Source organism: Hemiscyllium ocellatum, chromosome 1 (genome assembly GCF_020745735.1).
Source record: "Hemiscyllium ocellatum isolate sHemOce1 chromosome 1, sHemOce1.pat.X.cur, whole genome shotgun sequence".
Taxonomy (NCBI): domain Eukaryota; kingdom Metazoa; phylum Chordata; class Chondrichthyes; order Orectolobiformes; family Hemiscylliidae; genus Hemiscyllium; species Hemiscyllium ocellatum.
The window spans coordinates 160,890,511-161,034,689 of record NC_083401.1 but is presented as its reverse complement, the minus strand read 5'-3'; the positions used below and the strand labels follow the sequence as shown (position 1 = coordinate 161,034,689).

Here is a 144,179-nt window from a genome sequence, read left to right as displayed (position 1 = left end):
TCCTTCCATATCCGCCACAAATTCACCTGCACCTCCACACACATCATTTACTGTATCCGCTGCACCCGATGTGGCCTCCTCTACATTGGGGAGACGGGCCGCTTACATGCAGAACGTTTCAGAGAACACCTCTGGGACACCCGGACTAACCAACCCAACCGCCCCGTGGCTCAACACTTCGACTCCCCCTCCCACTCCACCAAGGACATGCAGATCCTTGGACTCCTCCATCGCCAGACCATAGCAACATGACGGTTGGAGGAAGAGCGCCTCATCTTCCGCCTGGGAACCCTCCAACCACAAGGGATGAACTCAGATTTCTCCAGTTTCCTCATTTCCCCTCCCCCCACCTTGTCTCAGTCGGTTCCCTCAACTCAGCACCGCCCTCCTAACCTGCAATCTTCTTCCTGACCTCTCCGCCCCCACCCCACTCCGGCCTATCACCCTCCCCTTAACCTCCTTCCACCTATCACATCTCCATCGCCCCTCCCCCAAGTCCCTCCTCCCTACCTTTTATCTTAGCCTGCTGGACATACTTTCCTCATTCCTGAAGAAGGGCTCGTGCCCGAAACGTCGATTCTCCTGCTCCTTGGATGCTGCCTGACCTGCTGCGCTTTTCCAGCAACACATTTTCAGCTCTGATCTCCAGCCTCTGCAGTCCTCACTTTCTCCTCCTTCCTACTTGTCCCGCCCACTTATCACTTTTTGTTAGCTTGTGTCTGTCTCAATATGTGTACAGGGTTGGGGGGGGGGAGGGGGAGGGGGAAGTTTGAAGGGAATTACAGTTCAGACTGCAAAGTTATATGTTGACGGTTCATAATTGTTTACTTGTAGCCAGAATATATTTATTTACAACAAATAGTATTCCTCGTTAAGTGCGGAACCTGGCCTGTGCTTTTCTGTCAAGCTCTGTCTAAAATGTTGGGTAAAGTGGGGAATCTTATGTACATTTAGAACAATTTTCACTTTTGTGACAACTCTTTGACCGAGAGAGTTTGATTCCTAGCTGCTATCTTAGTGAGGCATTAGAAGACATCATCATGAGCAGCTCAATCAGTGGTCTTGAAGTGTTAGTGTATGGTGGCCTGAGTGAGTGTAATTGGATAGTGATGTAGAATCCTGGAATGACCTGTATATTGTGAATCATGGCACATGTCTGATTTTCACCTTGGAGAATGGTTCACAGGGAACCAGCTGGGAGCTAGAAACTAAAGCAACAAGTGGCCACTAATCATGAACCTCAACATGGGTTATTCACCACAGAACCTGTATCCCTTGGAGGTATAGACTGCGTCAATAGACAGTAGACAATAGGTGCAGGAGTAGGCCATTCTGCCCTTCAAGCCTGCACCGCCATTCATTATGATCATGGCTGATCATCCTTAATCAGTATCCTGTTCCTGCCTTATCTCCATAACCCTTGATTCCACTATCCTTGAGAGCTCTATCCAACTCTTTCTTAAATGAATCCAGAGACTGGGCCTCCACTGCCCTCTGGGGCAGAGCATTTCACACAGTCACCACTCTCTGGGTGAAGACGTTTCTCCTCATCTCTGTCCTAAATGGTCTATCCTGTATTTTTAAGCTGTGTCCTCTGGTTCGGCACTCACCCATCAGCGGAAACATGTTTCCTGCTGCCAGAGTGTCCAATCCTTTCATAATCTTATATGTCTCAATCAGATCCCCTCTCAGTCTTCTAAACTCAAGGGTACACAAGCCCAGTCGCTCCAGTCTTTCAGTGTAAGGTAATCCCGCCATTCTAGGAATTGACCTCGTGAACCTACGCTGCACACCCTCAATAGCCAGAATGTCTTTCCTCAAATTTGGAGACCAGAACTGCACACAGTACTCCAGATGTGGTCTCACCAGGGCCCTGCACAGCTGCAGAAGAATCTCTTTGCTTCTATACTCAATCCCTCTTGTTATGAAGGCCAGCATGCTATTAGCCTTCTTCACTACCTGCTGTACCTGCATGCTTACCTTCATTGACTGGTGTACAAGAACACCCAGATCTCTCTGTACTGCCCCTTTACCTAAATTGATTACATTTAGGTAGTAATCTGCCTTCCTGTTCTTGCCACCAAAGTGGATAACCATACATTTATCCACATTAAACTGCATCAGCCATGCATCTGACCACTCACCTAACCTGTCCAGGTCACCCTGTAATCTCCTAACATCCTCCTCACATTTCACCCTGCCACCCATCTTAGTATCATCAGCAAATTTGCTAATGTTATTACTAATACCATGTTCCATATCATTAATATATATTGTAAAAAGCTGCGGTCCCAGCACTGATCCCTGTGGTACCCCACTGGTCACTGCCTGCCATTCCGAAATGGAGCCGTTTATCACTACTCTTTGTTTCCTATCAGTCAACCAACTTTCAATCCAAGTTAGTACTTTGCCCCCAATACCCTGCGCCCTAATTTTGCTCACTAACCTCCTATGTGGGACTTTATCAAAAGCTTTCTGAAAGTCCAGGTACACTACATCTACTGGATCTCCCTCATCCATCTTCAGAGTTACATCTTCAAAAAACTCCAGAAGATTAGTCAAGCATGATTTCCCCTTCATAAATCCATGCTGACTCAGACCTATCCTGTTACTACTATCCAGATGTGTCGTATTTTCATCCTTTATAGTAGACTCCAACATCTTTTCCACCACTGAGGTCATACTAACTGGTCTATAATTTCCTGCTTTCTCTCTCCCATCTTTCTTAAAAAGTGGTACAACATTCGCCACCCTCCAATCTGCAGGAACTGATCTCAAATCTATCGAACTCTGGAAAATAATCACCAACGCATCCACAATTTCTCGAGTCACCTCCTTCAGTCCCCTGGGATGTAGACCATCAGGTCCCGGGGACTTATCAACCTTCAGACCTAACAGTCTCTCCAACACCAATTCCTGGCAAATATAAATTCCCTTCAGTTCAGGTCCTTCAGCCACTGTTACCTCAGGAAGATTGCTTGTGTCTTCCCCGGTGAACACAAATCTGAAGTACCAATTCAATTCTTCTGCTATTTCTTTGTTCCCTGTAATATATTTCCCTGTTTCTGTCTTCAAGGGCCCAATTTTAGTCTTAATCATTTTTTTACCCTTCACATATCTAAAAAAGCTTTTACTATCCTCCTTTATATTTTTGGCCAGTTTACCTTCGTACCTCATTTTTTCTCTGCGTATTTCCTTCTTAGTAATCCTCTGTTGTTCTTTAAAAGCTTCCCAGTACTCCGTTTTCCCACTTATCTTTGCTATGTTATACTTTTTCTCTTTTAACTTTATATTTTTCTTAACTTCCCTCGTCAGCCACGGCATTCCATGCCTCCTCCTGGGATCTTTCTTCCTTTTAGGAATGAACTGATCCTGCAACTTCTGCATTATACACAGAAATATCTGTCATTGTTCCTCCACTGTCTTCCCTGCTAAGGTATTGCACCATTGAACTTTGGCCAGCTCCTCCCTCTTAGTTCCATAGTTCCCTTTATTCAACAGAAATATTGTCACTTCCGATTGTACCCTCTCCCTCTCAAATTGCAGATTGAAGCTTATTGTATTATGGTCACTACTTCCCAATGGCTCCTTCACTTCGAGGTCTCTGACCAATTCTGGTTCATTACACAATACCAGATCCAGAATTGCCTTCTCCCTGGTCGGCTCCAGCACCAGCTGTTCTGAGAATCCATCTCGGAGGCACTCCACAAAGTCTCTTTCTTGAGGTCCAACACCATCCTGATTCTCCCAGTCTACCTGCATGTTGAAATCCCCCATGACAACTGTAGTAACATCTTTGCAACAGGCCAATTTCAGCTCCTGATTCAACTTACATCCGACATCCAGACTACTGTTTGGGGGCCTGTAGATAACTCCCAAGAGGGTCTTTTTACTCTTAGAATTTCTCAGCTCTATCCAAACTGACTCTACATCTCCTGATTCTAGGTCTCCCCGCGCAAGGGACTGAATATCATTCCTTACCAACATGGCCACTCCACCCCCTCTGCCCGTCAGTCTGTCCTTACGATAGCACGTGTAGCCTTGAATATTCATTTCCCAGGCCCTGTCCACTTGAAGCCACATCTCAGTTATCCCCACAATATCGTATCTGCCAATTTCCAAAACAGCCTCAAGCTCATCCATCTTATTTCTAATGCTTCGTGCGTTCATATACAGTATTTTTAATTTGTTACTGCCCTCACCCTTCCCATCAACCCCTATTTCATTCAACCTTACAGCATGATCCCTTTCCGAGTTTTCTGCCTCATTGATACAGTTGTCTTTCTTGACTCCTCTTGTTCTAACTTTCCCTTCAACTTCCTTTTTAAACATCCAGTTTGTCCCCTCCCCCCGCTACCTAGTTTAAATGTAGCTGTGTTGCAGTAGAAAACCTGCCTGCCAGAATGCTGGTCCCTGACCTATTAAGGTGCAAACCATCTCTCTTGTAGAATTTATGCTTACCATAAAATATACCCCAGTGATCCAAGAACTTAAATCCTTGCTTCCTGCGCCAGTTCCCCGGCCACACGTTCAAGTCCACTATCTCCCTGTTTCTGGCCTCACCAGCCTGAGGAACTGGAAGCAAACCAGAGATAACCACCTTGGACGTCCTGCTTTTCAGCCTTCTTCCTAGTTCTCTGAAGTCCCACAGTAGTATGTTCCTCTCCTTCTTCCCAACATCATTTGTGCCGACATGTACCACCATCGCTGGCTCTTCACCTTCGTCCTTGAGGATCTCCTGCACTCTGTCTGTGATGTCTTTCACCCTGGCACCAGGAAGGCAACACACCATCCTTAAATCCCATCTGCTGTCACAAAAACCCTGGTCAGTTCCTCTCACGATGGAGTCCCCTATTCCCACGGCTCTGTGCGATGTCCGACTCTTCTGCTCTGCCTCTGCGCCAACCTTTGATTGACAGGCCTGGCTGCCTCGCGGACTGACAGTGTCGTCCGTCTCTACTGTTTCCAAAAGATTCAACTTATTCCTGACAGGTACTTCCCGCGGGGTCTCTTGCACCTGTCTCCTCTCTGCCTTCCTCATCGGCTGCTCTCTTCTGGCATGATTGGTGTAATAACCTCGCTGAAGGTCTTGTCCAGAAAGATCTCGTTCTCTCGGATGAGCCTAAGGTCCTCGAGTTCTTTCATCATCGCTGCAATATGCTCTGGCAGTAGCTGAACGTGCACACACTTTCCACTCATATACGAGCCAGACACACCAGAGTTGTTGACCTCCCACATCAAGCACGTAGCACACTGAACCAGCTTGGCAGTCATGTCTTCACCCTCTTCAACTGTGGCGTAATCACTTCACTCAACCTCCTTGTCAAAGACTCCTGAGCCAAAGCCTCACTCTTCACTCCACAGGAACTTCCATGGACCCTCTTTTTGGGGCAAGTCTGTGGACCTTTAATTTGGGTTAGAGGAGGAGGTTGGGAGGGAGGCCCTACTTTGTAGGACCTGGGGTCTAGAACACACCCACTCAATAACAATCACTTACCTTCCTGACCGGCTTTGCGCTCTGCCTTCACTTCCGCCCAGCACCCACCATTCTCTGCTGCAAAAACAGTCCTGTCCCCCTTGGTCCATGAACTCCCCACAGATGTTCAGGACACCATCCAAGCCCTCCACCTCCTCCATGAGTTTTGATTCGCCAGCACTCAGCACCTCATCTTCACCATGGATGTGCAGTCCCTCTACATGCCCACCCCCCATGATAAAGGCCTAGCAGCCCTCCGTTTCTTATGGTCTCACCAACTCAACCAGTCCTCATCCACCGACACTCATCCGATTGGCGGAACTGGACCTCACCCTCAACCATTCCTTGGCACCTTCCCACTTCCTACAGACCACAGAGGTAGCTGTGGGCACCCATGTGTCCAGCTCTATCTGCCTCTTCATAGGATACATGTAACACTACCAACGTCATCAGCAAGGACAGTATCTTCAAGCTGGTGGACCTGTGCCTTCCCACCCACTTCACCTTCAACAACTAAACCTACAGACAAACCAACAGAACACCCATGGGATCTCCGATATCAGGGTTCTTAGCAGAGGCAGGAATGCAGAGACTCGAACAAACAGCCCTGCCAACCATCCAACCCATCCGCTATGTGGATGACACCTTTGTCATCAATAAACGAAACAAATTAGAGGCAACCTTCAAGACCATCAATAATCCCCTCACTGGCATAACATTCACTAAAGAGCAGGAAAACAACAACAAACTGCCGTTCCTAGATGTCACAGTGGAGCAAACAGCCAATGGGGAACTTCAAACCTGCGTCTACAGGAAAACAACACATACTGACCAAATACCGAACTACAGAAACAATCATCCCAATACTCACAAACAAAGCTGCACCAGAACATTATTTCAATGAGCCACCACACACTGCAGCACAGAGGGACTACGCAGAGCAGAGGAAAATCACCTATACAGTGTAATCAAAAAGAATGGGCATCCAATGAACACAGTCCTCAGAGTTCTCAGCAACAAACCCAAATGAGCAGACAACACACATCCATCTACCTATCACCTTCCCAGCTACCTTCACCCCCCCAGCCCCACCCACACTCTCCAATTTATCTCTCAGCCCCCTTCCTCCTCCACGTTCCTGATGAGGGGCTTATGCCCGAAACGTCGATTCTCCTGCTCCTCGGATGCTGCCTGACCCGCTGTGTTTTTCCAGCACCACACTTGCCGACTCGGACTCTCCAGCACTTGCAGTCCTCACTTTCTCCTTCGGAAGTACAAGTGATGGACATTACCCCAATCTTTACCATTTGTTCAGATCGGTGATGCAAAAGAAGAGGATGCTTCCAGTGACGTGGGCTTCAATATCCTGCTACCAAAGGATACCAATTAAACCTACTAATCGTACCATCGCTTTGCAATTGGGTGCTTGGTGTGCACAAAGACTGGAAATGCTCAGCAGGTCTGGCAGCACTTGTGAAGAGAAATCAAAGTTAACGCTCCAGGTCCAATGACCCTTCCTCAGAAGACCCCCGACAATAGCTCGGAATATACTGGTTTATGTACAGAAGGTAGGGTGTGGGAGGGGGGTAAGGAGTAAACAGTAGGTAGGGGTAGTGCCCAAGAAGAGAGAAGAACAGTTTTAGGGGTTTAGGTAGGGTTGACCATGAGAACCTTTTTCCACGTATGGAGTCAGCTATTACGAGGGGGCATAGCTTTAAATTAAGGGGTGGTAGATATCGGACAGATGTTAGGGGTAGATTCTTTACTCAGCGAGTCGTGAGTTCATGGAATGCCCGGCCAGTAACAGTGGTGGACTCTCCCTCTTTATGGGCATTTAAACGGGCGTTGGATAGGCATATGGGGAAAGTGGGCTAGTGTAGGTTAGGTGGGCTTGGATCAGCGCAACATCGAGGGCCGAAGGGCCTGTACTGCACTGTTTTGTTCTATGTTCTATGTTCTAACAGTTGGACAAAGGAGCTGATAACCATCCAGTGGGGAAGGTGAAGAGCTGTTAGTGCAGACTGTTAGTGGCTAACAGTGGGTAATGGCAGAGGATGTAATAACAAGGCTTGGTGTGTGCAGTAGTGGGTGTTCAGGCCCTAAAACCGTTGACCTTGAGATTGAGTCCAAAAGTCCGCAGGAAAATGAGGTGTTGTTCTTCCAGCCTGCGCTGAGCTTCACTGGAGCACCACAGCAAGCCTGAGACGGCGATATTGGTCAGGGAACAGGGTGGGGTGTTAACGTGACAGGCATCTGATATCTCAGGGCCATCTCTGTGGGCAGAACGTAGATGTTCTGTGCAGCAGTCACCCAGTCTAAACTTCCTCAATGGAGAGGAGACCCCATTTTGAACAGCGAATGTATTGCCACTACTGCCTCACGGCGCCAGAGACCCGGGTTCGATTCCAGCCTCGGGTGACTATCTGTGTGGAGTTTGCACATTCTCCCCATGTCTGTGTGGGTTTCCTCCGGGTGCTCCGGTTTCCTCCCACAGTCCAAAGATGTACAGGTCAGGGGAATTGGCCATGCTACATTGCCCGTAGTGTTCAGGGATGTGAAGGTTATGTGCATTAGTCGGGTAATTGGAAGGGGACAGGACTAATGGTGGCAGCATCTCACTGGAGGTGGTGGATATGGTGGCTGAAGATCCTCTGGATGTGACTGCTGGTGGGATGGTAGGGAGGGACAAGGGGAATCCGATCACCATTGCAGGAGGGAAGAGACAGAGTGAGGGCGGAAGTGGGGGAGATGGGTCAGATCTCGTTGAGGGCCCTGTCAACGACAGTGCTGGGGAATCCTCAGTTGAGGAAGAAGGTGGACATTTTGGAGGTTCCCTTGTCAAAGTTGGCCTCATTGGAACATCTGTGATTGAGACAGTGGAGCAGGGGGACTGTAATGGAGGGAACAATTGTGATGGAGATGGAGGAGTGGGGGAATGGAATGGAGGGAACATCTGTGATGGAGACGAACAAGCAGGGGGACTGTAATGGGGGGAACAATTGTGATGGAGACGGAGGAGTGGGGGAATGGAATAGAGGGAACATCTGTGATGGAGACGAACGAGCAGGGGGACTGTAATGGGGGGAACAATTGTGATGGAGATGGAGGAGCTGGCGGAATGGAATGGAGCCTTTACAGGAAACAGCCTCCGAGGATATAGTCCAAGTAGCTGTGAGAGTTGGTGTGTTCATAATGGATATGAGTGGCCAATCTATCCCTAGAAATGGAAACAGAGGTGTTGAGGAAGGGAGAGAGGTGTCAGCAATAGACCAGGTGAGAGTGAGGGTGGGTCACAGTGTCAGAGACCTGGGTTCAATTCCTGCCTCAGGCGACAGACTGTGTGGAGTTTGCACATTCTCCCCGTGTCTGTGTGGGTTTCCTCCGGGTGCTCCGGTTTCCTCCCACAGTCCAAAGATGTGCAGGTCAGGTGAATTGGCCATGCTAAATTGCCTGTAGTGTTGGGTAAATGTAGGGGAATGGATGGGTGGTGGGGAGGTGTGGACGTGTTGGGCCGCAGGGCCTGTTTCCACACTGTAAGTAATCTAATCTAAATTGCCTGTAATGTGTAGGGTCGGTGCATTAGTTTTAGAGCAATAAGTTTGGGGAATGGGTCTGGATGGGTTACTCTTTGGAGGGTTGGTGTGGACTTGTTGGGCTGAATGGTCTGTTTCCACACTGTAGGGATTCTATGATCTATGAACTGTGGTTCAATGGAGTGTGCAGGAACATATCTAAAAAATGAGGTGTCAAGCTGGTGAAGCTACCCAACAGTATCAGTAGAAAGTGATTGACGGAGCTAAGTGATTCCAGAACCAATGTGTCAGATTTAAGTTCTGGGGGCATGTTACATCCAGAGAGGAATGGTAGTTGACAAATAGACAACTCATTGGAGGAAGAGGCTTTGTAAAATATCCCCACCCTCAATGATGGAAGAACCCAACTCAAAGACAAGGCTGGAGTATTCACAACAACCATCAGCCTGAAGTGCCAAGTAGATGCTCCATCTTGGCGCCCTTCAGTGGTCCCCAGCACGACAGATACCGGTCTTCAGGGAATTCAATTCAGTCCACGTGATGTCAAGAAACTGTTGGAGGCACTGGATACTGCAAAGGCTCTGGGGCCTGACAACATTCCCGTGATAATACTGAAGACTTAATGTTGTTATTCCTCTAGCCAAGCTATTCTACTTCAGGTACAGCCCTGACATCTACCCAACATTATTGAAAATTGCCCAGGTATGTCCTCAACACAAAAGGCAGGTCAAATCCAACCCAGCCAATTACCGTCCCATCAGTCTCCTCTTGATCATCAGTAAAATTGGATACATCCCCAGGATCAGGTATACCCTAGAACTTCAAAGTTTGTGAGAAGATTTGTAGCTCGGGTGCTCGTTATTGTGGTTCTGTTCGCCGAGCTGGGAGTATTTGTTGCAAACGTTTCATCCCCTTTCTAGGTGACATCCTCAGTGCTTGGGAGCCTCCTGTGAAGCGCTTCTGTGCTGATTCCTCCGGCATTTACAGTGGTTTGAATCTGCCGCTTCCGGTTGTCTCTGTGGGAAGCTAGGGAAGTGATTGCTGGGCCTCTTGCTGAGATATTTGTATCATTGATAGTCACAGGTGAGGTGCCGGAAGACTGGAGGTTGGCTAATGTGGTGCCACTGTTTAAGAAGGGCGGTAAAGACAAGCCAGGGAACTATAGACCAGTGAGCCTGACATTGGAGGGAATCCTGAGGGACAGGATGCACATGTATTTGGAAAGGCAAGGACTGATTCGGATAGTCAACATGGCTTTGTGCGTGGGAAATCATGTCTCACAAACTTGATTGAGTTTTTTGAAGAAGTAACAAAGAAGATTGATGAGGGCAGAGCAGTAGATGTGATCTATATAGACTTCAGTAAGGAGTTTGACAAGGTCCCCCATGGGAGACTGATTAGCAAGGTTAGATCTCATGGTATACAGGGAGAACTAGCCATTTGGATACAGAACTGGCTCAAAGGTAGAAGACAGAGGGTGGTGGTGGAGGGTTGTTTTTCAGACTGGAGGCCTGTGACCAGTGGAGTGCCACAAGGATCGGTACTGGGTCCTCTACTTTCTGTCATTTACATAAATGATTTGGATGCAAGCATAAGAGGTACAGTTAGTAAGTTTGCAGATGACACCAAAATTGGAGGGGTAGTGGACAGTGAAGAGGGTTACCTCAGATTACAACAGGATCTGGCCAATGGGCTGAGAAGTGGCAGATGGAGTTTAATTCAGATAAATGCAAGGTACTGCATTTTGGGAAAGCAAATCTTAGCAGGACTTATACACTTAATGGTAAGGTCCTAGGGAGTGTTGCTGAACAAAGAGACCTGGAGTGCAGGTTCATAGCTCCTTGAAAGTGGAGTCGCAGCTAGATAGGATAGTGAAGGCGGCGTTTGGTATGCTTTCCTTTATTGGTCAGAGTATTGAGTACAGGAGTTGGGAGGTCATGTTGCAGCTGTACAGGACATTGGTTAGACCACTGTTGGAATATTGTGTGCAGTTCTGGTCTCCTTCCTATTGGAAAGATGTTGTGAAACTTGAAAGGGTTCAGAAAAGATTTACAAGGATGTTGTCAGGGTTGGAGGATTTGAGCTACAGGGAGAGGCTGAACAGGCTGGGGCTGTTTTCCCTGGAGCATCGAAGGCTGAGGGATGACCCTTTAGAGGTTTATAAATCATGAGAGAAATGGATAGGGTAAAGAGACGAAGTCTTTTCCCTGGGGTGGGTACTATCTCTGCCTTCCGCAAAGACCGTTCCCTCCGTGACTACCTGGTCAGGTCCATGCCCCCCCTACAACCCACCCTCCCATCCTGGCACCTTCCCCTGCCACTGCAGGAACTGTAAAACCTGCGCCCACATCTCCTCCCTCACCTCTATCCAAGGCCCTAAAGGAGCCTTCCACATCCATCAAAGTTTTACCTGCACATCCACTAATATCATTTATTGTATCCGTTGCTCCCGATGCGGTCTCCTCTACATTGGGGAGACTGGACGCCTCCTAGCAGAGCGCTTTAGGGAACATCTCCGGGACACCCGCACCAATCAACCACACCGCCCTGTGGCCCAACATTTCAACTCCCCCTCCCACTCTGCCGAGGACATGGAGGTCCTGGGCCTCCTCCACCGCCGCTCCCTCACCACCAGATGCCTGGAGGAAGAACGCCTCATCTTCCGCCTCAGAACACTTCAACCCCAGGGCATCAATGTGGACTTCAACAGTTTCCTCATTTCCCCTTCCCCCACCTCACCCTAGTTCCAAACGTCCAGCTCAGCACTGTCCCCATGACCTGTCCTACCTGCCTATCTTCCTTTCCATCTATCCACTCCACTCTCCTCCCTGACCTATCACCTTCATCCCCTTCCCCACTCACCTATTGTGCTCTATGCTACCTTCTCCCCACCCCCCACTCCCCTCCTCATTTATCTCTTCGCTCTGCAGGCACCCTGCCTCTATTCCTGAAGAAGGGCTTTTGCCCGAAGCGTTGATTCTCCTGCTCCTCAGATGCTGCCTGACCTGCTGTGCTTTTCCAGCAACACTCTAATCCAGACTCCTGCTTCATCAATGACCTATTCCTTCCATTAAAAGGTCAGAAGAGGGGATTTACACAGATAATTGTTCATGGTTCTTCAGCTACTGAAGCAGTCTATGTCCAAGTGCCACAAGATATGGACAACCATGGGGCAGATAACTCCTAAGACCTGGACAATGTCTAGGCTTGGGTTGACAAGTGACAAGTACCATTTGTACCAGCCAAATGCCAGGCAATGAACATCTCCAATAAGAGATAATCTAATCACTGCCTCTTGACGTTCAATGGTGTTACCATCACCGATTCCCTTACTGCTATTGATGAGAATCTCACCTGGACTCACTGTATAAATACACTGACTCCAAGAGCAGGTCGGAGGCTAGGAATACTGTGACAAATATCTCACCTTCTGACTCCCCAAAGCCTGTCCGCTATTTACAATCACAAGTCAGGAGGGTGCAGGAATGTTCCCCACTTGCCTTGATGGGGGCAACTCCAACAACAAAAAAAAAACCTGACGCCATCCAGGACAAAGCAGCTCGCTTGACTGTTATCACATCCAGAACCATCCACTCCCTCTCCCGCCAAACACTCAGTAATAGCAGTGTGTACTATCTCCAAGATGCACTGCAGAAATTCACCGAAAGATCATTAGACGTCATCTCCCAAACCCATGACCACTGCCATGTGGAAAGACAAGGGCAGCAGGCAGATGGGAACATCATTAACCTCAAGTTCCCCTGCAAGCCATTCACCATTCACTGACTTGGAAATAATTTGCTGTTCCTTCATTGTCAAAATTCTGAAGTTCCCTTCCTCATTATTATTTATCTCCCAATAGTACAGGGACTACAGTGGTTCAAGAAGGCAGCTCACCATCACCTTCTCCCGGGCAATAAATGCTGACCAGCCAGCGATACCCAGGTCCCATGTGTGAACTATAAAATGACCCCAAACTTCCAGTTGTCTGTCACTTCAACAGCGCACCCTGTTCCCAGGTCTGTCCTGGGCAGTGCTCTCCCAAGGCTCAGCAAAAGTTGGAAGAACCAACACCTCATTTTCTTCGAATCTACAACTCTATAAGTCTGCAGCCTTCAGGACTCAATATTTCTCAGGCCTGAACACCACCTTCCTTGCACACCCCAACCTGTTATCACATGAGCTGGTTTCAGCGCAGACACCCCACACCAATCAACCACACCGCCCCGTGGCCCAACGTTTCAACTCTCCCTCCCATTCTGCCGAGGACATGGAGGTCCTGGGCCTCCTTCACCGCCGCTCCCTCACCACCAGACGCCTGGAGGAAGAACGCCTCATCTTGCACCTCGGAACACTTCAACCCCAGGGCATCAATGTGGACTTCAACAGCTTCCTCATTTCCCCTTCCCCCACCTCACCCTAGTTCCAAACGTCCAGCTCAGCACTGTCCCCATGACCTGTCCTACCTGCCTATCTCCCTTCTCACCTATCCCCTCCACCCTCCTCTCTGACCTATCACCTCCACCCCCACCCCCATCCACCTGTTGTACTCTTTGCTACCTTCTCCCCACCCCCATCCCCCCTCCCATTTATTTCACCACCCCCAAGGCTCCCAGCCTCATTCCTGATGAAGGGCTTTTGCCTGAAATGTCAATTTTTCTGCTCCTCAGACGCCTGACCTGCTGTGCTTTTCCAGCACCACTCTAACCTAGACTGCTTTCAGCACAGCCAATCCATTCTGACCTATTAATGATCCCCGTTATCAGCTTATCCCCGTCCCTGGAACCCCATTCTCCATCTCTTTGTCGGCCTGATTACTGTATTCTCTCTCTCGGCTCCATCTCCACCTCTACTCCTCTGCCACCACCATCCCCCACGCACAATCCCATGGTCTCGCAGATTTTCAGCCTTTCCCTCAGATGCTCGTATTCTGACTGAAGTATCACTGGACCCAAAATATTGACTTTGCTTTCTCTTTGTAGATGCTGCCAGACCTGTCAAGTTTCTCCAGCAGCCCCTGTTTTTGTGCTAAGACAAGCTTTGTCATCATTTATCAAATATATTTTTGAAGATAACTTCTTGAAAACTGAAGAAATAAACGTTAAGCCGTCACTGTGCAAACACATTGATGATAAACAATTGGATTGATATCCCAGCTTCTGGATACATGGCACAGGAGTGGGAGGGCTTTTGTTATTTTAACAAACTGACAAGTTGTTAGTGTCAGGTTCAAATAAAACTGCTCAGATTAGTGTGAATACACACATACTGCACACACACACACACACACACACACTGCACACACACACACTGCACACACACACACACACTGCACACACATACACACTGCACACACACACTGCACACACACACACACACACTGCACACACAATGCACATGCACACACACACACTGCACACACACACATACACACACTGCACACACACACTGCACGCACACACACTGCACACTGCACACTGCGCACACACACACAGCACACACACACACTGCACACACACACACTGCACACACACACCACACACACACACTGCTCACACACACCACACACACACACTGCTCACACACACACTGCAGATGCACACACACATCACACACACAGCACACACACACACTGCACACACACAGCACACACACATACTGCACACACACACACTGTACACGCACACACACACTGCACACACACACTGCAGATGCACACACACATCACACACACAGCACACACACACACTGCACACACACAGCACACACACATACTGCACACACACACACTGCACGCACACACTGCACACACAGACACTGCACACACGCACACGCACACACACACTGCGCACGCACACACTACACACACACTGAGCACACACACTGCACACACACACACTGTACACACTGCACACACACACACTGCACACACACTGCACACAAACACTGCACAAATACTGCACACACACAGTGCACACACAAACACTGCACACACACACACTGCATACACAGACACTGCACACACACACACACTGCACACACACACACACACTGCACATACACACACTGCACACAAGCACACACACACACTGCACACACACACAGCACACACACAGCACACACACACTGCACACACACACTGCACACACACACTACATACACACACACCACACACACTGCACACACACGCAATGCACATGCACACACACACACTGCACACACACATACACACACTGCACACACATACACACACTGCACGCACACACTGCACACTGCACACACACACACACTGCACACACACTGCACACACGCACACACACACTGCACACACACTGCACACATGCACACACACTGCACACACGCACACACGCTGCACACACACACCACACACACACACCGCGCACGTACATGCACACACTGCACACGCACACACACACTGCACACACACACACACACTGCACACACACACACTGCAGATGTACACACACATCACACACACACACAGCACACACACACACTGCACACACACAGCACACACACATACTGCACACACACACTGCACACAAGCACACATACACTGTGCACACACACACTGCACGCACACACTGCACACACACATACACACACTGCACACACAGACACTGCACACATAGACACTGCACACACGCGCACACACACACACACACTGCGCACGCACACACTGCACACACTGCACACACTGCACACACTACACACACTACACACACACTGAGCACAAACACTGCACACACACACATACACACACTGCACACACACACACACTGCACACACTGCACACACACTGCACACACACACTGCACACAAACACTGCACAAATACTGCACACACACACACTGCACACACAAACACTGCACACACACACACACTGCACATGCACACACTGCACACAAGCACACACACACTGCACAAACACACACACATACACACACACTGCACACGCACACACTACACACACTGCACACACACTGCACACAAGCACACACACTGCACACAAGCACACACACACACTGCACACACACAATGCAGACACACACTACACACACACACACATTGCACACAAGCACACACACACACTGCACACACACACTGCACACAAGCACACACACACACTGCACAAACACACACACATACACACACACTGCACACGCACACACTACACACACACACAAGCACACACACTGCACACACACAATGCAGACACACACTACACACACACACACTGCACACACACACTGCACACACACACACACACTGCACACACACACACATACTGCACACACATACTGCACACACACACTGCACACAAACAAACACTGCACACACACAGCACACACACACTGCACACACACATACATACACACACACACTGCGCACGCACACACTGCACATACATACACTGCACACACACAGTGCACACAAACACTGCACACACAAACACTGCACACACACTGCACACACACACACTGCCCACAAACACTGCACACACACACTGCACACGCAAACACTGCACACACAAACACTGCACACACTGCACACACACAAACACTGCACACACACACTGCACACACACACACTGCACACACACACTGCACACACACACACTGCACAAACACACACATACTGCACACACACACTGCACACACACAAACACTGCATACACACACATACTGGCACACACACACACAAACACACTGCACGTGCACAAACACACTGCACGCACACGCACATTGCACACAGACACATACAAGTAAACTGCACACACACGCATATTGGCACACACACTGCACAAACACACATACACACACACACAAAGACACATGCATGCACATACACAATCACACTGCACACACACACACATACTGGCACACGCACACACAAACACTCTGCACACACATACATACGCACGCACTCACAAACACTCTGCACACACACAAACACACTGCACACACACACATACAGGCACACGCACACACGCTGCGCAAACACACATACACAACACGCACACAGACTGCACACACACATGCACGCACACGCACACACAAACACACTGAAAGCACACAAACACATTGCACACGGACACACACATACATATACACGCACACACTGCACACAGACACATACACGCACACATGTACACACACACACTGCACACACACAAACACACTGCACACACACAAACACACTGCACACACATGCACATACACACACACACACTGCACACACACACTGCACACACACACTGCACACACACACACATACTGCACACACATACTGCACACACACACTGCACACACAAACACTGCACACACAGCACACACACACTGCACACACACATACATACACACACACACTGCGCACGCACACACTGCACATACATACACTGCACACACACAGTGCACACAAACACTGCACACACAAACACTGCACACACACTGCACACACACACTGCCCACAAACACTGCACACACACACTGCACACGCAAACACTGCACACACAAACACTGCACACACTGCACACACACACACACACTGCACACACACACATACTGCACACACATACTGCACACACACACTGCACACACACAAACACTGCACACACACACTGCACACACACACACTGCACACACACACACACTGCACACACACACTGCACACACACAAACACTGCACACACACACTGCATACACACACACTGCACACACACAAACACACTGCACACACACACACATACTGGCACACACTGCACGCGCACAAACACACTGCACGCACACACATATTGCACACAGACACATACAAGCAAACTGCACACACACGTATATAGGCACACACACTGCACAAACACACATACACACACACACATAGACACATGCATGCACATACACAAACACACTGCACACACACACACATACTGGCACACGCACACACAAACACTCTGCACACACATATATACGCATGCACTCACAAACACTCTGCACACACACACATACAGGCACACGCACACACGCTGCACAAACACACATACACAACACGCACACAGACTGCACACACACATGCACGCACACGCACACACAAACACACTGAAAGCACACAAACACATTGCACACGGACACACACACACACATACACGCACACACTGCACACAGACACATACACGCACACATGTACACACACACACTGCACATACACAAACACACTGCACACATACAAACATACTGCACACACACAAACACACTGCACACACATGCACATACACACACACACACACTGCACACACACACACACACATTGCACACAAACACACTGCACATGCACGCATACACAGACACACACGCACACACACAAACATTGCACACAGACACATGCACGCACACTCACACAAACACACTGCACACACACAAACACTGCACTCACACAAACACACTGCACACACACAAACACACTGCACACACACACACATACTGGCACACGCACACACAAACACTCTGCACACACACAAACATACTCCATACACACAAATTCAGGCACACGCACACATGCTGCACAAACACACATACACACACACGCACACAGACTGCACACACACATGCATGCACACGCACACACAAACACACTGAAAGCACACAAACACATTGCACACAGACACACACATACACATACATGCACACACTGCACACAGACACATACACACACATGTACACACACACACACTGCACACACACAAACACACTGCACACATACAAACATACTGCACACACACAAACACACTGCACACACATGCACATACACACACGCACACTGCAACAACACACACACATTGCACACAAACACACTGCACACGCATGCATACACGGACACACACGCACACTGCACACACACATTCATGCACATGCACACACAAACATTGCACACAGACTTATGCACGCACACTCACACAAACACGCTGCACACACACAAACACTGCATTCACACAAACACACTGCACACACACAAACACACTGCACACACACAAACACACTGCACGCACACAGACACATACAAGCACCCTGAAAACACACACATGCACACACATACAGGCACACGCGCAAACACTGCACACACAAACAGACACGCACACGCACACACACACATTGCACACAGACACATGCGAGCACACTGCACACACACATACACGACATGCACACACAAACACACTGCACACACACACAAATACACTGCACACACATATACGCACATGCACTTACAAACACTCTGCACACACACAAACACACTGGGCACACTGATCACACACACACATACACGCAAACACACACTCAAACACATTGCACGTACACACACATTGCACTCAGACACAGACAAACGCACTGCACACACATATACACGCACACATACGCAGAAACACACTGCACGCATACACATTGCACACAGACACATACAAACACACTGCACACACATACACGCACATGCACACACACTGCACGCACACATATACACGCACACACAAACACACTGCACACAAACACACATTGCACATAGACACATACAAACACACAGTGTGCACGCACACATACAGGCACATGCACACCCACTGCACACACAAACAGACACGCACATGCACACACACAAACACATTGCACACAGACACATACAAGCACACTGCGTGCACACACATACACGCACACACACACATTGCACACTGACACATACAAGCACACTGCGCACACACACATGCACGCACACACAAACATATTGCACACAGACACATACAAGCACAATGCGCACTCACACATACACGCACACACAAACACACTGCACGTACACACACATTGCACACAGACACATACAAACATACTGCACACACACATACACACACACACAAACACTCTGCACGCACACACACATTGCACACAGACACACAAACACACTGCACACACACATACACGCACACACTCATGCACATGCACACACAAACACACTGCACACATACACACTGCACACACAACCACATTGCACACACAAACACACACACACAAACACACTGCGCACACACATATATGCACTTGCACACACAAAAGCACTGCACATGCACACAAACACAATGCACACAAACACAGCGCGCATACACACAAACACACTTGTGCACACACGCATGCATGCACACACACAAACATGCTGCACACGCAAAAACACTGCACACACAAACACACTGCACGCACACAGACAGCACACACACACACAAACACACACACAGCCATACACACACACTGCACACTCTGCACACACACACCGCACAAAAACACACCACACACTGCGCACACACACATGCAGCCACACACACAGACGCACCCACACACACATCACACACACACACAAACACACGCACACACACATCACACACACACACACACACAAACACACACAAACACATGCACACACACCACACACACACTGCACCGTCTGCACACACACACACCACTCATATGCACGCACTGCACACATACACACCCATACACACATCACACACTCACTGCACACACACACAGCCACAAACACGCACAGCACACACACACAGCCACAGCCACAGCCACACACACAGAGACAGAAACACACACAGACAGAAACACACTGCACACACACAAACACATTGCACACACACGCACACGCACCCACACGCTGCACACGCAGCACACACACGCGCATAGATACACACACGGACATGAATACAGAAAACATATTTTACTGATTTCAATCTCTGGTACAGAATGTTAAACATTTTCCACAAAAATTCCTGAGCTCAGTTAAATCTTTGGATAAAGCTTTGACGTTTTTTGCAGAGGGGAAAGAAATGAATGTAAGGTCATCTGTGAGTGAAGTTTGTTGGCATGTTTTCTGACTGGGTTGGTGACTGATACATGCTGATAGCAAGTTCACGTAAATACAGGCCTCGCTGGGACCAGACCGCGAGGATAGTTTTGGTTTACACACCAAGCTTCAAGATGGTGGCAGAGGAAGGTGCTCCACGCAGAGCCCACCTGCTCCAGATGTTCGGTTTACTTTGACCTTGTTCTTGTTTTTATACTTTTAACGTTAATGACCAGCAGCGAATGGAGGAGACCAGAGTTGTGGAGAGTCATGGATGTGATTCCCAGACCATGCCAGCATGGGGACAGTGTATCCTAGACCACGCCAGCTTAGGGACAGTGTATCCCAGGCCAGGCCAGTGTGCGGACAGTGCATCCCAGGTCTGGCCAGTGTGGGGATGGTGTATCCCAGACCAGGCCAGCATGGGGACGGTGTATCCCAGGCCAGGCCAGTGTGGGAACAGTGTATCCCAGGCCATGCCAGTGTGGGGGCAGCGTATCTCAGGCCAGGCCAGCGTGGGGACGGTGTATCCCAGGCCAAGTCAGCGTGGGGATGGTGTATCCCAGGCCAGGCCAGTGTGGTAGTGGTGCATCCCAGGCCAGGCCAGTGTTGGGACAGTGTATCCCTGGCCAGGTCAGCTTGCGGATGGTGTATCCCAGGCCAGGCCAGGGTGGGGTCAGTGTATCCGAGGTCAGGTCAGTGTGGGGACAGTGTATCCCAGGCCAGGCCAGTGTGGGGACGGTGTATCCGAGGTCAGGTCAGTGTGGGGACAGTGTATCCCAGGCCAGGCCAGTGTGGGGACGGTGTATCCCAGGCCAGGCCAGCATGGGGATGGTGTATCCCAGGCCAGGCCAGCGTGGGAGCGGTGTATCCCAGACCGGGCCAGTGTGGGGATGGTGTATCCCAGGCCAAGCCAGTGTGGTAGTTGTGCATCCCAGGCCAGGCCAGTGTTGGGACAGTGTATCCCTGGCCAGGTCAGCTTGCGGATGGTGTATCCCAGGCCAGGCCAGGGTGGGGTCAGTGTATCCGAGGTCAGGTCAGTGTGGGGACAGTGTATCCCAGGCCAGGCCAGTGTGGGGACGGTGTATCCGAGGTCAGGTCAGTGTGGGGACAGTGTATCCCAGGCCAGGCCAGTGTGGGGACGGTGTATCCCAGGCCAGGCCAGCATGGGGATGGTGTATCCCAGGCCAGGCCAGCGTGGGGATGGTGTATCCCAGGCCAGGCCAGTGTGGGGACGGTGTATCCCAGGCCAGGCCAGTGTGGGAGCGTTGTATCCCAGACCGGGCCAGTGTGGGGATGGTGTATCCCAGGCCAGGCCAGCGTGGGAGTGGTGTATCCCAGGCCAGGCCAGTGTGGGTACGGTGTATCCCAGGCCAGGCTAGCGTGGGAGCGTTGTATCCCAGGCCAGGCCAGTATGGGGACAGTGTATCCCAGGCCAGGCCAGTGTGGGTGTGGTGTATCCCAGGCCATGCCAACGTGGGTACGGCGTATCCCAGGCCAGGCCAGTGTGGGTGCGGTGTATCCCAGGCCAGGACAGTGTGGGTACGGCGTATCCCAGGCCAGGCCAGGGTGGGGTCAGTGTATCCGAGGTCAGGCCAGTGTGGGGAGGGTGTATCCTAGGCCAGGCCAGTGTGGGGATGGTGTAACCCAGGTCAGGCCAGTGTATCCCAGGCCAGGCCAGTGTGGGTGTGGTCTATCCCAGGCCAGGCCTGTGTGGGGACAGTGTATCCCAGGCCAGGCCAACATGGGGACAGTGTATCCCAGGCCAGGCCAGTATGGGGACGGTGTATCCCAGGCCAGGCCAGTATGGGGACTGTGTATCCCAGGCCAGGCCAGTATGGGGACGGTGTATCCCAGGCCAGGACAGTGTGGGTACGGAGTATCCCAGGCCAGGCCAGTGTGGGGACGGTGTATCCCAGGCCAGGCCAGTATGGGGACAGTGTATCCCAGGCCAGGCCTGTGTGGGGACAGTGTATCCCAGGCCAGGCCAGTGTGGGGACGGTGTATCCCAGGCCAGGCCAGTGTGGGGACGGTGTATCACAGGCCAGGCCAACGTGGGGACTGTGTATCCCAGGCCAGGCCAGCATGGGGACGGTGTATCCCAGGCCAGGCCAGTGTGGGGTCAGTGTATCCGAGGTCAGGCCAGTGTGGGGAGGGTGTATTCCAGGCCAGGCCAGTGTGGGGATGGTGTAACCCAGGTCAGGCCAGTGTATCCCAGGCCAGGCCAGTGTGGGTGTGGTCTATCCCAGGCCAGGCCTGTGTGGGGACAGTGTATCCCAGGCCAGGCCAACATGGGGACAGTGTATCCCAGGCCAGGCCAGTATGGGGACGGTGTATCCCAGGCCAGGCCAGTATGGGGACTGTGTATCCCAGGCCAGGCCAGTATGGGGACGGTGTATCCCAGGCCAGGACAGTGTGGGTACGGAGTATCCCAGGCCAGGCCAGTGTGGGGACGGTGTATCCCAGGCCAGGCCAGTATGGGGACAGTGTATCCCAGGCCAGGCCTGTGTGGGGACAGTGTATCCCAGGCCAGGCCAGTGTGGGGACGGTGTATCCCAGGCCAGGCCAGTGTGCGGACGGTGTATCACAGGCCAGGCCAACGTGGGGACTGTGTATCCCAGGCCAGGCCAGTGTTGGGGCGGTGTATCCCAGGCCAGGCCTGCGTGCGGACAGTATATCCCAGGCCAGGCCAGTGTGGGGACGGTGTATCTCAGGCCAGTCCAACGTGGGGACGGTGTATACCAGACCAGGCCAGTGTGGGGACGGTGTATCTCAGGCCAGTCCAACGTGGGGACGGTGTATACCAGACCAGGCCAGCATGGGTACAGTGTATCCCAGGCCCGGCCAGTGTGGGGATGGTGTATCTCAGGCCAGGGCAGCGTGGGGTCAGTGTATCCCAGGCCTGGCCAGTGTGGGGACAGTGTATCTCAGGCCTGGCCAGTGTGGGGACAGTGTATCTCAGGGCAGGCCAGCGTGGGGTCAGTGTATCCCAGGCCAGGCGAGTTTGGTGAAGGTGTATCCCAGGCCAGGCCAGCATTGGTGTGGAGTATCCCAGGCCAGGCCAGTGTGGGAGCAGTGTATCCCAGGCCAGGTCAGTGTGGGTGCGGTGTAATCCAGGCCAGGCCAGCATTGGTGTGGAGTATCCCAGGCCAGGCCAGTGTGGTGCAGTGTATCCCAGGCCAGGCCAACGTGGGAGCGGTATATCCCAGGCCAGGCCAGCGTGGGTGCAGTGTAATCCAGGCCAGGCCAGTGTGAGGACTGTGTATCCCAGGCCAGGCCTGTGTGGAGACGGTGAATACAAGGCCAGGCCAGTGTGGAGACAGTGTATCCCAGGCCAGGCCAACGTGGGCTCGGTGTATTCCAGGCCAGGCCAGTGTTGGGACGGTGTATCCCAGACTAGGCCAGCGTGGGGACACTGTATCCCAGGCCAGGCCAGTGTGGTGAAGGTGTATCCCAGGTCAGGCCAGTGTGGGGACAGTGTATCCCAGGCCAGGCCAGTGTGGGGATGGTTTAACCCAGGCCAGACCAATGTGGGGACAGTGTATCCCAGGCCAGCCCAGCGTGGGGAGGGTGTATCCCAGGCCAGGCCAGTATGGGGACCGTGTATCCCAGGCCAGGCCAGTGTGGGGACAGTGTATCCCAGGCCAGGCCTATGTGGGGGTCAGTGTATCCCAGGGCAGGTCAGTTTGGGGACAGTGTGTCCCAGGCCAGGCCAACGTTGGGATGGTGTATCCCAGGCCAGGCCAGTGTGGAGACAATGTATCACATGCTAGGCCAGTGTGGGGACAGTGTATCCCAGGCTAGGCCAGCGTGGAGACGGTGTATCCCAGACCACGCCAGTTTGGGGACGGTGTATCCCAGGCCAGGACAGCGTGGGGACGGTGTAATCCAGGCCAGGCCAGCGTGGGGACAGTGTATCCCAGGCCAGGCCAGTTTGGGGACAGTGTATCCCAGGCCAGGCCAGTGTTGGGGCGGTCAATCCCAGGCCAGGCCAGTGTGGGGTAAGTGTATCCCAGACCAGGTCAGTGTGGGGTCAGTGTATCCCAGGCCAGGCCAGTGTGGGGACGGCGTATCCCAGGCCAGGTCAGTGCGGGGGTCGTGTATCCCAGGCCAGACCAGTGTGGGGACAGTGTATCCCAGGTCAGGCCAGTGTGGGGACAGTGTATCTCAGGCCAGGCCAGTGTGGGGATGGTATATCCCAGGCCAGGCCAGCATGGGGACAGTGTATCCCAGGCCAGGCCAGCATGGGGACAGTATATCCCAGGCCTGGCCAGCGTGGGGACAGTGTGTCCCAGGCCAGGCCAGTGTGGGGACGGTGTATCCCAGGCCAGGCCAGTGTTGGGACGGTGAATCTCAGGCCAGGCCAGTGTGGGGACAGTGTATACCAGGCCAGGCCGGCGTGGGGCAGTGTATCCCAGGCCAGGCCAGTGTTGGGGCGGTGTATCCCAGACCAGGCCAGTGTGGTGAAGGTGTATCACAGGTCAGGCCAGTGTGGGGACGGTACATCCCAGGCCAGGCCAGTGTGGGGAGGGTGTATCCCAGGCCTGGCGAGGGTGGGGACCGTGTATCGCAGGCCAGGTCAGTGTGGGACAGTGTAACCCAGACCAGGCCAGAATGGGGACAGTGTATCCCAGGCCAGGCCAGTTTGGGGACAGTGTGTCCCAGACCAGGCCAGTTTGGGGACGTGTATCCCAGACCAGGCCAGCGTGGGGGCAGTGTATCCCAGGCCAGGCCAGTGTGGGGACGGTGTATCCCAGGCCAGGCCAGTGTGGGGACGGTGTATTCCAGGCCAGGCCAGTGTGGGTGCAGTGTAATCCAGGCCAGGCCAGTGTGGGGATGGTGTATCCCAGGCCAGGCCAGTGTTGGGCCAGTGTATCCCAGGCCAGGACAGTGTGGGGACGGTATATCCCAGGCCAGGCCAGCGTGGGGACCGTGTATCCCAGGCCAGGCCGGTGTGAGGACGGTATATCCCAGGCCAGGCCAGCGTGGGGACGGTGTATCCCAGGTCAGGCCAGCCTGGGGACAGTGTATCCCAGGCCAGGCCAGTGTGGGGACAGTGTATCCCAGGCCAGGCCTGTGTGGGGACAGCGTATCCCAGGCCAGGTCAGCGTGGGGACGGTGTATCCCAGGCCTGGCAAGGCTGGGGACCGTGTATCCCAGGCCAGGTCAGCGTGGGGATGGTGTATCCCAGGCCTGGCAAGGCTGGGGACCGTGTATCCCAGGCCAGGCCTGGCCAGCGTGTGGACAATGTATCCCAGGCCAGGGTAGCGTGGTGACGGTATATCCCAGGCCAGGGCAGTGTGGGGACGGTGTATCCCAGGCCAGGCCAGTGTGGGGACAGTGTATCCCAGGCCAGGCCAGTGTGGGGACAGTGTATCCCAGGCCAGGCCAGTGTGGGGACGGTGTATCCCAGGCCAGGCCAGTGTGGGGACAGTATATCCCAGGCCAGTGTCGGTGTGGCAATTCCAGACGAGTCCCAGAGGTGATTCCATGACCCGGCTGGCACAGGTGCAGCCTCTCCCGGAGACGGGACCTTTCGGCATAGGGAGCCTGGCCTTGGGGTTTAAAGTCTAGCGTCTTCTGGAGATTTGGCCGTGGCAGTCTGGAGACTGGCACCGACTTTGTGAAAAAGCTAAAATTGAAGTGCTTTTTAAAAATAACGCTCCTTTACTCTTACTTTTATCTGTGATTCCCTCAAGTCTATAACAAAGGATCTGTTTCCGTGCTGTACACCTCTGTGATTCTACGACTATAAAATGCTTTTTGGGCTTCATTGTATTAATCTTAGGCCTTAGGCCATTCACAGTTTTAAAGACAATGTAACTAGGAGGCCAATTGGATTTTGGGGCTGAATATGATTTGATCTTCAAACAGAATTTATATTTTAACCAATAGTCAGCAATAGAAGCTGGATCCATCGGAGATCTTTGCCTTTTTCAGCTTTAGAAGGGCTTTGCGTTATGACGCACCACGTCAGCATAACTGCCTGATGGGAAACAGCAAAGGAAACAGGTACGGTAGAGTGCTAGTAACTGTAGGAGTGCAAATCATGCCATTCGAGATGAAACCAGTGTGTCTCTGCACCACATTAACTCAATTCCTTTCCCGAAGATATGCCTCAGTAATCTAGCTGACAAAGCCCTCATTGTCTCCATTAAATATTGGCCTCGGTTTCACGTAGTTAGAGGATTTTTCTCCACCTCCTGATTCAGTGCTGCACCGGAGAACCTTAGAGCATGCTGATTGCCCTGAAGTACCATGACTCAGTGTTCTTGTCTAAAAGAGTATCTTCTCTAATCAATTCTAGCACTGCTGTAATCAAAATTGTTATGAAGATTTGGGTGTACTGTACCTTTAAGAAAGTGAAAAGCTAGCAGAACTACCTGGTAGCACCAAATATTCTGAGCAAAATATAATGCAACCTTTTGGTCCAGCAGCTAGGTTGCCTGCAGACAAAAACAAATTTGAATTGGGCCAATCAGTTTAATTTATACCCCAAAAAACACCAAACTCCAATCAAGTTTGAATTGAGTATATGGACAATATTAAAAGCCAATGAAACAATCCGATGCTTTGGGGGGTATAAGACCAGGGAAAATTGAATAGTTGAAAGGAGGACTGCCAAGCCAGCAGCATGTACAGACTGCCTTAAAAGTAGCTCTCTTAAAGGTACCTTTATCGATCAGTGACCTGTGAAATAGAAATCTGTAAGAAGAACAGAAGACAGGAGAAGTTTCAACAGCTGGCTGGTTTTGAAACTTGAATTTTTTTTGGTAAATCTTAATCAGGTTTTTTGTCGGACTAGAGTCATAGAAGGGAAAGTAAAAGATAGGTTAGAGGAAGGAGTTGTAAATAGTTGTTAGTCAATGATTCTCTGTTATACTTTAAGAAATGAAGTTGTTTATTTTTACTTTAAATAGCTCTTAGCCTCTCAAATTTTCAGATTACTGAACAGAATAAATCTTTTCAGTGTTGCTGGTTTTAAATTAAGCAGGAGAGTTTACCATGTGTCAGAACAAAATTCACTTCTGAAAGATACAGGCCTAAAAGATGCCAGTTTCCCATTGGGCCCCTTGCTTAGAAGTTCAGACACTCAACAGTGCATTTCATGCTGTACTGATGTTAAACAGGTAACACAAAGTTTTCAGGCCTGATCCAATTTCTCCCTCAAATTGCCCACAGTGAGTCACACAGAAAAATTCTCTCATGTTAGTGGGTTTATCTCTAAAATTGAATAGAAAATTGGAAGAGAATGAGATGTTCTGGATGTAGGTTTGCTCACTGAGCTGGAAGGTTCATTTTTAGATGTTTCGTTACCCTCATCTTCAGTGAGCCTCTGGACAAAACACTGCTGATGTTTCCTGCTTTCTATTTATATATTTGGGTTTCTTTGGGTTGGTGATGCAATTTCCTGTGGTGACATCATTTCCTGTGGTGATGTCATTTCCTGTTCTTTTTCTCGGGGTGGTAAATGGGGTCCAAGTCAATGTGTTTCTTGATAGAGTTCCGGTTGGTTTGTCCTAGGATGGATGGGTTGTCCCAGTTGAAGTTGTGTCCTTCCTTATCTGTATGTAAGGATAATAGTGAGAGAGAGGCATCAACTAGCCACAAAACAACATGACCCAACTTCGACTGGGACAACACATCCATCCTAGGACAAGCCAAACAGAGACACACACGAGAATTCCTAGAAGCATGGCATTCCAACTGGAACTCTATCAACAAATACATTGACTTGGATCCCATTTACTACCCCCTATGAAAAAGAATAGGAAATTACATCACCACAAGAAATGATGTCACCAACCCAAACATATAAATAGAAAGCAGGAAACATCAGCAGTGCTTTGCCCGGAGTCCTAGTGAAGATGTTACCTAGTATGGTGACGAAACATCTGAAAAGAACCTTCCACCTTAGTGAGCAAATCTACATCCAGAACCTCAATCTGAACCACAAATCTTCTCAAAACTCACTAGAATGAGATGTTATTTTAATTGTGCAGTGCACAATAGCAGTGAACATGTTGGAATCATTAATGCTTTCGGCTGATGTGGAGATAAAATGTCTGAACATCAAATTCACCCAGGTAAGTATGTGGAAAGCTAAATTTCTCTGTGAAGTGATCCATTGCTGTGATAATACTTGGATATTTGGAATTTCAAACTGAACCAGACGTACTATAGTCACCATCTATGACACAACTGCAAGAACATACTGGTTTCAGATGGCATATAAAAATATGTTGAAACAGATTTTATGTATTTGTTTATCGTATTGCTCAAACACCAATTCAACAAAATTATGGAAAAGAAGAATCATTCTTGCTTTTATTGCATTGTGGTGGAGGTAGGGGATTCATTACATGTACGCAAGTCAGAACTCACCTGAGACATGCTCATTGGATAGACCCTGTAATATGTATAATTTATAAACAAAACTTTGATGTGGCGTTTCTATTCTTTCGATTATGCTGCTACTGAGGACGTTATATTGTTATGTACATTTATGTGACATTTCTAGAAACTGTCAATAATTATGTCCATTCAAATAATACAGAAATAATCACCATTCATAATATATAAAATGGAAAGGATACATATCCTCTAAAACTAATCATAATAGGCATCTATAGTTTTGTAGAAGTAATGAGAATGGGTGATTCTCTCCTTTTACAGAGACTATACTATTAAACAAATCTTGATTATTTTGCATTGCCTTTTGTTAGCTAATAATGAAATTGACCTGATTTGAATTGTTGAACCTATCCTGCTGAAGGACTCGAAATGTTCACACGAAATTATCACTGTACTCCCTTTCGATAAATAGGGATTTATATGCTGAATACATTTGTGAAACAGGTTTTTCTACTTGGCTTCTAGTATCTAAGAGCTTACTGACACATGTGAAATATCAGAAAACTTACCCAGTCATTTTGCCTTAAACAGAATGTGGATAAAAGTCTACAGTGGGCCCTAAGGACGTTTCAAGATAATAATCCATACAGATACTCAACCCAGTGTTTTCAAACATTGTCTGTTGATAATCACAAATTTAAAAAAATTCAACACTGGTATATGGCCAACTCTTTGCCACAGGTAATCAAAGCCTTTGGAATTCCAAAATGAATCTAAAATGATAAGTTCTAGTCACAGTCCACCCTGTCTTCCGTTTTCTCCCACATCAGAGGGCAGCATTGATACAGTTTCAGACATGGAGGAGGATGCGAGCTCTGCTAATGCTGTCCCATCATCCAATGGAACTTTCTCCTTTCAGTTCATACTGTCCTTCCGGCTGCTCCGATCACCAGGATTATTGGATTCCTGGTTTTTCCAGTGCACGCTTACATGTTTGGAGGTGTCATTCATCGGCATCACATTCATGAGAGTCTGGCTCTGGCAACAGCAGCACAAACAAGACTGAAAGACAGACAAATCATTAACATACGTGTCCTGTCAGCAGGTGCATTGATGGTCAATCTCTGAGATAAAGGGCACAGTACAATGTCATATTATTGTGTACATTTTGAGGAACATACCATAATAAAGGCAACATGCCATAATAACGTGATGTAGGGTTGGTGTCTGGGGGACCTGAAGTGGACAGCTCATTGCACACCAGAATTGTTAAGGCCGTTGGATGAGCGTGAGAATGGGGCAGGGGCTAAATGCCATGAGGAAGCATTTGATAAGAGCTGCTGAAGTAATCATGGTCGCGAGAGGGTGACTGAAGTTCACGGCAGCAAAGGCCCAAGCGTTCCTGTTGGAGTCTGGAAATGTGCTCCTCATCTCTCTGACTAGTCCTTCGAAAATATATTCCACTCAGCAAGGGTTGAAGGACATGCATCTTTCCTGATGCCTGAGCAGGTCAATCCCTACCACTTTCCCACCAGCTAGTTAAAGCTGTCGGGACAGAGAGAAAGGACATCCGGAGCAGAGGGCTATGTGCGAGTCAGAGGGCCTTCTCATGGGTCTGTTCCTGGGCCTGGTCAAGTTGGCCATTAATAGATCCAAAAGGCAGGCAGTAATGGTTGCCAAATGTCTGCCCCTCTGCTATGGCTACTTTCATGCCCAGGTGTCCTTGGAGAGAAAGCACATGGTATTCACCAATTCTCCCAATGCTTTAGGCACGGCAGGGTTGGAGTGCTTTATCTTATCTTCAACCTCTACTTTGATTTCAGCCCTCACTCTCTCCCTCACTTTTAGTGGCAATGAATTAGCTTTGCCAGGCTTTGCATATAATTTGATTATTTGAAAACACGGGTGATTTAGTGATTAGATCAGATTAGATCACTTACAGTGTGGAAACAGTGTGCAAACTCCACACAGAGAGTCACCTGAGGCGGCAATTGAACCTGGGTCTCTGGCGCTAACCACTGTGCCACCGTGATGTTGGATAATAGATGACTAGGACCATGAATGATTTGGTGGTAGGAATAAAATCTGTTCAGTTTTATGTATAATAATATTTTTAGATACAGAACTGAATTTAAAAAAAAGGACACCAAAAGATCTGTTATAATGCCAGGAGACCTGGAGTACCCTCCTGGATCTCTGAAGGACGTACGGGATTCCCATTTCATTTTCCCACGCTCCCAAACAGCAGACTATCAAAAGACAGTCTGTAAACCAAACCTGTCACCAAAATGCACCAGCAGGAGGCCTCTGGGTTGTGAATATACTTTCCAATACTTCCAACGGTAAGGAAGCCGGTTAATACAATGTAGATGGGGCTGAGGAGTTAACACAGCCCTGGCCTCATTTCTGGGACCTCATCCCGCTTTTGTACTTTCTCCGATGACCACTCCTGATACTTTGTGGTATTTGCCATTTCTACCTGTACTGTTGCTGAATAAGGCCTAGCGTAGCTTGCACCCTATCCCGTGAGTACTGGGAAAGGGTACCCCTTCAATGAGCATCTACTGAAAAGGCATTGTTCATAACTAACAAGAAGGTTTATTACATGACAATAAACATGGTAATAAATAATAAAAAAAAGGTGGAGCATTGACCTAGTGATATCATTGCTCGCTTATTAATCCAGAGGCCTGGGTAATATTCTGATGACCCATGTTCAAATCACGCCATGGCCAATGGTGGAACTTGAATTCAACAAAATAAATTCTGGTGAATATTGATGATGAATCCATTATTGATTATTGGAAAAGCCCATCTGTACTTGAAGGAGGGTCTGGCCTGCATGTGACTCCATACCCATAGCAATGTGGTTGACTCTAAATTAGATGTCCTCATTCCAAGTTTTTAAAAAATTGCTAAAAGTAGAATGACCTTTGATGGTGGATAATTACAAGGACCTCAGGGAGTCGGTACAAATATACCTGTGTGCTCTGAAAGCGAGAGTAGAACTCCTGGTCACTCACAGACTTTATATAACTGGAGCAGAAAAGACAGAGCCAATGTAAGATGACCTTTAACCCTTTTAGGATCATAACTTTGGACAACACTAACTTCTCAACAGCTGAGAACCCAGCAAGGATAAAAATCAGGTGTTCATTGTCACCGAGAAAGCAATGGGCTGGTCAGCTCGACTGAGCAGTGGCAAATGGAATTTAATTCCAAAAAGTGTCAGCTGATGCATTTTGGGAGAACTAAAGGTGTGGGAATACACACAGGGATGAGCAGAACCTTGCTGTTTGTGTCCATAGATCCCTGTGGGCAGCAGGATAGGTAGGTAAGATGGTTAAGAAAGCATGTGGGATATTTGCCTTAATGAGCTGAGATGTTAAAAACGAGCACAAGGAAGTGATAATGGAGTTGTAGGTGTTAGATAGGCTATAGGTGGAGCGATGTATCCATTTCTAGTGGCCACACTATAGGAAGCATGTGACTGTAGTAGAGAGGAGGTTCACCAGGATGTTGAGCTATGAACAAAAACAGAATACGTTGGTGTTGTTTTCTTAGACCAGAGAAGGCTGAGAGAGGACCCGATTGAGATGTACAAAATTATGAGGGTCCTACCTAGAATAGATAGGAAGAAACATTTCCCTTTAGTGGTGAGAGTCAATAATCAAGGGGCTTGGATTTAAGATAAGGGGAAGGAGGTTTCGAGGGATTCCTTCACCCAGAGTATCTGGGTCTTATTGCCAGAAATTAGAAGAACATTTAAAACACCACAGCATATAAGGCTATAAGCTAACCAATGGAAAGTGGGATAAGAGTAGATAGGTCATAGTCATAGAGATGTACAGCACAGAAACAGACCCTTTGGCCCAACTTGTCCATACCCACCAAGACTGGCACAAAAAATGATAGGTGTTTTCCCATGGTGTAAAACTCCACATCTAACGCAAGGAATAATGGCTCAAGGTTGTATTTGTTCTGGTGGTGAAGAGTCCGTTTTTGGTAATCTTCCTGTTGTGCGAAGGCTTAAACATACCAAGAAGATAAACAGGAAGCAATTGTTTTGACAGTGCTGATGGTGGAGCTTCATGCCAAGACCATGGTTTCTACTCCATGGAGCTAGAAGCATTGATGCAGAGAATCAGAGACATTTTATGCTTTAATGTATAATGTTTGGGTTAGTTCTGGCTATTTGTCGCAGAGAGAGACTTTCAGGTTTATTTGAAGATGAGACATAGGTCTAGGATATTTATTTTTTAATTCAATGTGAAGTCATAAGTGCTGTTGTCTAATGCGGCACCTCTAGCTGTTCTGGAAAGGTAAGAGCAGATCTTCCTGATCGGCAGGAATCTGATATCCTTTGTGCCAATGGTTCTTTTTTGTAAATGCTCGGAATACGGTACAATGCCGCAAACACAGAATTTGTGGAATTTCTCTTTTTATATGATATGCTCCATCAATAAATGCGTGCTCTCCTCTTCTTTTTCAATTAACTCTCACAGAATCACACGTTGCAATTACGCATATTGTAAATGAGATTCCTACCTGGAAGCAATTTTTAAATTTCTTGCTCACAAAGTACAGAGCGATGGGATTGATACAGGAGTTCAGAATTGCTAGATTGAGGCCAATAAAATCCAAGACGAGTATGAAACTGGGGAGAGGAACAAATGAATGTTGGTGTTAGAATATCACAACGTGAGAATAACCTAACAGAAATTACATTAGAACATAGAACAATACAGGGCAGAACAGGCCCTTCAGCCCTCGATGTTGACCAACCTCTGAACTAATCTAAGCCCATCCCCCTACACTATCCCATCATCATCCATGTGCTTATCCAAGGATTATTTAAATGCCCCTAATGTAGTTGACTTAGCTGCATTGGCAGGTAGGGCATTCCACGCCCTTACAGTACATTTGTCTGCTTTGAGTGGCACTGAAACTAAAGATCAAAAGCATCAGTTGAACATCTCATTCCATCAACTGGTATGTGACATCTGAAATTCTGTCCCTTTTGTTAGCAGACATGAGGAAAAAACTAGGCCCTGATGGAAGTGAGGACTGCAGACGCTGGAGATCAGAGTCTAGATTAGAGTGGTGCTGGAAAAGCACAGCAGGTCAGGCAGCATCCGAGGAGCAGGAAAATCGACATTTCCTGGGTTCCTGATGAAGGGCTTTTGCCCAAAACGTTGATTCTCCTGCTCCTCGGATGCTGCCTGACCTGCTGTGCTTTTCCAGCACCACTCTAACCTTAGACCTAGGTCCTGATGAAGTGAGTTTGCCATTTAGTGTGATCCATCACACAATTTCCCCATCAATGTACAGGAGAGAGAGAGAGAGAGAGAGAGACTTAAAATTCAGGAGATTAAATTAGTCATCTTGTACACTGTGCACATTAAGGCAATTTTATAAAATGAGGAGGAGTGTTTAAAACAATTCTCCAACCAATCAGAATAGCTCTTCTGCATGTCACATTGGCTGAAGTTCCTTGGTTTCTTATGTGGTTACTGGCCCTCTACAATATACATGGGAAATGCAGCTAGAAATTGTTTGCACCCAGATTTTCAGATTACCCTGGGCAGATGTTGATGAAGGGGCATGAAGGGATAGTTGAAGATAGGTAAGTAGGCGATCTGAAATACAAGGTATTTATTTTCTTTTCTACCAGAATAAAGCTGCATAAAGACTAAGTGAGAAACAGACACATAAATGCCTCTTGACCTCAGACTGGAAACTGTCAGCTGATATTGTCGGGTCCTATTTTAATGCCACTATTTGAATTTCAGGAGGAAATCAGATAGCCCCGGTAATCGATGGCAGAACCCTGAGAAAGCTTGCAGCAGTGAGTGCAGGAGGAGTTGTAACAGTGGTCTCCGAGTTGGGAGGGCTTGTGGGACCCAGAAGATCACTGCTCCTCCTGGCCCTGTTAAAGGCAACTTTGTTCAAACTTAACCTCTCAATGGCCATGCTAGCTTTCCATCAGCACTGGGCAGAGGGGCAGCTCAGCACTGGATTGTGCTGGTCTTCAGAGTTCCATGTGCCTTGTGAAATCTCAATTTGCAGAGTTCAACGGGAGCCTATTTTGCTGACAAAACCATTGGTGTTAAAATCGCACAGTTCAGCAAAATTGAAATGGGAAAGTGGAAATGTAGAAATTAACCTCTCACCTGCTCTTTCCCACTAATCTTGAAGCATTACAAATTCTGTTTAAGATGCAGGACATTAATGCCAATAACCTTGCAGTTACAAACCCTGCATCTGTGGAGAGGACAGCAGTGTTAACATTTCAGGTCTAGAGAGACCCTTCTTATAACCATTCTGGAGGAGGGTCACTGGACCGGAAACATTAACTCTGATTTTTCTCCATAAATGCTATCAGACCTGCTGAGTTTTTCCAGCACTTTGGTTTTGTTTCTGATTTGCAACATCCGTAGTTCATTTGTTTTTTTTTTGTTTACCTTGAAATTACCTTCTTCGATACCGAGAGAGAGATTGAAGCCTTGCAGTTATGTAGTGCCTTTCATGACTTAAGAATGTTCCAGAATGTTTTACGGTCAGTGTAGATTCTTTGAGCTGCAGTCATAGATTTTAAGCAGACAATGTTGGTGCCAAGTTGTGTATTACGTATGGGTAATGTGATTACCATCAGGCTTTTGAGCAGTGATTTTTGAGCAGATTTGTAGCTCAGGTTGATGATAAGTCTGTAAGTTAGCTCGCTGAGCTGGAAGGCTTATCTTCAAACGTTTCATCATCATGACAAGGTAACGTCATCAGTGAGAGTCTCTGGTGAAGCGCTGGTGGTACGTTCCACCTCTCTATTTATAGCTCTTGGTTACTTAAGATGTGGATGTCATTTCCTGTTCTTTTTTTCAAGGGAAGGTAGATAGGGTCTAAATCGATGTGTTTACTGATGGAGGCCTGGTTAGAATGCCATGCCTCTAAGAATTCTCATGTTTTAGATTAGACTTACGGTGTGGAAACAAGCCCTTCAGCCCAACAAGTCCACGCCGACCCGCCGAAGCGCAACCCACCCATACCCCTACATTTATCTAACACTACAGACAATTTAGCACGGCCAAATCCCCTAACCTGCACATCTTTGGACTGTGGGAGGAAACCGGAGCACCCGGAGGAAACCCACACAGACACGGGGAGAATGTGCAAACTCCACACAGTCAGTCGCCTGAGGCGGGAATTTAACCCGGGTGCTGTGAGGCATCAGTGCTAACCACTGTGCCACCGTGCCGCCCACTGTGCCACCGTGCCGCCCACATGCATGTTTTTTTGTTTCGCCTGTCCTAGGATGTGTGTCATCCCAGTCAAAGTGGTGTCCTTCTCTGTCTGTATGTATAGAAACTAGTGATAGTGAGTCATGTCTTTTAGTGGCCAGTTGGTGTTCGTGTATCCTGGTGGCGAGTGAATGTATCAGGTCCTTCCATTGTTAAAGCATGAATTGGTCTGCAACTTTAGATATTCATGCATGTAGAGACACGTGGAAATCTGGAAAGTATAGCCGGTTTTCCCTTTGAGTTCCCACAAGCTTCACTACATTGAACCTCACAAAGAGATTTGGTATGTAAATGCATGCAAGGACATGTGTTGTGGTATTAACCCATTAATTGCCCATTAAACACGCCAGAAAAATTTAAGGCTAGTACATTCAAGTGGAAGTGTAATGATTTTAGTTTAATAGGGAATAGGTAATGTCACTAGATTATCAATACAGAGTCAAATAGTGTGGTACTGGAAAAGCACAGCAGGTCAGGCAGCATCCAAGGGGCAGGAGAGTCAACATTCCAGGCATAAGCCCTTCGTCAGGAATGTGGAGGAGGAAAGGGGCTGGGAGATAAATTCAAGGTAGGGGCAGGGCTGGGGGGGAGGGTAGGTGGGATGGCCATAGGTGCAAGCAGGTGGGAAGTGATTGTGGTAGTCAGTATTGTGGATAAGTGGGAAGGATTTAGATAGGGCGGTCAGGTCAAGAGGGTGGTGCCAAATCGGAGGGCTAGATCTGGGATGAGGTAGGGGGTGGGGAGATATGGAAATTGGTGACGCCAATGTTGACGCTGTGTAGTTGTAGGGTTCCGAGGCGGGAGATGAGGCCTTCTTCCTCCAGTTGTGGAGTGGCTTTGATTGGGCAGTGGAGGAGGGCCAGGATTTGCATGTCCTTGGGGGAGTGTGAGGGGGAGGTGGTTGGTCACAGGGCAGCGGGGTTGTTTGGTGTGTGCAGACCAGAGATGTTCCCCGAACCACCCTGAGCGTGGTCACTCAGTCTCCTCGATGTGGAGGAGACCACATCGAGAGCAACAGATGCAGTAAATAAGGTGGGTGGATGTGCAGGAAAATCTCTGCCAGATTTGAAATGTTCCTTTAGGGCCTTGGATGGAGGTGAGGGGGCAGGTGTGGGCATAGGTTTTACACTGCGTGAGGACACAGGGAAAGGTGCTGAGTGTAGAGGGTAGGTTGGAGGGGAGCATGGACCTAATGAGGGAGTCACAGAGGGAATGATGGAGAGGGAAGTATATGTTTGGTGGTGGGGTCTCACACTAGGTGGTGAATGATGCGCTGAATCTGGAGATTTGTGGGCTGGACTGTGAGGACCAGAGGGATTCTACCCTTGTTGCAGTTAGGGGGGTGGGTGGGTGGGGCTCGACGGTGGTGGTGTGGGAAATGGAGGAGATGAATTGGAGGACATTGTTGGTCATGTGGGAAGAGAAATTGCAGTCCTTGAATTAGGAGGACATCTGGGGTGTCCTGGATTGGAACTGCTCCCCCTGGAGCAGATGTGGTGGAGGCGAGGATTTGGGAGTAAGGGATTGTGTTTTTATGGGGGAGGGGGAGATGCAGCCAAGGTCGTTGTGGGAGTCGGTGGGTTTGAAATAGATGCCCGTGTTGAGTCTGTTACTGGAGCGGTCGAGGAAGGGGAGGGAGGTGTCGGGGATGGTCCACATGAACTTGAGGTGGGGGTGGGAGATGTTGATGAAGTTGATGAACTATTCAGTCTCCTCATGGGTGCACAAGATGGCGCTAATACAGTCATCAATGTAGCAGAGGAAAAGGAGGGTGATGGTGCCCTTGTAGCTGTAGAAGGAGGACTGTTCCAGGTATGCTACTAAGAGGCAGGCAGAGCTGGTGTCTCATACCTGTGCCCACGGCTGTAGGAAGTGGGAGGATTCGAAGGAGAAGTTGTTGAGGGCGAGGACCATTTCTGCCAATCAAATGGGAATGTCAGAGGAGGGGGGACTTCAAATATTCTCAAGAAAGGAGTTCAAATCCTACTGCAGCAGTTGGAAGCATTGAAATTTTAATATTTCTGGAATAAAATAAAACTAGTCTCAGTAAAGATTACCATCAATATACTGGATTGTCATGGAATATCACCTAGTTTACGGAGTTCTTTTGGGATGGAATCGTGCATCCTCACTCACTGTGCACTTCTATGGGACTGCTTGGAGTTGGACTAGTCCATATTCAAGAACTCAGCAGCCAATGTAAACGAGTAAGCTACTAACATTACTTCATCAGTAAGTGCGTAGGAGACTGCATACCGAAGAATGTTAATCTGAACTTTCCCCAGAGGGAAACTATGGATGAACTGGGAATCCACTCCCTACTGAAGTCCAGGTCTTAGGCGTTCAAGTTGGATGATCCTGAACTGTACAGGAAATCTTCATAAGGCCATCAGAGACACCAAGAGCAATACCAAACCAAGCTTGAGATCTAGACTAACCACACAGATCCCCATTGTTTGTGGTAAGGCTTACACGACATAATTGGCTACAAAACATCGTCGAGCAGAGCCATGGTCAACAGGGCATCCCTACCTGAGGAGCTCAATGTGTTCTACACTTGCTTTGAACGGCAGGTCAGTGGAACAACGTCACCTGACCTGACAACTGTGGGTGCACCTGTACCCACAGTCACTGCCACAGACGTTAGATTGGCTTTCTTGAGAGTGAATCCATGTGGGCGGCACGGTGGCACAGTGGTTAGCACTGCTACCTCACAGCACTAGAGACCTGGGTTCAATTCCCGACTCAGGCGACTGACTGTGTGGAGTTTGCACGTTCTCCCCGTGTCTGCGTGGGTTTCCTCCGGGTGCTCCGGTTTCCTCCCACAGTCCAAAGATGTGCGGGTCAGGTGAATTGGCCATGCTAAATTGCCCGTAGTGCTAGGTAATAAGGGGTAAATGTAGGGGTATGGGTGGGTTGCGGGTCGGTGTGGACTTGTTGGGCCGAAGGGCCTGTTTCCACACTGTAAGTAATCTAATCTAAAAAAAAACAATTGGCCTGGATAGAGTCCCTGGTCTTGCACTCGGATCCTGTGTGGACCAGCCAGTGGGACTATTTGCTGCCATCTTTACTTACTCCTTATTCCAATCGGAGGTTCCCACCTGCTTCAAGAGGACCACCATTGTCACAGTGCCAAAGAAAAACCATGCACTGTGTACCTCAATGAATACTGCTGGTGGATCTGACCTCCATCATTATGATGAGCTTTGACAGGTTAGTCAGGACTCATATCAACTTCAGCCTACCAGATTGCCTTGATCATTTGCAATCTGCCAGCAGTCACATCAGCTGCACGGCAGATACCATCTCCCTGGCCCTGTGTTCAACCCTGAAACATCTGGATAGCAAGGATACCTCCATCAGGCTCCTACTCATTGACCGCAACTCCACCTTCAGCACCATAGTTCCAAACAAACTAATCTCCAGATAGCTCTCAGCTTGCCCCCTCTGTAACCTGATTCTCGACTCCCTGACCCATAGACCCATGGTATCAGCTTTAACACAGGCAAAGAACCCTCCCTATTGATGAACACTTATTGCCTTCCATCAGTAATAGGAGCAGCCATCTTCCTGTTGACCAATACCCTGGATGAAGCACTGAGATTATAAAGAGCACAGAATGTAATTGGTGTGGGGAGGGGTGGGGGGAGCATCATCCATTTTAGCCAGAAGTGTTAGGTCTCCTCCTGAAGTCCCCTCTCTCGCAGATACAAATATGGAGGCAATTCAATTTGCCTAACTTGATATCAGGAAATGGCAGGTTACACTGGGCCAACCAAAGGTTATGATTCCTGACATCATCTTGGCTGTAGTGCAGAAGACGCGTAGTCCAGTAATATATGTGCCCCATTTCAGCACAGCTTTAACGCAGGCTTTTATTGTGCAGGTATGTCCTGTCCACAAAAAACAGGACAATTCCTATTACAGCCCTAACAATCTACTCTGACTCATCAGCCAAGTGATGGAGAGTGTTGCCAATAGTGCTGACAGGGGACATGTATTCACCAGTAACTTAGTTACCAAACCTCCAGCAGACCTGGCAGCATCTGTGAAGAGAAAGTAAAGTTACCGTTTCAGATCCAGTAACCCTACTTCAGGACATTCCAAAGAAGGGTCACAAAACTTGAAACACTAAGTCAACTTTCTCTCCACGGGTGCCGCTAGACATTTGAGTTTTTCTAGCAATTTCTGGTTTTGTTTCTGATTCCAGCATCAGCAGCTCTTGGTCATTTTTAATTTGTTACCGATACTCAGTTTTGGATCTGCCAGACCTCATCACAGCGCTGATCCTAAGAGTTGAATTCGAGCAGCGAGGTGAGAATTAAGTGCAGTTGACATCACCGCAGAAGTTGACCAAGTGTAGCATCATGGTGCCCCTGTAAAAATTGAAGTCAATAGGATTGGGGAGTAACTCTCCAATCGTTGGTCATGCCACATAGCTCAAAGGAAGGTGCCAGTCAGGGGATGAAGGGAAAACTTGGGCAGTTTACTTGAGATCTCTGGACAGGTTACTTGTTCAAGGGCACCCAGTCCCTGATGGAGGAATCTGGCACTGGGAGATGGGACACCAACAACCAGTCCCCCGTCCCTCCAGAACCTGCCTCTGACCACCCTCCACCTCCCACCCACAGGAACCCCCTACTTTCAAAACCCCGGCTGCCACCACTCAGCTGATGGCAGAGACTCCATGATGATCCTTCTCTGCTGCTGTAACACTATACTCTGCATTCTGTCCGATTACTCTTGTGTACTTATGTAAAGTATGATCTGTCTGCTCAGCACGTAAAACAATACTTCTCACTGTATCTCAGTATGTGACAATGATGAATCAAATCTTGGGTGGGTATCTATAGGGCAGCAGCACTATTTCCATCTTGTACAACCTGTCTGCGTAACTGAAAGATTATCCAACATGCCTCTGTCAAGCCTCCCTGGTGTTCAAATCTCAAAGAAGAGTTATTGACTACTTCCCTGGAGACAAACACGAGTTTCTGAAGAGATTGCTGATGACATGTGTGAGGATAATGATATCCAGGAAACCATGATGTGGAGGAGCCGGTGTTGGACTGGGGTGGACACAGTTAAAAATCACACAACACCAGGTTATAGTCCAACAGGTTTATTTGGAAGCACTAGCTTTCGGAGTGCTGCTCTTTCATTGGGTAGCTGTGAGCAGGATCATAAGACACAGAACTTATAGCAAAAGATCAGTGCCATACAACTGAATTCTGAAGCTTATGATCCTGCTTCACAGTTACCAGATGAAGGAGCAGCGCTCTGAAAGCTAGTGCTTCCAAATACTGGACCATAACCTGGGTTTGCGTGATTTGTAATTATAGTCAGCAAAAGCCAATTGACACAACCACCTCCTTCCAACCCTAGCTGTGATGGAGGAAGGAATTGGACCTTGTGCCTGCATAGACCTAGAGCTGCCAGCCAGGATTCCCAAAACCACAATGGTCCGCCATGCCTACACGATGCAGAAGTGGGAACTGGAGCAGGAAATGCAGAGAGGAGGAGGAGTATAACACAGCGATGGAACCTGGCATGTCCCAGGTCATGTGTGGCTCACTTAGAAAGAAGCACAGCAACCATCGGGAACACAAATTCGGAATCTGATGGGTTCCTTTGATCTTCAGCACAATGTGGCGCCACACTTGATAATCTATTCTTAACTCTCGCCTTCACAAACAGAAAATGACTTTGCAGGTGGCAGATAAAATGGGCATTATGGGAAAATGGAGCAATCAAATAGATTTTAGTCTGTTTATTGTCAACACAATGCTAATCGGTGCGGCGATGGCAGAAGCTCAGAAATACAGGTGTGCAGTGCCACATCAGTGTGAGATAACAGTAACTGGAAATGATGACCATGGATGTAGGTTTGCTCACTGAGCTGGAAGGTTTGTTTTCAGACGTTTCGTCACCATACTAGGTAACATCATCAGTGAGCCTCCGGATGGTACCTAGTATGGTGACGAAATGTCTGAAAACAAACCTTCCAGCTCAGTGAGCAAAGCTACATCCAGAACCTCAACCTGAGCTATAAACTTTCTCAAAACTCACTAATAGATAATTAAATGGCAGGGGGGAGTCCGAACCCTAAACACCCAGCGCACCTAAATCGACATTACAGTATAGCAGAATGGATCATTGACAAAGAGAATAAACTAGTCAGGAATATAAAAATAACTAGATTATCCTCAGTGTAGAGCAAATAATTTTACATCAAGCAAATGATAGTTGGTCATGCTACACAGCTCGAAGGAAGGTGCCAGTCAGGGGATGAAGGGAAAACTTGGGCAGTTTACTTGAGATCTCTGGACAGGTTACTTGTTCAAGGGCATCCAGTCCCTGATGGAGGAATCAGGCACTGGGAGGTGGGACACCAACAACCAGTCCCCCGTCCCTCCAGAACTTGCCTCTGACCACCCTCCATCTCCCATCCACAGGAACCCCCTACTTTCAAAACCCTGGCTGCCATCACTCAGCTGATGGCAGTCAGAGTTTGTGTTCTGTGTATCCCGTATTCTGTGGTGATGTAGTTTTCCTGTGAACACCTTTCAATCCCATGAACGCCAGCATCTTACCTTCTGTCGGTGATGCAATGACAGCATTGCAAACCTTTCACTGGAACGCTGGAACAGCTCATCTTTTGTTTGGCATGCTGTATTTCTAGCATCTTATTTTTAAAAACTTTTAATTTTTTCTTAACACATTCAGTCTCTGTAATGCACAGGTCTCTTAATGATGGACCTAGCCCCAAATTATAGTTTCAGGTGTGTGGCCGTCCTGTTGCTATGTGCTTCTAACACATTAAACCCCATCTGGACGGGGTGTCTCAATATTTATACCCCAGCTACTCCAAATGGAGGTTTGTACAGTGACAGGTTGGAACTCTTGAAAAACGACAGGTGTTGTCAGCCCCTTATCTGAGAGCGTGTATTTTAATAAAGACAAAATAACTGCAGATGGAAATTCAATGGGTGCTTGGCGAAAGTGTGTGTGTGTGGCCGATGGGGTGTAATACCTAAAGGTGTCAAAAAAACTTTTAAATGGGGAGAGAGCGACTTGAGATAGTGAGGGGCTGACAAATTGCCTACTCAACAGCAAGCCAGAGTGTGTTCGAAATACGTTTCACGCACATTTTGGGCTGAATCGTATGCTTTCGAGGCTAAGTTACAGGTCACATCAAGTTTGTCGGAGGGATTTGAACGGTTTCCTCTCTGAATCTTACCAAACTCGCGTCCCTCTGGCTTGTACCAAGTCCGATGTTCACCCTCTGTCACCAGGCACCACGTGCCATTCACTGGATATTCCAGAATAGGCTGGTGTCCTCAGCACCTGTGTACCATTGTGTACCCGGGCGATCACTGCTATTCTGGGTCAGGTGTGCACGGATTCCGCCGTTTGTCCCAAACATGGCGGACAGGGGTAAGTTGGTGCAGGTAAGGACCTTGAGTTCCTGCTGGACAGGGTGACACAGATGCTCCCCTCGAGCCTAGTGTGGGGGCTGCTCACCAGACCACGCCAACTTGGCCAAAGGTTGCCAACTGGGTTCAAGCAGCCCCAGCCTTCTGGAGAAATACACAGCTATCCAAGATCAATGACCCCTCCCCAGTCTCCCACAATCCTCTCTCCAATACCACATGCTCACTCAGCCTCTGCTCCTGTTGTGGTTCTATTCGCCGAGCTGGAAGTTTTTGTTGCAAACGTTTCGTCCCCTGGCTAGGAGACATCATCAGTGCTCTGGAACCTCCTGCGAAGCGCTTCTTTGATGTTTCTTCCGGTATTTATAGTGGTCTGTCCTCGCCGCTTCCAGGTGTCAGTTTCAGCTGTCCGCTGTAGTGGTTGGTATATTGGGTCCAGGTCGATGTGTTTGTTGATGGAGTTTGTGGATGAATGCCATGCCTCTAGGAATTCCCTGGCTGTTCTCTGTCTGGCTTGCCCTATGATAGTAGTGTTTTCCCAGTCGAATTCATGTTGCTTGTTGTCTGCTCCTGTGCCCACCTCCCACCAAGGCTCACTCTCCACTACTTTCGCTACTGTCTGCAACATCTTCCCCTCTCACAGTCACCCAACCCCTAACGCCACTAATACTGCTTGCTCTCTGTGCTGTCGAAGCACTTGCTAAGGACACTTCCCCACTTACGCCAACAGAAATGGTGCTGGGAATTCCTGGGATCTGCTCAAAGCCGGCCGCGGTGTTAAAATTCAGCCCTTCAGTTCCGCAGTCTGATGAGTTGAAGAGACTTTTGTTTGCCGTTTCACAGGACGTGGGGGTCATGAGCTAGACTAGTAACTGTTGCTCATCCCTAATTGCCCTTAACGAAGTGGTAGCAAACTGCCTTCTTGAGTTGCTACTGTCCATGAGGTGGAGTTATGTCCACAGTGACATTAGGGAGGGCGTTCCAGCGACAACAAAAGGATAATGATATCGTTCCAAATCCAATAGAGTGTGGTTTGCAGCTGATATTTCCAAGCAGCTGTTACCCCGTCCTTTTCATAGAATTCCTACAGTGTAGATGCAGGCCATTCGGCCCATCGGGTCCACGCCAGCCCCTCCAAAGAATATCCCACCCAGAGTTACTTGTTGCAGAATAGCGTGCTACTGTGTGCCAATCTCACATGCATCCCGGATCTTCTGTGTCCTATCAGGCTCCCGATCCTTGCTGCATGGGAGCGCACAAATTATCCACAAGCTGCTGTATACACAAGGAATATCGAGCAATCAATCACAACTGCCTTCTAAATCGGAGCCAATGGTGTTAATCTGAGACGTGGGTTTGGGGATGAGGATTGGCCAGGACACCAGCCAGAACTCCTGTCTTCTGAGAGGAATTCACGTTTCATCCGACAGGTGACCCTTCCAACACTGCAGGAGTCTGACGGTATTGTGGCTGTCAACCGAGATTATATGCTCAGATCCCTGAAGAATGCCTTGAACCCACACTGTTCTGACAACCGAGTAAAAAGTCAGGTCTGCAGATGCTGGAGATCAGAGCTGAAAATGTGTTGCTGGTTAAAGCGCAGCAGGTCAGGCAGCATCCAAGGAACAGGAAATTCGACGTTTCGGGCCAGAGCCCTTCATCAGGATTCCTGATGAAGGGCTCTGGCCCAAAACGTCGAATTTCCTGTTCTGACAACCACCTGTTTGAAGGAGCAGCGCTCTGAAACGTAGCGCTTCCAAACAAACCTGTTGGACTATAACGTGGTGTGTTATTTTGTTCTGACAACGTGATTGTAAAATACATTCATTGTGAGTACATTTCAAAATGAATTTTTTTGGGACATTCTGAGGGCTATACAATTGAGAGTTTCCCAGTCTGGAAATACATATTAACTGCTTATTTCATACAGATAATTTTTAAAATACAATTTAATAATTATACAAGTCATGATGGTGGGAGATAGGCTTTCATTTGAACTTATTAATATTTCCTGTGAGTGTCTCCCCAAAGTGAATTCAAGGTTAATTTAAAGAGAATATCATTTGTCAATCTTACTTACTTCAGGAAATCACATTTGTTGGAGCGATTTTCATTGTAATGAGTTTTCTTTAAAAGCTTGCTAAGATGGAGAGGGAACCAACACAGAGCGAAAAGCACAACTAGAAACAAAACTGTTTTGGCTACCTCTCTGCGCTGTAAAAAAAATACAAAAAACAAGCTTTAGTTCAAGCAGTCTTAGCCAGTTACAGAGAGTATCACGCAAAGCTCTCATGCTTTCATTCGTGTTGGTAAATTGAGGACCAATGACAATCCTTGGATCTATTTATCAAACAATTAGGTGTAACAAAATAACATAATGTATGCTGGTGGAAAGGGAGTGGCTTAAATAGAGAGTAATGATTAGATTCCCTATAGTGTGGAAACAGGCCCTTCAGCCCAACCAGTCCATATTAACCCAAGCACGGCCAATTCACCTGACCTGCACAGCTTTTGGACTGTGAGAGGAAACCGGAGCACCCGGAGGAAACCCACGCAGACATGGGGAGAATGTGCAAACTCCACACAGACAGTCACCCGAGGCTGGAATTGAACCTGGTGCTGTGAGGCAGCAGTGCTAACCACTGAGTCACCGTACTGTCCCATTAATTGATTTTAATTGCTATAGCATCAAGTGTAAATATGTGTGATTAAATAAAATGTCAACGCAGCGAGAGCAGAGGAAGCTTGGATCCTTCTCAATCATGGTCTTCCATCTACCAGCTCAGGAAGGATCAAGGAGAAAGATCAGGGGGTAGACTGTTTAAGAGAACAAGAGGGTTTGAAGAAACAACAGGCTAAAATAGTAATGAAAGAGACAGGGAATACCAAAAACAAAATCTGGTTTCTTCAATTAAATCAAATTCAGTGACAGCAGCAATGAAGATTAAAATGAAGGAGAGTGAGTCTATTACATTTTAATTTTGAAACTTTTTTTATTTCTTAGAAAAAAATTAATTTTCTGAAAAAAAAACCGTTGTCCACCACTAAAAGTCCAGGTGGAAAGTTAAGAGCTGATTTAGTTCTGAGAGTTTGGAGAATTTATGCTACATTAAGAAGTTCCAGACCTACTCGTTTCATGTCTGGCTCCCCATAGAAAGTCCTGGGTTGGTGAATCAAGCTTTTGCTTTTTTTTAAAATGGAATTATTAATGGTGTAATTTGTCTCATTAGGCTATTCATTTCTTCACAACAGTGTCACTCACAAACCTATAAGGATATGATGCAAAAGGTACACAAGTTATACACAAACTGATGAGGTATTGGCACTTGGGTTAATTATATGTTTAGTCTTGAGAGCACATAAAAACATCCTTCAGTCCACTGAGTCTGTACCAGGCCTAACTATTTTAATCTCATTTTCTGGCACTTGGCCCATAGCATTGCAAATATCTTGACATTTTGTGACTGAGGTATGTTCACATTTGCACACAGCTTCTCTGCGGCATTAAACTATAGTTAAAAATAAAACGTACCCGTTTCAAGTGCTCACTCAAGGCAATCCTCAAACTCTTGTTCCTCTTGCTTAACATCTCACTGGTCATCCGAGCGTAGAAGAAAGCAGTGCAGACAAGGGGCATACAGAAGTAAAACCCAAACATCCACCAATCCTTCACATTCATGTAGAACTGGAAGAAAACATTTTGCTTCCCGTGAGACAGAAGGCGGCCAGACAAGATGTTCATAGAGAGAGCATCTTTGATATTTTCTTTTAATATTGGAAAATCTAGCTGAAAGACCAAGGGCCACAGTGCAGGACTCAGTACGTGTTTGGAAAGACTAATGGGATATTTTCAAGTTTACTGCAATGCCAGTACAGCCTTGAGATTGGAGATACTTAAACAAATTTAGCAGCCTGGTCATCCTTTCTCTTAAATTCTTCTGCAAGGGTAATATTGAATACCTGGTGCCTACGGATTCCTGGATTTGATAAGATTTGTAGCTCAGGTTGAGGTTCTGGATGTAAGTTAAATCGCTGAGCTGGAAGGTTTGTTTTCAGATGTTTCGTCGCCATATTAGGTAACATCATCAGTGAGCCTCTGGACAAAGCACTGGTGGTATGGCCCACTTTCTATTTATGTTTTTAGGTTTCCGTGAGTTGGTGATGTCATTTCCTGGTTTTTTTTCCAGAGGGTGATAAATGGGATCCAAGTCAATGTGTTTGTGGAGGGAGTTGGAATGCCGTGCTTCTAGGAATTCTTGTGTGTGTCTCTATTTGACTTGTCCGAGGATGGATGTGTTGTCCCAGTTGAAGTGGTGTCCTTCCTCATCTGTATGTAAGGATACTAGTGTGAGTGGGACATGTTGTTTTGTGGCTAGTTGGTGTTCATGTATCCTGGTGGCTAGTTTTCTGTCTGTTTGTTACAGCCCTTGCACGGTATTTTGTAAATAACATTAGTTTTGCATGTTGTCTGTATGGGGTCTTTCAAGTTCATTAGCTGCTGTTTTAGTGTGTTGGTGGTTTGTGGGCTACCATGATGCCAAGGGGTCTGAGTAGTCTGGCAGTCATTTCTGAGATGTCTTTGATGTAGGAGAGAGTGGCTAGGGTTTCTGGATGTGTTTTATCTGCTTGTTGGGTTTGTTGCTGAGAACTCTGAGGATTGTGTTCATTGGGTATCCATTCTTTTTGAATATACGGTATAGGTGATTTTCCTCTGCTCTGCGTAGTCCCTCTGTGCTGCAGTGTGTGGTGGCTCATTGAAATAATGTTCTGATGCAGCTTTGTTTGTGAGTATTGGGATGATTGTTTCTGTAGTTCAGTATTTGGTCAGTATGTGTTGTTTTCCTGTAGATGCAGGTTTGAAGTTCCCCATTGGCTGTTCACTCTACTGTGACATCTAGGAACGGCAGTTTGTTGTTGTTTTCCTGCTCTTTAGTGAATGTTATGCCAGTGAGGGGATTATTGATGGTCTTGAAGGTTTCCTCTAATTTGTTTCGTTTATTGAAGACAAAGGTGTCATCCACATAGCGGATGGGTTGGATGGTTGGCAGGGCTGTTTGTTCGAGTCTCTGCATTACTGCCTCTGCTAAGAACCCTGATATCGGAGATCCCATGGGTGTTCCGTTGGTTTGTCTGTAGGTTTAGTTGTTGAAGGTGAAGTGGGTGGTAAGGCACAGGTCCATTAGCTTGAAGATACTGTCCTTGCTGATGAAGTTGGTGGTGTTTGGTGTATGTGTCTTTGGGTCATCTAATAGTGTTTCCTTGGCTGAGTTGATGTTGATGGATGTGAACAGGGCTGTATGTCAAAGGAGACCATTATTTCATCCTCATCTATCTTGGTGTCTTTGACGGTCTTCAGGAATTCCTGGGTGGAGTGGATGGAGTGGTGGGAGTTTACTACTAAGTGTTTTAGTCTTTGGTGGAACTCCTTGGCTAATCTGTACATTGGCATCATGGTAGCCCACAAACCCACCAACACACTAAAACAGCAGCTACTGAACTTGAAAGACCCTACACAGACAACAAGCAAAACTAATGTCATTTACAAAATACCTTGCAAGAACTGTAACAGGCAGAAAACTAGCCACTAGGATACATGAACATCGACTAGCCACATACAGATGAGGAAGGACGCCATTTTGCCTGGAACAACACATCCATCCTAGGGCAAGCCAAACACAGATTAGCATGAGAATTCCTAGAAGTGTGGCATTCCAACCGGAACTCTATCGACAAATACGTTGACTTAGACCCCATTTACCACCCTCTGAGAAAAAGAACAGGACATGACATCACCACAGGAACTGACATCACCAACCCAAGGAACCCGAAACACACAAATAGAAAGCGGGTCACTAACAGCAGTGTTTCACCTGAGGTTCACTGATGATGTTACCTAGCATGGTGACGAAACCGTCTGAAAATGAACCAGCGAGCAAACATACATCCTAATTCCTGGTTATTTATAGCAGAGAGTCACATCCTGAAATTTAACACAACCTTTTATACTTTCAGTTTCTGACTGAACTGTGATTTATCTCTGAACAACAAATATTAAAGAATATACACTTAATGGTAAGGGTCTAGGGAGTGTCGCTGAACAAAGAGACCTTGGAGTGCAGGTTCATAGCTCCGTGAAAGTGGAGTTGCAGGTAGATAGGATAGTGAAGGTGGTGTTTGGTATGCTTTCCTTTATTGGTCAGAGTATTGAGTACAGGAGTTGGGAGGTCATGTTGCAGCTGTACAGGACATTGATTTGGCCACTTTTAGAATATTCTGTGCAATTCTGGTCTCCTTCCTATCAGAAGGATGTTGTGAAACTTGAAAGGGTTCAGAAAAGATTTACAAGGATGTTGCCAGGGTTGGAGGATTTGAGCTAGAGGGAGAGGCTGAACAGGCTGGGGATGTTTTCCCTGGAGCGTCGGAGGCTGAGGGGTGACCTTATAGAGGTTTATAAAATCATGAAGAGCATGGATAGGATAAATAGACAAAGTCTTTTCCCTGGGATGGGGGAGTCCAGAACTAGAGGGCATAGGTTTAGGGTGAGCAGGGAAAGATATGAAAAGGACCTAAGGGGCAACTTTTTCACACAGAGGGTGGTACATGTATGGAATGAGCTGCCAGAGGATGTGGTGGAGGCTGGTACAATTGCAACATTTAAGGGGCATTTGGATGGGTATATGAATAGGAAGGGTTTGGAGGGATATGGGCCGGGTGCTGGCAGGTGGGACTAGATTGGGTTGGGATATCTGGTCGGCATGGACAGGGTTGGACCGAAGGGTCTGTTTCCGGGCTGTACATCTCTATGACTGCTGATGTTGGGAATCAGAAAAAACCCCCCAGAAATCGCTGGAAAAACTCAGCTGGTCTGGCAGCATCTGTGGAGACAAAGCAGGGTTTCTGAAGGAGGACCTGACCTGTTAACTCTGTCTCCACAGATTCTGCCAGACCAGCTGAGCTTTTCCAGCAATTTCTGCTTTTGTTTGTGATTTGTCTCTGTTTGTTTTAGATTTCACATTCTGAAAGTTCAACGGTTTCTCAGCAAACATGGTGCTTATTTCTGTTGATTAAATCTGGTTTGCAAAGTATGTACCAATATTTTTCTTCTGTCTTAACAGTTGCTTCCTTCCCAGTTTTGACTTTTGCCCTTGGGTCAATATGGAAGGGGAGATTTCCCCACTATGCTGGACCCAGGTCCAATGAAGGGTATATGTGAAGGGTACCATGATGAATTCGGTCTACACGTTTTCCAACACACTGCAGTTACATTTCATTGTTACCTTGACTGTAGTTAGAAAGGAAAAAAAGGACTCACATTTATCAAGTGTTCTGAAAAGACACAGTCCTATTTAATCACCACCTCTGTCAACCTTCCTACTCGTCACACCGACTGTCGGATATTCTGTGAGAATACAAATTCTCTCCACTAAGTATTCGGAATACCAAAGGCATGGCGCTCAATCCCCACTGTAAACTCTGTCTTCTAGCCACTGCCTTCATGTCTCCCCCAACTGTCTGAGATTGAACCAGACCACGTGCAAACGCATCATTGTGTTTGAAAGCAAGTTGAACCTTTGACAGCGCATCTGCTACATCACTGCGACTGACTAAACTACTGCCTCAGCTTATCTGCCATTGAAACACTCACCCATGCCTTTGTTATCTCTCGACTCAACCATCTCAATGGTGTCATAGCCTGCCTTCCATCTGCTCTTAATTACAAACTCATCCAACTCTCCGTTGCTTCTGTCCCAGCATGTAACAGATTCTGTTCATCATCTCTGTGCTGGATAGCCTCCTGGTCTACCAGGACCGAAACTTTGAAATTCTCATCTTGTTCTCAGATCTCTCCTTGCCTGATCTTATCTCTGCCACTTCTTCCACCTCCTGAAATCTCCATGCTCACCCAATCCTGGTCACTTGAGAATCTATAATTTGAATAACTTTAGCACTGACAGCTGTGCCTCTGGCCCTAACCTAGAATCATAGAAGCCCGACAGTGTGGAAAGAGGCCATTCGGCCCATCAAGTCCATACTGACCCACCCCCACCCCAAAAGAATATTCCTGTATTTTCCCATAGCTAATCCACTTAGCCTGTATATCCCTGGACACTACGGGCAATTTAGCATGGGCAATCCACCCTAACCTGCACATCTTTGGAGTGTGGGAGGAAACCGGAGCACCCGGACACAGGGAAGAGAGTTCAAACTCCACACAGACAATCGCCCGAAGTTTAGAATTGAACTTGGGTCCCTGGCACTATGAGTCGGCAATGCTAACTACTATGCCACCATTCTGCCCAACCTCTAGCATCACCTCACTGAACTGCCCCAGCTTTTTAGTCTTGTTCCTTGGAGACCTCCTCTTTGACTAAGTTTTTGGCCATCTGTCTTAAAATCTCCTCACAGGCCTTCGTGTTAAATTTTGTTTCATACCAAAACATCTTGTGATGCTGTAGTATATCAAGAGCATTATGGAAAAGCAGGTTGTTGTTGTTATATCTTGCCCTTGATGGCCTTAGGATATGCCAAAGCACTAAACAGCCAGAAAAGCGTTTGTAAAGCATTGTCAGTGTTGGAATGGAATTAGTAGCTACTGTTAAGTCACTGGAATAACTAAACATGTAGGAAGTGACTGGTTAAAGGCAACTACAGAGTCCAGAGTGTGGTGCTGGAAAAGCACAGCAGGTCAGGGCAGCATCCAAGGAGCAGGAGAATCAACATTTCGGGCATGAGCCCTTCCTGATGATGGGTGCTCCAGCATCCCACTCACCACTCTGATCTGCATTCCTCACTTTCTCTAAGGTAAGTACAGGTCAACCATCCAGGCAGACAGTTCCTGAAGAGCTTTAAAGGTGAGCTGATGTGATTACTGGAAGTCAAACTTGACCAAGAGGGTGCGATGAACTTTAGTAATTTCCTTTTGTTACTTAAACAGTTTTCTAATGTATTAATTCTCACTTTACAGCAATCAATACTGCTTCTGATTTTACATTACAGTGGTGGAACCATCAGAATCTCGTGTGGGTGACCCTGCCTCTGAATTATTAGCCAGCAGAATGTGGACCCCACTGTCCCATAAAATCCAACCTATGAATATAATCATTCTCTTTACATTCCTTCACCAAAGCAGCTATCTCTATTTAAAAGATTTGAGCTCTTTATTTGGATCTGTTAAGCATTAAAATATCTTCTTTCTTTCTTGCCTCATGTGTTTCTCTTGATCTTGAGAATTGAAAAATGATGCTTGTGGACAAAATTATCCATGGAATGTATCCTGGAGGGAGGGTTCTGGTTAGCTTCGATGGGTTGTGTAGTTGTTCAGAATAAATCCCAACAGGATGGGTTCAATTCCTGTCCCGGCTGAGGCCATCTTGTGGGGTCCTTTCTCACCTTGTCCCCTGAGTGTGGAAGGGAATGACCGCCACCGACAAAAACCTTAACATTGGGAAAAGCACAGGATTCCGTGTTTATTTTTTTAAGGCACGTTCTGTTTGGAATCCGTTCCATTCTGCGTGTGCTGTGCTTGAAGGCAGGACTTTCCCTCATTGTCTGCTGATGCTTCAACCCAAGCGAGTTCCTCAGCAGGTTTTTGTCGGTGGCGGTCATTCCCTTCCACACTCAGGGGACAAGGTGAGAAAGGACCCCACAAGATGGCCTCAGCCAGGACAGGAATTGAACCCGTCCTTTGGGATTTATTCTGAACAACTACACAACCATCGAAGCTAACCAGAACCCTCCCTCCAGGATACATTCCATGGATAATTTTGTCCACAAGCATCATTTTTCAATTCTCAGGATCAAGAGAAACACATGAGGCAGGAAAGAAAGAAGATATTTTAATGCTTAACAGATCCAAATAAAGAGCTCAAATCTTTTAAATAGAGATAGCTGTTTTGGTGAAGGAATGTAAGAAAATGACTATATTCATTTGTTGGGTTTTATAGGACAGTGGGGTCCACATTCTGCTGGCTAATAATTCAGAGGCAGGGTCACCCACACGAGATTCCGATGGTTGTACCACTGTAATGTAAAGTTGGAAGCAGTATTGATTGCTGTAAAGTGCGACTTGCCTTTATCAGGAAGGACATCCCATTTTACAGAGTTCCCTTCCAATCAGATGAGCCAGATTTCTTGCCTCAGCAGCACCTGTCAGGAATGGTGGCTATGCTTGGACTATCAACCGTTCCCAGGGCGAAACAGTTTTGACCGACAGCTAAGCCCAGGGATCGGGGAAAGTAGATTGGGATGTGGGGAAGCAGGTTCAGGTGGCTTGAGAGAGGGTTAAAAGAGATGATTGGAAAGGCGTCTCTCATAGCAACAGGGATCTTGCAAAGGGGGCCTTGCCTGCTCCCAGACTGAGCAGCTAAAGCTGTCAGGCTCCTACTAGTGATGATGTGCCCTTGCCTTAGTAACATACCACTGGCACTGGGATGAGGCCCTTCAGTTGACATTAACTGGCTGCATCGGATCAAGGATTGCATTGTGTCACAGTGGGTCGCACTGCTGCCTCACAGCACCAGGGACTAGGGCTTGATTCCAGCCTCGGGTAACTGACTGTAGGGAGTTTGCATATTCTCCCCGTGTCTGCGTGGGTTTCTGCCGGGTGCTCACGTTTCTTCCCAAAGTCCAACAGCGTGTAGGTTAGCTGGATTGGCCATACTAAATTGCCCTATATGGTCCAAGGATGTGCTGGCGAAGTGGATTAGCCAGGGCAAATATGGGGAATGGGTGCGATGCCCTATGGAGCATTGGTGCAGACCTAAAAGGCTGAATGGTCTCAATCTGTGCTGTAGGGATTCCAAGACAGGTCGATAAATTGTCACCTCCCCCAATTCATATAATTTCAGATTGACAGGGGAGGGTGTGTCTGTGCAGGACGGCCAGACACAGGAGTTTACAGACCCCCACCACCTCCCACCTCTTGCCTTCAAAACCACGAGCAGGGGAATGTAAAATCCAACCCCCCAACTGAACAGGTTTGATAGGTCAACAGGTACTGCAGGTACTCCTGAACTTGAAAGGTATTGAATCATCAATGTTTGGGTGGCACGGTGGCTCAGTGGTTAGCACTGCTGCCTCACAGTGCCAGGGACCTGGGTTTGATTCCAGCCTCGGGCAACTGTTTGTGTGGAGTTCCCTCTGGGTGCTCTGTTTTCCTCCCACACTCTGAAGATGTGCATGTTCAGTGGATTGGCTACGCTGAGTTGCCCAGGGTCCATGGATGTGCAGGCTGGGTGGATTAGCCATGGGAAATACAGAGTTATGGGGCAAGGATAGGAGGATAAGCCTGGGTGGAAATACCCTTTGGAGGGCTGCTATGGGCTTGTCGGGCAAAACTGGCCTGTTTCCATACTGTAGTGATTTTATGTTATGTTTTTCAAATGAGTAGAAGGCCATTCAGCCAATCATACCTATGTCAGTGCAACAACATGTGGGCGGCATGGTGGCACAGTGGTTAGCACTGCTGCCTCACAGCGCCAGGGACCTGGCTTCAATTCCCGCCTCAGGCGACTGACTGTGTGGAATTTGCACATTCTCCCCGTGTCTGCGTGGGTTTCCTCCGGGTACTCCGGTTTCCTCCCACAGTCCAAAGGTGTGCGGGTCAGGTGAATTGGCCACGCTAAATTGCCTGTAGTGTTAGGTAAGGGGTATATGTAGGGGTATGGGTGGGTTGCGCTTTGGCGGGTCGGTGTGGACTTGTTGGGACGAAGGGCCTGTTTCCACACTGTAAGTAATCTAATCTAAAAAAAACATTGTTGGCCCCATTTTTCTGCCCTCTTTAGCAACTTCAATATTTCACACAGAGGGTGGTACGTGTATGGAATGAACTGCCAGAGGAAGTGGTGGAGGATGGTACAATTACAGCATTTAAGAGGCATTTGGATGGGTATATGAATAGGAAGGGTTTGGAGGGATATGGGCCGGGTGTTGGCAGGTGGGACTAGGTTAGGTTAGGATATCTAGTCGGCATGGACGGGATGGACTTTCTATGTTGTACGTCTCCATGAGTGCTTCTCTTATTATTCTCAGTTGTGATTTACTTGCCTTTCAATAATCACCGAGTTTATTTATTTCAGATCTGAATGACCTTTAATGTGGAAAATTGCAGTGGAGGAGATCATAGCAGAAAGTGAGACTGAAACTTGATCTAAATTCAGGCAAATAACATGCAACGCCCAAAGTTTTGCTTATCCTTTCGCTTACAAAATATCATGACCGCAACTGCAGAACGATTGAATATAGGAAGTGCACCATGAAACACAGGTACAGAGAACACCTTCTTTTATATTAGTTAGAGCCAAATTGGTGATGTGTCTGGCAGGAAGCTGACAGGGTAGTTTTAAGCATGAAGTCATGGGAAAGACGGAGATTTTAAAGTTAATCGGAAGGCAGGCTGAAGATTAGTTTGCCAGAAAGAGAAATCAAAGATGTGCTTTTCTGAGATGGACGGTGATAATCATTTTGAAAGGGAGGGGGTCAGTTCCCTTTCAGGAGAGGGAGTCATTTATAAAATAATGGAAATTAGGCTTATTGGGAATGTGAGCAAGGAAGCAAGACAAGCTCTCATGGAAGAGGCGAGCTCAGAGTGGGCAAAGGTGGAGGGAAACTTAAAGAGAAAAGAAAGTCAAGGCTAAGGGAAAATCTGAGGGGAGGCTTGGCTTGATGGGAATAGTGAAGAGGGTGAGCAAAGGCAGATGAACATGGTCACAACTCTAACCACAAAGAGAATGGCATCCTGGCGTATATTGTTAGAGATTAACTGAATACTCTTAGGTATTGAGATTATTGAGAAGATTTGTAGCTCAGGTTGAGGTTCTGGATGTAAGTTTGCTTTCTGAGTTGGAAGGTTTGCTCTTAGACGTTTCATCACCATGCTCCGTAACATCCTCAGTGAGTCTCCGGTGAAGAGCTGCTGTTCTGTCCCACTTTCCTTTGAAACAAAAAGGGGGCGACACGGTGGCTCAGTGGTTAGCACTGCTGCCTCACAGCGGCAGGGACCCGGGTTCAATTCCAGCCTCGGGCGACTGTCTGTGTGGAGTTTGCACATTCTCCCCATGTCTGTGTGGGTTTCCTCCGGGTGCTCCAGTTTCCTCCCACAGTCCAAAGCTGTACAGGTTAGGTAAACTGGCCATGCCATAATGTTCAGGGATGTGTAAGGTTAGGTGTATTAGTCAGGGGTAAAATATAGAATAGTCGGGAATAGGTCTGGGTGGGATACTCTTTGAAGGGTTGGTATGGACTTGTTGGGCCAAAGGGCCTGTTTCTACACTATAGTGATTCTATTTTATGATTCAAACTTGCCATTTGAACTCTTAGGAATGTAAGAAATAAGAAGAGTAGACCTCATTGCTTTCTGAGCCTGATCTCCTCATGAAATATGATCACAATTAATCTTCAGTTTCAACTCCACCTTCATGCCTGCTCCTAATACTGCAAGTTAATTCCACCTTCTAAAATCCCTGTGCTCACCCAATCCTGGTCTTTTAAGCGTCTGTGTGTCTTTCTAGTGGGCACACACAACATTTTCTGGAGAAGACCGAAGTCGCAGCCATTGGGCTGACTTGTGAGAGTAGGCATTGCCTCTAGCAACAAGTGTTCAGGCCTAACCGGCCAACAGCAGGCTGGCACTGTGCCCACCTGAGGTCCCAGAGCAAGGTGGCACCCAGGCACAGACAGAGGAAGGAATGTGTTGGTGGGTGAATTAGTGGTTCAACAGTGAAAGAGTTACAACTGAAAAGGTCCAATTCAGATTCAGTCAGTCATGTATGTTGTAAAACAATGCAAGTAGGTCGCAAAATGGCTGGCTGCGGCCTGATTAATAGAAACAAGGAAACAGGCCCTTTGGCCCAACGAGTCCATACCAACCCTTCAAGAGTATCCCACCCAGACCTATTCCCTACTACTCTATATTTTACCCCTGACTAGTCCAATCAGCAGGAAGACATTCAGTGAACAAAAACAATGCAAAATAAGTGCCATTTGGTTGTAAAATGGCCAGATTTGAATTTGCGTGTGTGACCCTCAGTGCAGAAAAGATGAGAACCTGTGGGTTTTTTGTAAGTGTTCGGTCGTAGACCGACTCTCCCACACTACCTAAGAATAAATGCCTGTACCTGTACCTGTGACTCCTGGTGGTTTGTCAAGTTGAACCACAACGGCACACAAAGCTGGGTCTGCCTTTCAGCAGCTTGTCTCCCCCTCTCCTGAACCCAAAATGTGGGCTCTTCGAACAGGCGCTTAGTGCCTTTCACAAGGAATCTTCTGCAAACCCTACAAACAGACACACCAGGGCCTGCTGGCTGTGTTCTCACACAGCAAACCGAGCTGGCTTCATACCAGGTCATTATATGGCATGGATTGCCCACTTAAAGGTCTAATTGGTCATGGAGTGGGAAGAGCATCCACAGGGTTTCCTGTTAGGGATTGGACTGGAGCACAGGATTCTGCCCATGGAGTCTGGATGGATGTACTTCCATCAGGAAAGATTCTTTTCCTCAGGTTAGAGTTGATTAATGGCAGAAATTCGCATGTTCGTTGGTGAGGATAAGATGGCACATTGATAGTTTGAAAATAAACTTTCTGGAATAGATTGAGATACAGAAAGACCTGCATTCTGTTCAGTTTTATACCATAAGTAAATGAAGCCATGATGGTTAGAGTTCACCTGAGGAAAGTGAGAAGAAATGGATGGAACACGTGTGAGACTACATGGACATACACAAGGCTGCATTTTGGCTGAATACAAAATTGGTTGTATGGTAGGAGGCAGTGGGTGGTGGTGAGGTTCGTTTTTCAGAGCTGAAAAATGTGTTGCTGGAAAAGCGCAGCAGGTCAGGCAGCATCCAGGGAGGAGGAGAATTAATATTTCGGGCATAAGCCCTTCTTCAGGCTTATGCCCAAAACGTCGATTCTTCTGCTCCTTGGATGCTGCCTGACCTGCTGCGCTTTTCCAGCAACCCATTTTTCAGCTCTGACCTCCAGCCCCTGCAGTCCTCACTTTCTCCAGGTTTGTTTTTCAGACTGGACGACCATGACCAGTGTTGTCCCACAGGGATCCGTACTGGGCCCACTTTTGTTTGTCATTGATATAAATGATTTGGATGAGGATATGGGAAGACTGGTCAGTAAGTTTGCAGATAACACCAACATTGATGAGGTAGTGGACAGTGAAGAAGGCTATCTAAGATTACAAAGAGATCTTGATCAATTAGGTGAATGGGCTGAGGAGTGGCAAATGGAGTTTAACTTAGATACATGCGAGGTGTTGCATTTTAGTAATACAAACAAGAGTAGGACTTGTACAATTAATGGTCAGGGCAATGTAGTGGAACAGAGAGGCCTCAGGGTTCAGGTACACAGTTCTTTGAAATTTACATCACAGATAGACGCTAAGAAGCTGTTTAGCATGTTTGCCTTCATTGCTCAGAACGTTTTTTTTCTTTATTCATTCACGGGATGAGAGAGTCGCTGGCTAGGCAGTAGTTACTGCCCATCCCCCAATTGCCCAGAGGGCAGTTAAAAGTCAACTGCTTTGCTGTGGGCTGGGAGTCACGTGTAGGCCAGACCAGACAAGGATGGCAGTTTCCTTCCCTAAAGGACATTAGTGAACCAGTCGACAATGGATTCATGACCACCATTAGCTTTCTAATTTGAGATATCTATTGAATTCAAATCCCACTATATGCTGTGGTGGGATTCAAAGCTGGGTCCCCAGAAGGTTATCTGAATTAGCAGTCTACTGATAATGGCACTTGGCCATTGCTCTCCCCTCCCTGTATATGTTTGACGACAGGAACTGGAATGTCATGTTGAAGTGTACAGGACATTGATGAGGCCTGTTCTGGAGTACTGTGTGCAGTTCTGGTCACCTGTTCATAGGAAGGATATTACTAAACTGGAGAGGGTTCAGAAAAGAAGTTACTAGGATATTGCTGGGAATGGAGGGTTTGAGATATAAATATAGACCCAAAACACTGGGACTTTTTTCTACTGGAGCATAGATAAGCACATGGATGATGATGGGATAGTGTAGGGGGACGAGCTGAGAATAGTTCACAGGTCAGCACAACATCGAGGGCCGAAGGGCCTGTTCTGCGCTGTGTTGTTCTCTGTTCTCTGTTCTATGTTCTATAGGAGGTTGAGGGGTGATCTTATTGAGGTTTATGAAATCATGAGGGTCATAGATAAAGTGAATTCCCTAGGTTGGAGGGAATTCAAAACAGGGGGCATATTTTCAAGGTGAGAGGAGAAAGATTTAAAAAGGACATACCTTTTCATACACAGAGAATGGTTCATGTGTGCAATAAAGTGTCAGAGGAGGTTGTGGATGCAGGCACAGGTACGATGTCTAAAAGACATTTGGATAAGTTCAGGAATAAGAAAGGTTTGGAGGCATATGGGCCAAGTGCAGGTAGGTGGGACTGGTTTAGTTCGGGAACATGGTTGGCGTGGACAGGTTAGACCCAAGGGTCCGTTTCCATGCTGTATGATTCTATGATTCCATGGCTGTATGAATGTAAGGTGCAGGTCACTCATTATACTTATATTTGCCAAAAGACTATATGGGATTTCATACAGGACCCTGCTCTGATTAGAAAACCATTTCTGAAGGGGACTTGGGACCTGTCTGAACAAAGCAAGCAATCGTTTACCTCCTTAACCAAGCAGATTGAAGAATTGTGACTGAGCCATGCAGAAATGGAACTTAATGACCCTTTCTCTCAGAGGGTTACAAGTCTTTGAAATTCCCTTCCTCAAAAGGCAATGGGTGTTAAATGTTGTTAAGGCGGGAGGGCGGGCGGGGGGGGGGGGGGGGAGGAGGAGGATGGATTCATGATTACCAAGGGGATGGAAGATTTTTGGCTACGTACAGGAATGTAGAATTGAGGTTATAACCAGAGCAGCCAAAAAAGTGCTGAGCAGAATACTTGCTATTTTAGAATCCCTACAGTGTGGAAACAGGCCCCTAGGCCCAATCGTCCACACCAACCCTCTGAAGGGTAACCCACCCAGACCCATTCCCCTACCCTCTATTTACCCCTGCCTCTATGGGCGATTTAGCACGGCCAATTCACCTGGCCGGCACACCTTTGGATTGTGGGAGGAAACCGACGCAGACACGGGGAGAATGTGCAAACTCCACACGGACAGTTACCAGAGGCTGGAATTGAACCTGGGTCCCTGGCGCTGTGAGGCAGCAGTGCTAACCACTGAGCCACCCTGCCGCCCCAATCCCTTTTGTCTTTATTCATAGAAATGCCCTTCAGATTATATTAAATGAGTGCCAATCATCTACAGAAAATGAAATAAATAGACAGAAAGAGACCTGGAATTAAGAGGGGTGAAATTAAAAGGGACAGGTTTTTTTTGTTCAGATCTTCAATAATAGCCAGAAGCTGAGGCCATGGGACTTCAACTTTGTAAGAGTCAATTAGCAGCACCAGCTTTATTAAGACACATCACACCATTAAAAAAACAATGTTCATTGGAATAGACAATCCCTTTGGCATGCATAGTCAGTATCTCTCACATATTAAAGCAACCCCACACAGTTGATGAGTGTCAATATTGAGCCTTGTTGTAAGATACTTCTTTGGTTACCCTTTCTTTAAACGATTGTTCGATGCTAATATCTTACGGTAGTCTTGAATCATGTTTCTATGCCAGATGGTGTTTTTCTCTTCTTTCTTGTTTTTAAATAAGACCTTTTAGTATTTGGCGACGGCAACAGCAAAATCAGCAAAAAGGGGCAGCAGAAAACAAAAAGATATTTCTGGAAAGGCAGGGTGAGTCAGGCAGCAACTTTCAGATTTTCTGCATGTAACTCTACATGAGGCGTCACCAGAAGCTGCTGTCTTATTCACTCTTTAGAGAGAGTGAGTGCCAACACCCCGACCTATATGTCTACTACACAGAATACTGGTCTTCATATAAAGTTCACAGCAATTACAAGAATATGGGCCTGAACTGAGATGCTAGAGACAGTGGACCTGAGAAAATATATTGCACAGACTCACTGTTTGTGACACCCATTTCTTATCATCTTCCTACCTTGAGGAACTGTTGTGACTCTGTCTATGATAGTGGTCTCGCTGAGTTGGAAGTATTTGACAATTATTCCTAACATTTTCTCACATCAAAACACATTTCAAACCAAAACATAGGAGATCAGAAGCCACCACAGATAATTGTATCAAAAGCCCATATAGAATGTCAACATTGAGCAGATGTTCGAAACCAAAGCAACTGAAAAATATTCAATCTCAGGATATCCTTTTGAACAAGAATTTTCCTTGCCCAACTTGAATTTGGAAACATAAAACTATCCACTTGACCAACATGTAATCATGTGGAGTGAAATTTACATAAACAAGGATGGTATTTAGATTAGATTACCTACAGTGTGGAAACAGGCCCTTCGGCCCAACCAGTCCACACCGACCCTCTAAAGAGTAACCCACCCAGACCCATTTCCCTCTGACTAATGCACCTAACACTATGGGCAATTTACCTGAGCTGCACAGCTTTGTACTGTGGGAGGAAACCCACACAGACACGGGGAGAACGTACAAACTCCACACAGATAGTCACCCAAGGCTGGAATTGAACCCGGGTCCCTGGCACTATGAGGCAGCAGTACTAACCACTGAGCCACCGTGCCGCCGAATTTAGGTAGCAAAGTTAAGCCAGCACAATAACGAACAAATTGTTGGAAAGGTTCATAGGGTTAGGTGGAACACAAAAGTTACACCCAATTTTATTCCCCATTGAGATCAATTGGGGAACTCCCTGAAACTTCCAACCAGAATTTTAGTGAAAATGTGACAAATTCATTTATGAGGATTTTTATGCTGGATTAAAATTCCATGTGGGGTTGAATCTTGCTGGTGGGGCAATTTCCTCACATTCCCATTTATTTCTATATCAGTGTCTTCTATTCTAGCCATATTCATTTCTATAACTGCAAAATAATAATTCAATCAAAAATAAAACTTATTTGATGCTGAAGAGAGTCTAAAATTAATTTAAAAAGTCAGTAAATGTTGATCCTGTATCTCATGTTCTCTCCCCATAAGGCTAAAGCAGATACATTTGCTAATCTTTAGAAATGCAATCTTACCCGATTAAACTCTGTTGTTGGCAGAATAAGGCACACGCTGTAGTTCTGTTTACCGTATTCCAATGTTACCATATTAAAAGCAACAGCCTCAGGAACTGCCAAGAGGCTGGCAAGGATCCAAATGCCAATAATCTCTAAAGCAGTCAGTAGAGGCACTCCAATCCCCTGAACCCGGCTCCAGGAGACAACAGCCCGATACCTGTTTCAAAATCATAGGAGGCACAGTCAGTTTTCGTTCAACAGAACAATACCTTATACTTCTCATTATCTTGTACTTCTATACAAAGCTCCAAGTGGCAAATGTATAATACATAGAGTGTGCTACAATATATAAAGGTGTACTAAAAAGTGTTCCGATTAGAACCAGTTCATCAACAAATACTTGACATTCAAAATCCATTACTGTCTGAAAGTATACAGTCCTGCTTGCTTACACTCGGTAAGATTTACATAGCACAGAAATAACACATTATACCGACCTGAGCTGTGCCAGCTCTAAGACGGCACTACAGCCTTCTCACACTCTATTTACCACATTTAAACCAGTTGGACTTAAACCAAACACTCTATCCATCAACTTCTTTCTCTCATATACTTATCTAGCCCCTACTTAAATGCACCAATGCCATTTATTTCAGCTGCTCTATCACGGAGTCAGTTCCATATTCTCACCGTCCTTTGTGTGAGGAAATTTCTCCTGAATTCTTCCCTGGATTTATTATTATACTTATCTCATATTTATTGTGTCATTCTAGGTGTGGGTAAGAAATTTGGGCAAAGGGATCAGTATTTCAGAATTGTAGTCCTATCTCCAAATGCAGTCCCTTCGAGCACAACTTCACACTCAGTGTAAATATAACTCTAAACTTATCCTGAGAAGTAATCAGCCTGTCTTTATACTCCCAGGTTGTAAGGCAGTAGATGACTAAATAAAGTCAGAGGACTGATATACAGCATCTAACTCTAAACTCTGGGCAGCTCTGTTTAGGGTGGCTCCTCTGTTTAGTTCAGAAGGTTTAAGGACTGTCACATCCTTGTCTGTTATCCTGTGGGAGGGCGATATGCCTCAGGAAAGGAGACCTCCGGGCAGATGTTGAGCAAGGGGTTCAGATTGAATGCTTCAGTGAAGTCAGCAGAGAGAAAGATGTAACCTTTTTAGAAAGTGGTCCTTTCGAAATCATTGCCCGTGAGGGTAAACAGGAACAGCTTTCCAGCATTTATTTTTCATTGCACACTCAGAGCCCCGTTTACCTACATTGGCAAGCAACTGAAAATAGACTTATTGTAGCACAGGAACCTGCAAAAACATTTTTTATTAGATTCCCTACAGTGTGGAAACAGGCCCTCCGGCCCAACCAGTCCACACCGACCCTCCGAACAGTAACCCACCCAGACCCGTTTCCCTCTGACTAATGCATCTAACACTACAGGCAATTTAGCACGGCCAATTCACCTGACCTGCACATCTTTGTGACTGTGGGAGGAAACCTGAACACCCGAAGGAAACCCACACAGACACGGGGAGAACATGCAAACTCCACACAGACAGTCACCCGAGGCTGGAATCAAACCTGGGACCCGGTGCCGTGAGGCAGCAGTGCTAACCACTGAGCCACTGTGCCATACTCTCTACTAGGGGTAATACAGGAAGTTCTGATAAATTGATCCTACTATTTATACTAGGATCAAAAACTGATGGATTTTCAGGCATTCCTTTTTTCTGAATGTTGTAGTTGATGGCAAAGCCAGTTTTTAATGCCTATCCCTGACTGGCTTAGAGAAGATGGTGTTAAGCTTCCTTCTTGAAACACAGCATTCCACGTAGTGTAGACATACCACAATGCTAATAGGAAGAGAACTCCAGGATTCTTACCTCATGAGTGACAGTATAGTTCCATGTTAGGAGAGTGTGAGAGTTGAAGATGAACTCGCAGGCACTGCTGTTCTCATGCATCTGCTACCCTTGTCCTTTCAGATAGATGTCATATTTAGAAATTACTGCACTGTATCGGACAAACGGCACATTCTCCAGCCAAGGTGAACCAGTGGTGGGGAGTGATCGATGGACTGCCAGTCAAGAGGTTGCATTGTCCAGGATGCTGCTGAATTGTACTCACCCAGCCAAGTGAGGAGTTTTCAACACATATCTAACTTGTACATTGTTGATGGTGGACATGTTTTGGGGAGCCAGGAGACATTGTTACTCAGTGCTGGACCTCCACCTCCTGAGTGTGGAGGTGGTGGTAGGTGTGTTGCTCTCTATGTCTTTGTGGTGAGTGCGTTCTTTAGGTGTTTATATAGTCAATTATGTGCAAAATCGATGATGTCTGATTGAATGAGAAGTCTCTTGTAAAGTAAACAAGATCAAATTGATTGCATCTCTGTAACTATTTGCAGGTTATAAGGACAGGCCGTATGTTACCTCAAAGGCTATCGATAAAATCTCGTCTTAGTTTTGCCTCCCCCGGGATCGTACTTTACTCTCCCATCAAGCCCTCATGTCATGATCCTGGTGGGTGGTGCTTTAACACTCACCCGTTTCACAGCAAGTTACAACATCTCCCCCAAAACTTTTTATAATACCTATTATTATGTTTAACACAATCCCATCTCCCTTCAGGTCTTAGACTTTACACATGCAAACAGTCTGGCTGTCTTCCTGATAGTCTCTGCTTCAGGTTCATCCTAATCAATAATGTGAGGATGGTCCCTCTGTAAAGGGATGCAGTACCTGCAGTTCCTTAGTATGGCAGCTTTGGCAATACGAACAGTATACTACACCTGTGTGGACTACTGTACACTTGCTATTTAAATTCTCGATCTGTACCTGTTACCCTGATTCTAGCCTTGGCAAATTCTAATGTGTGGCCTACTGAGCTTGACCGAAGTGATGGTAATCGTGAAGGAGTGAGTATGGAGCAATTTCTTAGGCAGCTGAGTCTTCAGTTTTTGACCTGTCAGTAACTCTGACAGTGCCAGACCACATTGGAGTGGATCTATAATTCAATAGGACTGTGTCGCAATCTGAATTCATCTTCAACAGTGACCTAGCCATCCTGAGCCCACATTTGGCATCCCTGTTAGATTCAGGGTTACCACAGTGAGCTTGTCACATACTCAAATCCCAAGTTGGTCACTAAATGGCTGAAGCTCTCATTCACAAATTGTGGCTACTTGCCTGAAATAACCACATCAGGAATACCTCATGCGTTGTGATTATCTAACTTAAGATTCAGATAACTCTTCCATACTCGACCGGTGCAATTTCTTAACCTTGATCCATCAGGAGAAATAATAATAATGAGGTAAGACTTTAATCAAATACAGTCAAAACCATCCATTCACATTGTTAAGGTCTGTTTGGGATAATTGGGTGTTAAAGGCTCATTTTGTTCAGTCTGTGGATGACACATGTCTAACAATTGCCAATGAGTTCCTCAATGTTGCTGGATTATCCCAGGCCAGCATACTGACAACTGGGCTAGGGCTTTCCACTGGGTGACTATCAAATGTCCTTGCTACCTTCCCCAAGATGTCCTCTTGAAGTGAAGCTGGGATGACTAGTCATAGAATCCTAAAGTTGTACAGCATGGAAACAGATCCTTCAGTCCACCTTGTCCATGCCAACTAGATATCCTAAATTAATCTAATCCCATTCCTATTCATGTACCCATTTCGATGTTTTTTTGAATGTTGTGACTGTACTCACCTCCACCACTTCCCGTAGTAGCTCATTCCATACATGCACCATCCTCTGTGTGAAAATGTTACCCCTTAAATACCTCTTGTATCTTTCCCCTCTCACCTTAAACTTATGCCCTCGAGTTTTAGACTCCCTTAACCCTGGGAAAAAGACCTTGACTATTCACAATGTCCATGCCCTTCATGGTTTTATAGACCTCCATAGGGTCATCCCTCAGCCTCTGATGCTCCAGGGAGAACAGCCCCGGCCTATTCAGCCTCTCAGTACAGCTCAAACCCTCCAACCCTGGCAATATCCTTGAAAACCTTATCTACACCCTTTCATATGTAACAACATCTTTCCTATAGCAGGGTGACCACAACTGAATGCAGGATTCCAAAGGTGGCCTAACCAATGTCCTGTATAGCCGCAATATGACATAGTCTTTCATCACGAACTGGTATGTCATCAACAGTGAGTAAATTATTTTTGTGTATGAAATATACTTACATGGTCAAACTTTGATGTCATAGAATCATAAAGTCATATAGTGCAGAAAAGACCCTTCAGCCCATTATGGCTGCATTGACGTAACTAGAACTGTGACCAACCCCCAGTACAACACGCGAATGGTGAGACATTCCTCATTTCTCTCTCTCTTTTTTGTGTTGAATCTGGTTAAGTTGATGTGCCTTGCTGGACATCGTGCCCTTATTGTCTGGTTTTAAGACTCAATGTCTTGGATGGAACCAGTATCATGACATGTAAGGCAGTCAAAGATTGCTCTGATCTGTCCTTGCCTGCAATTTTCCCGACATGTACACTGTCTCATAAGGTTTGCTTACAAAACAAAGTCAACAGTTTTGTATTTTTGGAGGTTCTTTCTCATCCAGTAGAGCAAGTAATGATTTGCGATCTATTGTGATGACCAGTTTCAGACAAGGGTGTAGTCTGAAAGTCTCTTGCAAGCACATATAACTGAGACAGCTTCCTTCTCAATCACCACATTTTGTGTTTCTCTATCAGATAATGTCAAGATGTCTAATGGACGAGTTTACCAAACCCATCTGGCTGTTCCTTCAAGTGTACTACTCCTAAACTTGCAGCTGGAGTATTGGCTGCAGTTATCTTAGGGCATGAAATATTAAAATATCCATAAACATCCAAAAAATGTTCTCTTGATGAAGACTCCAACACCATCCTTGGGTCTTCTGTAGTGGTTGCTAGGTTAGGCAAACACTTTACCAGCTGGTTCACCACAACCAAGACTTTTTGATGATCCTAAATTGACTTTGGAGTGGGGGGGACTCCATAATGGCATCACTCCTTTGAGAATAAGCCGGCCTGCCTTCACCGTTGATAATGTTGTCCCAAGAGATGGATTCTTTGGAGAATTCGCGCTGGTGATTCAGTGTGAGGCTCTGATTTTGTAAACACTTTCATATTGCATGCATTCTCTGACCATACTTTTGCCTGTTGCTCACTATCACGTCCATGTGGCATATTGCTCCAACACAAAATACTTGGACCTCAGTCACCTTCTGTGACAGAGAATCCTGCAGGCACACCACTCTCTGGGTGCAGACATTCCTCCTCATCTCAGTCCGAAAAGGTTTATCCCTTGTCTTGACCCTGCAACCTCTGGTTCTGGACTCACCATTCATTAAGAACGTCCTTCCCTCATCATTCTTGTTTAATCCTGTGAGAATTTTATAGGTTGTAGGTTTCTATGATAGTTCCCCTTATTCTTCACCACTCTAGTGAATATATTCCTAACCAATCCAGTCTTTTCCTGCATGTTGGTGCTGTCATCGCAGGAATCAGTCTTTTTTATGCCCCATTCATGGACAGAATGCCTTTCCTCAGATAAGGAGACCCAAACTGCTTACCAAGTCCCTGTATAATTACAGTCGAGAGTGTGGTGCTGGAAAAGCACAGCAGGTCAGGCAGCATCCGAGAAACAGGAGAATCGACGTTTCGGGCATAAGCCCTTCATCAGGACTAAGGAAAAGCTTCTGCCGAAACGTCGATTCTCCTGTTTCTCGGATGCTGCCTGACCTGCTGCGCTTTTCCAGCACCACACTCTAGGCTCTGATCTCCAGCATCTGCAGCCCTCACTTTCTCTTCCCTGTATAATTGCAGCAAGATATCCCTGCTCATGTACCCGAGTCCTCTCAGTGTGAAGGTCAACATGATACTTGCCTTGAATTGAATGATTTAGTTTAGAATACAGTGAAGCTGGACGCCATTTTGAACAGTTTAAGAATACAAAAAACATGACTGGAAGAGAGGCTACATTGGTTCCACTACCTCCACCATGAGTCCGAAGTCCAACAACAGCTACGTCTCCTCCACTGCCTTGCTGCTGCCTGTGAAAGACCCACTCAATACAGAAGTCGCCACTCTTCAGGCGCCATCACTTTGCTGCTGGGCCCACCTCACCAACTCCACCGCTGATGCCAAGTCCCATGCCAGACCCACACTCGCCCGCAACCAGGAGTCCTTGGCTCCACTGCCAATTCACCAATGCCAGGAGTCCCCACTCCGGGCCTAGTGAAACCAGGAATCCTTGGCCCCACTGCTAGCCCGGGCTGCTGCCACCCTCCTCCAAGGTATCGCCTTATCAGTGCCGCCACCATGAAAGGAATGCTGCCATTGCCGCCTCAATCGCTGGAGGAGCTTTGCTGCCGGCCATCCCGACAATAACAGGAGGGTATCCCAGCTGCCTTGCCCACCGCTCCGAGTGTCGGGAGATTGCTGCCGCTCTGTGTCACCTTCGCGGACGTGCCTTTACTGTTGATTAACTCACTGCTAAAGGCTTGAAAGAAAATAAAAACGAACTGAGAAGTGAAAGAGAAAGAAGGAATGCGGAAGAAAAAGAAAGCAGAAGGAAGTGGGTGAGTCCTGGGGTCCAGGTGCCCACCCGCAGCCATGCTGCTCTGCCGCCATTTTCCTCACCTCCTGCTGGATCCGCACGCTTGCATTCAGCAACTGGTCTCTGCACCTATCCCCCTATCCCAATCCGTCACCATTCAGAGAATCTGCTCTGCCGGCTTCTGTCTCCAAAGTCAATAACCTCCACATTATACCGCAAGGCCTCGCAAAACCACAACCGCAGCAACATACTGCAGGCCACCCTGAAAAGGCGAGATTGAGACTTCTGCTCTTCAGTGGGAGAAAGTCAACCTCAGGAATTCCCAGCAAGCACGAGCAAGTACCGGATCAGAATAGTGGTCACTGCCAGGACTGCATTCAGGTCTCAGAATGTTGGCAAGGCCCAGGTAAGTCCAGGGGATTGGATAGGGAGGTTTTGGGGAGGGGATAAGGAAGGGTGTGGGAGCAGGGATTGTGCTTTGATGGCTATTCGTGAAGTAACAAAGAAGAGGGTAAGGAGGTGCCTCTGAGCTGCTTTGGGACAATCACCGTGGCTCCTTCAGCAGCAGTGACCAACACATAACCCACACTGCCACGAACAACAGACACATGAGAGTACATCACCTGCAATTTCCCCTCCAACCCACACACTTGGGGCTTCACTGTCACTGGGTCAAATATCCGCCACTCCCTTCCAGCACTGAGAGTGTACCTACACCACATAGGCTCAATGATTCATCATCATCTTCTCAAGGGCATGAACAAGGAATGCTAATGTTAGCTGGGGCTGTCACATAGAGTCATAGAGATGTACAGCATGGAAACGGACCCTTCGGTCCAACCCATCCATGCCAGGGCCACCCATCCCAAGGACCTTGCTCTATTTCTTCAACGCTCAATGAATATCCAATACCTTGACTGAATTTTTATACCATAGACACATATACCCTATCATTCCGTATGACAACAGCAGCTTTCTTGAGTCTACTGAATGCATGGTGCGGACCCATTGATGTGAATGTTACTGCTGCAAAATAGAGCAGTGCCTCAGAAACATCCAGGTCAGTTTTATCACGGTTAGATATGTGGGCAGAACAGGCAGCAATCTGCCTCACACTGAACGTCAGGCCAGACAAAGAAAAGGAAATACCTTTCTATTTTGTGAACAAAGGCTCACTGAAGAACTGCAGCACGGAAAGGTGATTGTTTTATACCCTTGCGTACTGAGGGGTAGCGGTTGGTAATACCCATCATTCTGTGCGCCTCATAAAGATGTATGACGTAAATCAAGACAATCGAAATGTCTCGAGGCAACTCAGAGTGATACTGACTATGGAAGAACTTTATAATTGATTGCAAATCCTGCCATGCTCAAACTGAAATGCTCCTGTAATGTTTTTGTTTACAAATTATCTAAATGAAGTGTATTTTTGCAAAGACAACTCACCATGAAGGGAAAATAAATCACACAACCCCAGGTTGTAGCCCACCAGGTTTAATTGGAAGCATTAGCTTTGGAAGCACTGCTCCTACATCAGATGGTTGTGGCTCAATAAAGGAGCAGGTTCTGGCAATAGCAGAGAAGTGACCCAAGCGTTCACAATGCCATGACGGATACTGTTGGTGTGACTTCAATGTGGATGTCGCAGATGATGCTCCAAAGGAGAATTGCGCCCATTGTTAACAGCACAAGTTCCGACTACAGAAATGGGCTGCTGATAAAGCCAATGCAATATTCTGATGCCATTGCACTTGTCTGTAAATGAGGAGGTTGCTTTCTGTTCTCAGGAGGGCTCTTCATTTTCCACCTATTTCTTGTGGATCCATGAGACAAAACTAATCTGACAACTTTTCAGGATGTAACATTTCAGGCATGTTATGCAACTATTGTGCTTTCGCACTGCATCTTCAACTTCATTGTTTTTACACTAGCTTAGAAAGACTGTTGTGATCACACAAGTGCAGTGACAAACAGCAGATAGATGCTGAGCTTGCCAGGCTGAGATACACCTCTACTCCTTGAAGTGGTCATAAATGCCACAGCAGCAGCCATAGTTGCAGAAAGTAGCCCTATTGTCACCAGCTTCATTCACTGAGTATTTCTTGCACTAAATAATACAGGTCTTATATACTGCTGCAGACTGACGCACTGTGGATACTGCCTGGATAACAACCACAAATCTGCACAATCAGATTTCTGTGATCAACCAAGCTCTGGTCCTTCATTAAGCAACCTTCCTTTCCTTGAAGGGTTTTCCCTGGTGATGAACTGAAGACAGTCCATGAAGAATGTTCCAGGTGACCCATTTTAGAAAATCAATCGAAGTGGCACTAATTCTGGGACACTAATCTTTTTAACAGCTGATTGGTCAATTTTGTGCATCGGACAGAAGGGAATTCTTACAAACTAAAATAAAACGTAACCACTGTGTGGTGACTGGGTTGTGTAGATCCGATAATACTGGTATACAATGATGAACATCAACTCATATCATGTTATTAACTCTGTTTACCCAACACAAGGCACACATGCCTTCAATTAAAATTCTTTGGAAAAATTATTTTGAGTTTCCCTGCCCTCATTGTTCTTAAAGCAGGATTGCAATTCAAAAGGGTTGTGTAGTCCTGGTTGAATTCCTCATTTTATTAAATAAGTTAAATGGGTGAAAGGTTATCCAAAAAAATCTATTTCTTGCCAGCAATAGGCTACCAGACCTTATGTGGTGTATACATATTGTTGTATGTAACAAAATCAATGCCACTGACTTCATAACTACTGAAAAATGAAATAAGTGAAACTACTGTTATGTTAACTGAGGTTTACAATAGTTGATGAGATACAAACCACAATCCCTCTACAGTACCCTCGGACAAGTAGCTATTCTTGAACGTTCTCCTAAGTGAAGACTATCAGATTGACATTCTGCTTCTTTGTGGATGGATTTATAACGTAGACATGCTGTTGGAATCACAATTTAAGTGATTAATCAGAAACCAGAGGAGTTGAGTTTCCACTAGATTATTATCTTAACACAATCCAGTAATGGAGGTTTTGGTGTTTATGTCCCATCTCACTCATGGTATGGTAGCAGCTTGTCAAAGTACATTCTGGGTTATACTTGGACTGCTACATCTCCCCAGTGGGCCAGGTTAAACCAAAGCAAGAGTAGAGAGGTGAGTGGTGAGACACTCAACTTGCTGGGGCTTCCCCCACACTGCTACCACAATTTGGACAGAAACAGAGAACAGACATAGCTTCGGCCTAGGTCCAGTTTAGACCAAAGCAGTGAGGAATGGAAAGGTAAATTACAGGAACGAAACAAGGACATAAGCAATTGGAGGAGGTGCAAGCCATTCACTCCCTCACACATGCCTCACCACTTAATAAGGTCATGGCTGATCTATTTGCAACCTGAATTCCATTTTCATGGTGGTCCACTATAGCCGTCAATACCCAGATAATTCAAAGCTCCAGCTCCCTCCTCTTTAAATATTTTCAGTGATCTAGCCTCCGCAGCCTTGTCAGGTAGAGATTCCAGACTCTAAGAATTTTTTTTGCATCTCTCCTTCTAATGAGTGTCTTCTTATTCTGTAACTATGTCCCCTAGTTTGAGATTCCTTCACCAGTAGAAATATCTTTTCAGCAATCTGTCCTATCAAAACCCCTCGGAATCTTGAACAAGATCACGCCTCATTAGATTAGATTCCCTGCAGTATGGAAACAGGCCCTTCAGCCCAACATGCCCATACCGACCCTCCAAAGAGCAACCTATCCAGGCCTACCCCGCCCCCTACAAATACCCCTATCACTATGGGCAATTTAGCATGGCCATTTCACCTGACCTGCGCATCTTTGGACTGTGGGAGGAAACCGGAGCACCCGGAGGAAACCCACGCAGACACGGGGAGAATGTGCAAACTCCACACCGAGAGTCGCCTGAGGCAGGGATTGAACCTGGGTCCCTGGCGATGTGAAACAGCCGTGCTAACCACTGAGCCACCGTGCTGCCCCTTTATTTACACTTGAATAAACAAAGCCCTAACCTGTTCAGTTATAAAATCATGGAGTCATACAGCACTAGTTGTTCCTGACACCTTACATCTGGAATCAACACAGTCAAGTTTACAAGAGATTGAAATTCAGCCTCTAATGCCAATACATTATATTCTTTTTTAAATACAGGGACCAAAACCATACACAGTTTATCCAGGTGCAGCCTTACCAACCGTGCAGTTATATGAAGACCTCCTCATTTTTAACATGCAGCAATAAAGGCTTTCTTATTTAAATGAGTTCATCTTTATTTCCAGCTGCTATGGTCTCTAGACTTCTACTCTCAGAACTCAATGGTCATGATGCCTGTTCTGTGAGGTACGTGCCCTTGTTCTGTCCCCTCTGTCAGCCTCTGTTATTTATCCAGCCCATCTCATGGATAAGGCCTGGACTTGTGACCAGTTCGAAGCAGAAAACTCCCCCTCGCTTCGAGATTTTGTTCATACATCCACTACTACATCAATTTTACTCCTGAGTGTTGGAATTCAAATAGTTGACAATTATCAATTGCCTCATAAACTTTCAGCTAAAGCCAGTCCCTAGAAAAATGCAAGTTAAATCAAAATCTGATGTGCACCGAGGTTTAACATATTGTCTCACATGTTTATGCAGTTTTGAAGCCAAGCCAGAGGTTTACATTTCGACAAAAAGAAAGAAAACAGATTAGAGAAATATGTTTGTTGTTTTACAAAATGGTTCTCCCGAGGACTCTCAAAGGTCTGGGTTTTTTTTAAAGAAAAGCTATTTGCAATCCATAACTTTCTAAAGTTTTTCAGTTAGTATGTTCAACAGGACCCAAAAAGCTCCTATTGGCAACTTTGAGATAGCGCGTTTATTTTACTAAAGCCTAGCCCACACAGTACCTCCTTTTTAAAAAAAAACTATTGTGTTTTACAGGCAGTGTTCTGCCTACCAAACAATGGAGGTTTTGTGGGAGAACAGAGACTCTATTACTGCCCTTAAAGTCCAGAAGCAGGGTTCCTAAACATGCTGTTCATCTCCTGTCACTTCCTTTCTGCTTGACTCTGAATAAACAGCACATATTTGATGCATACCAGTGGGTGACCACTCAAGTTTATGTACCCATTGAGTCAGCACTGAAATTAATAAAGTATCTAACCCTGGCATTGTCCTTTTTTAAAGTTTACATTTGTTTTTGAGATAATTTTGAAAAAAAACAATTCTAAGCATGTATTACAGATGCAGTCTTGCATGAGGTTTCCAGTAATAAATTTCTGATCAGCTGTTATTTGGACTCAGCCAAACTAGGAAAAGAATAAACGATTAAGGTGGGGGAGAGTATTGATTTTAAACGTGTAAACAAGAGGAAAAGGGAATTTGCTTTTAAAATTACAGAGGGGAATCTTAGGAATCCTTCTCAATACTAAATTCACTAGCGGTAAGTCTGAACTAGATTATTTCTAGTTCTAGAGTTTCAAGAGATTTCCACACAAAATAAAATGTGTTGCGGATATTTTGTGCAATGTGAAAAGATCAAGTTCATATCAAAAACGTTCAGGCCCTGAAATTCATGGTCACTTGCTCTCAGATTGCTGACAATAACCTTTGACACTTTGAAATCTTTGGCACTTGTATTAGTAATAAAACAGAAAGGTAGTGTGTTATTTAACTGGTGATTTATTGGGAAATGTGGATGTACAAGGGCAACTGGGTGACCTTGGACACCAGATAATTAAACTAGACAGGTAAGTGGAGTACTCAATTGAGCAGGTAAATGGTTTTTTTGGCCTTCATTGCAAGACTATTTGAATTCAGAAGCAGGAACGCCATACTGCAGTTACAGAGGGTCTTAATGAAATCACACTAAGTATTGAGGGCAGTTTTGCTCTCCCTAAGAAAGGACATACTTGCCATAGGCAGAATGCAACCGAGGTTCACTAAGCTGACACTAGGGACGGCTCGCTGTCTTAGGAGGAAAGATTCGTTCAACTTTGCCTGTATTCACCACAGCTTAGAAGGATGGGGGAGTGGGTCAGATCTGATTGACAGAAATGAAACTGTAATGGGGCTGGACAGACTAGATTCTGGGACGATGTTTTCTCTTGTTCAGGAGTCCAAACCAGGGATCACAGTCTTAAGATGTGAGGTAGGTTATTTCGGACTGAAATAAGGAAACATTTCTTCACTCAAAGCATAGTGACCCTGCAGAATTTTCCAACACAAAATGCCATGAATACCATGTCACTAAATATAGACAAGTAAGAGACAGATACATTTCTAAGTTTAAAAGTCATCAAAGAGTCCAAAAAGCAAGTGAGCACATGGTGTTGAAATAGAGGATCAGTCATGTTCCTATTGAACAACTGAGCGGACTTGAAGGGAAGATGGCTCAATTCTGCTCATAATTTCTATGTAACCTATTCCAGCTTTTCAAATGGACTGAATCCACACTAATCAACCTGAGCTGAGTGAAGTCATATGCAGAAGAATTGAAGTTAGGCCTAAAAATGGTTGACGGGATTGCAGTGCATGACTAAACCGAACCTATTTGTTATAATCCAGACAACACACAAACTGTGTGTAGCTTTTATGACCCAGCATCCACTGTTGAGTAATCACACATCTGAGGAAGGAGTTCTAACCCTTGAGAGGCTGCCACACAATTTCAAAACTAGCCTGAATACTTAAAGGAAGACTGAACCGCTGAAGGAGGAGATGCATTTTAGTCTGGGCAAATTCAATCATTCATTAAAAACAGTAACTTAAGTAAAAACAGTAACAGTATCTTAACAGTTAAGATACAGAAACAACAAAAGATAAACAAGAGGGGGCAGCAAACCACCCAATAGAGGAATGAAGTAATGGGAGACAGGACAGGAAGCTGGATGATCCTCCAGACAAGCTCTGAGAAAGCAGTGGAAGCAGATAGCTGTACAAGACGCTGCTCGCAGTTGTTAGTCCTGAGGACCTTGCAAGATCCTGTAAAAGTGATCAAGGTCAGTAAGTGTCATATCTTATCAAATATACCCAAAATCTCACACAAACCCAATGAACTATATGACTACAATTCACCTACGAACAATTTCTATCTATTGAAAGTCATCCCCACACTCACGATTCACCTCACCCTCACATTTAACACTGTTATAAGCCTCACACTGACATCTCCCAGAATAAACACACTTGCAGCTATTCAATCATAACAACTATGTCACCTAAACTGATTGCACATTGTCATTCACTCACTTCCCTTTCCCTTGCAGGACAAGCTGACTTCTGACCAGAAGCAGCGGAACCTAACTGGTTGGTGGGCATCATGCCATAATGCTGCTGGGGGTCAGACACCTCTCCATCATCACAGTCACTGTGGCCAGCCGCAGGGTTGAAAGAATTAATAACGGCAGAATGTTTCTAACTAATTCTTCGAACTAATCGGGCAGCACGGTGGCTCAGTGGTTAGCACTGCAGCACTGACAGTGGCAGGGATGCGGGTTTGATTCCAATCTCAGGCTGTGCGGAGTTTGCACGTTCTCCCGTGTCTGCGTGGGGTTGCTCCAGTTTCCTCCCACAGTCTAAAGATATGCAGGTTAGGTGAATTGGCCGTGCTCAATTGCCTGTAGAGTTAGGGGAATGGGTCTGGTGGGTTACTCTTTGGAGGGTCGGTGCGTGGACTAGTTGGGCCAAAGGGCCTGTTTCCACACTGTAGGGAAGCTAATCTAATTCTGATTACCTCACAATCTGTCAATTTATATACTGGAAGTAAAATCAAAAATCCACTTAGATTTAAAGTGGCAAAAATCACCGAATGATTCAATTCTTGAGCCACACTTAGTTAAGGGAACCTGTCAAAAAATGATTAGCTCACCTCTGACATAATTTGGGAAGAAATAAATTTATCCCATCCTTTCAAATACATCGCTTGTCAAGCATAATTTTTCACTTTTTGAAGGTGTTCAACTTTTAATTAAAGTAAGCAGCAAAATTAAATCCCCTAATCTTATATTTGGAAAGTGTCATGCTTATTTATTAAGAGCTGAAAATGTGTTGCTGGAAAAGCGCAGCAGGTCAGGCAGCATCCAAGGAACAGGAAATTCGATGTTTCGGGCATAAGCCCTTCTTCAGGATTAAGATCCAATATACTACTCCCAGATCTGCATTGATTTCAGAGGGGTGTAAATGATAGGAATATGGTGACTCTAAAAACAATCCATTACAGTTTTAGATTTTGGTGGTGGTTTGCAGCAGGAGGGTTGTTAAATCATCGGGGCAAGGGGTTTCTGCACTTTAATCTTACAGCTGTTGCCCAAGTGGCAATATCAGAGTTTGGGCCAAATTCTTGTAACAGTGAGAAAGTGTTTGGCTTTAGCCAAAATAGTGTCGGGGCCCCAGATCTGGAAGTGCTTCCCAAATACAGTGGCTGTAGTTTTGGTCAGGGCCTGGTGGGAGACGACAGATCTGTCGTTCACTGAAATCCTTGCAACTGTAAAGGTGTAGCTGCATTCACAGAGATCCAATCTCATGCAAGCGGAGATCTAGCACACCACTTGTCAGGTTTATTCTGCTCAGGGGAAAGTCGAATGCTGATGTTGTTGGAGATATTGGATAGGCCCAGGAACGTCTTTGAGAGAGGTAGGACGCCTTTTGAGAGACGTCAAGTACTCTTTCACCCATGTCAAGTGCCCTTTGGGATGGTTAAAATGTGTATAATAAATGGATAATATCACTGAAACTGTCAAGCCTGTTGGAACTGTTAAGTTAGCAAAGTGTATAAATATCCTAACTTATATTTTAAAACAAAAAGTGATTTTTAATAGTATTTCACTACCTGTTGACCTATCTAGCTTGAATACCATTATCAAACTAAATGCACTGCCTGACTGATTTCATTGTTACATTGCAATGAGCTGCTCACTGTTCAATTGTCAGATCTAAGTGGTCATAAAGTCTTTAATATGGAGCTATGACTTTAAGCACTTGAATGAAATGTTTGCTTTTATAACAGATTAAAACCGTTGAAGGAATGTAATTGGAGTGAATGCAAGTGTTTATTTATATGCAGTGGACTCTATTTTAAACATTCACAACCTCATTTTCTTTACCCTCAGAGTGGGGACTGAGATCTGCAATGATGAGTAGGCAGTCAGCATATGGCATTTAAGGTAAAGGCTTGTGGGGTGGTATTCCTGATGAAGGGCTTTTGCCCAAAACGTCGATTTCACTGCTCCTCAGATGCTGGCTGAACTGCTGTGCTTTTCCAGCACCTCTAATCCAGAATCTGGTTTCCAGCGTCTGCAGTCATTGGTTTTAACCCTGTGGGGTGGTGAGCATGGAAGCACGAGTTGGCCTTAAATTAGAAATGGCACCACAAAGAGACAAGGGGGTGGTAAAAGGGGATAGGAGGGGCCATGGGAGTGGGTAGAGGAGCATAAGGTTGGCGCAAAATGTATGACAGGTCATGGGGACGGGTAGAGTGACATGGATTGAATGGATGATACGAGAGGTACTGGGATGGTTGGAGAATGTTTCAGAAGGCAGGCACGGCGCATGTGGAATGCAAAGAGGCATGAGGGTTAGCAATGTTTGAGCACATTTGTAGCTCAGGTTGATGATAAGTCTGTAGGTTTGCTCGTTGAGCTGGAAGGTTTGTTTTCAGATGTTTCGTCACCATGACGAGGTAACATCATCATTGAGCGTCTCTGGTGGAGCACTGGTGTGTACAGAGGTCTGACAGAACCGAGGCCATCATTTCATACACCCTGCTTCCACACACAGCAGCCCTGTGCTGTGTTTCCTGGCAGTGGACTGATCTCCTATCAACACCCATCCATAGAAAAAACAATTGGAACATTCAAGGTACTTTCCCTCAAGTTGAATTTGCAGAAATGTCCTTAAATTTCCTTGTTCTCCTGATCTCAGGAGGAACAATTCAGGCTGTGATGCGAGTCAGGTGAAATTAGTCTCATCTGGATACCTTAACCTCTTGAACCTGTCCTAAGTGAAATTGTCAGTTTACTGCAATTATTGGCAAGTTGTAGGCCATTTGGTGGAGCTGGGTTGGGATTTCAAATTATTTCAATTCTGGATTAGATAAAAATTGAGTTCTCAGGAGTGGGACAATGTAGTAACCATAAAAACATCACTCAAACAAAAATGCAAATAAAAGCAAAATATAGAGCTCATGGTAATTAGTATCCTTTTAATATGTTGTATTTTAGGATCTCAAGAATGTGATTTAACTTCCCCTATAATGACATGAAGAGAAGGACAGAGTCATCAAATTGCAGTGAGTTTCTGAAAGTTTTAAATAGTAGCAAATATCATAAAGGAAGTTTAATATCAACACCAGAAATCTCAAAGAACAGCTTACCATTACATGCTTATCAGTGACCACAGCTTACAACCATGTCAAACAATATAATAAAGTCAACAGTACAGCCATATTTATACATAAAAACCTATTTTATAAAACAAGGTGACATAAATGTACATTTTTAAGAAAAAATGCAACTGCTGGACTTATATAAAGCTCAAATAAATAATTTAATTAGTTAAAAATCACACACCAGGCTATATAGTCCATAACCACCTGATGAAGGAGCGACACTCCGAAAGCTAGTGCTTCCAATTAAACCTGTTGGACTATAACCTGGTGTTGTGTGATTTTTAAACTTTGTACATCCCAGTCCAACACCGGAGTCTCCAAACAATTTAGTGTATTTGTTAACCACTGGAGCTCAAAAGAAACAAATTCTGAGAGGAACTAACTTCAAACTCCCGTGCAACCTGACTTTGTTACTCTAAGAGAGTGGTTTTCTGTTTCTGAAGTTCAGTGCTGGGAACATACTGTTAAAAAAGTCAAAATAACATCTTCATTGCCACTGAACATAGTAAAACACAAAGCCTCAACGAGCTGACAGAATGGGAAATTGTCACAGAGTGTGCTATGACATATTAGAGAAGCTTTGGAGATATCATTGTGAGGCCTACCTGTCCACACTCAGTGCACACAGACTTAGGCCTGTGATTCCGACTGAAATTTTCTGTAAGAAAGGTATCAGCTTGCAAACTACAATCCCGAACGGCCACTCGGAAGCCAGAAGCTGAAAAACATGATTGGCAAAGGACACAGATGTCAACTCATGCACCCAAAAAAAATTGGATAAAAAGTTAACAAATGAGGCAGAGAAAAAAAATGGATAATTTGTCTTGGTTAGATTGCTTAAAGAGTTAAATGATAAAATTGGGGGGGGGGGGGGGAAAGAAACGGAAGAAACCACAAATGACTTATTTCTAATATCAAAGGGAAACAAATGTAAACCATATGTGGAAGCTTAAAGACACAGGAGCAACTAAGTTCGAGAGAAGGGAGGTACTGACTGAAGCAATGGGGCCTGGTTCTCATCCAAAAATGAGAATGATTGTAACATTGTTAGAAATAAATTGAAACACGCAGCCCGATCAAGATTAAAAATCCTTTGAAATGTTAAGAACTTGAAATGCAAAAAAACACAAAAGGTAGTGGGAAATATGCCAAGTGAAGACAGCCAGGGAGGGAATGAGAGGACAGTTCAGGAATGAGACGAAAGAGCTGGGGGGATATGCAGGGGAGCAGAGCCCAGAGGAGAGTAGACCTACCTTGTAGACATGCAAAGGGATGTCGATTGTGATGTAGAACAGGTCTCCTAGGGCCAGGCTTCCAATTAGCAAGTTGGGACCATTCCTCATACACTTATTTTTATAGATAATCCTCAGCAAAGTCGCGTTGCCAATCACCCCCACCACAAAAATGGCACAGGACAAGCCGGCAGTAATGTATCTGAAGGTGGGGTTGCTGCGGGTGGGATAGTAACAGGAGGAAGGGATGACATTGCCACCGGCTGAGTTAGCATTGCCATCAGTTCCATTGGAGTGATCCACCGCCGCGTTGCCATCCGGCTGACCGGTTCCCCGTTGAGGCAAGCCCAAGCTGGGCTGGACCGTGGGAGAGTGGAACACATCCAGATAGTCGCCAGCTGAATGAAACTTGCCCCAGGTCCGGTTTTCAGGCAGCAGCGTTTTCTCGGCGGTTCTCTGTGATATCCCAAAGCCGGCCAAGGCAGAAATCCAGCAGAGAGGCAGATAAACCCGGGGCAGCCGCATTCTCACCAGGTCCAGGGGGTGGACAGGCTAACACACACACAGCAAACTCCCAGGAAGGAGAGGCTGAGGGTCCCCCCCACACTCACACACACACACACACAGCAAACTCCCAGGAAGGAGAGGCTGAGGGTCCCCCACACTCTCACACACACACAGAGCAAACTCCCAGGAAGGAGAGGCTGAGGGTCCCCCACACTCTCACACACACACAGAGCAAACTCCCAGGAAGGAGAGGCTGAGGGTCCCCCACACTCTCACACACACACAGAGCAAACTCCCAGGAAGGAGAGGCTGAGGGTCCCCCACACTCTCACACACACACAGAGCAAACTCCCAGGAAGGAGAGGCTGAGGGTCCCCCACACTCACACACACACACACACACACAGCAAACTCCCAGGAAGGAGGGGCTGAGGGTCCCCCCCACACTCACACACACACACACACACACAGCAAACTCCCAGGAAGGAGGGGCTGAGGGTCCCCCACACTCACACACACACACACACACACACACAGCAAACTCCCAGGAAGGAGAGGCTGAGGGTCCCCCACACTCTCTCTCTCACACACACACACACAGCAAACTCCCAGGAAGGAGAGGCAGAGGGTTCCACACACACTCTCGCACTCACTGGAGACTGAGCGGAGCCTGGTGAGGGCTCTCCGACTCTCAGCGCTGTCTGTCCACGGCTCAGACACAGTGTGTGTGTGAGAGAGAGAGAGAGACTGAGGGGCAGCTTACACACACTCTCACTCTCTGACAGGGGAGGGCTGCTCCCCTCAGTCTGACAGGAGGGAGGGAGGGAGAGCTGCTCCCCTCACTCTGACAGGAGGGAGGGAGGGAGGGAGAGCTGCTCCCCTCACTCTGACAGGAGGGAGGGAGGGAGGGAGAGCTGCTCCCCTCACTCTGACAGGAGGGAGGGAGGGGGAGCTGCTCCCCTCACTCTGACAGGAGGGAGGGAGGGAGGGAGAGCTGCTCCCCTCACTCTGACAGGAGGGAGGGAGGGAGGGAGAGCTGCTCCCCTCACTCTGACAGGAGGGACGGAGGGAGGGAGGGAGGGAGAGCTGCACCCTGCAGTCTGATTGAGAGAGGGAGAGACTGTGTGAGTGCTGATCCCCTCAGACTGCCACAGTTTCTGAGGTAGGGAGAACTACTCCCATTGAGTCTGACTGAGTGAGACCTCCTCCCAGTGACTCTAAATGATTGAGTGCTGATCCCAACAGTCAGTCTGTCTTTGTGACTGAGTATTGATCCCCACAGTCAGTCTGGGTAAGAGAGTGCTGAACCCCACAGCCTGTCTGTGTGAGTGAGTGCTGAACCCCACAGCCTGTCTGTGTGAGTGAGTTCAGAACCCAACAGTCAGTCTGTCTGTGTGAGTGAGTGCTGATCCCCACAGCCTGTCTGTGTGAGTGAGTGCTGATCCCAACAGTCAGTCTGTCTGTGTGAGTGAGTGCTGAACCCCACAGCCTGTCTGTGTGAGTGAATGCTGAACCCCACAGTCAGCCTGTCTGTGTGAGTGTGTTGTTCCCCACAACTTGTCTGTGTGAGTGAGTGCTGACCCTACAGCCTGTCTGTGTGAGTGAGCGCTGATCCCCAAAACCTGTCTGTGTGAGTGAGTGCTGATCCGCACAGTCAGCCTGTCTGTGTGAGTGAGTGCTGATCCCCACAGCCTGTCTGTGTGAGTGAGTGCTGATGCCCACAGTCAGCCTGTCTGTATGAGTGTGTGCTGATGCCCACAGCCTGTCTGTGTGAGTGAGTGCTGATCCCCACAGTCAGTCTGTCTGTATGAGTGAGTGCTGATGCCCACATCCTGTCTGTGTGAGTGAGTGCTGATGCCCACAGTCAGCCTGTCTGTATGAGTGTGTGCTGATGCCCACAGCCTGTCTGTGTGAGTGAGTACTGATCCCCACAGTCTGTCTGTGTGAGTGAGTGCTGATCCCAACCCCCTGTCTGTGTGAGTGAGTACTGATCCACACAGTCAGTCTGTGTGAGTGAGTGCTGATCACTGCAGCCTGTCTGTGTGAGTGAGTGCTGATGCCCACAGTCTGTCTGTATGAGTGAGTGCTGATCCCCACAGCCTGTCTGTGTGAGTGTGTTAATCCCAACAGCCTGTCTGTGTGAGTGAGTGCTGACTCCCACGGTCAGCATGTCTGTGTGAGTGTTCGCTAATCCCCACAGCCTGTCTGTGTGGGTGAGTGCTGATCCCCACAGCCTGTCTGTGTGAGTGTGTGTTAATCCCAACAGCCTGTCTGTGTGAGTGATTGCTGATCCCCACAACCTGTCTGTGTGAGTGAGTGCTGATCCCCACAGCCTGTCTGAGTGAGTGAGTGCTGATCCCAACCGCCTGTCTGTGTGAGTGTATGCTGTTCCCCACAGCCTGTCTGTGTGAGTGAGTGTTAATCCCCACAGTCAGCCTGTCTGTATGAGTGAGGACTGATCCCCACAGTCAGCCTGTCTGTGTGAGTGAGTGCTGATTCCCACAGCCTGTCTGTGTGAGTGACTGTTAATCCCCATAGTCAGCCTGTCTGTGTGAGTGAGTGCTGATCCACACAGCCTGTCTGTATGAGTGAGTGCTGATACCCACAGTTAGCCTGTCTGTGTGAGTGAGTACTGATCCCCACAGTCTGTCTGTGTGAGTGAGTGCTGATACCCACAGTTAGCCTGTCTGTGTGAGTGAGTGCTGATCCCAACCCTCTGTCTGTGTGAGTGTATGCTGTTCCACACAGCCTGTCGGTGTGAGTGAGTGCTGATCCCGACAGTCAGCCTGTCTGGATGAGTGAGTACTGATCCACACAGTCAGTCTGTGTGAGTGAGTGCTGATCACCGCAGCCTGTCTGTGTGAGTGAGTGCTGATCCGCACAGCCTGTCTGTGTGAATGAGTGCTGATCCGCACAGCCTGTCTGTATGTGTGAGTGCTGATGCCCACAGTCTGTCTGTATGAGTGAGTGCTGATCCCCACAGTCAGCCTGTCTGTGTGAGTGTGTTAATCGCAACAGCCTGTCTGTGTGAGTGAGTGCTGATTCCCACGGTCAGCCTGTCTGTGTGAGTGTTCGCTAATCCCCACAGCCTGTCTGTGTGAGTGAGTGCAGGTCCCCACAACCTGTCTGTGTGAGTGATTGCTGATCCCCACAACCTGTCAGTGTGAGTGAGTGCTGATCCCCACAGCCTGTCTGTGTGAGTGAGTACGGATCCCCACAGACAGCCTGTCTGTGTGAGTGAGTGCAGGTCCCCACAGCCTGTCTGTGTGAGTGATTGCTGATCCCCACAACCTGTCTGAGTGAGTGAGTGCTGATCCCCACAGCCTGTCTATGTGAGTGAGTACGGATCCCCACAGACAGCCTGTCTGTGTGAGTGAGTGTTAATCCCCACAGTCTGTCTATGTGTGTGAGTGCTGATCCCAACCGCCTGTCTGTGTGAGTGTATCCTGTTCCCCACAGCCTGTCTGTGTGAGTGAGTGCTGATCCCAACAGTCAGTCTGTCTGTGTGAGTGAGTACTGATCCCCACAGTGAATCTGTCTGTGTGAGTGAGTGCTGATCTCCACAGCCTGTCTGTGTGAGTGAGTTCTGAACCCAACAGTCAGTCTGTCTGTGTGAGTGAGTGCTGATCCCAACAGTCAGTCTGTCTGTGTGAGTGAGTGCTGATCCCCAGTCATTCTGTCTGTGTGAGTGAGTACTGATCCCACAGCCTGTCTGCGTGAGTGAGCGCTGATCCCCACAGTCAGCCTGTCTGTGTGGGTGAGTGCTGATCCCCACAGCCTGTCTGTGTGTGAGTGCTGATCCCCACAGTCAGTCTGTCTGTGTGAGTGAGTGCTGACCTCTACAGCCTGTCTGTGTTCTTGAGTGCTGATCCCCACAGCCTGTCTGAGTGAATACTGATCCCCACAGTCAGCCTGTCTGTGTGAGTGAGTACTGATCCACACAGTCAGTCTGTCTGGGTTCTTGAGTGCTGACCCCACAGTCAGCCTGTCTGTGTGAGAGAGTACTGTTCCCCCAGTCAGCCTGTCTGTGTGAGTGAGTGCTGATCCCCACAGCCTGTCTGTGTGAGTGAGTCCTGATCCCTACAGTCAGCATGTCTGTGTGTGAGTGCTGATCCCCACAGTCAGCCTGTCTGTTTGAGTGAGCGCTGAACCACACTGCCTGTGTGTGAGTGAGTGCTGATCCCCACAATCAGTCTGTCTGTGTGAATGAGTGCTGATCACCACAGCCTGTCTGTGTGAGTGAGTGCTGATCCCCACAGCCTGTCTGTGTGAGTGAGTGCAGATCGGTACAGTCAGTCTGTCTGTGTGAGTGAGTGCTGATCCCCACACTCAGTCTGTGTGTGTGAGTGAGTACTGATCCCCACAGCCTGTCAGTGTGAGTGAGTACTGATCACCACAGTCAGTCAGTCTGTGTGAGTGAGTACTGATCCCCACAGCCTGTCTGTGTGAGTGAGTGCTGATCCCCACAGTCAGCCTGTCTGTAAGAGTGAGTGCTGATCCCCACAGCCAGTCTGTGTGAGTGAGTGCTGACCCCACAGCCTGTCTGTGAGAGTGAGCTGATCCCCACAGCCTGTCAGTGTGAGTGAGTGCTGACCCCACAGCCTGTCTGTGTGAGTGAGTGCAGATCGCTACAGTCAACCTGTCTGTGTGAGTGAGTACTGATGCCCACAGTCAGCCTGTGTGTGTGAGTGAGTGCTGATCCCCACAGTCAGCCTGTCTGTAGGAGTGAGTGCTGATCCCCACAGCATGTCTGAGTGAGTGAGTGCTGATCCCCATAGCCTGTCTGTGTGAGTGAGTGCTGAGCCCCACAGCCTGTCTGTAGGAGTGAGTGCTGATCCCCACAGCCTGTCTGTGTGAGTGAGTGCTGAGCCCCACAGCCTGTCTGTGTAAGTGAGTGCTGATCCCCACAGTCAGCATATCTGTGTGAGTGAGTCCTGATCCCTACAGACAGCTGTCTGTGTGCGTGAGTGTTGATCCCCACAGTCAGCCTGTCTGTGTGAGTGAGTGCTTATCCCCACAGTCAGCCTGTCTGTGAGTGAGTGCTGAACCCCACTGCCTGTCTGTGTGAGTGAATGCTGATCCCCACAATCAGCCTGTCTGTGTGAGTGAGTGCTGATCCCCACAGTCTGTCTGTGTGAGTGAGTCCAGATCCCTACAGACAGAATGTCTGTGTGAGTGAGTGTTGATCCCCTTAGTCAATCTGTCTGTGTGAGTGAGTGCTGATCCCCACAGCCTGTCTGTGTGAGTCCTGATCCCTACAGACAGCCTGTCTGTGTGAGTGAGTGTTGATCCCAACAGCCTGTCTGTGTGAGTGAGTGCTGATCCCAACAGCCTGTCTGTGTGAGTGAGTGCTGATCCCACAGCCTGTCTGTGTGAATGAGTGCTGATCCCCACAGTCAGTCTGTCTGTGTTAGTGAGTGCTGATCTCCACAGTCAGCCTGTGTGTGTCAGTGAATGCTGATCCCCACAGCATGTCTGTGTGAGTGAGCGCTGATCCCCACAGCCTGTCTGTGAGTGAGTGCTGATCCCCACACTCAGTCTGTGTGTGTGAGTGAGTGCTAATTCCCACAGCCTGTCTCAGTGAGTGAGTGCTGATACTCAGTCAGTCTGTGTGAGTGAGTACTGTTCCCCCAGTCAGCCTGTCTGTGTGAGTGTGTTCTGATTCCCACAGCCTGTCTGAGTGAGTGATTGCTGATCCCCACAGTCAACCTGTCTGTGTGAGTGTGTGCTGATCCCCACAGCCTGTCTGAGTGTGTGAGTGCTGATCCCCACAGCCTGTCTGTGTTGCTGAGTGCTGAACCCCACAGCCTGTCTGTGTAAGTGACTGCTGATCGCCACAGTCAGCATGTTGTGTGAGTGAGTGCTGAACTCCACAGTCAGCATGTTGTGTGAGTGAGTGCTGATCCCCACAGCCTGACTGTGTTAGTGAGTCCTGATCCCTACAGACAGCCTGTCTGTGTGCGTGAGTGTAGATCCCCAAAGTCAGCCTGTCTGTGTGAGTGAGTGCTGATCCCCACACTCAGTCTGTGTGAGTGAGTGCTGATCACCACAGTCAGCCTGTCTGTGTGAGTGAGTGCTGATCCCCACAGTCAACCTGTCTGTGTAAGTGACTGCTGATCCCCACAGTCAGCCTGTCTGTGTGAGTGAGTGCTGATCCCCACAGTCAACCTGTCTGTGTGAGTGAGTGCTGATCCCCACAGCCTGTCTGTGTGAGTGAGTTCTGATCCCCACAGCCTGTCTGTGTCAGTGAGTGCTGATCCCCACAGTCAACCTGTCTGTGTAAGTGACTGCTGATCCCCACAGTCAGCCTGTCTGTGTGAGTGAGTGCTGATCCCCTACACTCAGTCTGTGTGTGTGAGTGAGTGCTGATCCCCACAGCCTGTCTCAGTGAGTGAGTGCTGATACTCAGTCAGTCTGTGTGAGTGAGTACTGTTCCCCCAGTCAGCCTGTCTGTGTGTGTTCTGATCTCCACAGCCTGTCTGTGTGAGTGAGTGCTGATCCCAACAGTCAGTCTGTCTGTGTGAGTGAGTACTGATCCCCACAGTGAATCTGTTTGTGTGAGTGAGTGCTGATCTCCACAGCCTGTCTGTGTGAGTGAGTTCAGAACCCAACAGTCAGTCTGTCTGTGTGAGTGAGTGCTGATCCCAACAGTCAGTCTGTCTGTGTGAGTGAGTGCTGATCTCCAGTCATTCTATCTGTGTGAGTGAGTACTGATCCCCACAGCCTGTCTGCGTGAGTGAGCGCTGATCCCCACAGTCAGCCTGTCTGTGTGGGTGAGTGCTGATCCCCACAGCCTGTCTGTGTGTGAGTGCTGATCCCCACAGTCAGTCTGTCTGTGTGAGTGAGTGCTGATCCCCACAGCCTGTCTGTCTGAGTGAATACTGATCCCCACAGTCAGCCTGTCTGTGTGAGTGAGTACTAATCCCCACAGTCAATCTGTCTGTGTTCTTGAGTGCTGATCCCCACAGTCAGCCTGTCTGTGTGAGAGAGTACTGTTCCCCCCAGTCAGCCTGTCTGTGTGAGTGAGTGCTGATCCCCACAGTCAGCCTGTCTGTGTGGGTGAGTGCTGACCCCACAGCCTGTCTGTGAGAGTGAGCTGATCCCCACAGCCTGTCAGTGTGAGTGAGTGCTGACCCCACAGCCTGTCTGTGTGAGTGAGTGCAGATCGCTACAGTCAACCTGTCTGTGTGAGTGAGTACTGATGCCCACAGTCAGCCTGTGTGTGTGAGTGAGTGCTGATCCCCACAGTCAGCCTGTCTGTAGGAGTGAGTGCTGATCCCCACAGCATGTCTGAGTGAGTGAGTGCTGATCCCCATAGCCTGTCTGTGTGAGTGAGTGCTGAGCCCCACAGCCTGTCTGTAGGAGTGAGTGCTGATCCCCACAGCCTGTCTGTGTGAGTGAGTGCTGAGCCCCACAGCCTGTCTGTGTAAGTGAGTGCTGATCCCCACAGTCAGCATATCTGTGTGAGTGAGTCCTGATCCCTACAGACAGCTGTCTGTGTGCGTGAGTGTTGATCCCCACAGTCAGCCTGTCTGTGTGAGTGAGTGCTTATCCCCACAGTCAGCCTGTCTGTGAGTGAGTGCTGAACCCCACTGCCTGTCTGTGTGAGTGAATGCTGATCCCCACAATCAGCCTGTCTGTGTGAGTGAGTGCTGATCCCCACAGTCTGTCTGTGTGAGTGAGTCCAGATCCCTACAGACAGAATGTCTGTGTGAGTGAGTGTTGATCCCCTTAGTCAATCTGTCTGTGTGAGTGAGTGCTGATCCCCACAGCCTGTCTGTGTGAGTCCTGATCCCTACAGACAGCCTGTCTGTGTGAGTGAGTGTTGATCCCAACAGCCTGTCTGTGTGAGTGAGTGCTGATCCCAACAGCCTGTCTGTGTGAGTGAGTGCTGATCCCACAGCCTGTCTGTGTGAATGAGTGCTGATCCCCACAGTCAGTCTGTCTGTGTTAGTGAGTGCTGATCTCCACAGTCAGCCTGTGTGTGTCAGTGAATGCTGATCCCCACAGCATGTCTGTGTGAGTGAGCGCTGATCCCCACAGCCTGTCTGTGAGTGAGTGCTGATCCCCACACTCAGTCTGTGTGTGTGAGTGAGTGCTAATTCCCACAGCCTGTCTCAGTGAGTGAGTGCTGATACTCAGTCAGTCTGTGTGAGTGAGTACTGTTCCCCCAGTCAGCCTGTCTGTGTGAGTGTGTTCTGATCCCCACAGCCTGTCTGAGTGAGTGATTGCTGATCCCCACAGTCAACCTGTCTGTGTGAGTGTGTGCTGATCCCCACAGCCTGTCTGAGTGTGTGAGTGCTGATCCCCACAGCCTGTCTGTGTTGCTGAGTGCTGAACCCCACAGCCTGTCTGTGTAAGTGACTGCTGATCGCCACAGTCAGCATGTTTCTGAGTGAGTGCTGAACTCCACAGTCAGCATGTTGTGTGAGTGAGTGCTGATCCCCACAGCCTGACTGTGTTAGTGAGTCCTGATCCCTACAGACAGCCTGTCTGTGTGCGTGAGTGTAGATCCCCAAAGTCAGCCTGTCTGTGTGAGTGAGTGCTGATCCCCACACTCAGTCTGTGTGAGTGAGTGCTGATCACCACAGTCAGCCTGTCTGTGTGAGTGAGTGCTGATCCCCACAGTCAACCTGTCTGTGTAAGTGACTGCTGATCCCCACAGTCAGCCTGTCTGTGTGAGTGAGTGCTGATCCCCACAGTCAACCTGTCTGTGTGAGTGAGTGCTGATCCCCACAGCCTGTCTGTGTGAGTGAGTTCTGATCCCCACAGCCTGTCTGTGTCAGTGAGTGCTGATCCCCACAGTCACCCTGTCTGTGTAAGTGACTGCTGATCCCCACAGTCAGCCTGTCTGTGTGAGTGAGTGCTGATCCCCTACACTCAGTCTGTGTGTGTGAGTGAGTGCTGATCCCCACAGCCTGTCTCAGTGAGTGAGTGCTGATACTCAGTCAGTCTGTGTGAGTGAGTACTGTTCCCCCAGTCAGCCTGTCTGTGTGTGTTCTGATCTCCACAGCCTGTCTGTGTGAGTGAGTGCTGATCCCAACAGTCAGTCTGTCTGTGTGAGTGAGTACTGATCCCCACAGTGAATCTGTTTGTGTGAGTGAGTGCTGATCTCCACAGCCTGTCTGTGTGAGTGAGTTCAGAACCCAACAGTCAGTCTGTCTGTGTGAGTGAGTGCTGATCCCAACAGTCAGTCTGTCTGTGTGAGTGAGTGCTGATCTCCAGTCATTCTATCTGTGTGAGTGAGTACTGATCCCCACAGCCTGTCTGCGTGAGTGAGCGCTGATCCCCACAGTCAGCCTGTCTGTGTGGGTGAGTGCTGATCCCCACAGCCTGTCTGTGTGTGAGTGCTGATCCCCACAGTCAGTCTGTCTGTGTGAGTGAGTGCTGATCCCCACAGCCTGTCTGTCTGAGTGAATACTGATCCCCACAGTCAGCCTGTCTGTGTGAGTGAGTACTAATCCCCACAGTCAGTCTGTCTGTGTTCTTGAGTGCTGATCCCCACAGTCAGCCTGTCTGTGTGAGAGAGTACTGTTCCCCCCAGTCAGCCTGTCTGTGTGAGTGAGTGCTGATCCCCACAGCCTGTCTGTGTGAGTGAGTCCTGATCCCCACAGTCAGCCTGTCTGTGTGAGAGAGTACTGTTCCCCCAGTCAGCCTGTCTGTGTGAGTGAGTGCTGATCCCCACAGCCTGTCTGTGTGAGTGAGTCCTGATCCCCACAGTCAGCCTGTCTGTGTGAGAGAGTACTGTTCCCCCAGTCAGCCTGTCTGTGTGAGTGAGTGCTGATCCCCACAGCCTGTCTGTGTGAGTGAGTGCAGATCGGTACAGTCAGCCTGTCTGTGTGAGTGAGTGCTGATCCCCACACTCAGTCTGTGTGAGTGAGTGCTGATCCCCACAGTCAGTCTGTGTGTGTGAGTGAGTGCTGATCACCACAGTCAGTCAGTCTGTGTGAGTGAGTACTGTTCCCCCAGTCAGACTGTCAGTGTGAGTGAGTGCTGATCACCACAGTCAGTCTGTCTGTGTGAGTGAGTGCTGATCCCCACAGCCTGTCTGTGTGAGTGAGTGCTGATCCCCACAGCCAGTCTGTGCGAGTGAGTGCTGACCCCAGAGCCTGTCTGTAAGAGTGAGAGCTGATCCCCACACTCAGTCTGTGTGAGTGAGTGCTGATCCCCACAGTCAGTCTGTGTGTGTGAGTGAGTGCTGATCACCACAGTCAGTCAGTCTGTGTGAGTGAGTACTGTTCCCCCAGTCAGACTGTCAGTGTGAGTGAGTACTGATCACCACAGTCAGTCAGTCTGTGTGAGTGAGTGCTGATCCCCACAGCCTGTCTGTGTGAGTGAGAGCTGATCCCCACAGCCAGTCAGTGTGAGTGAGTGCTGACCCCACAGCCTGTCTGTGCGAGTGAGTGCAGATCGCTACAGTCAACCTGTCTGTGTGAGTGAGTTCTGATCCCCACAGCCTGTCTGTGTGAGTGAGTGCTGATCCCCACAGTCAGTCTGTCTGTGTGAGTGAGTTCTAATCCCCACAGCCTGTCTGTGTGAGTGAGTACTGTTCCCCCAGTCAGCCTGTCTGTGTGAGTGAGTTCTGATCCCCACAGCCTGTCTGTGCGAGTGAGTGCTGACCCCACAGCCTGTCTGTAAGAGTGAGAGCTGATCCCCACAGCCAGTCAGTGTGAGTGAGTGCTGACCCCACAGCCTGTCTGTGCGAGTGAGTGCAGATCGCTACAGTCAACCTGTCTGTGTGAGTGAGTTCTGATCCCTACAGCCTGTCTGTGTGAGTGAGTGCTGATCCCCACAGTCAGTCTGTCTGTGTGAGTGAGTTCTAATCCCCACAGCCTGTCTGTGTGAGTGAGTACTGTTCCCCCAGTCAGCCTGTCTGTGTGAGTGAGTTCTGATCCCCACAGCCTGTCTGTGTCAATGAGTGCTGATCCCCACAGCCTGTCTGTGTAAATGACTGCTGATCCCCACAGTCAGCCTGTCTGTGTGAGTGAGTGCTAATCCCCTACACTCAGTCTGTGTGTGTGAGTGAGTGCTGATCCCCACACTCAGTCTGTGTGTGTGAGTGAGTGCTGATCCCCACAGCCTGTCTCAGTGAGTGAGTGCTGATACTCAGTCAGTCTGTGTGAGTGAGTACTGTTCCCCCAGTCAGCCTGTCTGTGTGAGTGTGTTCTGATCCCCACAGCCTGTCTGAGTGAGTGAGTGCTGATCCCCACAGCCTGTCTGTGTGAGTGAGTGCTGATCCCCACAGTCAACCTGTCTGTGTGACTGTGTGCTGATCCCCACAGCCTGTCTGAGTGAGTGAGTGCTGAACCCCACAGCCTGTCTGTGTAAGTGACTGCTGATCTCCACAGTCAACCTGTCTGTGTGAGTGAGTGCTGATCCCCACAGTCAGCATGTTGTGTGAGTGAGTGCTGATCCCCACAGCCTGACTGTGTTAGTGAGTCCTGATCCCTACAGACAGCCTGTCTGTGCGTGTGAGTGTAGATCCCCAAAGTCAGCCTGTCTGTGTGAGTGAGTGCTGATCACCACAGTCAGTCAGTCTGTGTGAGTGAGTACTGTTCCCCAAGTCAGACTGTCAGTGTGAGTGAGTGCTGAGCACCACAGTCAGTCAGTCTGTGTGAGTGAGTGCTGATCCCCACAGCCTGTCTGTGTGAGTGAGTGTTGATCCCCACAGCCTGTCTGTGTGAGTGAGTGCTGATTCCCACAGTCAGCCTGTCTGTAAGAGTGAGTGCTGATCCCCACAGCCTGTCTGTGTGAGTGAGTGTTGATCCCCACAGCCAGTCTGTGTGAGTGAGTGCTGAACCCCACAGCCTGTCTGTGCGAGTGAGTGCTGACCCCACAGCCTGTCTGTGAGAGTGAGCTGATCCCCACAGCCTGTCAGTGTGAGTGAGTGCTGACCCCACAGCCTGTCTGTGTGAGTGAGTGCAGATCGCTACAGTCAGTCTGTCTGTGTGAGTGAGTGCTTATCCCCACAGTCAGCCTGTCTGTGTGAGTGAGTGCTGATCCCCACAGTCAACCTGTCTGTGTGAGTGAGTGCTGATCTCCACAGCCTGTCTGTGTGAGTGAGTGCTGATCCCAACAGTCAGTCTGTCTGTGTGAGTGAGTACTGATCCCCACAGTGAATCTGTTTGTGTGAGTGAGTGCTGATCTCCACAGCCTGTCTGTGTGAGTGAGTTCAGCACCCAACAGTCAGTCTGTCTGTATGAGTGAGTGCTGATCCCAACAGTCAGTCTGTCTGTGTGAGTGAGTGCTGATCTCCACAGCCTGTCTGTGTGAGAGTGCTGATTCCCACAGCCTGTCTGAGTGTGTGAGTGCTGATCCCCACAGTCAGCCTGTCTGTGTGAGTGAGCGCTGATCCCCACAGTCAGCCTGTCTGTGTGAGTGAGTGCTGACCCCCACAGCTTGTCTGTGTGAGTGAGTACTGTTCCCCCAGTCAGCCTGTCTGAGTGAGTGATTGCTAATCCCGACAGCCTGTCTCAGTGAGTGAGTGCTGATAGTCAGTCTGTGTGAGTGAGTGCTGATCCCCACAGTCATCCTGTCTGTGTGAGAGAGTGCTGAGCCCCACAGCCTGTCTATGTGAGTGAGTACGGATCCCCACAGACAGCCTGTCTGTGTGAGTGAGTGTTAATCCCCACAGTCTGTCTATGTGAGTGAGTGCTGATCCCCACAGCCTGTCTGAGTGAGTGAGTGCTGATCCCAACCGCCTGTCTGTGTGAGTGAGTGCTGATCCCCACAGTCATCCTGTCTGTGTGAGTGTATCCTGTTCCCCACAGCCTGTCTGTGTGAGTGAGTGCTGATCCCAACAGTCAGTCTGTCTGTGTGAGTGAGTGCTGATATCCACAGTCAGTCTGTCTGTGTGAGTGAGTGCTGACCTCTACAGTCAGCCTGTCTGTGTGAGTGAGCGCTGAAACACACTGCCTGTGTGTGAGTGAGTGCTGATCCCCACAATCAGCCTGTCTGTGTGAGTGAGTGCTGATCCCCACAGCCTGTCTGTGTGAGTGAGTGCTGATCCCCACAGTCTGTCTGTGTGAGTGAGTGCTGATCCCCACAGTCAACCTGTCTGTGTGAGTGAGTGCTGATCCCCACAGCCTGTCTGTGTGAGTGAGTGCTGACCTCTACAGCCTGTCTGTGTTCTTGAGTGCTGATCCCCACAGTCAGCCTGTCTGTGTGAGAGATACTGTTCCCCCAGTCAGCCTGTCTGTGTGAGTGCTGATCTCCACAGCCTGTCTGTGTGAGTGAGCGCTGATCCCCACAGTCAGCCTGTCTGTGTGGGTGAGTGCTGATCTCCACAGTCAGTCTGTCTGTGTGAGTGAGTGCTGACCTCTACAGTCAGCCTGTCTGTGTGAGTGAGTCCTGATCCCCACAGTCAGCCTGTCTGTTTGAGTGAGCGCTGAACCACACAGCCTGTCTGTGTGAGTGAGTGCTGATCCCCACAGCCTGTCTGTGTGAGTGAGTGCTGATCCCCACACTCAGTCTGTGTGAGTGAGTGCTGATCACCACAGTCAGCCTGTCTGTGTGAGTGAGTGCTGATCCCCACAGTCAACCTGTCTGTGTAAGTGACTGCTGATCCCCACAGTCAGCCTGTCTGTGTGAGTGAGTGCTGATCCCCACAGTCAACCTGCCTGTGTGAGTGAGTGCTGATCCCCACAGCCTGTCTGTGTGAGTGAGTTCTGATCCCCACAGCCTGTCTGTGTCAGTGAGTGCTGATCCCCACAGTCAACCTGTCTGTGTAAGTGACTGCTGATCCCCACAGTCAGCCTGTCTGTGTGAGTGAGTGCTGATCCCCTACACTCAGTCTGTGTGTGTGAGTGAGTGCTGATCCCCACAGCCTGTCTCAGTGAGTGAGTGCTGATACTCAGTCAGTCTGTGTGAGTGAGTACTGTTCCCCCAGTCAGCCTGTCTGTGTGAGTGTGTTCTGATCCCCACAGCCTGTCTGAGTGAGTGAGTGCTGATCCCCACAGCCTGTCTGTGTGAGTGAGTGCTGATCCCCACAGTCAACCTGTCTGTGTGAGTGAGTGCTGATCTCCACAGCCTGTCTGTGTGAGTGAGTGCTGATCCCAACAGTCAGTCTGTCTGTGTGAGTGAGTACTGATCCCCACAGTGAATCTGTTTGTGTGAGTGAGTGCTGATCTCCACAGCCTGTCTGTGTGAGTGAGTTCAGAACCCAACAGTCAGTCTGTCTGTGTGAGTGAGTGCTGATCCCAACAGTCAGTCTGTCTGTGTGAGTGAGTGCTGATCTCCAGTCATTCTATCTGTGTGAGTGAGTACTGATCCCCACAGCCTGTCTGCGTGAGTGAGCGCTGATCCCCACAGTCAGCCTGTCTGTGTGGGTGAGTGCTGATCCCCACAGCCTGTCTGTGTGTGAGTGCTGATCCCCACAGTCAGTCTGTCTGTGTGAGTGAGTGCTGATCCCCACAGCCTGTCTGTCTGAGTGAATACTGATCCCCACAGTCAGCCTGTCTGTGTGAGTGAGTACTAATCCCCACAGTCAGTCTGTCTGTGTGAGTGAGTGCTGATCCCCACAGTCAGTCTGTGTGTGTGAGTGAGTGCTGATCCCCACAGTCAGTCTGTGTGTGTGTGAGTGCTGATCACCACAGTCAGTCAGTCTGTCTGAGTGAGTACTGTTCCCCCAGTCAGACTGTCAGTGTGAGTGAGTGCTGATCACCACAGTCAGTCAGTCTGTGTGAGTGAGTGCTGATCCCCACAGCCTGTCTGTGTGAGTGAGTGCTGATCCCCACAGCCAGTCTGTGCGAGTGAGTGCTGACCCCAGAGCCTGTCTGTAAGAGTGAGAGCTGATCCCCACACTCAGTCTGTGTGAGTGAGTGCTGATCCCCACAGTCAGTCTGTGTGTGTGAGTGAGTGCTGATCACCACAGTCAGTCAGTCTGTGTGAGTGAGTACTGTTCCCCCAGTCAGACTGTCAGTGTGAGTGAGTACTGATCACCACAGTCAGTCTGTCTGTGTGAGTGAGTGCTGATCCCCACAGCCTGTCTGTGTGAGTGAGTGCTGATCCCCACAGCCAGTCTGTGCGAGTGCGTGCTGACCCCACAGCCTGTCTGTAAGAGTGAGAGCTGATCCCCACAGCCAGTCAGTGTGAGTGAGTGCTGACCCCACAGCCTGTCTGTGCGAGTGAGTGCAGATCGCTACAGTCAACCTGTCTGTGTGAGTGAGTTCTGATCCCCACAGACTGTCTGTGTGAGTGAGTGCTGATCCCCACAGTCAGTCTGTCTGTGTGAGTGAGTTCTAATCCCCACAGCCTGTCTGTGTGAGTGAGTACTGTTCCCCCAGTCAGCCTGTCTGTGTGAGTGAGTTCTGATCCCCACAGCCTGTCTGTGTGTGTGAGTGAGTGCTGATCCCCACAGCCAGTCTGTGCGAGTGAGTGCTGACCCCACAGCCTGTCTGTAAGAGTGAGAGCTGATCCCCACAGCCAGTCAGTGTGAGTGAGTGCTGACCCCACAGCCTGTCTGTGCGAGTGAGTGCAGATCGCTACAGTCAACCTGTCTGTGTGAGTGAGTTCTGATACCCACAGCCTGTCTGTGTGAGTGAGTGCTGATCCCCACAGTCAGTCTGTCTGTGTGAGTGAGTTCTAATCCCCACAGCCTGTCTGTGTGAGTGAGTACTGTTCCCCCAGTCAGCCTGTCTGTGTGAGTGAGTTCTGATCCCCACAGCCTGTCTGTGTCAATGAGTGCTGATCCCCACAGCCTGTCTGTGTAAGTGACTGCTGATCCCCACAGTCAGCCTGTCTGTGTGAGTGAGTGCTAATCCCCTACACTCAGTCTGTGTGTGTGAGTGAGTGCTGATCCCCACATCCTGTCTCAGTGAGTGAGTGCTGATACTCAGTCAGTCTGTGTGAGTGAGTACTGTTCCCCCAGTCAGCCTGTCTGTGTGAGTGTGTTCTGATCCCCACAGCCTGTCTGAGTGAGTGAGTGCTGATCCCCACAGCCTGTCTGTGTGAGTGAGTGCTGATCCCCACAGTCAACCTGTCTGTGTGACTGTGTGCTGATCCCCACAGCCTGTCTGAGTGAGTGAGTGCTGAACCCCACAGCCTGTCTGTGTGTGTGAGTGCTGATCCACTCAGTCAATCTGTCTGTGTGAGTGCTGATCCCCACAGTCTGTCTGTGTGAGTGAGTGTTGATCCCCACAGTCAGTCTGTCTGTGTGAGTGACTTCTGATCCCCTCAGTTAGCCTGTCTCTGTGAGTGAATGCTGATCCCCACAGCCTGTCTGAGTGAGTGCTGATGCCCACAGCCTGTCTGTATGAGGGAGTTCTGATCCCCACAGTCTGTCTGGTGAGTGAATCCTGATCCCTACAGACAGCCTGTCTGTGTGAGTGAGTGTTAATCCCCACAGTCAGCCTGTCTGTGTGAGTGAGTGTTTATCCCTGCAGTCAGCCTGTCTGTGTGAGTGAGTGCTGATCCCAACAGTCAGTCTGTCTGTGTGAGTGAGTACTGATCCCCACAGTGAATCTGTCTGTGTGAGTGAGTGCTGATCTCCACAGCCTGTCTGTGTGAGTGAGTTCTGAACCCAACAGTCAGTCTGTCTGTGTGAGTGAGTGCTGATCCCAACAGTCAGTCTGTCTGTGTGAGTGAGTGCTGATCTCCAGTCATTCTATCTGTGTGAGTGAGTACTGATCCTCACAGCCTGTCTGCGTGAGTGAGCGCTGATCCCCACAGTCAGCCTGTCTGTGTGGGTGAGTGTTTATCCCTGCAGTCAGCCTGTCTGTGTGAGTGAGTGCTGATCCCAACAGTCAGTCTGTCTGTGTGAGTGAGTACTGATCCCCACAGTGAATCTGTCTGTGTGAGTGAGTGCTGATCTCCACAGCCTGTCTGTGTGAGTGAGTTCTGAACCCAACAGTCAGTCTGTCTGTGTGAGTGAGTGCTGATCCCAACAGTCAGTCTGTCTGTGTGAGTGAGTGCTGATCTCCAGTCATTCTGTCTGTGTGAGTGAGTACTGATCCCCACAGTCAGCCTGTCTGTGTGGGTGAGTGCTGATCCCCACAGTCAGCCTGTCTGTGTGAGTGAGTGCTGACCTCTACAGCCTGTCTGTGTGAGTGAGTGCTGATCCCCACAGTCAGCCTGTCTGTGTGAGTGAGTTCTGATCCCCTCAGTTAGCCTGTCTCTGTGAGTGAATGCTGATCCCCACAGCCTGTCTGAGTGAGTGCTGATGCCCACAGCCTGTCTGTATGAGGGAGTTCTGATCCCCACAGTCTGTCTGGTGAGTGAATCCTGATCCCTACAGACAGCCTGTCTGTGTGAGTGAGTGTTAATCCCCACAGTCAGCCTGTCTGTGTGAGTGAGTGTTTATCCCTGCAGTCAGCCTGTCTGTGTGAGTGAGTGCTGATCCCAACAGTCAGTCTGTCTGTGTGAGTGAGTACTGATCCCCACAGTGAATCTGTCTGTGTGAGTGAGTGCTGATCTCCACAGCCTGTCTGTGTGAGTGAGTTCTGAACCCAACAGTCAGTCTGTCTGTGTGAGTGAGTGCTGATCCCAACAGTCAGTCTGTCTGTGTGAGTGAGTGCTGATCTCCAGTCATTCTGTCTGTGTGAGTGAGTACTGATCCCCACAGTCAGCCTGTCTGTGTGGGTGAGTGCTGATCCCCACAGTCAGTCTGTCTGTGTGAGTGAGTGCTGACCTCTACAGCCTGTCTGTGTGAGTGAGTGCTGATCCCCACAGTCAGCCTGTCTGTGTGAGAGAGTACTGTTCCCCCAGTCAGTCTGTCTGTGTGAGTGAGTGCTGATCCCCACAGCCTGTCTGTGTGAGTGAGTCCTGATCCCTACAGTCAGCATGTCTGTGTGTGAGTGCTGATCCCCACAGTCAGCCTGTCTGTTTGAGTGAGCGCTGAACCACACTGCCTGTCTGTGTGAGTGAGTGCAGATCGGTACAGTCAGTCTGTCTGTGTGAGTGAGTGCTGATCCCCACACTCAGTCTGTGTGTGTGAGTGAGTGCTGATCCCCACAGTCAGTCTGTGTGTGTGTGAGTGCTGATCACCACAGTCAGTCAGTCTGTGTGAGTGAGTACTGTTCCCCCAGTCAGACTGTCAGTGTGAGTGAGTGCTGATCACCACAGTCAGTCAGTCTGTGTGAGTGAGTGTTGATCCCCGCAGCCTGTCTGAGTGAGTGAGTGCTGATCCCCACAGTCAGCCTGTCTGTAAGAGTGAGTGCTGATCCCCACAGCCAGTCTGTGTGAGTGAGTGCTGATCCCCACAGCCTGTCTGTATGAGTGAGTGCTGACCCCACAGCCTGTCTGTGAGAGTGAGCTGATCCCCACAGCCAGTCAGTGTGAGTGAGTGCTGACCCCACAGCCTGTCTGTGTGAATGAGTGCAGATCGCTACAGTCAGTCTGTCTGTGTGAGTGAGTGCTGATCCCCACAGCATGTCTGAGTGAGTGAGTGTTGATCCCCACAGTCAGTCTGTCTGTGTGAGTGAGTTCTGATCCCCTCAGTTAGCCTGTCTGTGTGAGTGAATGCTGATCCCCACAGCCTGTCTGAGTGAGTGCTGATGCCCACAGCCTGTCTGTATGAGGAAGTTCTGATCCCCATAGTCTGTCTGGTGAGTGAATCCTGATCCCTACAGACAGCCTGTCTGTGTGAGTGAGTGTTAATACCCACAGTCAGCCTGTCTGTGTGAGTGAGTGTTAATCCCCACAGTCAGCCTGTCTGTGTGAGTGAGTGTTTATCCCCGCAGTCAGCCTGTCCGTGTGAGTGAGTACGGATCCCCACCGCCTATCTGTGTGAGTGAGTGCTGATCCCTACAGACAGCCTGTCTGTGTGAGTGAGTGCTGATCCCCACAATCAGCCTGTCTGTGAGTGAGTGCTGATCCCCTCAACCTGTCTATGTGAGTGAGTACGGATCCCCACAGATAGCCTGTCTGTGTGAGTGAGTGTTAATCCCCACAGTCTGTCTATGTGAGTGAGTGCTGATCCCCACAGCCTGTCTGAGTGAGTGAGTGCTGATCCCAACCGCCTGTCTGTGTGAGTGTATCCTGTTCCCCACAGCCTGTCTGTGTGAGTGAGTGCTGATCCCAACAGTCAGTCTGTCTGTGTGAGTGAGTACTGATCCCCACAGTGAATCTGTTTGTGTGAGTGAGTGCTGATCTCCACAGCCTGTCTGTGTGAGTGAGTTCAGAACCCAACAGTCAGTCTGTCTGTGTGAGTGAGTGCTGATCCCAACAGTCAGTCTGTCTGTGTGAGTGAGTGCTGATCTCCAGTCATTCTATCTGTGTGAGTGAGTACTGATCCCCACAGCCTGTCTGCGTGAGTGAGCGCTGATCCCCACAGTCAGCCTGTCTGTGTGGGTGAGTGCTGATCCCCACAGCCTGTCTGTGTGTGAGTGCTGATCCCCACAGTCAGTCTGTCTGTGTGAGTGAGTGCTGATCCACACAGCCTGTCTGTCTGAGTGAATACTGATCCCCACAGTCAGCCTGTCTGTGTGAGTGAGTACTAATCCCCACAGTCAGTCTGTCTGTGTTCTTGAGTGCTGATCCCCACAGTCAGCCTGTCTGTGTGAGAGAGTACTGTTCCCCCAGTCAGCCTGTCTGTGTGAGTGAGTGCTGATCCCCACAGCCTGTCTGAGTGAGTGAGTGCTGATCACCACAGTCAGTCAGTCTGTGTGAGTGAGTGTTGATCCCCGCAGCCTGTCTGAGTGAGTGAGTGCTGATCCCCACAGTCAGCCTGTCTGTATGAGTGAGTGCTGATCCCCACAGCCAGTCTGTGTGAGTGAGTGCTGACCCCACAGCCTGTCTGTGAGAGTGAGCTGATCCCCACAGCCAGTCTGTGCGAGTGAGTGCTGACCCCACAGCCTGTCTGTGTGAATGAGTGCAGATCGCTACAGTCAGTCTGTCTGTGTGAGTGAGTGCTGACCCCACAGCATGTCTGAGTGAGTGAGTGCTGATCCCCATAGCCTGTCTGTGTGAGTGAGTGCTGAGCCCCACAGCCTGTCTGTGTAAGTGACTGCTGATCCCCACAGTCAGCCTGTCTGTGTGAGTGACTGCTGATCCCCACAGTCAGTATATCTGTGTGAGTGAGTGCTGATCCCCACAGCCTGACTGTGTTAGTGAGTCCTTATCCCTACAGACAGCTGTCTGTGTGCGTGAGTGTTGAACACCACAGTCAGCCTGTTTGTGTGAGTGAGTGCTTATCCCCACAGTCAGCCTGTCTGTGAGTGAGTGCTGAACCCCACTGCCTGTCTGTGTGAGTGAATGCTGATCCCCACAATCAGCCTGTCTGTGTGAGTGAGTGCTGATCCCCACAGTCTGTCTGTGTGAGTGAGTCCAGATCCCTACAGACAGAATGTCTGTGTGAGTGAGTGTTGATCCCCGCAGTCAACCTGTCTGTGTGAGTGAGTGCTGATCCCCACAGCCTGTCTGTGTGAGTCCTGATCCCTACAGACAGCCTGACTGTGTGAGTGAGTGCTGATCCCAACAGCCTGTCTGTGTGAGTGAGTGCTGATCCCAACAGCCTGTCTGTGTGAGTGAGTGCTGATCCCCACAGTCAGCCTGTCTGTGAGTGAGTGCTGATCCCCAAAGCCTGTCTGTGTGAGTGAGTGCTGATCCCCACAGCCTGTCTGTGTCAGTGAGTGCTGAGCCCCACAGCCTGTCTGTGTAAGTGACTGCTGATCCCCACAGTCAGCCTGTCTGTGTGAGTGAGTGCTGATCCCCACAGTCAGTCTGTGTGTGTGAGTGAGTGCTGTTCCCCACAGCCTGTCTCAGTGAGTCAGTGCTGATACTCAGTCAGTCTGTGTGAGTGAGTACTGTTCCCCCAGTCAGCCTGTCTGTGTGAGTGTGTTCTGATCCCCACAGCCTGTCTGAGTGAGTGAGTGCTGATCCCCACAGTCAACCTGTCTGTGTGACTGTGTGCTGATCCCCACAGTCAACCTGTCTGTGTGAGTGAGTGCTGATCCCCACAGCCTGTCTGTGTTGCTGAGTGCTGATCCCCACAGCCTGTCTGTGTGAGTGAGTGCTGATCCCCACAGTCGACCTGTCTGTGTGAGTGAGTGCTGATACCCACAGTCAGCATGTTGTGTGAGTGAGTGCTGATCCCCACAGCCTGACTGTGTTAGTGTGTCCTGATCCCTACAGACAGCCTGTCTGTGTGCGTGAGTGTAGATCCCCAAAGTCAGCCTGTCTGTGTGAGTGAGTGCTTATCCCCACAGTCAGCCTGTCTGTGTGAGTGCTGATCCCTACAGACAGAATGTCTGTGTGAGTGAGTGCTGATCCCCACAGCCTGTCTGAGTGAGTGAGTGCTGCTCCCCACAGCCTGTCTGTAGGAGTGAGTGCTGATCCCCACAGCATGTCTGTGTGAGTGCTGATCCCCACAGCCTGTCTGTGCGAGTGAGTGCTGATCCCCACAGCCTGTCTGTGCGAGTGAGTGCTGACCCCACAGCCTGTCTGTGTGTGTGAGTGCTGATACCAACAGTCAGTCTGTCTGTGTGAGTGAGTGCTGATCCCCACAGCCTGTCTGAGTGTGTGAGTGCTGATCCCCACAGTCACCCTGTCTGTGTGAGTGAGTGCTGATCCCCACAGCCTGACTGTGTGAGTGAGTGCTGATCCCCACAGCCTGTCTGTGCGAGTGAGTGCTGACCCCACAGCCTGTCTGTGTGTGTGAGTGCTGATACCAAGAGTCAGTCTGTCTGTGTGAGAGTGCTGATCCCCACAGCCTGTCTGAGTGTGTGAGTGCTGATCCCCACAGTCAGCCTGTCTGTGTGAGTGAGTACTGATCCCCACAGTCAGCCTGTGTGAGTGAGTGCTGAGCCCCACAGCCTGTCTATGTGAGTGAGTACGGATCCCCACAGACAGCCTGTCTGTGTGAGTGAGTGTTAATCCCCACAGTCTGTCTATGTGAGTGAGTGCTGATCCCCACAGCCTGTCTGAGTGAGTGAGTGCTGATCCCAACCGCCTGTCTGTGTGAGTGTATCCTGTTCCACACAGCCTGTCTGTGTGAGTGAGTGCTGATCCCAACAGTCAGTCTGTCTGTGTGAGTGAGTACTGATCCCCACAGTGAATCTGTTTGTGTGAGTGAGTGCTGATCCCAACAGTCAGTCTGTCTGTGTGAGTGAGTTCTGATCCCAACAGTCAGTCTGTCTGTGTGAGTGAGTGCTGATCTCCACAGCCTGTCTGTGTGAGTGAGTTCTGAACCCAACAGTCAGTCTGTCTGTGTGAGTGAGTGCTGATCCCAACAGTCAGTCTGTCTCTGTGAGTGAGTGCTGATCCCCACAACCTGTCTGCGTGAGTGAGCGCTGATCCCAACAGTCAGTCTGTCTGTGTGAGTGAGTGCTGATCTCCACAGCCTGTCTGTGTGAGTGAGTTCTGAACCCAACAGTCAGTCTGTCTGTGTGAGTGAGTGCTGATCCCAACAGTCAGTCTGTCTGTGTGAGTGAGTGCTGATCCCCACAGCCTGTCTGTGTGAGTGAGTGCTGATCCCCACAGTCTGCCTGTCTGTAAGAGTGAGTGCTGATCCCCACAGCCTGTCTGTGTGAGTGACTGTTGATCCCCACAGCCAGTCTGTGTGAGTGAGTGCTGATCCCAACAGTCAGTCTGTCTGAGTGAGTGCTGAACCCCACAGCCTGTCTGTGTGAGTGAGTGCAGATCGCTACAGTCAGTCTGTCTGTGTGAGTGAGTGCTTATCCCCACAGTCAGCCTGTCTGTGTGAGTGAGTGCTGATCCCCACAGTCAACCTGTCTGTGTGAGTGAGTGCTGATCTCCACAGCCTGTCTGTGTGAGTGAGTGCTGATCCCAACAGTCAGTCTGTCTGTGTGAGTGAGTACTGATCCCCACAGTGAATCTGTTTGTGTGAGTGAGTGCTGATCTCCACAGCCTGTCTGTGTGAGTGAGTTCAGAACCCAACAGTCAGTCTGTCTGTGTGAGTGAGTGCTGATCCCAACAGTCAGTCTGTCTGTGTGAGTGAGTGCTGATCTCCAGTCATTCTATCTGTGTGAGTGAGTACTGATCCCCACAGCCTGTCTGCGTGAGTGAGCGCTGATCCCCACAGTCAGCCTGTCTGTGTGGGTGAGTGCTGATCCCCACAGCCTGTCTGTGTGTGAGTGCTGATCCCCACAGTCAGTCTGTCTGTGTGAGTGAGTGCTGATCCCCACAGCCTGTCTGTCTGAGTGAATACTGATCCCCACAGTCAGCCTGTCTGTGTGAGTGAGTACTAATCCCCACAGTCAGTCTGTCTGTGTTCTTGAGTGCTGATCCCCACAGTCAGCCTGTCTGTGTGAGAGAGTACTGTTCCCCCAGTCAGCCTGTCTGTGTGAGTGAGTGCTGATCCCCACAGCCTGTCTGTGTGAGTGAGTCCTGATCCCCACAGTCAGCCTGTCTGTGTGAGAGAGTACTGTTCCCCCAGTCAGCCTGTCTGTGTGAGTGAGTGCTGATCCCCACAGTCAGCCTGTCTGTGTGAGTGAGTGCTGATCCCCACAGTCTGTCTGTGTGAGTGAGTGCTGATCCCCACAACCTGTCTGTGTGAGTGAGTCCTGATCCCCACAGTCAGCCTGTCTGTGTGAGAGAGTACTGTTCCCCCAGTCAGCCTGTCTGTGTGAGTGAGTGCTGATCCCCACAGTCTGTCTGTGTGACTGAATGCTGATCCACACAGCCTGTCTGTCTGTGTGAGTGCTGATCCCCACACCTGTCTGTGTGAGTGAGTGCTGATCCCCACAGCCTGTCTGAGTGAGTGAGTGCTTATCCCCACAGTCAACCTGTCTGTGTGAGTGAGTGCTGATCCCCACAGTCAACCTGTCTGTGTGAGTGAGTGCTGATCCCCACAAACTGTCTGTGTGAGTGAGCGCTGATCCCCACAGTCAGTCTGTCTGTGTGAGCGAGTGCTGATCCCCACAGCCTGTCTGTGTGAGTGAGAGCTGACCCCACAGCCTGTCTGTGAGAGTGAGCTGATCCCCACAGTCAGTCTGTCTGTGTGAGTGAGTGCTGACCCCACAGCCTGTCTGTGTGAGTGAGTGCAGATCGCTACAGTCAGTCTGTCTGTGTGAGTGAGTGCTTATCCCCACAGTCAGCCTGTCTGTGTGAGTGAGTGCTGATCCCCACAGTCAACCTGTCTGTGTGAGTGAGTGCTGAGCCCCACAGCCTGTCTGTGTGAGTGAGTGCTGATCCCCACAGCCTGTCTGTGTGAGTGAGTGCTGATCCCCACAATCAGCCTATCTGTGTGAGTGAGTGCTGATCCCCTCAACCTGTCTGTGTGAGTGAGTACGGATCCCCACAGACAGCCTGTCTGTGTGAGTGAGTGTTAATCCCTACAGTCAGCCTGTCTGTGTGAGTGAGTGCTGATCCCCACAATCAGCCTGTCTGTGTGAGTGAGTGCTGATCCCCTCAACCTGTCTATGTGAGTGAGTACGGATCCCCACAGACAGCCTGTCTGTGTGAGTGAGTGTTAATCCCCACAGTCTGTCTATGTGAGTGAGTGCTGATCCCCACAGCCTGTCTGAGTGAGTGAGTGCTGATCCCAACCGCCTGTCTGTGTGAGGGTATCCTGTTCCCCACAGCCTGTCTGTGTGAGTGAGTGCTGATCCCAACAGTCAGTCTGTCTATGTGAGTGAGTACTGATCCCCACAGTGAATCTGTTTGTGTGAGTGAGTGCTGATCTCCACAGCCTGTCTATGTGAGTGAGTTCAGAACCCAACAATCAGTCTGTCTGTGTGAGTGAGTGCTGATCCCAACAGTCAGTCTGTCTGTGTGAGTGAGTGCTGATCTCCAGTCATTCTGTCTGTGTGAGTGAGTACTGATCCCCACAGCCTGTCTGCGTGAGTGAGCGCTGATCCCCACAGTCAGCCTGTCTGTGTGAGTGAGTTCTGATCCCCACAGCCTGTCTGTGTGAGTGAGTGCTGACCCCACAGCCTGTCTGTGAGAGTGAGCTGATCCCCACAGTCAGTCTGTCTGTGTGAGTGAGTGCTGACCCCACAGCCTGTCTGTGTGAGTGAGTGCAGATCGCTACAGTCAGTCTGTCTGTGTGAGTGAGTGCTTATCCCCACAGTCAGCCTGTCTGTGTGAGTGAGTGCTGATCCCCACAGTCAACCTGTCTGTTTGAGTGAGTGCAGATCCTCACAGCCTGTCTGTGTGAGTGAGTGCTGATCCCCACAGTCAGTCTGTCTTTGTGAGTGAGTGCTGATCCCCACAATCAGCATGTCTGTGTGAGTGAGTGAGTGCTGATCCCCACATCCTGTCTGTGTGAGTGAGTGCTGATCCCCACTGTCAGTCTGTGTGAGTGAGTGCTGATCACACACACACCGCACTGTCTGAGATCAACACACACACACAATGCCCGAGAGACAAGTCGATTCTTGGAAACCCTTCATATCTTTGAAAGCAAATATTTTTTGCCATCAGTAAGAGTTGTGGAACTGCATGGCTCATCTTCAAGTTGCCTCACATCAATATCACGTTCGAACCTGTTTCGCCCTGGTCCCTGTTCGCGGTCCACAGTCCAAGCTGGGCATTAGCAAATGAACAATGTTTGCTGATGTAAAGCAGAAACATTGAGGCAATCCTTCAGTAGCCTTTCCTCTGTTTCACAAATACTCGGGGAATCTCAAGGGCTGATTATTCCCGTCTTCTGGTCCCCACTGGGAATGCAGCATACCCACAGACTCTTTGGTTTGACATGTTTGAGATCTTGGCATTTATCAAGTGGAGGTGTTTCCCTGTGTTCCAGTGACCATGAAATAACAGACAAAACAGTTGGTGTGCCTCACACAATGGGAACCAGAGTCAGCCCAAAATGGATAAGGGGAGATTTTAAAAAATGTTGTTTTTTTAAGAAAGAACTAAATCTAAAACACGAATGGTTTTGAAAAGGCAACAAAAAAGGCAGGCTGGTGTGTTGGAGCATTGGCGAGGGGGCTTTCAAGGGGGGTGTTCCTCATGGGGCTAGTCCCAGTGGCGGAGCTGAGAATGACCCATCAGACCGAGGCCTGGATGCAGGAGCAGGAGGTGGTGTTAGAATGGAACGCTCAGGGAGGATGGAGACACATTTTAGTGGGAATTTTAAGAGGAGGTTGAATGGGAAACGCAGAGTGAGTAATTGAGAATGGGGGCAGGGGACAATGTGGGGAGGAACGGGGGTTACTAAATGAGTAGGACTTCGTAGGAGCAGTGGGAGAATTGGTGCATAGCTGTTAGTAAGTGGGTTTGATAAAAGCTTAGAGTGGACTGGGTTGCCGAAATTTGCTTAGATATGTGACCATGGCCTGAAATGCATGGCAAAGGTGCAGAGTCAAAATGTGTACCGAGTTTCTCAGCAGATGAAGGCAATCTTATTCTATGGCCCCAGGAAAATGCCAATGGAGGGTCACCATGACTTGGAGGTGCCAGTGTTGGGCTGGGGTGGACAAAGTTAAACATCACCTTTTGGACTAGAACCTGGTGCTGTGTGATTTTCAACTGAGGGGTGGCATACATTCCCAGAACAGGTGCTGCCTGAGGCTGGCGCCTTGGTGGGCATTGTATGTGAATATGGAGGAGGGAGAGATGACAAGGGCAATGTCCTGGAACTGCTGAGCGGAGAACATCAGGGAGAGACAGGTAACCTCGTTTCTTATGGAGGAGAAGGTCATAAAGAACAGTCACACAGTAATCAGTTTTGACTTCCAAAATTGAACTGAGGGGTTTTCAAACAGGCGTGTGACAAGACACCTCTAACACCTCAGAGCTGAAAGGGAGTCTTGCAATGAGGAAGTGTTTGGAGTTGATGTGCGTGTGGGAGAGCAGATTAAAGTTGGGATTGGTGGAGCATGATCAGACCTTTGAAAGGATGGTTCCCATATGCACGGAGTTGTTGGCAAACCATCTGATTCAGGATGGGGGGAATATGGTTGCTGGAAGTCGGTGGGGGTGGATTTGAGGGACTGGCCTTACGGAAGTTGAGTTTGACCTTGTCAACTTTCCGATGCGCTTGGGGCTGCAGGTGTAGACTTCAGGGAGTTTTATCAATAATTCAATCACTGAGGGTGAGTGGGAGAGTCCAAACCAATCAACACGTTGAGATATGAAAGTGTAAATGCTTCAGGAGAGGTGGGATTGTGAATAAAGGGTTGCTGACACAAATTGGGGATGTGTTGAGTGCGGTTCCTTGGAAGCCACCACCGAGAAGGAATGGCCAATGCTAGGGAGAAATGGCAGGGAGGTTTTAGCATGGAGAGCATCTCCTATATGGGAAATCCAAGGAATTAAAGGTACTCCAGATTAAAGGGACCTACCGAACTGACCAATGAGAGAAGAAAATCAGATGGAAGAGCATGCTGGTGGGTCTGAACTGGAGAGGGTCTGTCTCCAGGAGGAAGGAGAGAATCCTGAGGTTGACCTGATAGGGGATAGAGTTGTACAAGCATAGCACATCCTTTGTGAGGAGGAGGTGGTTAGGATCAAGAAACTAGAAGTTGGTGAAACAAATTGTTGTCCGGCATCAGAAAGGTTAGTAAACGTGGCGAGCAACTCAATGTTAAAGTCTCCACCTCAACCCATTTTGACAGGAGGAGGGAGGAACCAGTTGCTTATTGTTGAATCCACTTGACTTTCATTTTGTTCTCAGCTGGGCGTGCTCTACATTGTTGAAGAGAGTGGTGCTGGAAAAGCACAGCCGGTCAGGCAGCATCTGAGGAGCAGCGAAATCGACATTTCAGGTGGAAGCCCTTCGCCAGGAAAGGCTTATGAAGGGCTAATGCCTGAAATGTTAATTCTCCTGCCCCTCGGTCGCTGCCTGACCGGCTGCGCTTTTCCAGCACCACACTTTTCGATTCCGATCTCCAGCCTGTGCAGTCCTCACTTTCTCCTGTGTTTCTACGTTGGGTGGGTAATCCAGTCTGCCAGCTGACCACCCAGGGACAGGAAAGGTGCACGTTTGCCCGCGGCCCCTCAGATCAATAGAGAAATAATCGGTCAAATTGGAACTGAACTCATGGCATCTGTATATGCAGGTACTTGAAAACCACATTTTTGATCCCTGTTATCAGGAAGATTTTAAGAACAAAACATTAAATAGTCTACCCTGATAAGCTGTAGAAAAGTTCTAGCTTAGATGGGTGTCAGATTTCTTGAGTGCAGTGCACGAGTTTTTATGAGACGATAATTAAGTCTCATAAATATCCATTTATGTCTCAGAGAACAGTTTGTCTCGTTCTGAATTTGAAATAGCTTGTACTCCTTTAATATTAGAATAAGCAATCCATAAATAAACAATGAGAAAAAGTGTGTTTTGGCAATTTAAAAGTCATGTGTTATTCTTTCTAAACTAAGAAAAATTCCAGATATATGGTTTTGGTAACTGGGAACATGATAACCAAATAATTATTGCAACAAAGTCCTTTTGTAACGGACAAGACTTCACTATTATCAGAATTTCACTGTATCAGGCTCTTGAGTGCAGGAAGCAATTGTCTGCTGAAACCAGAGAAAGACTGGTTCCTTTCCCAGTTCAGTGGGAAACATCCATGATAAAACTATGTAACTAACATAAACAGCAGCATATCTACATATCCAATGAGTTCCTGGTATTTCAATTTAACTCTACAGGAAGAAAAAACTGTCCAAATTAGCCACTTGGCAGCATATTTAACTTTAATTGTGTGGTAAATTAACCCTTTCCTGTAAGTTTGATAGCATGTTAGATTTCAAACTTTCAAAAGACTAGGTGCAAAACACCACAAATTCATTCTCATTTTTCCACTTGCTTCCCTAAATCCAACAACGGTTTTCTGAAATGTAAACAACTGAACAGGCTTTCCAGAAAGCTAGACCCTCCAAAAGGTGGAGTCACCACAGTCATCTCGGACCATAGGGCTGCTCCCTCACTCGAGGGTGGGTGGTTTAACTGAGGGTCGTTACTTAGGTAAAAGGAGAGGGTGAGCAGGGCAGTCCTTTGTAGTCATCTCAGTTAGTGCAGGAATTGAACCCATGCTGGTAGCAGCAGTCTGATGTAAACCAGCTGTCCAACTAACTGAACCAACAGGTACTTGGGATGAAAAGGTTTGTCTTCATGTGCTGAGATCATAGTTCAGTTGTAATACTTAGCAGGTCTCACACCAGTCAAATTCATTGCTCAGTACGCTTACTGCAAATACTACAATGCTTCCTGGTGCAAAATTATTTGTTATATATTTGGCAACTGGTAACATATCTAGATAATTCCCAAACTCTATGGAGTGGAATAAATAATTGCAGCAGGTCCAGTTTCCAAACCACCTATTTATTTGAGGATAGAGTAATACATATGAGATACAATGCTAATACTTTTTGGGACTTGTTTCTGTCCTAAATGTTGTGTTGAATAGATGATAAGCACCTGCAGAATATCCAACTACATCACGATTGCAGGATTTAATCCCAGCTCCACCTACCAATTGTGTATGTGCGTTTTCCATCAGGAATCAGGAGATAGTCATTATGAGCAGAAATATCTGGCTAATATTGCCTCTCCCTGACCCCATTCAGGGTAACTGCAGAACCTCCATTGCTTTCCTAAGTCTGATCAGCAAAGGTAAGCATCAGGTTTATGTGACTTTATTAAGCACCTAGCAATGTAACCTTCTGAGCATTGGGAGCTAACTTCAAGAAAAACACAAAGTTGTGTGACCCTCGATAAATTCTCACAGTTTCAAAAATCTGAAATTGGATTTTGCATAAACCCTTTTCCCCCTGTGAAATCATGTCCCCCCACCCCATGACAGAATATCCTGTGAACATTAATGAAAATGTTAAAAATCATCAATCTTTCAATTCTCAGTGTCACACTAACAAGTATGAGGAGTGCTTGTGGGTTTTAGAGGAAGAGTAAATTGAGAAAGCCACGTATATTAAACAATGTGCTGACTGACCAAAAGGAAAAGACAGACAGCAGCTTACTCTGAAATGCAAAGTCTCACACAATAAAGTAATAAGTAGAATTATACAATACATGCAAACACTCTGAATGTTAACAGGATGCAAAATACTCAGATCCTGGCTCCTGAGCACAGTGATGATTGTAACAATCTTGTGTACAGTGGTGGTACAGTGATCTTACTTTGTGTGGTAATTCGGTGGGATAAAACCACATACCACATAGAGGTCAGATAGAACAGCTATCTGAATAAAATTCCTGAGTGTTCCTATCTTCTGCTGACCAATCAATGATAGGTTTTGGTTGGCTGCCACTAACCTTCCTTTCTCCAAAACGATTTTTCAATCAACATACCTCCACAAGAAGACATTGAGTCACCCCACTGCACCTTACAGTGCTCTTAACCCAGCTGTCCGGACATGTTATGATGTACCTCGATGGCACTGAAATTTGAACCCAGACTGCCTGGTACATTTAGCACACTGACACTCACGAGAACTTCTCAATCAGCTTTTCTCGTACTGTATTGCAAATAAAACCTGGGCAGCACGGTGACTCAGTGGCCAGCACTGCTGCCTCACAGTGCCGGAGACCTGGGTTCGATTCCAGCCTTGGGTGACTATGGAGTTTGCACATTCTCCCTGGGCCTGCGCGGATTTACCTCACATAGTCACAAAGATGTGCAGGTTAGGGTGAATTGGCCATGCTAAATTGTCCCATAATATTCAGGGATGTGTAGGTAGGGGAATGGGTGAGGGTGGACTTGTTGGGCCGAAGGGCCTGTTTCAATACTGTAGGCATTCTACGATGTGCACTAAATTGAACAAAATTTGAATTGACACTGTAACAGAAATTAAATCACAAAGGAAACTTACGGAATTGTGAATGAAAGTATAATTTCGGGGGTAAGGAGTGATGATATATTCCAGCCCCTGTTGTGCATCCCCCCGTCCTGGAAACCTGAAGTATGCCAATGTACACCAAGTCCTTCGTCTCTGGGAAAACCAGGATGCAGCCGTCACGGAAGAAGAGATGCTGTCAGTCAGGGTGCAGTGACCCCTTCTACTGCCTGCTGCCTGGACTTGGTAATGGCCATCATAGCCAGCCCAGTAACAGACGTACGGGGAAGTCCTCTGATCTGCCCACTCCACTCTGTGCTGGGTGTACAAAGGTCAGGAGCAAGGTGGTGGTGGACTCATATGGAACCAAACAATCACCAATAACCCATCTAAAAACAAACCGGGGGCTGTAGCCTAGAACTATAAATAGAATCATACATTCATTGAGGCTACAGAATTTACAGGTGGCCCGGGAGTTGCCCGAACACACGGTTGGAAGTGAGGACTGCAGATGCTGGAGGTCAGAGTCGAGAGTGTGGCGCTGGGAAAGCACAGCAGGTCAGGCAGCATCCGAGGAGCAGGAAAATGAGGCCTCATTCCTGACAATGGGCCTTTGCCCGAAACGTCGATTCACCTGCTCCTCGGATGCTGCCTGAGCTGCTCTGTTTTCCCAGCGCCACCCTCTGAACCTCTGGTTGCTCAGTAAGCCTGCCACACCTGATATTCCCAAGCAATATCCAATCACGATACTAACCAGGCTTCAGTCTGCTTAGATTCCAGGATCAGATGGAGCTTGGTGCATTCAGACTGGCGTGGCTGTAGTCAATGATTGCATGATTAACAGTGTAACATTTGCATGCTAACTGCGCGAGTATGTCAGATTGGGGAATCACATACTCAATCTCTAGTCAGAGTCATAGAGATGTGCAGCACAGAAACCAACCCTTTGTTCCAACTTGTCCATGCTGACCAGGTATCCTAACCTACTCTAGTCCTGCTTGGCGCATGTCCCTCTAAACCCTTCCTGTTCATATACCCACCCAGATGCCTTTTAAATGTTGTAATTGTACCCATCTCCATCACTTCCTCTGGCAGCTCATTGCATACACGCACCACCCTCTGTGTGAAAAAGTTGTCCCTTTTAAAACTTTCCTCTTTCACCTTAAACCCATGCCCTCTAGCTTTGGACTCCCCTACCCTGGGGAAAATGCCTTGACTATTCACCCTATCCAGGCCCCTCATGATTTTATAGACCTCTATGAGGTTACCCCTCAGCCTCTGACACACCGGGCAAAACAGCCCCAGCCTATTCAGCCTCTCCCTGTAGCTCAGACCCTCCAACCCTGGCAACATCCTTGTAAATCTTTTCTGAACCCTTTCAAGTTTCACAACATCCTTCCTACAGGAGGGAGACCAGAACTGAATGCAGTATTCCACAAGTGGCCTAACCAATGTCCTGTACAGCTGCAACATGACCAAGAGGGAACTTGAGCCCACAGCCTTCTGACTTTTAGTAAGAACCCATCTATATTAGGGTCATCTTAGTAAGAAACACCAGATGGTGTGGTGGGGTTCAAAGGCAAGTTCCCAGAACATTAGCGTTGGCCTTTGAATGGGAAATAACTTTGAATCAATGTGTTTGGATATGTTATGGCACAGCTCCACAGCAAGTGAGATTTGAACCTAGACTCTTTAATCCAGAGATAAGGACTCTACCGATGCACCACAAGGGCCCCTTTCTCTTCCTTTCTATAGCTTGCTCTTTGCAAGGTTTGTGAAGGTTTCTAGCTCAGGTTGAGGTTTAGGGTGTAGGTTTGCTCACTGAGCTGTAGGTTTGATATCCAGACGTTTCATTACCTGGCTAGGTAACATCATCAGTGGCGACCTCCAAGTGAAGCGAAGCTGTTGTCTCCTGCTTTCTATTTATATCTTTCTCCTGGATGGAGTTCCTGGGGTTTGTGGTGATGTCATTTCCTGTTCATTTTCTGAGGGGTTGATAGATGGAATCTAGATCTATGTGTTTGTTTATGGCGTTGTGGTTGGAGTGCCAGGGCTTAGCCTGTCCCACGATAGCTGTGTTGTCCCAGTCGAAATGGTGGGTTTTTTTTCATCCGTGTGTAGGGCTACGAGGGAGAGAGGGTCATGTCTTTTTGTGGCTAGCTGGTGTTCATGTATCCTGGTGGCCAACTTTCTTCCTGTTTGTCCTACGTAGTGTTTGTGGCAATCCTTGCATGGACTTTTGTAGATGACATTGGTTTTACTGGGTTATACTGGGTCTTTTAAGTTTGCTAGTTTTTGTTTGAGAGTGTTGGTGGGTTTGTGTGCTACTAGGATTCCAAGGGGTCTTAGTAGTCTGGCTGTCATTTCTGAAACTTCTTTGATGTATGGTAAGGTGGTTAGGGCTTCTGGCTGTGTTTGGTCTGCTTGTCGTGGTTTGTTATGAGGAATCTGTGCACTGTATTTTTTGAGTATCTGTTCTTCTTGAATACGTTGTATTGGTGGTTCTCCTCTGTTTTCTGAAGTTGGTCTGTGCTGCAGTGTGTGGTGGCTCGTTGGAATAGTGTTCTGATACAGCTTTGTTTGTGTGTGTGTTGGGACTGTGATGTCCAGGAATGTGAGTTTGAAAGAAAGGACAGTTGAAGGTTGGGAGCATGGGGCTGAAGTCCAATGAAAAATGTAACCAATAGGAAGGCAGGAAACCTGAAGACATGTCAGAACTATTTACTTGAGCAGTTGTAACAGTGCAGCATACAAGATTATGGGTCAAATGCTGGATACTGAGGTTAGAGTAGATGGAATTTTATTGTTCAGTGTGGGCATGATGAATTCTTTCCAAGGAGCCTATGACTCTAAAAGCCTACAGCAGGAATTGTAAACATGGGACATGAACTCCTCAAAGATTACAGGCGGCCTGGGAGTCTGATTTAACCTGTAGCTGCATGGGACTGCTGCAGTAAGCATTGTGTATCCCAGGTTCGTGATGGTAAGGGTGGGAGGACTCCCATAATGAGAGTTGTTCGCTGGGAGCTCTGCTGCTGCTGGATGCCAGGGTGCGTCCGAATGGTGGATGGACTTAAGGTAGTGATGGAAGCAAACCAGCAGCAGCCTGGCCTGGTCACTGCTGACCAGAAGGACCCAGAGAGATCTTTCTCAAGTTTGGCTGGAATTATGAGACTGTGGGGAGGTTTTAAGGGAGGTTACAATACACGGGCTGAGGTAAAATTTCACCCAAATGGGAGTCAGCTCAAACAGAAACCCACCATGTACTTAAGCCCCATTGATACCACAAGTAGTATGTGTGGCAAGGTGGTTCACAGTGCCAGGGACTCGGGTTCAATCCCAGCCTCGGGCAACTGTGTTGAGTTTGCACATTCTCCCTGTGCCTGTGTGGGTTTCCTCCGGGTGCTCCGGTTTCCCCCCACAGTCCAAAGATGTGCAGTTCAGGTGAATTGGCCATGCTACATTTCCCGTAGTGTTCAGGGCTTGTAGGTCAGGGGTAAATGTAGAGTATTAGGTAGGGTGATGGGTCTGGGTGGGTTACTCTTCGGAGGGTTGGTGTGGACTGGTTGGGCCAAATGGCCTGTTTTCACACTGTAGGTAATCTACAAAGTACCCACAAGCAAAGAGCAATGTCATTGACCCCTTAACCTTCATGTTTCCCAAATGCTTGTAAAGTCCTGGATAAATAATCATGATCAACCCTGTCGAGTGATTTCTCCTGATCAAGGAATAAGAGATAGCTAACAGATCAGTCCCCTGGGAAACACTCGGAAACAACATCACTTATGCTCTTGCCAGGTTCGGTGTAGGACTGGTTGGGTGGATCATATGATCTGACATGGTGCCACAATGAGAAGACAATGCCCTGACAAAAGATTTTGCAGTTTGTGTTCAGGAGGGAGACTGGGCACCAGTTTTTCAGAAGATGGTGATTGTCCCTCTTTGGCAGCAGAGCTCCAACAATTGTGCCAAGAGAAGGGGGCGTCTCCCTTCTCACTAAACATTCCTCTTGGACTTTTGGATAACCAGTCCCCAGCACAATGCAGTTGAATTGATGGCTTTTGAAAACCAGCCAAGCATTCAAAACAGAAACGTCCAGTGACAATGTCTGAAACTGAAAAGATGAGTGTCTTATTTCCACTTGAAACCTATCTTGATTAATAGGTAAGAAGTGGGTGCAAACTTTATTTTGAACTTACAAAATGAAGACTTTTTTAACAACAAGAATTGTCAGTTATAATTTAACTCACAGTACAAAACATGACGGCAGTGGGTGACCAGACATCTTTCACATTTTTTAATGCAAAATTGTACTTTTAACAATTGGAAAAGATCTGTAATGCGTGACAACAGTTAGACAATACAATTAACTTACCCCTTGAAATACATCCCTAAGATGAATCATTGAATTAAATATCTACATCAGGAAGAGGAACGGTGAAATCACAATTCCAGGGGTAAACTACAGGCCTCCCAACAGCCAGCGGGAGATAGAGGAGAGAATATGTGGACAGATTCTGGAAGATGTCAAAACAGCAGAGTTGTTGTGATGGGTAATTTTTAACTTCTCCTGTTTTGACTGGGACTCACCTTATGCTCGGGGCCTGATGGGGCAGACTTTGTAAGGACCATTTAGGAGGGTTTCTTGACACAGTATGTAATCAGTCTAACCAGGGGAAGGAGTTACACTGGACCTAGGTTTGGGACATGTGCCCAGTCAGGTGGGTGAAGTTTCAGTGGGCAAGCATTTGGGGAGTACTGACCATAATACTGTGAGTTTTACAGTACTCACGGAAAGGGATAACAGTCCCCGGGTGAAGGTGTTAAACGGGGGGAAGGCAAAGTACAATATTAGGCTGGAACTGGAGAGTGTTGAGTGGAGGCGGCTGTTTGAGGGTAAATCCACTATGGACGTGTGGGACTTTTTCAAATGGTGGTTGCTTGCTCCTCCAGCAGAATGTGGCAGGTGGGAGACATGACACACATCTCTGCTGGCTACATCTGCGGGATGTGTACCCCAACCCCAGCTCATTGAAAACCGTGTTAGGGAATTGGAGCTGGAGCTGGATGAACTGCGGATCATTCAGGAGGCTGAGGGGGTAATTGAGAGGAGTTACCGGGAGATGGTCACTTCTAAGGCTCAGGATAAGGATAGATGGGTTACAGTTAGGGGGAGGAAAGGGGACAGACAGACAGTGCAGAGATCCCCTGTGGTCGTTCCCCTCAGCAATAAGTATACCATTTTGGATATTGCTAGGGGGAGAATGACCTACCTGAGGAAAGCCATAGCAGTCAGTTCCTCTGGCACTGAGCCTGACACTGTGGTAAAGAAGGGAAGGGGGCAGAATAGAAAAGTACTCGTGGTAGGGGACTGGATAGTTAGGGGAATCGACAGGAGAGTTTGTGGTCAGGATCGGGATTGCCGGAAGGTATGTTGCCTCCCTGGTGCCAGGGTCCGGGACGTCTCCGATCGGGTGTATAAGGTTCTAAAAGGGGAGGGCGAACAGCCAGAAATCGTGTTCCATATTGGCACGAATAATATAGCCAGGAAAGGGATCGAGGATATAAGAAGTGATTTCAGGGAGTTAGGGTGGAAGCTGCAAAGCAGGACAAACAGAGTAGTGTTCTCTCGTTTACTACCGGTGCCACGAGATAGCGAGGCGAGGAACAGGGAGCGGGCACAGCTTAATACGTGGCTGCGCAGCTGGTGTAGGAGGGAGGGCTTCAGATATGTAGATAATTGGGATGCCTTCTGGGGAAGGTGGGACCTGTACAGGAAGGACGGGTTGCATCTGAACTGGAAGGGGACCAATGTCCTGGGTGGAAGGTTTGCTCGAGTAGTTCGAGAGGGTTTAAACTAGTGTGGCAGGGAGGTGGGAACCTGAGCTGTATACCAGAGGTGAGAGGTGATGCAGATGAGGCAATAGCAAGAGGTAGACCAGCTAGTGGGAAGGATTTTCCTGGGAAGGAACCAAGGGATCAGTTAAAGTGTGTTTGCTTTAACGCAAGGAGAATCAGGAATAAAAGTGATGAGTTTAGAGCATGGATCAGTACCTGGTGCTATGATGCTGTGGCCATAACAGAGATATGGGTTTCTCAGGGGCAGGAAAGGTTGCTGGATGTTCCAGGGTTTAGAGCATTTAGAAAGAATAGGGAGGGGGGAAAAGAGGAGGGGGTGTAGCACTACTAATCAGAGAGGGTATCACAGCTACAGAAGCTTCCATTGTCGAGGAAGATCTGCCTACCGAGTCAGTATGGGTGGAAATTAGGAACAGCAAGGGAGCAGTCACCTCATTAGGGGTTTACTCCAAGCCCCCCAATAGCAGCAGGGAGATGGAAGAGAGCATAGGTCGGCAGATTTTGGAAAAGTGTGGACGTAGTAGGGTTGTTGTAATGGGTGACTTTAACTTTCCCAATATTGATTGGAACCTCCTTCAAGCAGAAGGTTTGGAAGGAGCTGTTTTTGTAAGGTGTGTTCAGGAGGGTTTCCTAACTCAGTACATTGACAGGCCGACGAGGGGAGAGGCCATTCTAGACTTGGTGCTCGGAAACGAGCCGGGGCAGGTATCAGATTTTGTGGTGGGAGAGCATTTTGGCGAGAGTGACCACAACTGCCTCACATTCTACATAGCTATGGGGAAGGAGAGGATTAAGCAAAATAGGAGGATATTTAATTGGGGAAGAGGAAACTATGATGCGATTAGACATGAGTTAGGAAGCATGGATTGGGAGCAACTGTTCCATGGTAAAGGCACTATAGACATGTGGAGACTGTTTAAGGAACAGTTGTTGCAAGTGATGAATAAATATGTCCCTCTGAGACAGGCAAGAAGGGGTAAGGTAAAGGAACCTTGAATGATGAGAGCGGTGGAGCTTCTCGTCAAAAGGAAGAAGGTAGCTTACATAAGGTGGAGGAAGCTAGGGTCAAGCTCAGTTCTACAGGATTACAGGCAGACGAGGAAGGAGCTTAAAAATGGTCTGAGGAGAGCCAGGAGGGGGCACGAGAAAGGCTTGGCAGAACGGATTAGGGAGAACACAAAGGCATTTTACACTTATGTGAGGAATAAGAGAATGGTCAAAGAAAGAGTAGGGCCGATCAGGGATAGCATAGGGAACTTGTGTGAGGAGTCGGAGGAAGTAGGAGGAGCCCTAAATGAGTTTTTTGTTTCTGTCTTTACTGAAGAAAAGGACTTTGTAGTGAATGAAACCTTTGAAGAGCAGGCGTGCATGCTGGAATGGATAGAGATAGAGGAAGCTGATGTGCTGAAAATTTTGTCAAACATTAAGATTGACAAGTCGCCAGGCCCAGACCAGATTTGTCCTCGGCTGCTTTGGGAAATGAGAAATGTGATTGCTTTGACACTTGCGAAGATCTTTGCATGCTCGCTCTCCACTGGAGGACTGAGGACTGGAGAGAGGCAAATGTAAATCCTCTCTTCAAGAAAGGAAATAGGGAAATCTCCGGCAATTACAGACCAGTAAGTCTCACGTCTGTCATCTGCAAGGTGTTAGAAAGGATTCTGAGGGATAGGATTTATGACCATCTGGAAGAGCATGGCTTGATTAAATGCAGTCAACACGGCTTTGTGAGGGGCAGGTCATGCCTCACAAACCTTATCGAGTTCTTTGAGGATGTGACTAGAAAAGTTGATGAGGGTCGAGCTGTGGATGTGGTGTATATGGACTTCAGCAAGACATTTGATCAGGTTCCCCGTGGTAGGCTCATTCAGAAGGTCAGGAGGAATGGGATACAGGGGAACATAGCTGTCTGGATACATAATTGGCTGGCCAACAGAAGACAGTGAGTGGTCGTAGAAGGAAAATATTCTGCCTGGAAGTCTGTGGTGAGTGGTGTTCCACAGGGCTCTGTCTTTGGGCCTCTACTGTTCGTAACTTTTTATTAATGACTTGGATGAGGGGATTGAAAGATGGGTCAGCAAGTTTGCAGATGACACAAAGGTTAGAGGTGTCGCTGACAGTATAGATGGCTGTGATAGGCTGCAGCGGGACATTGACAGGATGCAGAGATGGGCTGAGAGGTGGCAGATGGAGTTCAACCTGGATAAATGCGAGGTGATGCATTTTGGAAGGTCGAATTTGAAAGCTGAGTACAGGATTAAGGATAGGATTCTTGGCAGTGTGGAGGAACAGTGGGATCTTGGTGTGCAGGTACATAGATCCCTTAAAATGGCCACCCAAGTGGACAGGGTTGTTAAGAAAGCACATGGTGTTTTGGCTTTCATTAACAGGGGGATTGAGTTTAAGAGTCGTGAGATCCTGTTGCAGCTCTATCAAACTTTGGTTAGACCGCATGTAGAATACTGTGTCCAGTTCTGGTCGCCCTATTATAGGAAAGATGTGGATGCTTTGGAGAGGGTTCAGAGGGGGTTTACCAGGATGCTGCCTGGACTGGAGGGCTTATCTAATGAAGAGAGTTTGACTGAGCTCGGACTTTTTTCATTGGAGAAAAGGAGGAGGAGAGGGGACCTAATTGAGGTATACAAGGTAATGAGAGGCATAGATAGAGTCGATAGCCAGAGACTATTTCCCAGGACAGAAATAGCTAACACGAGGGGTCATAGTTTAAGCTGGTTGGAGGAAAGTATAGAGACGATGTCAGAGGCGGGTTCTTTACACAGAGAGTTGTGAGATCATGGAATGTGTTGCCAGCAGCAGTTGTGGAAGCGAGGTCATTGGGGACATTTAAGAGACTGCTGGACATGCATATGGTCACAGAGGGTGCATACATGAGGATCAGTGGTCAGCACAACATTGTGGGCTGAAGGGCCTGTTCTGTGCTGTACTGTTCTATGTTCTATGTTGTATAAGTGTTCAGGACTGGCACATTCCTGAGAGAATGAAGGATTGGTATGGCAAGTCTCATGAACCTTGGCTGAACTGGGATGTTATGACTGATCAAAAAGGGAATCATACATAAGCTCCAGGAACTGACAAAGCCCTTGAAGTAGATCAGGAAAATAGGAAAGAACTTAAGCCAGGAATTAGAAGAACTAAAAGCGATATATAGCAAAAGGGTAGCCAGGGAAAGGGTTGGCCCACTCAAGGATAAAGGAGGGAATCTACATGTGGAGGCAGAAGAGGTAGATGAGGTCTTGAATGAATACTTTGTATCAGCATTCACCAGACAGAAGGAATTGGTGGAGGATGATCTCAGGGAAGGGAGTAATGAAATTCAAAGTTAAGTTGCTATTAAAAAGGAAAGTTTTAAGATAGGTTAGTGCCAGGTCCTGATGGGATCTGTCCAGAATAGTGAGGGAGGCAAGAGAACAATTTGCTGAAGCATTAGCCTTTGGCCATGGGTGAAGTCCCAGAGTACTGGAGAATTGTCCCATTGTTTAAAAATGGTAACAGGGAGAATCCAGGGAATTACAGGCCTGGGAACCTCACATCAATGGTAGGGGAATTATTGGAAAATAATCTCAGAAACAAAATCTATAAGCATTTAGAAGGAAATGGACTAATTAGCGATAAACAGCATGATTTTGTGCGGGAGAAATCATGCTTCAACTTGATCGGATTTTTTGAGAAGGTGAGGAAGATGATTGATGAGGGAAAAGTGGTTAATGTTGTTTACATGGACTTCAGTAAAGGTTTTGATAAGGTCCCTCATGGCAGGTGGGTACAAAAGATGAAGTCACATAATATCAGGGAAGTGAAGATGGATACAGAACTGGCTTAGTCACAGGAGCCAGAGGGTAGTGGTGGAAGGATGGTTTTTGGAATGGAGAGTTGTGACTAGTGGTGTTCAACAGGGATCAGTGCTGGGACTTCTGCTGTTCCTGATCTACCTAAATGATTTGGAGGAAAACTTAGCTGGTCTAATTAGTAAGCTTGCAGTTGACACAAAGATGGGTGGAGTTGTGGATTGTCAGAGGATACAGCAGGATACAGATCAGTTAGACGCATGGGCAGAAAAAAAAGGCAGATGGAGTTTAATCCAGACAAATGTGAAATGACGCATTTTGGAAGGTCAAGTACAGATAGAAATTATACAAAGAGAGGTAGAACGCTTGGAAGTATTGATATGCAGAAGGATCTGGGTGTGCAGGTCGACAGGTCACTGAAGGTGGCAGTACAGGTAGATAAGGTGGTTAAAAAAAAGGCCTATGGCATGTTTACCTTCATTGAAAAGGGACATTGAGTATCAGGGTAGACAAGTTATACTGCAGCTTTGTAGAACTTTAGTTAGGCCACACTTGGAAAATTGCGTACCGTTCTGGGGGCTGCACTATGATGTGGATGTTTTGGAAAGGGTACAGAAAAGGTTTACCAGGATGTTGCCTGGTCTGGGGGATTTTAGCCAGGAAGGAAGGTTGGATAGACTGGGGTGGTTTTCACCGGAATGCAGGAGGTTGAGGGGTGACCTGATAGACATTTATAAGAGTGTGAATGACAGAGTGGAATGTATGAGGCATTTTCACAGGGTGGAGGGGTTGATTACGAGGGGAACACACACAGGTTCAAGGTGTGGCCGGGGGGAGGGGGGCAGTTTAAAGGAGATGTGTGAGGCATGTTTTTCACACAAAAGGTGGTGAGTGCCTGGAAAACACTGCCAGTGGAGGTGGAAACAGACACAATCGCAGCATTCAGGAGACACCTGGATGAATGCATGACTCGGAAGGGAATAGAGGGATATGGCTCTGTAAGTGAAGACAGATTTAGTATGGAAGGGCAGAATGTGTTGGCACAGGCTTGGAGGGCCGAAGGGCCTGTTTCACCAAACCCAATTCTTGACTTGGAGATGCTGGTGTTGGACTGGGGTGCATAAAGTTAAAAATCACACAACACCAGGTTATAGTCCAACAGGTTTGTTTGGAAGCACTAGCTTTCGGAGTGACGCTCCTTCGTCAGGTGGTTGTACACTGAGTGTGATTTTTAACCAACCCCAATTCAACAGTTTAAACTAAAGAGGGCTCCCCTAAACGATGAGCTGGAGTAGAGACACCTGGGTGTATGTGTGCGTTGTCATTAATAGAGGGACTGAATACAAGAATAAGGGGGTTATGCTGAAGCTGTATAACACACTAAGTGGAGCTCAGCTAGAACATTGTGTACAGTTTGAGGAATCACATTTCTGGAGGTAAATGAACACATTGGAGGGAGTGCAGAAGGAGGTTTCTATGGTTAAGAACCTTCAATCATATTGAAGATATTGGAACTGTTTACTTTGCAGGAGCAAACTTGTGGGAACTGGTTTAGTTTGGGATTATGTTCGGCATGGTTTGGTTGGACTGAAGGGTCTGTTTCTGTGCTGTAGGACTCTATGACTCTGAATCTGTAGAAAGAGGAAGGCTGAGAAGAGATTTTAAAGCAATGTGGAAAAAGAATCAATGTGAAGTGAGAAGGAACTTTTTTACTCAGGGAGCAGTTAGCGTCTGGAATGTACTGCCTGAAAGTTTGGCAGAGGCAGGTTCAGTTCTGTCATTCAAGAGGGCTTTGTGCTGTTTGGAGATTATTACTTAAATATAAGTAATGTGCAGGGTTAGGGGCAAGGGCAGGAGGATGACAATAAATCATGATACTGATACAGAGAGCTAATATGATGGGCTGAACAGTCTTCTTAAACACTGTGACATTTCTTGGATTCTGTGAACACACACACACCCAACAGCAGATAGGAAGAAATATACTACTCCGGTAGCCTTCACAATGGACACCTTGGAAGGTTTTCTACACAAAAGTGGTCTGGGGTCAGGAAGACACACACACACAAAAAGTTATTCAGCAAAACAAAAGCTAAGTGCAAAGTTTAGTGATATGATTTGCGCCTCTATTGGGATCTGTACATTTGCCCCATAGAACAACAAAACAAGGAAGCTATGATGAACATCAGCATAACACTGGATCAGATTAGAATCCCCACAATGTGGGAATAGGCCCTTCGGCCTAACAATTCCACACAGGCCCTGTGAAAAGTAACTCAACCAGATCCATTCCCTTACATTTACCCCTGACGAATGCAACCAACCGACACATCCCTGAAGACTATGGGCAATTTAGCACTGCCAATTCACCTGACCTGCACATCTTTGGACTGTGGGAGGAAACCGGAGCACCCAGAGGAAACCCACACAGACTTGGGGAATGTGCAAACTCAACACAGACAGTCGCCCGAGGCTGGAGTCAAACCTGGGCCCCTGGTGCTGTGAGGCAGTGGTTAGCACTGCTGCCTCAATGCACCAGGGTCTCAGGTTCGATTCCAGTCTTGGGCAACTAAATGTGTGGAGTTTGCACATTCCCCATGTCTGTGTGGGTTTCCTCCGGGTGCTCCGGTTTCCTCCCACAGTCCAAAGATGTGCAGGTCAGGTGAATTGCCCATCGTGTTAGGTGCATTAGTCAGGGGTAAGTATGGGGAATGAGTTTGGGTGGGTTACTCTTTGGAGGGTGGGTGGACTTGTTGGGCCATATGGCCTGTTTCCACACATAGGGAATCTAATCTGGTCTAAGCATACACTGGTTCAGCCTTGACTGAAGGACAGTGTTCAATTCAGGGCACCAAATTTTAGCAAGCACATGAAGATGCAGAAAAGATTAGTGAGCGTTCCAGAGAGGAGATACTTTAATTGTGGATCAGCGACTTGGCAGGCAATTTCAAAGTCAAGAAAGTTTTGTACAGGACAGACAGACAGACGCTGTTCCATTGGCAAGAGGGTGAAGAACAAGATGACATTATTTAAGATAATACGCAAAAGAGCCAGAGGTTCCTTGAGGAGAATTATTTTTAGACAGTGAGTGGTCAGGATCTGGACTGCATTGCTTGCAAACGTAGTGGAGGCAGATTCTCTTTCCAAAGAGAATTAGATAATTACCTAAATATGAACATTTGAGGGGCAACAGAGTATAGGCAGGTGTTGAGTCTCTCCACAGAGAGCACATTCAGCCATTAAAGGCTGTAACATTTCTCTGATTCCTATGTAATGTTCAAACCAAAACATTTCCTTGACAAATTATGACGCAAAAGTAATTGTGGGTGGGTGGAGTCTAAATTTGACGGCTTTTGCCAGATAGACACTAGTCATCTGCAAATTTCTACACACTTGTCATCAGTCTAATTTTGTTTCCAGTATTTATAGTAGGCTGGAGTTGAGTGAGTTCAATCACTTTTCTGGTCTACAACTTCCTGTACATCATGGTTGGTGTCATTGAATTTAGCCCAGTAGATGCAGTGAAGTTCTGTCCTGACGTGAAAACGGATAAGATAGGGATAAGACTCGTGGAAAACGTTTCCACACACTTTTATACAGATAACAATGTCAGGCAATTAAAGCTTTGTCACATATTTCATATGTTCAGTGACATTCTTCCAACTCAATGGAGCATAGCCAGATCTGTTAGCTAACCAACACTTACTGATAAGAGGTGCAAAGCTAAGCTGAAAGTGCAACTTATCAGTGGCTGACTCTCCACAGACTGTAGGCTGCAGGGAACTGAAAGGGAGTCTGAATACTCAGTGTCTGCAAATCATCACTCATTATTAGGAAGAGGATGACATCTTTCTGTGTGAAGTAAGTCATGTACTAAGAATAACTCCTTATTTGTAATGTTGGGGATTGGGAAAGGCATTACAGCATTGAATACTTCTTCACTATTAGTTCTTATTGCCAAAAAAACTACTTTTCACCATTAAGTATATTGAATTTCTGCCTGTCCTGGATGGTCACATAATACTTTCCACAACCTTCAGAATGCTGGCAGGAGGAAGATGAATGGCAGAATCATTGGACTGGACATTCCAGCCTGGGTTGGGGAAGGATTGCCTCCTCTGGAAATGTTGACTCTTACCTCTGCAAATCCAGCCTGCGCTACAAGACAGTGAGTGGCCAACTGTTGTAATGTGGCTTCTTGGCCCGTATTAGTGAAGTAGGGACCGCCCAATGACATTGGTGCAAAGAGGACTCGAGGTGGAGCATGAGCCATTAGCTAATCCAACTGTTTAGTTAAAGCAAAGTCTGGCGAAGGCCGCAGGTTGGTGTCAATGCGATGGGATTTCTGCCCAGTGCTCCGAATGTCAAAGTGAAGGAATTCAACCAAGTGTGGGTATACAGTGGGAGTAACTATGACCCTCTTTAAACAACCCTGAACTTACACTGTTATCTGTAGTTGTCTGACATTTTTGGGTTCTTACAACGTGAATGATTGTATAGTTGCTGTAAGTGATGTAATAGTTATCTAAAGAGTCTTCATTTCCTATGTACAGATTTGTCTTTTCATTTGTTTCCCCAATTGGTGCCTCATGCCTTCATAATTTCCCTTATTCAGATTGAACAATCTTACTTTCAAACATAATGTAAAATCTATCATATTGTGCTGATTCATCCTAAAGTTTATTTTAATTAATCTTTTCCTTGACAGAACACTTGATCATGTGCCTTTAAGAGGTGTATCTTAACCTGCTTTTTTTTATGAAGAAAGGTTGAGACAGGGAGCTGATTGGTCTACTCAAAGCCAATAGAATATACAGCTGTTGAGGCCTTGGGGTGTGTTTTACAAGTTGAAACAATAGAAGCAGCCTGAATGGGTGGGTTAGATTACTTACAGTGTGGAAACAGGCCCTTCGGCCCAACAAGTCCACACCGACCCGCAACCCACCCATTCCCCTACATTTACCCCATACCTAACACTACGGGCAATTTAGCATGGCCAAATCACCTGACCCGCACATCTTTGGACTGTGGGAGGAGACTGGAGCACCCGGAGGAAACCCACGCAGACACGGGGAGAATGTGCAAACCCCACACAGTCTGTCGCCTGAGGCGGGTATTGAACCCGGGTCTCTAGTGCTGTGAGGCAGCAGTGCTAACCACTGTGCCACCGTGCCACCCAGTGGGTGAAGCTCCCACTGAACCAGGATTTTTAGTTTTAGATTTCTGCAGTTGCTGGGGTCTTGAGGCTGGGTCTGGAAGCCCTTATTCCCCTGCTACAGCTAAAAGCTGGGATTCTCTTCCCACTGCTAGATTTCAATTGGGAAATCTATTTTCTAAATTTGCCTTTGCTGAAGGTATGTTTATGGGATATTATTATATTGGAGCAGTCATTTAGTAATAGTTAATGTATATATAATTAATATATATATACATTCCTAACCCCCTGAAATCTGCCTTAAGGACCTGATCCCCTTTCCTAATTCTGTAACTGGTACCAGTATGGTCTATGACTTTTGATTGATTCCCTCCACATGAAGATTGTCCGGGAGTTAGTCTGTGACATCCTTGACACTGGCACCAGGAATGCAATGCCCTATCCTGGATTCAAGTTTACATTCACAGGAACTCCAGTTTGGTACTTTGATGATGAAGCCCCCTATAACTATTATTGTTTCACTCCTCCCCCTCCCCCCTGTATAGCCATGGTGCCATGGGCTTGGCACGAGCTGCACTTTCCTGAGAAATCATCTTCCTCAGCAGATGCAAAACTGCTAAGCAAGCCAGGTAGGCGTAAGAGATTCTTGCATGACCTGCCTGGTTTTCTTTGACTGTTTGGTAGTCTCCCATTCCCTCTCTGCCTGTACATTTCTAATCTGTGGTGTGACCACCTCCCCATACGCGCTATTCTCTAGTACTCTGCCTTGCAGATGCTGAATATTGCAGTTCAAGTTCCAATAGCCAGTCATAGAGACATAGAGCTGTACTGCACAGAAACAGACCCTTCAGTCCAACTCGTTCATGCTGACTGGATATCCTAAATTAATCTAGTCCCATTTGCCAGCATTTGGCCCATATCCCTCCAAACCCTTCCTATTCATATACCCATCCAGATGTCTCTTAAATGTTGCAACTGTACCAGCCTCATCACTTCCTCTGGCAGCCGTTATCCTCTTGATCCCCTCCCTTTCCCTTATCCCCTGCAATTTGTCTACCAATGTAACAGGTCCACAGTGGATGCCTAGCCTTGCACTCATCCCTGCAACATCTGGACAACAAGGACACCCACATCAGACTGCAACTGACCAACTACAGTGCCACCTTCAATACCATAATACCCTCCAAACTAACCTCAAAGCTCAGAGACCTCAGTCTCAGCTCCACCCTCTGCAAGTGGATCCACAGTTTCCGGACCCACAGACCACCATCAGTGTAGGTGGGCAACAGCATCTCCTCCGCAATAATCATCAACACTGGTACTCCGCATCCCCCTACTGTACTCCCTGTACACCTATGACTGTGTAGCCAAATCCTGAATGCACGCTGTCTACATCCACTGTGGGAGGACGGATGTCAACCATTGATGAGTCAGATACAGAAAGGAGATAGAGGGCTTGGAGTCATGCTGCAATGATAACAAGCTCTCTCTTAATGTCGGCAAGACACAAGAACGGATCGTTGTCTCCAGGAAGAAAGGAGGAGGAAACGCCCCCACCCACATTGACCGAGCTGAGGTTGACAGGGATGTGTGTGTCAAGATCCCAGGAATGACAATGACCGACAGCGTGTCCGGGACTTCCCATGTAGGTGCGACACTCGAGAAGGCACAACAACGCCTCTTCTTCCGCGGGTGGCTTAGGAAGTTCGGCATTTCCGTCAGGACCCTCACCAACTTTGACAGATGCACCATAGGAAGCATTCTGTCTGGATGTACAACGGTAATTGCTCTGTCCTGGACTGTACAAAACCATGGAAGGTAGTGTGCACAGCCCAGACCATCACAGAAGCCAACTCCTCATCCGTGGATTCCATTTATAGTTTCCACTGCCACCATCACCAAAGGCCAATCCCACCCCAGTAATGCTCTCCTACAGCCTCTTCCACCAGGCAGGAGGTACAGAAGCTGGAAGGTTCAGGAACAGCTTCGTCCCCGCTGCTATTAGACTGAGGAATGGACTCTCTGCAACTTCAAATAACGTTGACCTTGCTTTGCCTACCTCCTGTGAAAAAGTTGCCCCTTCGGTGCCTTTAAGATCCTTCACCTCTCACCTTAAACCTATGATGTGGAGGAGCTGGTGTTGGACTGGGGTGGACAAAGTGAAAAAAAATCACACAACACCAGGTTATAGTCCAACAGATTTATTTGGAAGTACTAGCTTTCAAAGTGCTGCTTCTTCATCAGGTGGTTGAATATTTACCCGATCCATGCCCCACATGATTTTATAAACTTCTACAGCCTGCGGTGGTCCAGGGAAAACAGCCCCAGTCAATTCAGCCTCCTCCTATAGCTCAAATCCTCCAACCCTGACAATATTCTTATAAATCTTTTCTGAATCCTTTCAAGTTTCACAATATCCTTCCTGTAGGAGGGAGATCAGAATTGCACACAATATTCCAAAGGTGGCCTATTCAATGTCCTGTACAGCCGCAACATGACCTCCCAACTCCTGTACTCAATACTCTGACCAATAAAGGAAAGCATACCAAACGCCTTCTTCACTATCCTATCTACCTGCGACTCTAATTTCAAGGAGCTATGAACCTGCATTCCAAGCTTTCTTTGTTCAGCAACACTTCCCAGGACCTTACCATTTAGTGTCTAAGTCCTGCCCTGATTTGCTTTTCCAAAACACAGCACCTGACGTCTAATTAAACTCCCTCACCATTACCATCTATGATTCTTACAGATGACTGAGATCTCCATGCAAATTTGTTTCTCAAATTTCTGTTGACTATTGGCATGGGGCAGGGAGTGAGGGGCAGAGGGGATCCATAGTCCAATCCCAATAAGGTGACCATCCCTTTCCTATTTCTCAGTTCCACCCTAATGACTTCCCTAGATGTTATAGATCAGTTGCAGATATGGGTGGAGAAATGGCAGATGGAATTTAATACAGGTAAGTATGCAGGGCTGCACTTTGGGAGATCAATCATTAAGAAAAGTGTACATTTATTGGCAGGACCCTGAACAGCATTGATGTACAGAGGGATCTTGGTTTAAGTCAATAGCTCCCTGAAAGTGGCCGTGCAAGTACAGTCATAGAGTCATAGAGGTGTGCAGCATGGAAACAGACCCTTCGGTCCAACCCATCCATGTCAACCAGATATCCCAACCCAATCTAGTCCCACCTGCCAGCACCCGACCCATATCCCTCCAAACCCTTCCTATTCATATACCCATCCAAATGCCTCTTAAATGTTACAATTGTACCAGCTTCCACCACATCCTCTGGCAGCTCATTCCATACACGTACCACCCTCTGCGTGAAAAAGTTGCCTCTTAGGTCTCTTTTATATCTTTCCCCTCTCACCCTAAACCTATGCCCTCTAGTTCTGGACTCCCCCACCCCAGGGAAAAGACTTTGTCTATTTATCCTATCCATGCCCCTCATAATTTTGTAAACCTCTATAAGGTCACCCCTCAGCCTCCACGGAGAACAGCCCCAGCCTGTTCAGCCTCTCCCTGTAGCTCAAATCCTCCAACCCTGGCAACGTCCTTGTAAATCTTTTCTGAACCATTTCAAGTTTCACAACATCTTTCCGATAGGATGGAGACCAGAATTGCACGCAATATTCCAACAGTGGTCTAACCAATGTCCTGTACAGCCGCAACATGACCTCCCAACTCCTGTACTCAATACTCTGACCAATAAAGGAAAGTATACCAAACGCCTTCTTCACTATCCTGTCTCCCTGCGACTCCACTTTCAAGGAGCTATGAACCTGCACTCCAAGGTCTCTTTGTTCAGCAACACTTCCTAGGATCTTACTATTAAGTGTATAAGTCCTGCTAAGATTTGCTTTCCCAAAATGCAGCACCTCGCATTTATCTGAATTAAACTCCATCTGCCACTTCTCAGCCCATTGGCCCATCTGGTCCAGATCCTGTTGTAATCTGAGATAACCCTCTTCGCTTTCCATTACACCTCTAATGTTGGTGTCAACTGTAAACTTACTAACTGTACCTCTTATGCTCGCATCCAAATCATTTATGTAAATGACAAAAAGTAGAGGACCCAGCACCGATCCTTGTGGCACTCCACTGGTCATAGGCCTCCAGTCTGAAAAACAACCCTCCATCACCACCACCCTCTGTCTTCTACCTTTGAGCCAGTTCTGTATCCAAATAGCTAGTTCTCCCTGTATTCCATGAGATATAACCTTGCTAATCAGTCTCCCATGGGAACCTTGTCGAACACCTTACTGAAGTCCATATAGATCACATCTACTACTCTGCCCTCATCAATCATCTTTGTTAGTTCTTCAAAAAACTCAATCAAGTTTGAGACATGATTTCCCAAACACAAAGGCATGTTGACTATCCCGCATCAGTCCTTGCCTTTCCAATTGCATGTACATCCTGTCCCTCAGGATTCCCTCCAATAATTTGTCCACCACTGACGTCAGGCTCACTGGTCTACAGTTCCCTGGCTTATCCTTACCACCCTTCTTAAACAGTGGCACCATGTTTGCCAACCTCCAGTCTTCCGGCACCTCATCTGTGACTATCGATGATACAAATATCTCAGCAAGAGGCCCAGCAATCACTTCTCTAGCTTCCCACAGAGTTCTCGGGTATACCTGATCAGGTACTTGGGAGTTATCCACCTTTAACTGTTCCAAGATATCCAGCACTTCCTCCTCTGTAATCTGGACATTTTGCAAGATGTCACCATCTATTTCCCTACAGTCTATATCTTCCATATCCTTTACCACAGTAAAAAACTGATGCAAAATATTCATTTAGTATCTCCTCCATTTTCTGTGGCTCCACACAAAGGCCGCCTTGCTGATCTTTGAGGGGCCTTATTCTCTTATAAGTTACCCTTTTGTCCTTAATATATTTGTAAAAACCTTTTGGATTCTCCTTAATTCTATTTGCCAAAGCTATTTCATATCCCCGTTTTGCCATCCTGATTTCCCTCTTAAGTATACTCCTACTTCCTTTATACTCTTCTAAGGATTCATTCGATCTATCCTGTCTATACCTGACATATGCTTCCTTCTTTTTCTTAACCAAACCCTCAATTTCTTTAGTCATTCAGCATTCCCTATACCTCCCAGCCTTCCCTTTCACCCTGACAAGAATACACTGTCTCTGGAATCTGGTTTCTGAAGGCTTCCCATTTTCCAGCTGTCCTTTTACCTGTGAACATCTGCCCCCAATCAGCTTTTGAAAGTTCTTGCCTAATACCGTCAAAATTGGTCTTTCTCCAGTTTAGAACTTCAACTTTTAGATCTGGTCTATCCTTTTCCATCACTATTTTAAAATGAATAGAATTATAGTCGCTGGCCCCAAAGCGCTCCCCCACTGACACCTCAGTCACCTGCCCTGTCTTATTTCCCAAGAGTAGGTCAAGTTTTGCACCTTCTCTAGTAGGTACATCCACATACTGAATCAGAAAATTGTCTTGTACCCACTTAACAAATTCCTTTCCATCTAAACCTTTAACACTATGGCAGTCCCAGTCTATGTATGGAAAGTTAAAATCCCCGACCATAACCATCCTATTATTCTTACAGATAGCTGAGATCTCCTTACAAGTTTGTTTCTCAATTTCCCTCTGACTATTACAGGGTCTATAATACAATCCCAATAAAGTGATCATCCCTTTCTTATTTCTCAGTTCCACCCAAATAACTTCCCTGGATGTATTTCTGGGAATATCTTCCCTCAGCACAGCTATAATGCTATCCCTTATCAAAAACGCCGCTCCCTCTCCTCTCTTGCCTCCCTTTCTATCCTTCCTGTAGCATTTGTATCCTGGAACATTAAGCTGCCAGTCCTGCCCATCCCTGAGCCATGTCTCTGTAATTGCTATGATATCCCAGTCCCATGTTCCTAACCATGCCCTGAGTTTATCTGCCTTCCCTGTTAGGCCCCTTGCATTGCAATAAATGCAGTTTAATTTATTAGTCCTACCTTGTCCCTGCCTGCCCTGACTGTTTGACTCACTTCTGTTCTCAACTGTACCAGTCTCAGATCGATCTCTTTCCTCACTATCTCCCTAGGTCCCATCCCCCCACCTTACTAGTTTAAATCCTCCCAAGCAGTTCTAGCAAATTTCCCTGCCAGTATATTAGTCCCCTTCCAATTTAGGTGCAACCCGTCCTTCTTGTACAGGTCACTTCTACCCCAAAAGTGATTCCAATGATCCAAAAATGTGAATCCTTCTCCCATACACCAGCTCCTCAGCCATGCATTCATCTGCTCTATCCTCCTATTCCTGCCCTCACTAGCTTGTAGCACTGGGAGTAATCCAGATATTAGTACCCTTGAGAACCTCCTTTTTAAATTCCTACCTAACTCTCTGTAATCTCCCTTCAGAATCTCAACCTTTTCCCTTCCAACGTCATTGGTTCCAATGAGGACAATGACCTCCTGCTGACCCCTCTCCCCCGTGAGAACATTCTGCACCCTCTCTGAGACATCCTTGATCCTGGCACCAGGGAAACAACACACCATTCTGCTTTTTCTCTGCTAGCCACAGAAACGTCTGGCTGTACCTCTGACTACAGAATCCCCTAACACAATTGATCTCTTGGAAGCCGACGTACCCCTCATTGCATTAGAGCCAGTCTCGATACCAGAAACTTGGCTGTTCATGCGCATTCCCCTGAGAATCCATCACCCCCTACATTTTCCAAAACAGCATACCTGTTTGAAATGGGTATATCCACAAAAGACTCCTGCACTAGCTGCCGACCTCTCTCCCCCTTCCTGGAGTTAACCCATCTATGTGACTGTATCTGAGACTTTCCCCCTTCCTATAACTGCCATCCATCACATACTGTTGTTGTTGCAAATTCTTCATCACTTCTATATGTCTCTCCATCCGATCCACTCGATCTGATAAGATTCGCATCCAACAGCATTTATGGCAGATATAATCCGCAGTAACCCTTAAACTCTCTTTAAACTCCCACATCTGACAAGAAGTACATATCACTGCAAAGGCCATGTTTGCTCCTTCACAATCTACAGGCCCAGAAAATAATACCCTCTTATTCCTCTACAAACACTGCCCCAGGTTAAATTGATAGCTATGGCTTATATTTTAAGTTTAATCAAGAGACTTATCTCCAAAAACATATAATCAAGAAGGAATCCACAGTACTCACTACTGCAGCCTTTCCCTTGGACAGACTTAAAACAACAATTAACTTATCGGATTCTGTGTTGTGAACTTCACCCAAACAGGTTCCTCCAAGATTAGTTGTGAAATTCACTGTTTGTTAATTTTCCCAGACGCACTCCGATATCCAGCTACACATGAATTCAAACAGCAAAGGCAGTAACTGTGCACATTCTCTCTCTCTCTCTCCTGCACTGTCCTTACCATGTGCTTCCTCTGTCTGCTCTTCTCCCTTTAAAACTGCTGTTGTTTTGACTTTTTTTTCCCAAAGTTCCAAAACAATGCAACAGCAAATAAAACAGTCATTGCTGCTCCTGGGATTCGAGGAAATCACCTCCAGCGCGTAAAATACCTCAAAGAAAGGAGCAGCTCTTACAGCCAGAAATTTTTCCCATAGAACATAGAACATAGAACATAGAACATAGAACAATACAGCACAGAACAGGCCCTTCGGCCCACAATGTTGTGCCGAACATCTATCCTAGATTAAGCACCCATCCATGTACCTATCCAATTGCTGCTTAAAGGTCGCCAATGATTCTGACTCTACCACTCCCACGGGCAGCGCATTCCATGCCCCCACCTCTCTCTGGGTAAAGAACCCACCCCTGACATCTCCCCTATACCTTCCACCCTTCACCTTAAATTTATGTCCCCTTGTAACACTCTGTTGTACCCGGGGAAAAAGTTTCTGACTGTCTACTCTATCTATTCCTCTGATCATCTTATAAACCTCTATCAAGTCACCCCTCATCCTTCGCCGTTCCAATGAGAAAAGGCCGAGAACTCTCAACCTATCCTCGTACGACCTATTCTCCATTCCAGGCAACATCCTGGTAAATCTTCTCTGCACCCTCTCCAAAGCTTCCACATCTTTCCTAAAGTGAGGCGACCAGAACTGCACACAGTACTCCAAATGTGGCCTAACCAAAGTCCTGTACAGCTGCAACATCACTTCACAACTCTTGAATTCAATCCCTCTGCTAATGAATCCTCCATCTTGGATTCCTCAGAATCCATCAAGTAGATAGGGTGGTAAAGAAGGCATATGGCACGGATGCCTTTATTGGTTGGAGAATTGAGTACAAGAGTCTGGATGTCATGTTGCAGCTTTATAAATCTTTGGTTCGGCCACACTTAGAGTGTTGTGTTCAGTTCTGGTTGCCACAATACAGGAAGGATGTAGAGGCTTTGGAAAGGGTACAGAAGAGGTTTGTCAGGATGTTGCCTGGATTAGAGGTTATGAGCTATAAGGAGAGGCTAGAAAAATTTTGGATGCTTTCTCTGGAATGGCGGGGGCTGTGGGGAGACTTGATAGAAGTCTATAAAATTATGAGATGTATAGATAGGGTTGATGGTCAGAATCCTTTTCTCAGAGTTGAGATGTCTAACACTAGGGGGCATGCATTTAAGGTGAGAGGGGGTAAGTTCAAAGGCGATGTGAGGGTCAAATTTTTACAGAGAGTGATGGGAGTCTGGAACATTCTGGCAGGAGTGGTGTGGAGGCAGGTATGATAGAGGGACGTTTAGATAAGCCCAAAGATATACAAGGAATGGAGGGATATGGAACAAGGGCAGGCAGAAGGGATTAGTTAAATTTAGTGTCACATTTGAAAGAACATTGTGGCTAGGTGCCTCTGGGCATTATATTGTTTGCTTCACAGAACCATGAGGGGAGAGGTTCCACACGTGGGCAAAAGATGTCAGTCGGAGGCAGATGAGGGCACAACACTTGGTATAGGCATGTGATGTTGAAAGGCATTGGGAAGGGGCACAGCCCATTGCCTGGTAATGAGCTGTCACAGTGTGGAGCTATCACAGTTTGCTCCTGTAGTAGGATGAGTGTGCTGGCATTCCACACAGTCAGTCCAAGTGATATTATTATAAGAGCGCTCACAATGTAAGCGAGAAGAGCTAGGCAGGAGGTGGATTGGCTGCACTGGTCACCCTCATACCTGTAGAGGAGGAAGTGTTCGAACTGTCAACAAATAAGTAGAATCAAACTACTGGGTCAGGCGAGACTGGAGAAGGCGATGGTGTGGTGATCTTCCAAGGGAACATGATGTACTACTGAGAATGCCAGAGCTTAGCAGGGTCAAGGAGAGGGAGTATGATAACTGCTCCAGTCAGAGGGTGACCCCGGTCTCGTTTGTAATGCTAGTAGTCCAAAGCGTTGGCTATTTAAGATTGTTTGCATAATGCAATTTGAGGAATGTAAATACTGTGAGAGATCTTATTGTGATTTCAAATGTTGTGATTCCAGAATGTTCTGTGTTTAACCCACCCTCCAGCTTTCTGTCTGTTACACATTAACCCAGCAAGGAGGGAACCGCATCCAAACTCTGAGACAGAACAGGAACCTTCCAAGGAAGCCACAGTTCAACCATTTCCTGGCACCCAGCACCAGTGCAGACGTGGGCACCTTCTCTTCCCTGACTGGACACAGAGGGTGTACAACTGGTAAAGCTTGCATAGCTGCCAGGCAGAGATAGAGAGAGAGAGAGAGAGAGAGAGACAGAGACAGAGAGAGAGAGACAGAGAGAGAGAGAGATGGAGCTGGATTCTGACAATTGGAGGAATGCAGGAGTTGATCCAGATGCAGATCCCAATCAGATGATGAGCCTCTGAACTGAAAACAAAAATGCTGAAGATCACAGTGGGTCAGGCAGCATCCATGGAGAGATGGCAAGCTAACATTTCAAGCTCTCTCTCAGATGCCGCCTGACCTGCTGTGATTTCGAGCAATGCTTGTTTTCAGTTCAGATTCCAGCCACTGCACCAATTTGCTCCTGCAATGAGCATCTGATGTGTAAAACAGTAAATCCTGGATCACACTGAGAGGTGCGTGGGGGATGTGGCAATTGTGTGTTCTGTCAAGACTTTTGGGGCCGTCCATCCTGACCCTCAGTCTTGTTTTCGCCCAGTCTTTGGAACCCTTTGCTCAGCTCTGGCGATAGACAGACCTTAGCTGACCATGGAAACACTGATTAGGGTATGGTTCTGACCTGATGGCTCTGTGCTCAGAGGTACAATGGAGACCAAGTGTGGAGACCCACAACCATCCCTCTCTGCAGAGCATGGAGGTGCAAGCCTTCCCGTGGTGATAGTTGAGCAGATGGTCCCACCTCGAAGCTCCTTCAAAGAGTTTCCAATGTTCCCTCCAGCACTAACCTCCCTTTTGTTGAGAAATCTGCCAATAGGTTCTCTAGTACTGCCGACCGCCAGCCTATGTTCACCAGTCAATGGAGACATTGGGAGTGCCACAGTCCCACATTTACAAGATCAATTTTATCGACAATCTCATGAAGTGGGCCCTGGCCAGCTGCTTATTGTGTAACGTAGTGCTGAGAGAGGGCATAGCGAAACTATCTTGTGTAAATATGGTTACCATGATCACCTCACTGTACGTTGCAAACACCTGGGAAAGGGCTTCAAACCACAAAATGTGGACCGGAACGATGCCCTGTCTTACTCTGGAAGGGTAAGGTGACACAAACACTTCAACACAGGCTCGTTGTCTCATTTTACAATGAAAATGTGTTGCTGGTTGAAGCACAGCAGGTTAGGCAGCATCCAAGGAACAGGAAATTCAACGTTTCGGGCATGATTCCTGATGAAGGGCTTATGCCCGAAACGTCGAATTTCCTGTTCCTTGGATGCTGCCTGACCTGCTGCGCTTTAACCAGCAACACAGTTTCAGCTGTGATCTCCAGCATCTGCAGACCTCACTTTTTACCCGATCATTTTACAGTGAACCCAGGAGTGGATTTCTGTATTACGGGATATCACACAAATGAGCCAGGTATACATTACATTCAGTGTCAATGAGATGTCAGGTATGTAAGTCATTATGTCCTAGTGATTGGCAGACCATAGCAAAGAACATATGTATATATCTCTTTTACTCTGCACATTTGCAAAGTGTAGCAGGCTCAACCAACCTTGCTTGCAAGCTTCCAAACCATGTTCAACATTGTCTGTAATTCTGCTATTGTTTTACACTCACTGAACATGTTTGACTGTGCTGAGAATGAAACTGGAAGCCAATTAAACACTTACAGTTAGCTGACAGCGTGTTCTGAGGTCGAGTCATCGAAACATGAAGTTTGATTTCTCTTCATGGATGCTGCCGGACTGGCTGAGCATTTCCAACAGCTTCTGTTTTTGTTTCTGATTTACAGCATCCGTATTTCTTTAAACACAGGCTATGTTTTATGTAGGCAAAAAAAACTTATACATGTATCGCACCTCTTTCATTGGGAAAGGGGTCATGGACGACTGCCAATTTCTGCTGCATTCCCATGGCAACACACAGACCAATCAGAGTCTATCTCCCTGCTCTGAGAATGAAGATTGACAGTTAACTGATCCTGTAGGAGAAAGTGAGGACTGCAGATGCTGGAGTTAACTGATCCTGCTCTAACTCCATGCTACTGGTATTCCACCCAAACAGCACACTCTTCAAATGCTGTCGATAATTGGGTCGATAATAGGTGTTCCTTTCTTGAGTCTACTCCTGCTGAGAAAAGGTTTTGACTTTGCATTTCCTTACTTGATGGTCTACACTGCCATGCAATTTTTAGAGAGAGAGAAAAAATTCCTCATTCTTCCTGAATAATTTAGGAACATAATAACACCTTGGTTTCATTTTTGGAGCTTCCATTGATGTTTTCTATTTACAAAAACCAATATGTAATCATTAAAATTGATCAAGATCACATATAAAATTAAAAGTAAACGAAGTTTTAAATTAGAACTGATGACTGTGCCAAATTAAGTGACGAAAATGCTTTTTGTAAGAAAATGTCTCAATGTTGCAGTGGTGTTTAAAGCTCTACATTCCAATGGTGTTTATTGTGCTGAAGACAAATAACTCAGTTTGAAGTTTAATAGTGTACAGAGGTGGTTTATACAATCTTCTCTGAGGATTTTCAGCAAAATTAAAAATGTAAACAATGTTTTAACGGTTTATTTGTGTTGTATTTCCATTCAAGCATGTAGCTGCTATCCCAGCACATTTTTATCGAGAGTGTGGTGATCTCCAGCATTTGCAGTCCTCACTTTCTCCCAGTACATTTTTATATCTCAGTTATACAATGTTCCTGTATATTTATAATAACACAAGTCGATTTTTCGTTAGTTCACACTCAGGACGAATGATTTGAAGTATTGATGCAGAGTGGATGGTTGGAGTGAGAATGAGGAAAGAGGTTGTCTCTGAGCCTTTTCCCTCTATTTCAGGTGAGTTTTATGGTCCCCAAGGGCTGGGTTGGCAGCTAGGTGGGTGTAGGCCATAGAATTGGGGTATGACCCCATGGGCACCCAATCTCAGTGCTCTGCCTCGACTGCAGCTTTAACACTTATAGGTAGGAGCTGTCAGGAAGCCTCCTTGCATATGGGTCAGTCAAGGGCTGTAAGTGAACAACTCACGGTCTCTTAAACACCATGTCCTGACATCACTGAGACTTTACCTGTAGCGAGGGAGGCTATTGTCAAATTGACATCCTCATAGGTGGTTGCTGTATGTACTCTTTGCCTTGAGGAGAATTAGATTAGATTACTTACAGTGTGGAAACAGGCCCTTTGGCCCAACAAGTCCACAAAGACCTGCCGAAGCGCAACCCACCCATACCCCTACATTTACCCCTTTACCTAACACTACGGACAATTTAGCGTGGCTAATTCACCTGACCTGCGCATCGTTTTGGACTGTGGGAGGAAACCGGAGCACCCGGAGGAAACCCACGCAGACACAGGGAGAACGTGCAAACTCCACACAGTCTGTCGCCTGAGTCGGGAATTGAACCCGGGTCTCAGGTGCTGTGAGGCAGCAGTGCTAACCACTGTGCCACCGTGCTGCCCACATTAATGAAGGATTTCATGTGCACGCACATTTACAACTCTTCCTGGCACTTAGTTTAATTTGGATTTGCAAACTGCACATGCCAAAATCAGTTTCAGCACTCATTACCATTTTTCCTCACCCTGGTAGCTTTGAACTACAACGCCTCTTCTTCCTGAGATGGCTTAGGAAATTCAGCATGTCCAGGAGGAGTCTCACTGACTTTGACAGATGCCCCATAGACAGCATCCTGTCCGGGTACATAACACCCTGGTATGGCAACTGCTAGGCACAGGACAGCAAGAAACTGTAGAAGGTGGTGAGCATAGCCCGGACCATCACGGACGCCAGCCTGTCACCCGCGGGCTCCATTTACATTCTCGTTGTAGCCGAAAGGCTGCTAACATCACCAAAGGCCAATCCCACCCCGGTAATGCTCTCCTACAGCCTCTTCCACCAGGCAGGAGGTACAGAAGCTGGAAGACATACAACAGCACGTTCAGGAACAGCTTCATCCCCGCTGCTATTAGACTGAGGAATGGACTCTCTGCAACTTCAAATAACATTGGCCTTGCTTTGCCTACCTCCTGTGCAGTGTCACCTGTACGCCTCACTCTGTCTGAGCACCCTGGGATCTGTATGTCGTTGCTTGCTCTGATCTGCCTGCACTGCTGGCAAACAAAGCAGTTCACTGTACTGAGGTACACCTGACTACAATAAATCAAATTGAGATTGTTCAGCTGGAAATCCCACTTTTATGAGGGCACCATTCATTGTGTCAGTGGTTTCAAGATTTCCTGGCTCCCTGTTGGCTGAGCATTCCTTTGTTGACAGGTTTAAGACTGTTCTCCCTCCTTTGCAGCCTCCCCCTTCTCCCCCTGCAGTCTCCTTTCTCCCCCTGCAGGCTACCTCTCCCCATCGGACAGTCTCTTTCCACTCTCTATCTCCTTTAATGTCCTTCCCTCACCCTCCCCTCCACCCCCTCTGGTAGCGTCAATCACTTCCCATCCCATGAAGCCTCCTGGTCCAGCATCGCCAGCCAAGTTGCGCCCTCCCATCTCCTCGCTCCGAGCTTCCTGCTTCTCTTAAACAGCTCCTTTTCACAGCATCCTTCTCCCCCGTACACCTCTCTACCATTTCCTTCTCACTCTACCCCATCTTGCACCCTCTTTTCTCCCCTACGTTCCCTTGGAGCTTCTTTCTGCAAACCACCCACCCCCCCAGATCTCTTTAGCAGCCATGTTCTGCCTTGCCCGCTCTGCATTAAGGGGCAAGACGTGCTGAGGGCTACGCTGAATTTGACAGTCCCAAGTGAGCTATGCTAAAGTGCAGCAGTTCTTGCTTCAACCGGCTGCGAATTATGCTGGTGCCCCAGTGCATTGTCTGTAAACCCTATCTGTTGGTTGTGTCCTTCAGTGACCCACAGCACCCTGTTAATCCACTGTCTCCTCTAGAACTGTAGGCCTGGCTGCTGTCACTGGTGGCCATCTTAGTCCTCATCTGAGGTTTGAGGTAACAGAGCCTAAAGTAACACACAAGCCGATCTGAAGGATAGAATCTCGAAAACACAGATTCACTTTCCAAAGAATTAGATGACACAACTGAAGACCATTAGAGAAGAAGCAAGCCATTTCATCCGTCTCCACGATTCAAGGAGCTCATAGAACCTCTGCAGTGCGAAAGCAGGCCATTCAGCCCATCAAGTCTACACCAAGCCCCTGAAGAGCAGCCCATGTCCCTCCCCGTAACCTTGCACTCCCCCTGGCCAATCCACCTGACCTGCACATCTTTTAGACTGTGGGAGGAAACCCACGCAGACACGGGGAGAATGTGCAAACTCCACACAGACAGTCACCTGAGGCTGGAATTGAACCCAGGTCCCTGATGCTCTGAGACAGCACTGCTAACCACTGAACCACCCTGAAGTTATAGCTGATCTAATAGACCTCAACTCCATTATGGGACAAGCCAAACAGAGAACAGCCAGGGAATTGCTAGAGGCATGGCACTCATCCACAGATTCTATCAATAAGCACATCGACCTGGACCCAATATACCGGCCACTGCAGCGGACAGCAACTGACAACTGGCAGCAGCAGAGACAAACTACTATAAATGCCGGGGGAAAGATCACAGAAGTGCTTCACAGGAGGCTCCCAAGCACTGAGGATGTCACCTAGACAGGGGACAAAACATCTGCAACACAAATTCCCAGCTCGGCGAACAGAACCACAACAATGAGCACCCGAGCTACAAATCTTCTCACAAACTTTGAATTTATGTCTCCCTGTCAACATCTCTGGGACACCCGGACCAACCAACCCCACCACCCTGTGGCCAAACACTTCAGCTCCCCCTCCCACTCCATCAAGGCCATGCAGGTCCATGGCCTCCTCCATCATCACTCCCTAACCACTCGATGTCCGGAGGAAGAATGCCTCATCTTCCACCTCAGGACCCTCCAACCCCTCGACATCAACGTGGACTTCACCAGTTTCCTCACTTCCCCTCCCCACCTCATTCCAGATCCAACCTCCCAACTCGGCACCGCCCTCATGACCTGTCAATCTTCCTTCCCACCCACCCACTCCACCCTCCTCTCTGACCTATCACCTTTACCCCCACCTCCATCCATCTATTGCACTGTCAGCTACCTTCCCCCCAACCCCACCCCCTCTCATTTATCTCTCCACCCCCTCAGCTCACAGCCTCATTCCTGATGAAGGACTTTTGCCCGAAACATCGATGTTCCTGCTCCTCGGATGCTGCCTGACCTGCTGTGCTTTTCCAGCAACCCACTCTCAACTCTGATCTCCAGCATCTGCAGTCCTCACTTTCTCCTAATAATATATGTGTATGTCAGTATCGACCAGTTATCTGCTGTGAGAGTGAAGGAGTCAATGTGGGTGGCATGGTGGCTCAGTGGTTATCACCACTGGCGCTACCTCACAGCGCCAGGATCCAGGGTTCAATTCCTGCCTCAGGCGACTGACTGTGTGAAGTTTGCACGTTCTCCCAGTGTCTGCGTGGGTTTCTTCCGGGTGCTCCGGTTTCCTCCCACAGGCCAGGTGAATTGGCCATGCTAAATTGCCTGTAATGTTAGGTGCATTAGTCAGAAGTCTGGGTGGGCTACTCTTCGGAGGGTGGGGGTGGACTTGTAGGGAATCTAATCTAATCTAATCAAAAGCAGCATTGTCATCACTGTGTTGTATGGGGTGAGCCTGATTGGAATGGAGGGGGGAGGGCAAGAGGGAAGGCTGAGGGCTGGAAAGGGGTTAGGGGAAGGGAAAAGAAAAGAACAACGAAGAAGGGCAGGGTAGAAAGAGATAAGGGTAGGGGGAGAGGAAAGAAAATTTAAAGAAGGACGTAGGGTGATGTGAAAGGGAGTGACGAAAAAACCAAATGAAGGTGAAGTCAAGGGGAGGTGAGAAGGAGAGGAAGAGAGAAGGAGAAAATCGAGGAGCAAAGCGAATCATTAAGAGAAATGAAGGGAAGGGAAGGATGCAAGTAAGGAAAAAGATGAGAAGGGTCAAAGGTAAAATCTAAAATGCATTTAAGTAACCGACAGGTTCATTAGATGGTTAAACAGTCAACATTTCATCTCATTATATGCTAGAGATTAAGCTTTCCAGTCAATAGTTGACATTGCCATTGGTATCACTGACACCACTCTCAGATTACTGCTGAACTCTGGCCTATAGGAGCCAGACAGTTCCCATCCTGGTATCTACTGCTAATATTGCTTTTTTCTGCTGGGCCTGGTCTCCAGCCTGACCTTACACACCTACAGCAGTCTGCATTTTCCCCTTCTTGATTAAACCATTGCAGTTGTAATCACAGGAGTGGTATCAGTGGTTGTTGGTGAGGTAGAAGCTC

At 47.7% G+C, this 144,179-nt stretch overlaps 1 protein-coding gene across 1 annotated transcript; it reads right to left on the bottom strand.

Annotated features, from left to right (window-relative positions):
* Positions 1-29,207: 29,207 nt before the first annotated feature.
* On the bottom strand, positions 29,208-82,652 carry ednraa (endothelin receptor type Aa). The gene is made up of 7 exons (XM_060827205.1): positions 81,314-82,652; positions 80,666-80,778; positions 63,108-63,306; positions 47,520-47,672; positions 46,068-46,201; positions 33,811-33,919; positions 29,208-30,324 (listed from the first exon to the last, which is right to left on the bottom strand). The coding sequence occupies exons 1-7, from the start codon at positions 81,815-81,817 to the stop codon at positions 30,178-30,180; spliced, it is 1,359 nt and encodes a 452-aa protein (XP_060683188.1). The 5' UTR covers positions 81,818-82,652; the 3' UTR covers positions 29,208-30,177.
* Between the last annotated feature and the right edge of the window lie 61,527 nt (positions 82,653-144,179).

Bases quoted from the DNA above. Each gene is read 5' to 3' on its own strand.
- ednraa (XM_060827205.1), bottom strand. From the start codon at position 81,817: ATGCGGCTGCCCCGGGTTTATCTGCCTCTCTGCTGGATTTCTGCCTTG. The intron at 47,673-63,107 runs GTAAGATTGCAT...GTTTTCTTCCAG, and splicing joins CAACAACAGAGTTTAATCGG to TTCTACATGAATGTGAAGGA. The intron at 33,920-46,067 runs GTAAGTAAGATT...TCCTCTCCCCAG, and splicing joins AACAAATGTGATTTCCTGAA to TTTCATACTCGTCTTGGATT.